Source organism: Pelophylax lessonae (genome assembly GCF_965119305.1).
Source record: "Pelophylax lessonae genome assembly, chromosome: 9".
Lineage (NCBI taxonomy): Eukaryota > Metazoa > Chordata > Amphibia > Anura > Ranidae > Pelophylax > Pelophylax lessonae.
Window position 1 is genome coordinate 181,357,702 of NC_138776.1, and position 144,179 is coordinate 181,501,880.

The window sequence follows — 144,179 nt, forward strand, 5'->3', positions numbered from 1 at the left end:
CAGAGACCAGCCAGACGAAGGAAAAATGGCCGCCATCAGCTACAGCATGCTGCCAGGATCTTCCCTGTGCCCTCAGCAACGCTGCACTTTCTGCAAGGGGACCCCCTCCTAAAGGTAGGACACATTAGGGGAGACTCCGCTGCGCACTCTGCACCGGTCTCTGCACTGGGGCCCCCCTGCACTATACCCACACTGCAAACAGTGGGGCATGTACCTAGGGGTCTCCTACACTAGGACTCCTCCAGACTACCAGGGCAGGACACACTATCCCAGGACCCTTACATAGTGGGGATAGCGGGGGGAAACCCCAGGGGTCTCTGCTGCATCCTCTGCCTTCTGCCCTGGGACCAGACTTTAGGACCAGACAGGGGGGAAAGGGAGTGGGGGAAGCCCAGCTCACTGAGGGATTTTTAAGGATGGGAGGAGGGAACCTGCAGGCAGGTCCGGCTGTCCCTGGAGGTTACCCGCGTCCACCCGGAAAAAAAAAAAACGCCAAAAAAGGGGAGAAGGGACTGTACTTACCCTTCCATGGTGTGGGTAATGCTCCAAACAGAACCCTCGCCACCGAAGTAGGAGAGCTGTCGGCCAAGGGACCGCTGTGACACAGACCCAAGCCCGGTCATATGCGTCCCTGCGAGATGTTTAACTCACGGGCCAGCCTCTGTCCGTGAGGCTATATCGCGGCCGACCTAGCGCGTAGCTGCGGTCTGCGCTCGCTGGCTGGGCTGGGGGGACCACTGGATCTAGATTATCCAGTCCATCACCCAGCCCGGCAGGTGATTGTAGATCTCCTGAGAAAAAAACAAAATAAAAAAGATGTAAGGAAGGAGAAGAAAATTGCTAGAACCAGAGATCCCAGCCATGAGCCTAGGTCCTTACTCCTGACTAGACAGATTAAAACGGATTACATAAAGCAGAGAAAGGGGGGGGGGGGTTATATACCAAGCTAAGGACGGCCCATGATGTAGCCAGGTGTTTTTTGTTCTGCCCATTCCTACTCCTGGAGGAGACAATATAACCCAGTAGTTATGATTTATGGAGCGCTGTGTCCGTCGATGAACAAAAGAGAAAAATGCCATTTAAAAGGAAAAAATTGCCAGAACCAAAGATCCCGGCAGGGAGCTAGATCCTTACTGGAAGGACCTACAAACTGAAGGCCTATAGCAGAGGATGTATACCAGCTAGGACAGCCCATAGGCGTAACCATGTCTTTTTCCAGCTTAGTGTCAACACAGTTTTTCTTTAATGTGCACTTTGTGATTAATAAAAGTATATTTTAATAAACAAGAGCCTGTGTTCTGGTGTGTTGCAACAAGATATTATGTTCCCCAGTTTTTTTTTTTAATAATTTACCTCACTTTATATAGAATACAATTAATAATGGACATAAAAAGGAGAGACGTTGCTAAGAACTTGTGTGTTTAGTTACATAGTTAGTGAGGTTGAAAAAAGACATCAGTCCATCCAGTTCAACCTATGATGTGTGTGTGTGTTTGCTATTAACCGTACATTGTATACCCCTGTATGTTGTGGTCTTTAAGGTGTCCATCTAATAGTTTTTTGAAACTATCAATGCTCCCTGCTGATACGAGTGCTTGTGGAAGAGAATTCCACATCCTTACCGCTCTTACAGTGAAGAACCCCTTACGCACTTTAAGGTTAAACCGCGTTTCTTCAAGTTTTAGTGAGTGGCCACGTGTCTTATTGTATCTCCTCTCTCTGAATAGTTTGTTCCTTATGCTCGGGTCGCCAGTACAGTATTTGTACATTGATATCCTATCCCCCCTCAATCTTCTCTTCTCCAGAGAGAATAGGTTCAGTGCTTGTAGTCTTTCCTCATAGCTGCTGTCCTCCATTCCCCTAATTATTTTTGTTGCCCTTCTCTGGACTTTCTCCAGTTCCAGCACATCCTTCCTGAGAACCGGTGCCCAGAACTGGACAGCATACTCCAGATGTGGCCGGACCAGAGTCTTGTAGAGTGGGAGAATAATCTCTTTATTTCTGGAGTGAATCCCCTTTTTTATACAACCCAGTATTCTGTTGGCTTTGCTTGCGGCGGCTTGGCATTGCATGCCACTGCCAAGCCTGTTGTCTACCAGTACCCCCAAGTCCTTTTCCATCCTAGACTCACCCAGAGGTTCCCCCCCTAGTGAGTAGCTTGCTTTCTGGTTTCTGGCCCCCAAGTGCATTACTTTACATTTTTCAACATTAAATCTCATCTGCCATGTAGTTGCCCACCCCGTTATTTTGTTCAGGTCCTCTTGCAAGGTTTCCACATCCTGCATAGAAGATATTGGCAAGCCTAATTTAGTATCATCTGCAAATACTGAGATTGTACTAGATATCCCCTCCTCTAGATCATTTATGAATAAATTAAACAGGATTGGTCCCAGGACAGAACCCTGGGGGACCCCACTTTCCACACCCGCCCAATCCGAGTACTCCCCATTAATCATCACCCTCTGGACTCTACCCTGGAGCCAGTTCTCTATCCAGGTACTCACCTTATGGTCCATACCTACCTTCCTTAGTTTGTACAGTAAGCGTTTGTGGGGAACGGTGTCAAAGGCCTTTGCAAAGTCCAGATACACCACATCCACAGGCTTACCTTTATCTAGGTGGCAGCTCACTTCATCGTAGAAGGTTAATAGATTGGTTTGGCACGAACGATTTTTCATGAATCCATGCTGATTACTACTTATAATACCGTTTTCATTACTAAAGTCTTGTATGTGGTCCCTTATCATCCCCTCCAAAATTTTGCAGACTACTGATGTTAGGCTGACCGGCCTATAGTTACCCGGGACATATCTCGGCCCCTTTTTAAATATTGGTACCACGTTGGCTTTTTTCCAATCAGCTGGCACCATACCCGTCTGTAAACTATCCTTAAAGATCAAGAATAATGGTCTGGCAATCACCTGGCTGAGCTCATTAAGAACCCTCGGGTGCAAGCCATCCGGTCCCGGGGATTTATTTATGTTAAGTTTCTCTAGTTTAGCTCTAAGTCTATCCTCTGTTAGCCATGGCGGCACTTCCTGAGGTGTATTATTTAGTTCGGCCTTACAAGCAAGGTTCGTGTAGCCCCCCGATTCCTTTGTGAAGACTGAAGAAAAGAAATTATTTAACACTTCCGCCTTTTCTCTGTCCTCTGTGGCCATTTTTCCTTTATCATCTTTTATGGGGCCAATGTGTTCTGACCTCGCTTTCTTACTGTTTATATACTTAAAGAACTTCTTTGGGTTCTTTTTACTCCCCTCCGCTATATGTCACTCGTGTTCTATTTTAGCCGCCCTGATTTCGTCTTTACATTTCTTATTACACTCTTTGCAATGCTTAAATGCTGCCAATGACCCCTCAGTCTTGTATTTTTTGAAGGCCTTTTCTTTAGCTCTAATATACATTTTTATGTTGGAGTTTAGCCACCCAGGGTTTAGTTTTGCTCTTTTAAATTTATTTCCCTGTGGAATGCACTGGCCCACCCCTTTGTTAAGTATGCTCTTGAAGCACTCCCATTTTTCCTCCGTGTTCTTTGTTCCCAGGGTTCTATCCCATTTGATATTTTCTAGCAGCGAGCGCAGTTTAGGGAAATTGGCTCTTTTGAAATTCAGTGTCCTTATATTACCTTTGTGTTTCTTATTACTGTAATTAATACTGAAACCAATTGACCTATGGTCACTGTTCCCTAAGTTGTCCCGTATTTCTATATCCGTGAGCAGGTCTGTATTGTTGGTAATCAGTAGGTCAAGTACCGCATTGTTTCTTGTCGGTGTATTCACCATCTGACCCATGAAATTGTCCTGCAAAACATTTAGGAACTGCCGAGCCTTGGCTGAGTGCGCAGTTCCTTCTCCCCAGTTTAAAATATGTTAAATGTGCATATGGTTTTGTGCTTCTCATTTCACAAGATACTGTCTAGGAAAAAAATTATACATCGGCTGCACTTGGCACAAGATGAATAAATAACCTCGGCCTTAGACTGTAAACTGATTTAATTGTACATATTTTACCATCTCTGTAAAATTGATATAAATTTCCAGCACACAATAGGCACATCACAATATTTTTTTTTCAACTTACTGGAACACGAAACAAAATATTTTTAACATTACAAAGTTTGGCTACAGCAGGACATGGTAGTTAATATGTGTGCAAACAATGGAAAACAGACATATAATGGACTACTATTTTAGAAACTAACAGTGTAAAACACATATTTAATAAAAAACTTAGCCATTTCTTTATAGCAATTATTTTATGTTTGTTGAAAACATACCAATCCTATTGTAAAAAAGATGCAGCGTGTACAGGAACATTGCTATTATAATCAGATAAAAAAGCATTAAATGGTGGCTTAAAAGGATTTTGGTGACAAGAATATATCTTGCACTCAGGCTTCATTTAAGTCTTTGCAGAAATCTACAGGCCTAAAGCATTCTGGGACAGAAAAGCTCTATTCTTGTCCATGCATTATAGTCACTGCCACTCCGAACGTCAGAGCACAGGGAGAGTTATTCCTAAAGATAAAGAAGATGGAGCAGAAATTTGCATTCATTACCTAACCTATCCTAGAATCCAAGCAACTTCTCTCCACTTACATGGCTAACCATATTCTCCTTTTACGAAAAGGACTTGTCTTTTTAATTACCTGGGTATTCATTTCCACCCTAATTAAACTTGACTGTCATTTATGTCCACACTAACCTGTTCCAGGCTAACACCTGCCTGGCTGCTGTGGAGCATACAACTACAATTTTGTGCTCTATTAAAATTATATATATATTTCAGTTACTTTTGAATCATGCCTTTGGGGCCTGGTAAATTGCTTTAAAACCTACAAGCAGCCAAAATGTTTTCAGATGTTGACCTAGATGTGGAAGGGTTGGAACATATGCAAAATTGTAAATAGTGTCTTTGCCACCTTTGTGCGGATTACTCCCCTCCCCATGTCATGTTGTGTCTAACGTCCTACACAAGGACAAGTCACCCCAAAAGGGACACAAACTGCAAAAGAAACACCGCCTCAGAGGACACTGCTGTCTGTCTCCACTGAGTAGCTTTCCAGACTTGTTTTGTCTAACCCTAATAAATAAAAGGGAAGTGAGGAGAAATCTACCTAATGGCAGCCCTGGTCATAAAATGTTGGCAGAGCTTGTATCCCTCCCCCATTTTATCCACAAAAAAGGAGAGGGTGTTGAGCTTTATTCACAACATCAACTTGTGAAGTACAAAATGATAAGCAAGCCTGTGTGTCACCATAGGGATTGTCCTAGTTAGACATTTCCACGAAATATCCAAGAATAGGTTAGCAGCCTATGCACTACACTGTCCATGTTTCAAAGAGAGAGAACTGCGTTGAAGAAAACTGGCTGTTTTATAGACACACATAACAGAGAGAAAAAAAGACATTGGAATAATCTGAACAATTTAATATGAAGAGATGAGAACGTAAAACATGTTCCAATGGTGGGGATTTACTAAAACTGGTGCACACAGAATCTGGTGCAGTTGTGCATATTAACCAATCAGCTTCCAGTTTTTATTGTAAAAGCTTAATTGAACAAGTTTTAGTTAGAAGCTTATTGGTTACTATGCAGAGCTGCACCAGATTCTGTGTGCACCAGGTTTAGTAAATCTCTGTGAATGTGTCCATTTAGAGGGATCTGACTATACACGTCATCTCTCTACACTTCAGATCAAAAAGTGTAAGATGTATTTGATTTTCATTCAATGAGCGAAGGCAAAAAAAAAAAAAAATCAGTGCTGATTTACAAAGATCAGTAATCTACTGCAATCAAGTCTAAGCCATCTGTTTACCTGACTGCAGTAACCTGAAATATAACTGACTGTTCTGGATTACAGCACATTGTAAATCATCACTGCTTCTGGCACTGATTTTATGAAGTAACACAATTATGAAGGACAAGTTCGTGGTTCAATAGTCCGATGTCAAAATGTTTCTTTTCATATTATAGGGTACCCAACTCAAGGCATGTCCATGCTTCATAAGAAAATGTGAAGGAGAAAAAAAAAGCCAAGAAAACATTCAGGATGAAGGACGTGCTTAGTCACTGCCATTACAAAGCTTCAGTAGGATTTTCCTGTAATCTCCAGATGTGTCCCCCTATAAAAGACAAGGAAAGATGTACAAACTGTTTCTAAAGAGATTTCCCAAATCCCTGCAGGATATACTGTATATACATACACATACAGGTGCATATCAAAAAAAATAGATCATCAAAAAGTTAATAGATTTCAGTATTTCAATTCAAAAAGTGAAACTCATATATTGCATATAGATACGTTACACACAGAGTGATATATTTCAAGCATTTCTTTCTTTTAAATTTTGATGATTATGGATTACAGCTAGTGAAAACCCAAAACTCATTATCTCAGAAAATTAGAATATTATAGAAGAATAAAAATAACAATTTTTCATACAGAAATGTTGTCTTACTGAAAAGTATGTCCATGTACAGTATAGTATGCACTCAATACTTGGTCTGGGCTCCTTTTGCATGAATTACTGCATTATTATGGCATGGCATGAAGGCAATCAACCTGTGGCACTGCTGAAGTGTTATGGAAGACCAGGTTTCTTTGATAGTGGCCTTCAATTTGTCTGCATCGATGGGTCTAGTGTCTCTCATCTTCTTCTTGACAATACCCCACAGATTCTCTATGGGGTTTAGGTCAAGTGAGTTTGCTGGCCAATCAATCACAGTGATGTCATGATTAAACCAAGTATTGGTACTTTTGGCAGTGTGGGCAGGTGCCAAGTCCTGCTGGAAACTGAAATCCACATCTCCATAAAGCTGGTAAGCAGAGGAAAGCATGAAGTGCTCTAGAATTTCCTGATAGAGGGCTGCGCTGACTTTGGACCTGATAAAACACAATGGACCAACACCAGCAGAAGACATGTCTTCCCAAATCATCACTGACTGTGGAAACTTCACACTGGACCTCATGCAACTTGGATTCTGTTCCCCTCCACTCTTTCTCCAGACTCTGGGATCTTGATTTCCAAATAAAATGTAACATTTTCCACAGTCCGTGGAAAATTGCCACGCCGTATTGATGCAGTAATTCATACTATACTGTCATGGACATACTTTTCAGTAAGCCAACATTTCTGTATTAAAAGTCCTTTTTTAATTGGTCTTATGTAATATTCTAATTTTCTGAGATGCTCAATTTTGGGTTTTCATTGGCTGTAAGTCATAATTGTCAAAAAAAAAAAAGAAAAAGGAAATGCTTGAAATATATCACTCTGTGTGTAATGCATCTATATAAAATAAAGGAGTTTCACTTGTTGAATTGAATTAAATTACCAAAATAAATTAACTTTTTGAAGATATTCAAATTTTTGAGATGCACCTGTATACACACCCACACACCTTCAAAAATCCCTTCTTTTGCCATACGATTAGTCCAAGTACAGTAGAGAAAAATAATTATTTTCAAACCCAGGGATGACAGTTCCTAAATAAAGATCAATAACCCCTTCACGCCTAAGTGTAAAACAAATCTTAATGCCTGAGCACAATTTTGCAACTTTGACATGTGTTTGTAAAACCCTACATATCATCACACTACTTATTATCAAAGGAAAACGGTCCCAAAATAGTAAAAAAAAAATATATATTTTTAAATTTAGCTGTATATATTTCTTGTTACTACCATACCCTACCACCAAAGATGCTTTGGCTTTACAGTGACTGATCTCAATCAGAGGCTACCACAGCGATCAGGTGATCTGGAATCAGGAGTTCTGGGTCCCAAACATTAGTACAGAGCATGGAGCTCTCAATGAGAACCTGCTCTCTGTGCTGGGAGCGCGCTGTGCAGCGCGTTACCAGCACAAAGTGAGACACGCAAATATGCAGCCACCACAGAAAAAAGCCCAATGCAGTGGGACTGCATTTATGTGTTACATGGCATCAAGTTTCTTGGAACAGACTCACAATGTAATGGAAGCTTTGGAACATAGAAAACATTTAAAGATAAGGACTTATTTTGCATATATCTTTATGTACTGTGCTTTACCATCAATTGCTATGCAGCTTCTGGGTAACAGAAAAGGACATTTGCAGTTCCTATCCAGTTCTAGTTTTTTACACTGCACTGCTGTGTGCACACTTCCGAGTAATGTGTTAATAGCAATGCATACAAAGGCCTTACCGTGATATCGGTGTACAGCGACTTGCCATACATCCTCTTGTACTCTTGGCGGATATCCAGCAAATCTACTTCGCTACGGGATACCATGATACGGATCAGGGTTTTATCTTTTGTCCCAGCACCCTGCACACAAAACAAAGATGAGTCAGATAAAAACTTTTCCTTACACACCACTGACAACATGACAAAACCATGGCATACTACACTTTTTTCGACACAGCACTGTCACATTTCTCATTTAAATTTAACATGTCTTCTTAGCATACATAGCTAAAAAGCTAGGAAAACTGGTTCCTGTATGGATAATATAACGGTTCAGAAGGGGGCTGTTCGATGGTAGTAAATAGTTGAGGATATCTGTGCTCCAGTGAAAGATGTTTGTTTGGAATATCTTTCTGTGACTTACCTTCATTGCTTTGTAGAGTCGTTCTGCAAAGAATGCTGGTGTGTTTCTAAGGCATTTTACTGAAAAAGACAAAGTAAGCTCAATCAGTATCCTGAATAAAGTTCTACTCCAAATGTGTCATGGTTATTATAGCCTTTTATATTCGGAGTTATTTAGTAACCTGAAAATTTATACATGCCACAACATATTACACATTGTACACATTGTACATATTTGGTATATATTTTATTACCGACAGGAAGGGGGGAGGGGGATGTAAACTGCTGCAAGCATAATTTGTTGGCATTTAGAGGTGCCCATACCTGTAGCAGTCCCCCCGATCCTTTCTGCCATTGACAAAAGCCCCATCTAACTTTTCTCCTCCCTCTCTCTCCCTCCCTCTATTTTCTTCCCTAACCAATAAGGGTGACAGCTTTCTGTCGCCCATTCTTTTTTCTTTCCTCTTTCTAAAAAATTCTAAAATGACAAGAGGCAATGACTGTACATACATAGCGTGGCATTGCCATTACCTTCTGTTTGTTTACGTATCTTGCAGACTTTTTTTGCCATGTCTAAATTGTTTTTGTAAGTTATTTTGTGGTTGCCACTTCGTGCTTCAATAAAGTTTTTATATTTGCAAAAAAAAAAAAAAAAAAAAAAAAAAAAAAAAAAGCCAGGTCCTTCTGGCAGGTACAGATCTTCATACCACCAGCAACAGATCACACCCCTACCACCCTAGACAGAGACTCCTCTACTTCGTCTGTGTGCCAGTAACCCTTTGACAGTACTTATATTACCAACCTATGCACCTATATTTTCTTTTTTAAATGATTTAATACAAGTTTTAAATGTAATTCCGAAATTACTTTAATTGGCCGTTTTACTCATAGACAACTATACAGGTGCCCCATACAAAAAAAAAATATTATATATATATATATATATATATATATATACATATACATATACATATACATACATACATACATACATACATACATACATACATACACACACTTTTTTCCCCCCATACTGTGGTGAGTACTGCACAAGTATGTAAAATTTAAGATTATCTGAAAAAGCACATTTTTGATTAAACTAAGCCTCATTCAAATGCAGTATGTTCCTTTATGCAGAGGCACAGATATTCGTCCATTAAAAAAATGCTAATATATTTAATACATCAGTAGAATATCTATTTAATCTGATATTGTGTCCAATGATCATACCTTACCTTGATAAAAGAAAAGAGACACAATATGATCATGTAACAAATAAACACAACTGCAATGAATGGAGAGAGAAATCACACGCTAAGGGCTCGTACATACAGCCTCTAAATGGCAACGCTTGGCTCCAAGTGCTGCTACCAGCCAAAAGTCCCTCTAAAAGCCTTCTCTGAATCTGGCTCAGCACAAAATGTGTGTGGCTTCTAATACTGCGTGTGATGTCCAGGCTGCTCTGAATGAGGTTCAGTACAAATTTCTGCGGCTTCCAATACTGCATGTGATGTCCAGGCTGCTCTGAATGTGGTTCAGTACAAATGTCTGCGGCTTCCAATACTGCATGTGATGTCCAGGCTGCTCTGAATTTGGTTCAGTACAAATGTGTGTAGCTTCTAATACTGCATGTGATGTCCAAGCAGCTGTGAATGTGGCTCAGTACAAATGTTTGAGGCTTCTAATACTGCATGTGATGTCCAGGCAGCTGTGAATGTGTCTCAGTACAAATGTGTGCAGCTTCTAATACTGCATGTGATGTCCAGGCTGCTCTGAATGTGGTTCAGTACAAATGTGTGCAGCTTCTAATACTGCATGTTACGTCCAGGCTGCTGTGAATGTGTCTCAGTACAAATGTTTGCAGCTTCTAATACTGCATGTGATGTCCAGGCAGCTGTGAATGTGGTTCAGTACAAATGTGTACTGCTTCTGATACTGCATGTGATGTCCAGGCTGCTCTGAATGTGGTTAAGTACAAATGTGTGTGGCTTCTAATACTGCATGTGATGTTCAGACTTTTGTGAATGTGTCTCAGTACAAATGTGTGTGGCTTCTAATACTGCATGTGATGTTCAGACTTTTGTGAATGTGTCTCAGTACAAATGTGTACTGCTTCTAATACTGCGTGTGATGTCCAGGCTGCTCTGAATGTGGTTCAGTACAAATGTGTGTGGCTCCTAATACTGCATGTGATGTTCAGGCTGCTGTGAATGTGGCTCAGTACAAATGTGTGCTTCTTCTAATACTGCATGTGATGTCCAGGCTGCTGTGAATGTGTCTCAGTACAAATGTGTACTGCTTCTAATACTGCGTCTGATGTCAAGGCTGCTCTGAATGTGGTTCAGTACAAATGTGTGTGGCTCCTAATACTGCATGTGATGTTCAGGCTGCTGTTAATGTGGCTCAGTACAAATGTGTGCTTCTTCTAATACTGCCTGGGATGCTGGCCATTTTCATTCAGAGCCCATCTGTACAAGCCCTTACAGAAAGCTAAGCAACATTCATAAAGCCAGCTCCAAAAAACAGAATTGTCCTTTTAATTTTGTCAAGACTGTTTCTTTAGTTCTAATACTGACAATTTGGACACTGTTGCAGCGCCTATGCTAAATCTAAATAAGATATTGCCAGAAAGGGGAAGGGGCAGCTAAGTTTCATACATAGATACTGTACATACAGCAGCCTTCTGGTGCTAGATAGAAGCCTCAGAAGTAATAACTGCGAGGAGAGATACATTTGAAATAAAAAAATATAATGTTCTATAGTTTATAAAACAGGAATGCAAGTACCCAGTGTACAAAATTATTTCTATGTTCTAGTCACACACACATTTTTTTATTACTAAGAAAAGAGGATGATCAAAATTAATGATGTCTATTTTGGATCAGTGCTGGCTTTATAAAGGCCACTCAACATGTCACTACAACACTGCAAAATGGATCCAAGGAGACATGAGTGAGCTCGGAATTACCAGATTCTTCAGGAAGCTTATAAACAATTAAGGAAAAAGGAGAAACAATCCACATTAGCATCAACAAAAGCTGCAAAGAGATCATTAACAGCACAAATAGAAGTAACCAGAGCTCACAATATAATGCTGATACTATATAGAAGGTAACAGAGTCTGTATTTAGAATTGTGAAACAGGTGCACACAGGACTATGTAGTTATAAAGAGACACAAATTCCAGACATATGGCCACAAGCTAAGCTTGACTGGCATTCCACGGCTCTGCAGTGTATTTGGGACGTCAAGTGGCAATGTGTAGAACTAGGTCAAGCTACTTACCTACTGCAAGCATTCCGCTCTCCAGATCCCCAGACATTTCCCGGCAGATGCTTTTCTCCAGCTCTCGGTTGTACGTTCTCTGGTATTCATAAAACACTAAAATAGAAAAAAAAAAAAAAAAGGGACGACCTTCATTAGTTTTATACCGGTTATATATTTTCTACTATAGAATAGTAATAATTGATCACCATTGTTCAAAACTGAAAGATTACACTTCTCTCATTTAAAATAAATAATGTGGCAAAAAAAAAAAAAAAAACCCTCACCCATCGCCCTCATCCTGAGCCATGTAGTCTCTGGTGCTTATACTTACCTTACTGCTCCGATTTTATGAAAAAAAAAAAAAAAAAAGACAGTATTTCTGGGTATAGGGGAATATGTGACACGTCTACCTACAATGGCTCTGGGCTCCTCCCCTCTGCGGAGTTGCTATGGGGGCACTCATGCATGCTCCCTCCCGAGCCCTGTTCTGTGTCCCACAGAACGTCACACACAGTCACACAGAACGGGGCTCAGCCCCACTCCCTCATTCACTGGCTCCCGCTGCTGTGTCTCAGCCAATGAGGAGGCAGAAAGCAGCAGCTTTTGTGTACATTGCTGGATTGAGATCGGGCTCAGGTAAATACTTGGAGGGGGGGGGGGGGTCAGCTGCATGCAGAAGGTTTTTTTTGCCATCATGCCTAAAAGGTAAAAACCTTCTGCCTTTGGAACCACTTTAAGCAGCCAATCCCCAGCACTGTAAAAAGGGAGCAGGAGGCACACCATTTAGTAACCAACTGTTCACAATACAAAGCACTTTCAATTGCTGGCTGCGGGCGCAGTGTGGGGTCTAAGTGGTGAGGTAACTTCTGTAATGGTACAGACATCAAAGGGTCTATAGCACAGACTAGGGTGGCTTTACTTTCACCAAGAAATGCCCTATGCTGTGGTCACCTCTTTAGGGTCCTAGAGATTAGATCCGACAGCAACATAAAATGGCCAGAACAAGGTCTATTTGTAGCAGTAGAATTCTTTCAATTCAGCCGTCACAAGAGCAACATCACTGGTAAGAGGAAACATTTTATTTAAAAAAAAAAAAAAAAAAAAAGTATATCCGCATACACTGTTACAACAGGAAAAGTTTGAACATCAATGTAACATTTCAGGTCTATTACTGACCATTTTCCAATAGCTGTGGGTTTCAAAATCAGTCCTACAAAGATCTGAAACACGGCAAAAATGTTGGAGCCATTTCGGCTTTTTTTTTTTTCGGTTGAACTGGATGGACTTGTGTCTTTTTTTTCAACCAGACTATGTAACTATGCTTTAAAAGTAGGTGCTCCCATAATTGGTGCTGGCCATTTCCTGTTGCTGGTCCAAGAAGTATGACACATCTCCAATGATTATCTAGTGGAGGTCTTAAACTACAACTAGAGATAATTACTTTGCCATCTAAATGGGTTTTACCTTTAATCCTAATATAAAAATGATTGTGAGAAAAGGCATATAGCATCATAACCAACCTGGTCCTATTTTGCTTAGTTTAACTATGTGAATATCTTAGTATTCATGTGGGTGGGTTTACAGCTTTAGGCCTCACGGACACTAGATGCTTTGACAATTTCTCCTAGACGCCTTTCCTGCTGGCAATGGCGTTTTGGCGGAAAAAACAAAACAACTTGATGCTTGTAAATGCGTGTAATGCATTTAGACATGTCAAGAACTTGGGCAATATTTAATTTCAGAATTTATTCTGGCCGTTAAAATTAATGCTCAAGCACTAAATGCGCTTACCATTAACTGTAGTTTGGGGTGGGGGGGGGGGGGGGGGAGTCAAAGGCCTCCAGCCAGTCTACTTATACACCTATTTTAGATGGCAGTAATCAGGCAACTAGATCAACTCATTACTGCTTGGTTGCAATTAAGGAAGTCATTCAATGGATATGGCATTCTGTCACTGCTTCTATCAGCAGAACCTGTCATATAATCTCACATTTTGAATGATATAGCATGTCAAGTCGAAGAAAATAGGTTGCAGGAAACCGCAGTGTTTGGAAAAGTCAATTAATTATTTATGGACCTTGGGAGTATATGGTAAAGTATATTTTTTTAGTTTTGGATACAGCAGTAAAGGGTTAGCATAGCTGCCAATTTTTCATTGGTGTCTGTGTCCCTGCTGGAGAGATTTACCCTCTAAATTGTCATAGTCATCACTGTTCCTGGGACTAAAAGAGTGGGAAAATTCAAAAATTTAAATTTACCATCACAAGAGGAACAGACACTTGTGACAACCAAGAAGATATTTTCCTCACTTTGGAGAGGTTTCTTCTCTCTTCATATTGTGTCTATAGGACAAGAAGGGAAATCTTCCCAATGGGACCCAGACAGTGAAAAAGAATGGGATTTTTGACTTCCCATAAAATCCATTTCTCTAAAGCTCATTGACGGACACAGCTCCTTATCTTCTTGACCATTGGGTTATACTGCCCCTACAGGAGTAGGACACTAGGCAGGAAAAAGCTTGACTACGCCTATAGGGTAGTCCCAGGGGGTATACTCCCACTCTTAGCTACAGGCAATCAGTTTTGTTGTTACAAGCAGTGTCAGAAGAAAGCCAACTCCACAAAGGGGTGGGCGCTGTGTCTGTCAATGAACATCAGAGAAATGGATTTTACGGTAAGTAAAAAAATCCCATTTTCTCTTTTATTCATTGAAGGACACAGCTCCTTATCTTCTTGATCATTGGGATTTCCCAAAGCAGTGTCAAACATGAGAAGTGGAAAAGGCAAGAAAAAATTCCCAAGGCTAAACCGTAGCCAATCAGGTAACGTATACAGGGGTATACAATGTACGGTTAAAAGCAAACACACACACACACATCATAGGTTGAACTGGATGGACTTGTGTCTTTTTTCAGCCTCACTAACTATGTAACTATGTAACTATGTAACGTGAAATTCAACCATAAACAACTGGCGGTCACCTGAAAAAATACACCCTCAAAGAGGACCAGGTCCTCTAAACAGCAGCCTGCAAAACCTTGCGGCCAAAAGAAGCATCCATAGATGGCAACACATCCACGTTATAAAACTTTGTGAAAGTGTGCACAGACGACCAGGTGGCTGCCTTGCAAACCTGCATCACTGACGACTAATGACGGAATGCCTAGGAGGCACTAAGCGCCGTATAGAGTGTGCCTAAACAGGGAAGGAAGGAACCTGACCCCTAATGGAATAGGCCTGAATCACTGCCTGTCCGATCCATCTGGAAATGGTCGCAGAGGAAGCGGTCAACCCTCCGAGGTCCATCCGTGAGTACAAATAGTGAGTCTGACTTCCTAAAAGACTCCGTAGCGGCCAGGTACATCCTAATTGCCTGGACCACATCCAAGGCATGCAAGGCAATTTCCTTCGGATGTTTTGGCCTGGGACACAGGGAAGGGAACACAATGTCTTCATTCAAATGAAAATCAGAGACGACCATTGGAAGACGACGAACAGGGACGAAGAACCACCTTATCTCTGTGAACCACCAAGTTAGGTGAACTTCAGGATAATGCCACCAATTCCCACATCCTGCATGCAGAGGTGATAGCCACCAAGAAGGCCACCTTCTGGGATAGCGTAAGCAGGGGAATCTCCCGAAGATTCTCAAAAGCTTCTGGAGGACTGAGAGCACCAGATTGAGGTCCCAAGGCGGCAACGGAGACAGCACTGGAGGGGCCAAGTGCCTAACTCCCTGACGAAAAGTACGCACCAGGGAGTATGTGGCCAAGGGCCGTTGAAAGAAGACCACTAAGGCCGACACCTGCCCTTTAGTACCCTAGTACTCAAGGCCAGTTTCTGCTCAACCCCCCATTGAAGGAAGGTCAAGACCGGAGCCACCGAGAAAGAGCGCAGATGAACCCCAAGAGACTCACACCACGCAATGTACGACTTCAACGTAGATCTTCCTTGAAGCAGATTTCCTAGCTTTTAACAGCGTTGGAATCACCGACTCAGACAAATCTCTATCCATCAGCACCTGGCATTCAACAGTCAAGCCGTCAAAGCCAGCGACTGTAAAGCAGGATGTAAGATTGGTCCTTGGGACAGCAGATCCTCCCTGAGAGGAAGCTTCCAAGGAACGTCACCGACCAGCCGCACCAGATCGGCGTACCAAGCCCGGCGAGGTCAGCCCAGAGCCACTAAGATGATTCGATCCCTTTTGCCTCGATCCTGCATAGAAGTCTTGGGAGAAGCTTGAGAGGAGGGAAGGCGTAAATCAGACGATACTGACTGCACGGAGCCACTCCTTCGTTCCCCCGGCTCAGCCAGATCTGATCGTCCAGAGACTCCAGAGTCTTGTCCCATTTGGCCAGAATCTACCTTTGCAGGGACCCCGTAAGGAACTGTACAAACGGAACCACCTCAAAGGTAGACACCATCAGGCCAAGCACCCGCATGCAACTCCGGAGAGATGACCATCTGCTGGACAGCAGGAGACATATACAGCCTGCAGTTTCTGGAGTTTGTTCAGAGGAAGGAGCACTCTGGCTAAGGCCTAGTCCAGAATCACACCCAGATAGTCCAGCTTTGTGGACGGAACCAGAGCAGACTTCTGAAAATTCAGAATCCAGCCAAACTCCCTCAGAGTTCATATGGTGATTTCCAGGTTTTCCACCAGTGAAATAGGAGACTCTGCTAGCAGAAGGTGGTCTTCCAAGTAGCCCAGTACCGCGATCCCCCATTGGCGTAACAATGTTAGCACCGGGGATGACACTTTTGTGAAGATCCGAGGAGCAGAGGCGAGACCAAAGGGTAATTCCACAAACTGATAATGCTCCACTCCAACGACAAAGCGGAGCAAGTGCTGGTGACCGGCACATATGTACTGTGAAGGCAAGCATCCTTGATGTCCATAGAGGCAAGAAAACCCCCCTGAAGCAGGAATCCCACCACCGTGCAAATAGACTCCATCCTGAATCCTGAACTTCATACCCGCACAAAGCAGTTCAGCACCTTGAGGTCCAGGATTGGACGTACCTTGCCTTCCTTTCTGGGAACTGTAAAACGGTTTCAGTAAAAACCCTGAACACATTTTGAAGTCAGAGCTGGGACAATCAACCCTTGAAATAACAGGTCTTGTACCGCCCCAAACAAACCCTGTAAGGGGTCCGGGGACAGGCGCAAGTTGGAAGGAAAGAACCTTGCTGAGGAACAAGAGCAAAACTTGATCTTGTAGCCGGACCAAATGACTTTGTGGACTTACTTCTCTTGTACCAGGGAAGTCCACAGGTCTGGAAACCAGCGAAGACGTCCCCCCACCCCTGATACAGGTGAGGGCGCACCTTTATGCTGAAGGAGCCTTGTCCGCAGGTCTGGAGAAGCCCGCTCTCGGGTTGCCAGACCAAGCCTCTTTTTGATCCTCCAGAGGAGGCCCTGAAAGACTTCGAGCCCTTGTCAGTCAACCCTGAGGGATGAAAAAACTTCTTATGAGCCGGGAAGGAGGACCCACATCTATGACAAGGGTCCTTGCCCTTAGTAGCCTGCGGAAGAAATGTACTCTTTCCCCCTGTGAGACCTTTAATGATGTCATCCAGGGTAGCTCCAAACAGGCGATCTCCTTCAAAGGGGAGATCAGTCAAGGCCTTTTTAGAAGTCTGGTCCGCAGACCAGCATTTAAACCAAAAGAAATGTTGAAGGACCACTGCTGAAACAGAGAGCCAAGCCACTAGGGGAGCCACATCCAAAGAAGCATCACAGATAAACTGCAGCCCCTGGACCAGCTGGTCCGCCAGCTCAGCAAAGGCAGGGGGGAGCTGTTCTCCCTCCAGGTGACAGCGTAAAAGCTTAGCCAACTTAGAGCTTGTGACACCAGGGCAATGGTGAATACTGGCCTTAGTGCCGAACCAGCCGAAGTGTACATATTGCGGGCCACAGCCTCCACCTTCCTGTCAGCCGGATCCTTAAAGGCCGGAGACACTTCAACCGGAATCATGGTTGCCTTGTTCAATCTGGAAACGGGAGGGTCCACCACCGGTGGAACAGTCCACTTCTTAACAAGGGACTACTTATAGGGGTATCGCCCAGCAAATCGCTTAGGGACCCCAAGGGTGTGCTTTGGTTGCCCCCACTCTTTAGCGACAATTCTGTCAAAATAGGTGGGGAAAGGAAACAGCTTTGCTGCTCTGGACGCCTCCGTCGCAGTTGCATCCTCCATCTTTAAAGTCTCACACACAGATACAATCAGTGCTTTCACCAGCGCCTTTTCGTGCGCAGTTGCAGATGTGGAGGAATAATTCTCACTATGTGAAGATTCTGCGCATGTGGTCACAGACCAAGCAGGGAGACCCACGTCTGCTGAATCCCAGGGATCCAGGAGGGATCACTAGGCCTCAAGGACAGGTCCTGGCAGGAGCCCCTACCAGGTACAACCCCCGCCCCCCCCCGCCAGGGCTGCTGATAGAAGAATGGGGGTGCCTGACGGGAAGGGAGGGTCCAACTGTCCCAAGGAGGGGCCCACGTCCACCCCAAAACCCTCCAGGGGGAGAGGGGGGACAGCTATTCACCATACCAGGAACCAGGTGGGCACTGCTCAAGACAGAACCCCTTGCCATCGAAATGGGGGGGCTGTTGACCAGGCAGGATACTGCGACTCGGGCTGAGACCCGGTCGTATGCGACCTCGCGAGGCATTTAACTCCCAGGCTAGCCCCTGTCCGGTGAGGTTATGTCGGGGCTGACCTAGCGCGGAGCTGAGATCTGCGCACTTGCTGGCCAGACTGGGGTGACCACTGGATCTAGATTATCCAGCCCGGCAATTGATTGTAGATCTATCAGGTAAAAAAACAGAAGAAAAATTTCTCTTTTATAAGAGAAAAAAAGAAACTTACCAGGACCAGAGATCCCAGCAAGGAACTAGGTCCTTACTCCTGATTAGGCAGAAAAAAAAAAACTGAGTACCTGTAGCAGAGAGAGGGAGTATACCCCCCACCCTCGGGACTGCCCATAGGCATAGTCAGACTTTCTGCCTAGTTTCCTATGCCTGTGGGGGGCAGTATAACCCAATGGTTACCAATATCAGCTGCTGTGTCCATCAATTAACGAAAGAAAAACTGACAGGGGTTTAATTCCTACACCACTTTATCCAAAACTTAAAAAAATACGTTTTGGATTTAAAGTGATACTAAAGTATTGGTCTTTAGTTAAAAATAACAAACATGTTATACTTACCTGCTCTGTGCAGTGGTTTTGCACAGAGCAGCTCAGACCACCCTTTTCTCAGGTCCCTCTTCAGTGCGCCTGGCCCCTTCCCCCTGTTGGCTGCGCCCAAAGCATGCAGCTTGCTATAGGGGCACCCAAGCCAGAGCTCCCTTTGTCCATTCAGACACAGAGCCGCGGCCCTACCCCTTTCTCTCCACATTGGCTGACTGATTGACAGCAGCAGGAGCCAGTGGAGTTCACGCTACTGTCTAAGCCAATGGGGAAGGGAGTCCCGGGCAGCTAAGACACTCCTGCAACATAGCTGGATCTAGATGGGGGCTCAAGTATCAGGGGGGATGCTTCACACAGAAGACTTTTTATCTTAATGCATTAGGATAAAAAAAACTTTCTGACTTTACAACCACTTTAAATATGCTTTACGAATTGATGGACAGTAATAGATCATGCGTTCATGTTCAAACACAGTATAGACTACACATATTATGAATGGATTCTGAATGAAGCTGCCCTGCTCTGGTGTACTACTGAATTGCCTCCACACTAACCAGAGATTTTTATCATGGAAATACCTGCCCAACTTTTATTACAAACATTTCTACAATGTAAACTGTGCTAGCTTTCCAAAGAAAACCAACATTTTAAGCAGCCTTTTTCTCCCTAATTCCCCAGAGCATTTTTTCTTCTTTTTGTCAATCAAGGTTTTGGTTTTGTACATTATATCTTATAGGTTTTGTAGGCTACCCCAGCCTTTTTAAACTGGGGTGCCTTGAGGCTTCTTCAGGGGTGCCTTGGCAAAATGCCTAAAAACTGATACAAAAAAAATTGTATACAAGCCAGCAGGCGGATGAAGCCTGCCTTTTAGTTACACAAAGCCACATATTTTCATTATGCACCATTATGACTTTCTAGACACTGGCATCCTAACTACCTATGATGTCATCAGTTGAGAAGGAGGATGCCTGTCATGTTCACAGTATCCTTGTTTGACCCTCCTTTGCCTCTCATCCTCAGCACTGGGGTCACATTTTCTGACTGATGGAGAGAAATTGAGGTAGAAGAGAAACATTGGAATAATAGTCAGTACCAGCGTGCAAAAGTGTATTTGTTTTGGAAGAAAAAAACACCTCTAATGTTGGGTATCCTACATGTGTGGATATTGCTGCATTATGTAAAACTATTCGAAAAGTTTTTTTTACATTTTAGAATGGGGTGCCTCAAGACTGTCCATAATTTTAAAGGGTGCCTTGGCTGAAAAAAGGTTGAGAAAACACTGGGTTACCCTAATGTATTATACATTGTTTTTTGTTTTTTGTTTAGGATTGGACTTTAATTTGGTAGTAAATTTGGATATGTATATTTTTTCCTTGGTTTTTATTGAAAAAACATAGTATACAGTTAGTAAACCTGCATTTTTCTGTAATTCTTTCCAATGCAACATTCATAATTTGAGCACCCCCGTATATTCACAAAATATAATCAACAAAGTCTACCGATTAAAATTATACCACATAAGTGTGACTTTTAAGGAACATTGCTGAATGGTAAAGCCGAACATATGCATCTTACTTTGCATCCACAGACAGCAACGTTGGGGGTTATTACTGCATCTACTGACAGCAACGTTGGGGGTTATTACTGCATCTACTGACAGCAACGTTGGGGGTTATTACTGCATCTACTGACAGCAACGTTGGGGGTTATTACTGCATTTACGGACAGCAACGTTGGAGGTTATTACTGCATCTACTGACAGCAACGTTGGGGGTTATTACTGCATCTATCAACACCAACAACACCAATGTTGGGGGCTATTTTTGCATCTATTGACACCAATGCTGGGGGTTATTGCATCCACAGCCACCAATGTTGGAGGTTATTATTGCATCCACTGACACCAATGTTGGGGGTTATTTTTGCATCTAGTGACACCAATTCTGGGGGTTATTATTGTGTTCACTGACATCAATGCTGGAAGTTATGACTGCCCCCACAGACAACTGCACTGGGGGTTATTATTGCGTCCACTGACTCCATTGCTGGGGGGTTGTTATTGCGTCCATGGACACAATCGCTGTTATTTATTATTGCATCCAGTGATTGGAGACCATCACTGCATCCAATGACACAAATGCTGCGGGTTATTTTTACTGCCACAGACACTGATGCTGAGGGTTATTGTACTCCAACTTCTTCATTGTGCATTGTGATAAGCTTTAAAAAACGCAGGACCAAACTTTCTGGGTTTTGAGGTGCATTTTAACCCATTAATTTTGAATAGGCTGCCTAACTTGATGCAACGAACACAAATGCACTGCTATTGTGCCGCCCTCTGGAAGTGTTGAGAGTCACACGTGACCTTCTATAATTTTCAAGTTGACCACCACTGTCTTTGATGGCCCAAGTATCCATATTATTACCACAGTTTTACCAAGTAACCTTTCCAGCTACCGAAAGACTTTTAGCCTACATCAAATGTCTGCAGACAATTTTGTCTCTTAAAATTGCTCTCTTGAGGTAAAAAATAACGAATTCTTATTATTTTTCAAAACAGGGGTGCTTCTAATTACCTGCATTCAGATGTGCTCTGCTGCGTGTACAAAGAATGGCATTAAATTTGGACTCATCTGTCCCCAGGCGTTTTTCTCCTGCAGCATACAGCTCCTGTAAATACATTATTAACCTGTTAAAGAATACATACATACAGTCGTGTTCACAAGTTTACCCAGGCAGAATTTGTAAGATATGGCCATGTTTTCAAGGCCCCTTGCACATAGGACATCTAGCCCCTGTGCTTCCAACCCTGGCATTTTTATGCACCTACCGAAGTACAGATGCACGGCCCTACTGCATGGAGCATGTCGGTCTAGGGTAGGCTGAAATACGCTGTGGCTGTACAAGGCTACACACTGTAATGAGTAGTACTCTCAATTCTATGCATTCAGGAACGAATGCTAGGTATTCGGCGTCCCTTACATAAGTCCCTTAACGTATAGTGGGCCGAAACGCAAGTACCACAAAATAGGTAAAATGTATAAAAGACAACAGTATAAATAAATATAAAACAATATAAACAACATGAGCAAGTAGCCATAACACTAGACAAAGAGCAACTAGACACTAGGCACTTAGGCTAGGTTCACACTTGGGCGATGCGGGAACCAGCGCAATTCCTGTGTAGGTTCCCGCATCTCCCCTGAATCACCGTGGTTCACACTGACATCTGCAAACAGCTGCGGGTGTCAATTTGAAATTAATGACACCCCCAGGTCGGTTAGCAGATCGCAGTGCGAACTGTAAATTGGTGCAGGAATGGGATCGCATAGGTGTGAACACCCATGCGATCAAGATTCCAGTGCAGACCAAAAAAAGGGTCCTTCACCATTTTGGCATGAGTGCGTTGTGATTTCAGCCATACAGTTTGTGTGGCTGAATTCGCATAGCACAGACATTGCATGTGATCTGCAGAGCAATGGGGTGTGAATCACATGCGATGTCTGTGTTCGCACCAGTGTGAACCCAGCCTAAAACACAAACCGGGGCAAGGGGAAGACAGCAAAGACCTCTAGTGTGGTAGTAAAATCCAAGGCTTTTTAAAAAAAAAATGAAATTATATAAATCATAAAATATGATATAAAAAGCACATATAGTCCAAAGGAAGAAAGCCCACTGAATCGCACAGCAATCCAGGGAGGAGTGGGTGGATGAGCAGCCATAGCGTCCGGACTGCTGTGGAGCCAGCTAACAGGTGAAAAGTTACAAAGGGATGCCTGGCTTCCTCGCTCCCAAAGGATGGCACTTGATGGATGAGGATCCCCTCAAAAGTGCAGGGTCGCAGAACACCTTTCGAGAATGCCTCCTTCTTTAGATCAGGCTGAGAGTCCTGCAACTTATACGAGTGGACCACCCTCTATTAAATGCTGTCCTTTGGGAGCAGAGAAGCAAGGCATCCTGCATAGCTCTTCACATGTTAGCTGGCTCCACAGCAGTCTGGACGCTATGGCTGCTCACTGTTTCAATAAAGCATTGGATTTTACTACTACACTAGAGGTCTGCAAATTGTATTTCAGCCTGCCAAATATTTTTGTTTCAGAAGTGTCCAGGGTTCTCTACGATCTGTTTGGTCTAGTTTAGGTGCGATACTTTGAGACATTGGTGCAACAAAAATGGCTAAAATGCCTGGATCAAAGCGATTCTAAAGATCTACTGAATAGCAGCAGCAAATCTAGGGTAGACAGGGGGATAATCAGGTTAAAACAGTATTGCTTGTAGTACAGATATGATACAGTATAGAGAGAATAACATGTTATGTGTTTTTAGAATGTTTGGGGGGTGGGGGGTATTACTTGTTGTATGATGCTCACCTGTACATCACGTTGGACCAGGGACATGTCTACATTAGTGCTCTCATCTCTGTTGCCCTGTAAAGAAATAGCACAAAACAGGTTCCCAATTTGAAAAAAAAAACACAAACTTTATAGGGTACCTATATAAAAAAATTTAATATAATATTTTGCAGATTACCAGTTTTTAGATAGTGGCTGTATTCATTTTTTAGCCTCTTTTCCTTTATATTCATCCAATAGTCCTGCTATTAGCATACATTCTGTCCCTACAGAATACATTCTATTATCCATCTATGGAGGGAATCATGTCACAGAGGCTGAACTTCAAACATGTCTGCCTTTGTTCATTTCTATTACATGGAGAATTGGTATTTTTCACAATAAAGATAATACTGTTTAATGCCTCCAGTTCAACTCACATGAACTGACAAGGGCACTGTATTTTGGCAATCAACAGGTGTTTTTTATATTTTCTGAAATATTTTTTAGCCTGAAAAATAAAATAAAAAAATCAAAAGCAACCACCACATCTAAAGGACTATATATTACTTTTTTGTTCTTTTTACTTAAAGGAAACCCCTCAAATTTGTATACTGGCTAACCCATACAGTCCTGCTGCACACAATAATTATATGGTTGCCTGACAAGGGATGATTTTAATTTTGAACAATGAAATCTCTGTTTATAGCTTCTCTAGATATTGCATTACAGACTCTCATTTGACTATTTCCATCATATCAAATAATGATCTCACTGCCTTCTTCAAAGTATGAATAAACAAGAGGTCTTTCCTGAGCCAAGAGTTCATGTTTAGGTCTGCATTATGAGCTAAAATGTGGAAGTGCAGGTGGCATCTGTCTTCTAAGGTCTATACTCTTACCCATAAAGGGTAATAGAGTGGCACTACTCCAGTAACAGAGGGAATCTGCAAAGTCAGAAATGCATATTGAGGATGGCTAGACAGACATCCAGAGATGCCCAGGAGTTCAGCAACATTTTTAGGATTCATTGATCTAAATTTTACCAAAGCTACATCTAGGCCACTTTCACACTTGTACGACTTGGGACTGCAAAGTGAAAAGTCATACTCCATGATTTCCAATGGGTACCGTTCATATCTGTGCGACTTCAAGTTGCAACAACTTCAAAGTAGGCCCTGCACTACTTTGGTCCGACTTTGATGCGTTTTGAGGTCCATAGACATAGGCATTGCTTCAAGTGCAGTCAAAATCGCGTCATAAAAATTACCGTAAAATCACGCAAATTTTAGGTTGCACAAGTGTGAAAGGGGCCTTAGACACAATGGTTCTGGACTTTAAACACTTCACTAAAAACCACAAACACCCACAATTACAGCTAAGCCAATGATTTATAGACTCAGTAATAACACTTAAAACAGTCACCAGTGCTGATATGATACAGGATATAAAGTATTCAGCTCTGCTATTGTAGGGTGGATGACCGGTCATTCTAGCAAGAGATCCAATAAATACCATTTCTAGATTTTCTTTTATTCTCAGGCCCAGTGTTATCAGCATACTTTTGCCAAGCTATTTACCCAGCTGTATTTATTGGCTGCCTAGCAAAAAAAAAACCCCTGCACACACCTCTCACCTGGCTAAATAAAAATTAAAAATTATAGGGAGAACACTACAGCCATTGGTCAATTTACAGCATACAGTTACAAAAACAATATGTGTCATTGCTGGAATACATAAAGAAACAGTCAACAAGCAAATTGCACAATTACCTGACACAGTGAAACAACTAGCCGCTCGAAGTGACCAGAAGTATCACTCTTCAGTGCTTGCTCCAGGGTCTTCTTAAACTCTGAAGAAGAAACACACAACAAAAAATAAAGTCAATTGTCATAAAACCCTCATCCAAACTGAAAATGTATGAGATTCAGATGTAACAGAGGTCATTAGCCTCTCTCTACTGTGCTCATTTATAAAGGGCCAGGCTGTAAAAGGACCCTGTCACTACAAGGTTGATACGGAAGTGAAGTCTGCCTGGAAAAGATGCTATATACTTACCTTGTCCCTGTGACTCCCCTGGAGGTATTTAACATTTCTAAATGTGTGAATACTCATTGTGGTGCCATTGGTAACCTAATTCATATTTTGTGGTCGTGTCCCCATCTGCGTAGCTTTTGGAGCGCTATCAACTCACGGGTATCCTAACAACCCCCCCCGGTCTAGCATTGCTTAAACTTTACATATCCAACTTTCCATCACAATATCGAACTATAGTTTCACATATATTAATAGCATCCCATTTAGTGATTACTAAAAAATGGAAAACCAACTTTGCCCCTGACGTTCCGGATGTTGTCCATAGAGTGAATTTACACTGTTTGTATGAAAGAGCGATAATGTAATAATAACTCCCTAACCTCCTTCAACTATAAATGGTCAACATGGATTCATACCTACCTGAAAGGCGAAGCACTCTAAAGTTCTTTACTTACCTTTAATACAATGTACTAAACAATGGTGTATTGTTCTCTACTCAGAGTTAACTTTGTTTGAATACGTGTACCTATCCTCTATTGTTACTACTACCTCCCCTCCCCCTTCCGTTTCTGCCAAACGTTTACCTCTCCCCCATTTAAGTCTTGTTACCCTTAATTTCTTTTTTTTTTTTTTTTTTTTGACTTCTCAGTGCCATGCTCATGTGCAAATCGACTAAGGACAAACTTTAGTTCTAGTATAATCTTCATAAAAACAGCATAACTACCATAACGAGTAAATTATGGACCTATGTATAAATGTGAATTTCTAACTTACTAAATGTTAAGCTTTTACGTTTACTGGATAATATTAACATTTGAACCAGATCAATAACTCATGGCATTGGCAACCCCAGCTGTTATGTATACCTCCTTGAAGTGTAACCGATCCGGTTTTCTTGTTAAACGTGTAAAAAACCCAATAAAATACATTGAATCATAAATGTGTGATTACTTGTTCCCCCTCCTGCATGTTCCCACTGGCTCATATGTCATTGCTGGACGGGATGAACCACAGCATAGGAAGGGGACACACCCAGAAACATTGGCAAAACAAAAATGCAGAGCCTGGCCCAAAAATATCCCATTAACATGATCAGGAGTATTGTCACTACATAAGACCACTTATAGTGTGGTGGGGAGAGCAAGGATCCAGCCCATAGTTCTAGCTGTACAGAGATAGCTGTGGCAGAGAAGCCACTGGTGTCAGAGCAGGCAGGGCCGTTAGTGGTCTGGTAAAATCCTGGATGGTGGCCATTCAGCAGAGCAAGACTGCAGTCTAACAGTATGCACGTTGTGAAGAAATCTGGGAAACTTCTTCTGGGTGGTCAATAGGGGGATGGTGGCTAGGCAACGCGTTTCAGAGGTGCTCTCCATTCTCAAGCCTTATGCGTCTCCTAGCAACCATCGCTGCCTCTTGGCTACCCAGACCTCTTCATAGTGTTCACAATGTCAGACTGTAGCCCCAGCTTGCTGTGTGGCCACCATTCAGGATTCTGCAACACCAATGACAGCTCTTTCCACTCTGACACCAGTGGTTTCTCTGCCATAGCAATCCCCGTACAGCTAAAGTTATGGGCTGGATCCTTGCTCTCTCCACCACCCTGTAAGTGATCTTAAGATGTGACACTACCCCCGATCGTTTTCTTGAGAGTATTCCTTACTCTGATTATTTTTTTTTTTATCTGGTACTGTTTAATAGGCTCTCTCTCGGCTATCTGATAGCCTTGGGTTGTGGGACTACCTCTCACCTACATCTCATAAAATTTACAATATCATCAAAAAGTTAATTGATTTTAGTAATTCAATTCAAAAAGTGAAACTCATATTTTATATAGATGTGTTACACACAGAGTGATATATTTCAAGCATTTCTTTCTTTTTATTTTGATGATTATGACTTACAGCTAGTGAAAACCCCAAATACAGGTTTTCAGAGAATTAGAATATTACAGAAGACCAAATAAAATAAAACAAAAGGATTTTTAATACAGACATTTTGGCTTACTGAAAAGTATGTCCATGTACAGTATAGTATGCTCTCAATACTTGATTGGGGCTCCTTTTGCATCAATTACTGCATCAATGTGCCGTGGCATGGAGGCGATCAGCCTGTGGCACTGCTGAGGTGTTATAAAAGCCCAGGTTTCTTTGATAGTGGCTTTCAGCTTATCTGCATTTTTGGGTCTGGTATCATCGTGGACTGTGGAAAATTTTGCATTTAATTTGGAAATGAAGGTCCCAGAGTCTGGAGGAAGGGTGGAGAAGCACATAATCCAAGTTGCATGAGGTGCTGTTTGAAGTTTCCACTGTCAGTAATGATTTGGGGAGTCATCTCATCTGCTGGTGTTGGTCCACTGTGTTTTATCAAGTCCAAAACCAGCACAGCCCTCTACCAGGAAATTCTAGAGCACTTCATACTTCTCTCTGCTCACCAACTTTATGGAGATGCTGATTTTATTTTCCAGCAGGACTTGGCACCTGCCCACATTGCCAAAAGTGCAAATACCTGGTTTAATGATCATGGTATCACTGTGCTTGATTGGCCAGCAAACTCACCACACCTAAACCCCATAGAGAATCTGTGGGGTATTGTCAAGAGAAGGTTGAGAGACACCAGACCCAACAATGCAGATGAGCTGAAGACCACTATCAAAGCAACCTGGGCTTCCATAACACATCAGCAGTGCCACAGACTGATCGCCTCCATACCACGCTGCATTGATGCAGCAATTGATTCAAAAGGAGCCCTGACCAAGTATTGAGTGCATACTATACTGTACATGGACACACTTTACAGAAAGCCAACATTTCTGTATTAAAAATCCTTTTTTTATTTTTTATTGGTCTGATGTAATGTTCAAATTTTCGGAGAAACTGAATGTTGGATTTTCACTAGCTGTAAGCCATAATCATCAAAATTAAAATAAAGAAACGCTTGAAATATCACTCTGTATGTAACGCATTTATATAAAATATATACGAGTTTCACTTTTTGAATTTAATTAACTTTTTGATTATATTCTAAAATTTTATGAGATGTACCTGTTATAGGTTATCCTCCTCAACAGCCTGATTGCGCCAATCTATTGAAAATTTGCGATTATACCCAGAAGTGGAATCTGAAGACATGGCTGCTAGAAAAGTATACAACGTCTGCTTAGATGGGATTAGATAGGCACAAGATGGGCACAGTGTTCATAAAGAGTAAAGCACTGATAATGATAATTAATTGTATGTATTGTCACTGTATTTATAAGATATAAGCGCTCACCTGTTTTGTACACACGGTTGATTTCATGTATCTGCTCATTTGTCCGAGATGCAAGAATCTCAATTAGACACGCCTCGTCTGTACCAGCACCCTGGTGTAAAAAAAAAATAAAAAATAAATACAGTAGTAACCAATCTTGTGCACTGAACTCCTGCTATGTAAACAGGACAGATTGCTACTTACTTTTATTGCTTCATAAAGCTCGTATGCATCATAATAAGAAGGTGCTTTCATCATAGCCAGGATTGTCTTTTCAAAGTTTCCAGAGATCTCAGACTTCAAGTCCTTTATCAAATCCTATCAACAAAGATGTATAATGTAATAATACAGTTTACAGGAAAAGGTAAAATACCTCTAGAAACTATGAATTTATGCAGTTACTTTTCCTTAGAAATAATTAAAAACTGATCACAACTCAAGTAAATATTGCCCCACTGAGCGACTACCCTCTTGTTGATAAACCACTACAACAAATCCTTAATTTCCACAAGTAGCCTGCACCATGTGACTTCCCTTTCAATGGTATAAACCTGCTCTTTTATGCTGGCCATGTATGGACCGAAACTCGGCAGGTTCAGCAGGATTCGATACATGTATGGGCAGGCTGATTGTAACCAAGCTGATCCATCGATCGACTTGGGTACAACCAGCATGTCAAATTTTTAGCACACGATTATTACCAGCGGCTATAGACACTAGCAATAATCAATGTGTTCTCCCGGCATTGAAGGGAGAACCAAATAGCTCTGAGGGAGGGGTTCCCCCATCAACAGTTAGTATCGAGAACCGAGCGATTTTCTCTCCTGCAATCTATGGCCTGCCTTAAGCCAGCAATAGGTGGTTTGAATCTCAACTGGTTCAGGAGATCAACTTGGATACAACCAGCTTGTGGGGTTTTTCATGCAATTATTGCCAGCTGCTTTAGCCGCTAGTGATAATCACTGTAGGTTCCACCAACAGGGACGGCTCATCCCGCCAGGAGAACACAATGGCTCCATGGGAGGGATTCCCACATCAACACCGACTGTGGCTGCAGGAAAGAAAATCGCACTATGCCTGGCTTTAGTGTAATCCTGACTTAGCCAGGACTGACACTGGTAAGAAATGTCGCTGTATAATGGAGGGATCTGAGTAAAAGAATTAAGAAAAAAAAGACTGATAATGGTCATAAGCATCAATGCATAAACTGTTTTTTACTTAAAATAAATCAAAATCCCTCAGCTATTCCACAACTATAGGGTGCATTTCCCCAATACATATAGACTAAACCAAGAAAAAAAATAAGAATACACAGGACACACAGAAAAATGTATTACACTCAAATATTTTAAAAACACTTTATGAACTACACTGACTGTGTGCAAGGGTCAGCGCCCGGCGATTCAAATGAAAGCTGTTACAGCGGGGTGATCCCCCGCTCTGTGATTATATGGCCGGCTTTCCTCTTCCTCTCTCTTCCCCTGCACTGGTAAGGCTGCATTGACGGGCACGGTGAGGCTGCATTGAAGGCACAGGTGAGGCTGCATTGGGGGCACACGTTAGGCTTCATTAATGGACACTGGTGAGGCTGCATCGATGGGCACAGATGAGGCGGCATAGATGGGCACAGATGAGGCGGCATCGAAGGGAACTGGTGAGGCTGCATTCATGGGCACTGATCAATCTACACTGATGGACACTGGGGAGGTTTCACCGATGGGTACTGATGAGGCGGCACTGATGAGCTTCACTGATGATGCTGCACTGATGGGCACTGATAAAGTTGTTAATATTTATTTTTGTAAACATTTAACAGTGTCATTTTATGGGATAATTTATGAGGTCGTGTTTAGGGGCCGGCTGGGTAGTGGTTGGGTGGAGCAATTGGTGGCGAGTAACCCTTAAGGCCTGGCTAATAGCTCAGGACTTTAAATTTTGAGCCTTGGTATAGTCTAATTTTCTGAGATATTTGGGGTTTTCACTAGCTGTAAACCATAATCATCAAAATTAAAAGAAAGAAATGCTTGTGTAACGCATCTATATAAAATATAGGAGTTTCACTTTAATTGAATTAACTTTTTGATGATATTCTAATTTTATGAGAGTCCCGTGTGTGGGATTTGTAATACAGAAATGTTGGCTTACTGAAAAGTATGTCCATGTACAGTATAGTATGCACTCAATACTTGGTCGAGGCTCCTTTTGCATGAATTACTGCATCAATGCGGCGTGGTGTGGCATGGCATGGAGGCCTGTGGCACTGCTGAGGTGGTATGGAAGCCCAGGTTGCTTTGATAGCGGCCTTCAGCTTGCCTGCATTGTTGGGTCTGGTGTCTCTTATCTACCTCTTGACAACCTCCAACAGATTATCTATTAGGTTTAAGTCAGGCCAGTTTGCTGGCCAATCAAGCACAATGATACCATGATCATTAAACCAGGTATTGGTATTTTTGGCAGTGTGGGCAAATGCCAAGTCCTGCTGGAAAATGAAATCAGCATTTCCATAAAACTGGTCAGCAGAGGGAAGCATGAAGTGCTCTAGAATTTCCTGGTAGAGGGCTGCTCTGACTTTGGAGTTGATAAAACACAATGGACCAACACCAGCAGATGACATGGCTCCCCAAATCATCACTGACTGGAAACTTCACACTGGACCTCATGCAACTTGGATTCTGTTCCTCTCCACTCTTCCGCCAGACTCTCGGACCTTGATTTCCAAATGAAATGCAAAATTTTCCACAGTCCGTGATGATCTGGGGAGCCATGTCATCTGCTGGTGTTGGCCCACTGTGTTTTATCAAGTCCAAAGTCAGCGCAGCCCTCTACCAGGAGATTCCAGAGTATTTCATGCTTGCCTCTACTGACCAGCTTTATGGAGATGCTGATTTCTTTTTCCAGCATGTTTAGTGTGGGAAGTTGGCTGTGGCTCTTTGTGGATTTACATCCAGCTTCCCACTAGGCTTGTGAGAGCTGCTCTGCACTTTGTAAATGGATCCGCACCCTTCTAGGACCTGTGAGGTGTCCCAAGAGGCTGCAGGTGGGGGAGTCGGCTGGAGTGGGTACCTGTCAAAACTACGTACCCACTCACAAAAAACAATGTGCCAAAATATGTAAAGGAGGGGGGAGGCGGCATAAAAGCAGAACTTCCCTTTTTAAATGAAGTTCTGCTTTAAGTAGATGATGAATACAATATGCAAGGTGACAAGGTGTCAATACCTGATACTGTGCAATCTTGTTTCTTTGTAAAATTATATGTAAGCCCAGGTTCACACTGAGGTAGTTTTGAAATTGTGCGAGCACGATTTCAAGCCGGCATTTCAGTCTGACTTCGGAGGCGATTTCACAGTCATCTGAGCGGTTTCCTGCACAGATGTCTATGGAAATCGCCCCCCACCCCCCAAAATCAGCAAAAGTGGTACAGAAACTACTTTTGGGAAGCAGTGTGGCACCACAAACTCAGTATTGCACAGATTTGGACAGTGCCATTGCAGGCAATTGGCTCAGATTTGACATGTCAAATCGCATGTCAAAACGAAACAATGTGAACATAGGCTAAAAGATTTTATCCTGGTTCTTTAGAGTGGGTTCAAGAGATGTTGTCTCACTCCCAATAGGGAACAAGTGGAATTGAATGTGTATTCAAGAGCTCCCTGTGCAAGGTTTATTTATTTATTTGTGGGACAGGTATTTGGATTTATGGTGTGACTAATCATATACCGGATTAGGAATTAAACCACATGTATATTGAATCATGCAATTTAATGGATCTACACAGCAATATGCCAAGCATTTGAAATTGTAGCAAAAGGCACTGAATGAATATTTGCTTATCCAACTTAAATACATTCCATTGTCATGTGGATCTAAAACCTTGTTAAAAAATAGATATAAGCGGTTGTGTTTGGAAAGCAGTATCACCACCAAACGCAACCCATTCAAGTGATTGGGAACACTCTGCAACCGCAAAGTAACGCATGTAATGTGCAGTTTCAGAATGGTGCAGCAAGATCCCACTGGTTAAGACAATCGTCAGGAGGTAACATTGCATCCAAGCTACTAGTTCAATGCCTTTGAAAAGTGATCCACTGCATATCACTTTTTAGAGGGGTGGTAAACACACCAAACATGTAAAGAGCCCTAAAAATAAAAAGTACCTAGCAACCATTTTTATGTGAGCCCCATATCTGGGTGTTGGGGGTTTTGCAGGGGAGTGTAGTGAGGTAAAAACATGCACCTAATGGGAATTATGACAGCAGTGGTATTATCGGATTCCTAATACAACATACAGGTTTTAACATTGGATTCCGTGAACACCAGCCAAAATATACCATGTTATAGACATTTGCATAGCTTGCAGTTTTATAAAACAGGTACAGTAATATAGATGTGCAGAGTAAAGACTAACTCCAGAATTACCTTTCCATAAGCAGTTTTGAAGGACAAGCTGATTTGCTGCCTTTGTTTGTTTGACCGGCTTCCCAGACATTCAATGATGGCCTTCTCATCGGTTCCTAACATGCCAAGGGTTTGATTAGACATCAGTTAATGTGATATGACACTGACATACACTCAGTTTGTACTGCACAGTGCCTTTAAAATGTATTCATACCCCTTGAAATTCTCCACATTGTCATGTTACAACCAAAAATGTAAATGTATTTTATTGGGATTTTATGTGATAGACCAACACAAAGTGGCACATAATTGTGAAGTGGAAGGAAAATGATAAATGGTTTTCAAGATTTTTTACAAATAAATATGTGAAAAGTGTGGCGTGCATTTGTATTCAGCCTCCCTGCGTCAATACTTTGCCACCTTTCACTGCAATTATAGACTTTTTATGTTCTGCTGTGTGTTTGTGTTTTCTACCACAGTGCAAAACATACTGGCAGGTTAATTTTTCTCCTAGATTAGCCCAGAGTGTTTTTGACTGGGTGGTAGAAGCATTTGATCATGAGCTCTTTTTGGAGAACAGCGACAGATGTGATTTATGTTAGGTGTTCCATAATATATTGGTGCTTTATAAATACTGTAATTCAATTGAGAAAAAATGGTAGGTCAAAACTTGTCAAACATTGGTAATATTATGGTCTACTTCCATCACTTGTCGCATGTTTTATGGAGAGGTTGTTAATTTGCACATACAGTGCCTTGAAAAAGTATTCGTACCCCTTGAATTTTTCCACATTTTGTCATGTTACAACTTAAAACGTAAATTTATTTTTTTGGGATTTTATGTGATAGACCAACACAAAGTGGCATATTATTGTGAAGTGGAAGGAAAATGATAAATGGTTTTCAAGATTTTTACAAATAAATATGTGAAAAGTGTGGCGTGCATTTGTATTCAGCCCCCCTGCATCAATACTTTGCCACCTTTCACTGCAATTACAGCTGCCAGTCTTTTTGTGGGTATGTCTCTACCAGCTTTGCACATTTATAGAGAGAGTGAAAATGTTGCCCATTGTACTTTGCAAAATAGCGCAAGCTCTGTCAGATTGGATGGAGAGTGTCTTTGAACAGCAATTTTTCAAATCTTGCCACAGATTCTCAATTGGATTTAGGTCTGGACTTTGACTGGGCCATTCTCACACATGAATATGCTTTGATCTAAACCATTCCATTATAGCTCTGGCTGTATTTTTAGGGTCATTGCCCTGCTGAAAGGTGAACCTCCACCCCAGTCTTAAGTCTTTTGCAGACTCTAACAGTTTTCTTCTAAGATTGGCCTGTATTTGGCACCATCCATCTTCACATCAACGCTGACCAGCTTTCTTTCTTTCCCTGAAGAAAAGCATCCCCACAACATGATGCTGCCATCACCATGTTTCACGGTGTGTTCAGGATGATGCGCAGTGTTAGTTTTCCACCACACATAGCATTTTGTTTTTAGGCCAAAAAGTTCAATTTTGGTCTCATCTGACCACAGCACCTTCTTCCACATGTTTGCTGTGTCCCCCACGTGGCTTCTCGCAAAATGCAACTGAACTTCTTATGGCTTTCTTTCAACAATGGCAGATAAAAAGAGACAGGAGGCGCCTCTAAATGCAGAATGTAAAAACCATTTAATGAACACAGAATAACGCTGTTACTGCTATGTGTAGATGGATATCCGGTGGCCGCGGCGTGGAGCAGAGTTGACAGCAAGGCTGGAATACAGTTCCAAACGAGGTCTGGAGAGAGAGAACTGATGTCACAATTCCGGGCATGCGTGCTGCAATGGAATCGGCCACCGGATATCCATCTACACATAGCAGTAACAACGGCACAGCATTCCTAGAGACACCAACGGAGGATGGGGATTACCTTCTTCATGCTTTCCCTTAGCCCACACCATGTGAGTTGCTAATCATTATTCTGTGTTCATTAAATGGTTTTTACATACTGCCTTTAGAGGCGCCTCCTGTCTCTTTATTTATCTGCCTCAGTTATTCTGGAAGCTGGTTTCCTGTTCCTAGTGGAGTGCTGCCCTACTACAGTATAACCATCCACACAGACTGTTGCCAAGAGACTGTTTTATAGAGACTATACAATACATGTTTTAACAGATGCTATTCTGTTTGTTTCTTGCATGGGTTAATCATTCACTGTTTGCTGTGCGCTCTTTCCCTGGTTTTCATTTCTTTCAACAATGGCTTTCTTCTTGCCACTCTTCCATAAAGGCCAGATTTGTGGAGTGCACAACTAAAAGTTGTCCTGTGGACAGATTCTCCCACCTGAGCTGTAAATCTCTGCAGCTCCTCCAGAGTTACCATGGGCCACTTGGCTGCTTCTCTGATTAATGCTCTTCTTGCCAGGTCTGTCCGTTTAGGTGGACGGTCATGTCTTGGAAGATTTGCAGTTATGCCATACTCTTTCCATTTTCGGATGATAGGTTTGTAGAGATGCACCGAAATTTCGGCCAACTAAAAATACCGGCCGAAAAGGGTGTTATCGGCATTCGGCTGATGAGAGAAAAAAAGGTGCCGATAATGGCACTGAAAATGCATATGATGTTGCCGCAAATTTGCTGCGAATTTATGCCCATTGTGCCGCGATATTAGTTTAGCAGTGATTTTGCGTCGATTTTTACTGTGCTTATGGAGTGTTTTTCAATGGTCATGTGACTCAAAAACCGCATCAAAAAATGTAACATGGGTGCATTATTGATGCGTTCTTGCTGCATTTTCAATGCATTTCAACAGGGAGGTGAGTTTTTTTGTGCAGGTTTTTTTAACTAACCAATAATGCAGCAAGCAAGATTTTCAACACCACAATGGAAGCCCAAGGGACCAGAGTGAAGACATACAAAGAATTTAAAGGGATACATTTTTCTTGAGCTTTTCTTGCGCTAAAGGTGCCAATAATGCCCGAAAATAAATTCATATTAATTTAGATTGATATTAATTAAAAAGTCGAATACAATTATATAAAAAATATACATTTTTAAACGGTCAAGTTCGGTTTTGATTTTCTGCATTCTGCCTTTTTGGTTTCGGCACCAAAATTTCCATTCGGTGCACCCCTAATGGATTGAACAGTGCTGCATGAGTGCTCTAACTTTATCTCTGACCTGTCTGGTATGTTCATTGATCTTCATGGTGCTGTTTGTTGACTAAAGGCCCGTACACACGTACCGATCGTCGGCATACAAACGTCGGTGGACGAAGGATCTGCCGATTGTACGCGTGTTAGTATGGTGCCTCCGACAGATGTCTGCGCACAATCCGCGGACAAAAGTCTTTCGTGCAAACATGAAAATATTTGTATGCCGACACCAGAACGGACGATTGTTCGCCTGTCAGTACACAATTCGGCCGACAGACCGCAGATTTGCAAGACTGGGCATGCTCAGAAAATAGAAAACACAGGGAAAGTTAACCATTACATGACATCACTTCTGCAGTCGGCGGACAAAATTCTTGTGCTGTCCTTGTGCTGTCTTTGCACTTTTCAGCAGACACCGACATCCCGGGGAGAAAAGAGGAACATTTGTAAGCCGACCATCGGTACGTGTGTACGGGGCTTAAGGTTCTCCAACAAGCCTCCGGAGAGCTTCACAGAACAGCTGTATTTATACGGAGATTAAATTACACACAGGTGGACTCTAATTACCAATTAGGTGACTTCTGAAGGCAGTTGGTTCCACTAGATTTTAGTAAGGGGTAGCAGAGAAAAGGGGGCTGAATACAAATGCACGCCACGCTTTTCAGATATTTGTAAAAAAAAAAAAAAAAATTTGAAAACCATTTTTCATTTTCCTTCCACTTCACAATTATGTGCCACTTTGTGTCGGTCTATCACATAAAATCCCAAAAAAATACATTTACGTTTTTGGTTGTAACATGACTAATTCATTTGGAAGGATTGGGAAACAGGGATTTCGGGCACAAGAGTTTTTTTAAAAAGATTTCTTTTATTCAACAAAAAACTAAATATTTTAAAATCATAGAAAAATACAGGCAGATAATTGTGTATTGAGGACACAGTGAGACCACAAAAAAATGGTCTATGTTGTACAATATCTCAGTACATAGAACTTATAAAAGTAATTTACATACAGTTCAGAGTACTCTGAACTGTATGTAAATTACTTTTATAAGTTCTATGTACTGAGATATTGTACAACATAGACCATTTTTTTGTGGTCTCACTGTGTCCTCAATACACAATTATCTGCCTGTATTTTTCTATGATTTTAAAATATTTAGTTTTTTGTTGAATAAAAGAAATCTTTTTAAAAAAAAACTCTTGTGCCCGAAATCCCTGTTTCCCAATCCTTCCAAATGAATTAGTCAATTGAGGATAGGGGCACACCCTAAATGGATACGTCATGGCCAAGATGGCTGCTATCTGTGGACACATGACTTGTAAAATAATTCTAAGGTTGTAACATGACAAAATATGGAAAATTTCAAGGGGTATGAATACTTTTTCAAGGCACTGTATGTGCAAATTAACAACCTCTCCATAAAACATGCGACAAGTGATGGAAGTAGACCATAATACTAAATAAATTTATATTAGAATAAAAAGTCTTTAAGAGTATAAGCACCATTGTGAGCTTTTTACTTTCATGACACGCTGGCTATTACGGTGAAATCTGCTGATATTTGGGATGTGATCACCTGGAAGTGCCATCCATAGGATATCCTGCATTTGAGCCTAACTGTATCTATCTTAAGGTGAGCGCCCAATCACAAGGGGGTGCACGATTAGGATTGAGCTGTGACACCCCGGTCACTCACTTTGCTTGGGAACACTGCCACAGTCAGGTGGCTTGAGCACTTATAGAAGATTCATTTACACCACTCCGCACTGATCATCACTACAGACTTTTTTGATACTTGATTTTTATATGCTGCATGGACTTATTTATATATTATATCACTGATAGAACACATCATTAATTGAATTTTATATATTGCATGGATTGAAATATATACAATTTTAGCACTGGGATTTATTGCAATATTCACTTGTGTTTTGCACCTTGCACTTTTTTCTTTTTAGCATTGAGATATATCATTGGTATAGTATCATATTCATTTGTGATTTGCACTTTGAAAATTTTTTTTTATCTCTCAGCATTGGATTGTATCTATGATACAGTGTCCTATGTTTATAGACTCAGGATTCTTTGCTTGAGGGCGGAGATCCACTCATACTTACATATATTTTACCAATTATTTATTTACACATATTTATAGTTTTTTATTTGCGCAACACTATTAATATATTTATTGGCTCTTTGCAGTTTTATGAGAAGTGAAGTGTCTGCGGCATTTAAAAATCTGAGGTAGGTAAGTTGCTCGCAGGAAACCTTGTTTCTTAGACCATAATATTACCAACGTTTGACAAGTTTTGACCTACCATTACATTTTTTCTCAATTGAAGTTGTCAGAATATAAACAAAGGCCCACACCAATTGCTGGCATATTTATTTACAGTATTTATATAGCATCAATATATTATGGAACACCTAACATAAATCACATCTGTTCTCCAAAAAGAGCTCATGATCAAATGCTTCTACCACCCAGTCAAAAACACTCTGGGCTAATCTAGGAGAAAACAAATTAACCTGCCAGTATGTTTTGCACTGTGGTAGAAAACACAAACATAGCAGAACATTAAAAGTCTATAAACAGCAAACAGCATCCCTGGTGGGAATTGAACATAGAACTCTGCAGGTACAAGGCATGCTCTCCCACAAAGCCACAATTCCTTATCCCCCTGACATGATATGTCTTACTGTACATATGTGCTCTGCAGGGCAGTCAGCCGACTCTGTGCGCACAGCACCTCCTCTCCCACCCCCCATCATCTCCAAGCCCAATGCTAATGTGGCAAAAGCAGTTCCCTGTCAATATTCCTCGTGTGGTCAGGGGTTTTTAAAAGTTATTTAAAAGCAACAAATCAAACAGCAGCAGACTTAAAGAGGCAGTAGTTTTTTTTTTTCGTTCCCCCCCTCCCCCCTGCAAAGTAAATGCATAATGTGCTAGTATGCATCGCATACTAGCACATTATGTGACACTTACATGCAAACGAAGCACACGTTGTCCCCACTGGCGGCCGCATACATCTTTGCCCATATTCCTTTCGGGTCTGCGGACTCCGGCTGTATTACTGGACAGAGCCGCATGATGTCATTCTCACGCATGCGCGTGGGAGCCGCCGGTCACGACACAGGGCTCTGAAGAAATGGCACAGGCGGCCGTTTCTTCAGAGTGCATACGCCAATGATGTCATCGGCTGCATGCAATGTATATCTCCTAAACGGTACAAGTTTAGGAGATATTTACAGTACCTATAGGTAAGCCTTAATAAAGGCTTACCTATAGGTAAAAGCTCTCAAGCTGGGTTTACAAACACTTTAAGCTTGAAGACACCCTGCGCCATGCCCACTGGAGGCAAGTGACAAGAGTTTCTTCAAAGCCTGCCTCCCCACCACAACCCTTTTATCCCCACCCTATTAGATTGTAAGCTTTTTTGAGCAGGGCCTTCTTAACCCTCTTGTGTTCTATTGTATTGTAACTGTATTGTCTCCCTATATTGTAACATACTCCAAAAACTGTTGGCGCTTAAACAAATCCTGTATGATAATAGTAATAACACTAACTATTGCAGTGCTCCCCTGCTGCTCCTTCCCCAATCACAGCTACCACAGAACACCTGGTTCTTCCTGGTTATGCGACCTCCAACCCTGATGCTTTAAGTACCTGACTAAGGGGGTGACACCATCTTACCTGAAACTTACACAGGGGATTTTGCAGTGGCTGTGATGGAGAAAGGTGTAAAGAGGAATAGGTGTTGGTCATGTGTGGGCTCTAAATAGACTCTGTTACTATGCCCAGTGAACAGTCTGCATGCTTTAATCACAGGTAGTCAGTGGAGGTGTGTGCTGTGACTGCTCAACAACCGTTATGAGATGTTAATGAGGAGAAACGGTCAATATGTCACAGTTAATAATGCTTACAAATTAGTGAGTGCAATTTTAGTTTTAAAGAATGAAACTAAGCTGAACGAGAAAAAGGACTATAAGGGCATAGAAGGTAGCTTGGTGGAAATAAATCCAGGTAGTCCTGAGGATGGACCAGTACATGAAGTGATGCCAACTGGACTGCCCTATGCATTCCATGGTCATATGCCACCACGGCATCAAGCAATATTTATATTGCTACTCTGCATTGTAGTATTGCACACATTGCATTGGAGGTGCTGTTATAGATTATGTATTGCATGATGCATTGGGGTTGATTTACTAAAACTGGAGTGTGCAAAATCTGATACAGCTCTGCATAGAAACCAATCAGCTTCCAGGATTTTTTTTAGCAAAGCATAATTAAACAAGCTGAAATAAGAAGCCTATTGGCTACCACTAGATTTTGCACTCTCCAGTTTTACAACCCCATTGCACATGATTTTCCAACATTATAGAACTGAGTCTCCATCACATGGATGAACTGTTTTCCTTCTTTATCAAACAGTTTATATAAATTGTGACTTATTTCTATGATGTAAATATTTATATGAATGTAGCACCCTCCTAGTTAGGTGCTAGGAAGAAGCATATATGTGGCCCTGTCTGCTTATCAGGGGGCCTGATCATTGAGTTAGGCTATCACGTTTCCAGGTGTGATCTGTTGAGTCTGGGGAGTCTCCCCACTGTTTCCAATGAGGGCTCTTATTGGACAGTGGAGGAAACCTAGCCAATAGCCCACCAGGGCTTATAGCTTTCTCCGTGGGCGAAGTTGCTGCAATGCACCCTGGGATGAGTTATAAGTCTGAGGGGAGCATGTGACAGGGCGTCTTTGGCGGAAAGCAGAGTCCCAGGAGGAGGGTGACGGCTGTCTCTCCTCCTGTCAGAGCGAGAGAAGGTGCCCTGGGCAGTCGGCCTAGAGGACGAAGGTTGAGCTAAGCTGCAGAGGGGGATACAGTGTGCTGTGGGCCGAGTGGAGCTGCTGGGCAGAAGTTTCGGGGGAAAACAGTGTTGTGAGTACTTGAAACCGCCCAGGGGTCTGCCTAGGAGAGGGGACAACTCCAGAACGTCAAAGGGATCCAGGAGCCAGCTAACCAGTAGAGAAGGCTTAGAGAGAGGGGGTGCCAGTGTCTAAGCCTTGAAGATAAGAGAGAGAAAGGGGGCGCCGGTGCATCCAGCCAGTGCCAATCTGCATTTTTCAATTGTCCCTAGCAATTTGTGCATAGTTGAGCCAAAGGAGTATCCCACTTATTCCTTCTATCCAAGTTACCAAATAAATACAAAAACCCAAAGATACTGGACTGGTCATTGTGTCAGTGCTCACACTTGGAGAAACATGCTTAAATGTGCTGTTGTTGCTAGCGGTAACCCAGGGGGACCCATATCCAGAAAAACAGCTGGGAATTTTGCTACATAAAAGGTGAAGAATAAAAGGTGGATAAAGCACCTGGACCAGATGGCATCCACCTACGGATCATAAAAGAATGGAGGGCTGTAATTGCAAGACATTGATGATCAATCTGCACTCCACCAACATCTAACAGCCTGGGCCGAGTAAACAGCCCCAGGATCCCTCCCCACCTGGACAGACAGGCGCCTGTCATGCCCAATGTCCAGTACAAGGGGAGAAAGGATTTCCCTGTATCAAGGTCAGGGAGCACAGCCACCAGACCAGAGAACTCTTGTCCCCTGACACAGACAAATCACATAGTTCAGTGACTTGGGATACTCATCCCATTGACCAGAATCTCCTTTTGAAGGAGTCTCGTGTAGAACTGTGCAAACTGAACCGTCTTGAAGGTGGACACCATAAGGCCCAATAAGCTGGATAAAAGAAACCCATAAACACACGAGATGGCCTGTGGGTGACAAACTGAACAGATACAGTATCTCACAAAAGCGAGAACACCCCTCACATTTTTGTAAATATTTTATTATATATTTTCATGTGACAACACTGAAGAAATTACACTTTGCTACAATGTAAAGTAGTGAGTGTAAAGCTTGTATAACCGTTTAAATTTGCTGTCCCCTCAAAAGAACTCAACACACAGCCATTAATGTCTAAACTGCTGGCAACATGTTAAAATGACCAAATTGGGCCCAAAGTGTCAATATTTTGTGTGGCCACCCTTATTTTCCAGCACTGCCTTTACTCTCTTGGGCATGGAGTTCACCAGAGCTTCACAGGTTGCCACTGGAGCCCTCTTTCACTCCTCCATGAGGACATAACAGAGCTGGTGGATGTTAGAGACCTTAAGCTCCTCCACCTTCTGTTTGAGGATGCCCCACAGATGCTTAATAGGGTTTAGGTCTGGAGACATGCTTGGCCAGTCCATCACCATTACCCTCAGCTTCTTTAGCAAGGCAGTGGTCATCGTGGAGGTGTGTTTGGGGTCGTTTTATCATGTTGGAATACTGCCCTGCAGACCAGTCTCTAAGGGAGGGGGATCATGCTCTGCTTCAATATGCCACAGTACATATTGGCATTCATGGTTCCCTCAATGAACTGTAGCTCCCCAGCGCCGGCAGCACTCATGCAGTCCAAGACCACAACCCTCCCACCACCATGCTTGGCTGTAGGCAAGACACACTTGTTTTTGTACTCCTCACCTGGTTGCCGCCACACACATTTGACACCATCTGAACCAAATAAGTTAATCTTGGTCACATCAGACCACAGGACATGGTTCCAGTTTCCCCTTAGTCTGCTTGTCTTCAGCAAACTGTTTGCGGGCTTTCTTATGCATTATCTTTAAAAGAGGAATCCTTCTGGGATGACAGCCATACAGACCGATTTGATGCAGTGTGCGTCGTATGGTCTGAGCATTGACAGGCTGACCCCCACCCCTTCAACCTCTGCAGCAATGCTGGCAGCACTCATATGTCTATTTCCCAAAGATAACCTCTGTATATGATGCTGAGCACGTGCACTCAACTTCTTTGGTCAACCATGGTGAGGCCTGTTCTGAGTGGAACCTGTCCTGCTAAACCGCGGCATGGTCTTGGCCACTGTGCTGTTTCAGGGTCTTGGCAATCTTCTTATAGCCTAGGCCATCTTTATGTAGAGCAACAATTCTTTTTTCAGATCCTCAGAGAGTTCTTAGCCATGAGGTGCCATGTTTAACTTCCAATGACCAGTATGAGAGAGTGAAAGCGATAACACCAAATTTAACACACCTGCTCCCCATTCACACCTGAAGGTACTCTTACCCCCCGTCAGACTCCTAATGTCGTCAACCAGGGTAGCCTTGAACAGGCGCTGGCACTGAACAGGCAACGGTTTAGACATTAATGGCTTTCTTCAGTGTTGTCACATAAAAAGATTTAATAAAATATTTACAAAAATGTGAAAAGTGTACTCACCTTTGTGAGATACTGTATGTCCGCAGCAGCCTCGGCTGCATCCTCCAACATAAATGGCTCCAGCACTGATGGACTCCGACCCCGTAGGGTGGTCCTATCGGCAGCGACCGAACCAGATGCAGGATCTGAGGAAACAAGAGGGGGAGAGGGTGCATTTGCTGAGCCAACGCCATCCTTACCCCGCACAGGGGGTCAGCGACTCAAGCCCCCCATAGGGGGCGCCAACTGAGGCCCGCGAGGGGAGGCCACGCAAGGAGGGCCACTGACTGAACCCCGCAAGGGGGTCCCCCGAGGGCGCCCTTCCAAAGAGGCCCACATAGGAGGCTACAAAATGACCCCCTTAAGGGGGGGCTGCCTGCGGCTAATGCAGGGGGCCAGGACCACTGGGAAAAATGGATACCACACATAACCATGGCAGCAAAACCTGCCTAGGAACCCTGTCCCCCTCCCCCCAGAGCCGCCCTACCAGAAGGGGGCACCTAGTAGGCCGCAAAGCTGCAGCCTAAATCTTCAGCCACCCTGCCATGAAAACATTGCTCCTCTGGCTAGTCGCAGGTTCCCCCAGATGACAGAGGTAAGAGATGTCTCGGGGTACAATGGCGGCTGTAGCCGCCGCAACTGGGGCTGCCCCATACAAATTCCAGCAAGTAGGCCGCAAAGCCACAGCCTAAATTTTTGGCCTGCCCGACCCTGTGGTACTTGGACATCAAGCCACCCGCCTCCCAGCCCACCATCTGACCCCAAGGGGACCCAGAAAGGGCACACACACCATAGCAGGCCCACCGAGGGCGACAGCACACCGCAGGCACCAAGGCCAGGGGCACCCACAGCCTGGGCACCAACCATCCCCCCCATGAGCACGGGCAGACGAGCCAGCTCAATTCACCCTAGGGAGGGGGAAAGGAGGAGGAAGAGAACCCCTGAGGGACCAACCACCACAGGGAGTACCCGCGCTCCACACCGCATCTAGGGAAGGAGGGGGGGGGGCCTTACTTACCAAACCAGCGCCTCCACTGAAGTGGGGGAGCTGTCGGCCTGAAGGAACGCTGCGACTAAGGCTGAGACCCAGTCGTATGTGACCTTGCGAGAGGTTTAACTTGCAGGCCAGCCCTCCGTCCAGTGAGGCTATGTCGCGGCCGACCGAAAGCGGAGCTACTGTGTGCACGTGCTCGCTGGCCGGGCTGAGGGGACAACTGGAACTGCGATAGTCCAGCCCGCGCTCAGCCCAGCAGTTGCTAGAAGATCTCCACAGGAAAAGACCGGGATCCAAAAACAAACAGCAAAAACAGACAAAAATGCCAGGACCTTGGGCCTGGCAGGGAGACTAGGTCCTACTACTAAAGTAGGCAAACAAAAACTGAGTATCTCTAAACAGAGAGGGGGGATTATGCTATGGGAGGACAGCCCATGGGGCGTAGCCAAGCTTTTGTGTGGTCTGCCTAGTCCTACCCCTGTAGAGGGCAGTATAACCCTATGGAGAAGAATATGGAGCTGTGTCTGTCAATGAAACTATATAGAAATGTGCAATAGACTCCCTCCAGAGGTGGTGCTGGCCTGCTCAGTAGATTTAGGAAAGAATACAGGCCTTTTCCTGGATCCAAGCAAACTATAATATAACTGGGTACTTACATTCAGAGGTAAAGTTGATCCAGGGAATATTCGATTGCCTCTTGGGGATCAGGAAAGACTTTTCCCCCCGCTGAAGCAAATTGGATCATGCTTTACTGGTGTTTTTCACCTTTCTCTGGATCAACTGTGGGTATAGGGGATGTGTATATGGAATAGTATGTTTTTTTTTTTATTGGTTGAACTTGATGGACTTGTGTCTTTTTTCAACCTGACTAGTTATGTAACCATGTATATGGTGAAATATTGGTTTTAGATGTTTTTATTAGGATTTTGGCAAGTGTTTTGATATTAGAACAAAGAAGTGTTTTCTGTTTTGCTACTTGGTATCTGCTTAGATTTGGAGAGTTGATCAAGGACATAATGGCTAAGTAAATGAAAGTTGGTTTTCTGTGATTTGTGGATGTCAGTAGGTTGAAAAACGCTCAGCTATTGGGAAAGATTTACTAAATCTGGTGCAGCTGTGCATAGTAACCAATCAGCTTCCAGATTTCATTGTCAAAGCTTAAGGGTTTTCCGATCCGGTCTCATTGTCAGTTTTTCAAGCGGACCTGAACGGATGCTCCATGCACCACTATGGAGCAGCGGATGTCAGCGGTGACATGTCCGCTGACACCCGCTGCTATCCGATCCGGTCCATGAAATCCAGACGGATGGAAACCCTATTCTCCATTCGTCTGGAGGATCGGATCGAATGAAAAACGGGCAGGCGGTCCGTTTCATCCGATCTCCCATAGAGGAGAGCAGGGCTCTGACAGGTCCGTCCCAGCACAGTGAGCGGGGACGGATTTGTCATCTGCCTGCTCAGCGGGGATCGGCAGATCGATCCCCCGCTGAGCAAAACAGAGTCCCCGGGGCAGAAAGCCTGTGTGAAAAAGTGAACAAGCTGAAGTTGGTAGTTGATTGGTAACTATGCACAGCTGCACCAGATTCTGTGTTCACCAGTTTTAGTAAATCAACCTCATTGTGTCTTGTGGACTCCAGCAATGTAACTCCTTTCTACACCCTCTGTCACCTCCAACATGAAGGTCTCACGTGGTCTCCTATTTATATGATCTATTCTAGAGTAATGCAGGACAAAAACAATACCCCTGATTATCATTGTAATGCCAACTATTTTTCAGTCAGGTACTCAGGTGAGGAGACCTTGCCACTGGAGGAGCCAAGACCGTTTGTAATTCAACCAAAAAATAAAGAAAAATGTAGCAGAGATAAGGTAAAGGGAACAGAACAATCTAGAAACATATGATGTACTTTAACATCTTACCAAATCCTTTCATGGCCTTTCTGAGCACTTCTGCATCTCTGAGGGCATCAAAGTTTGGTGCATCGGTAATGGTACCCTTTCCAACCTAACAAGAACCAAAAATTTGTCAGGTCATTGTTTTATCCATGTTATCAAACCAGCACATTACAATGGGAAAGGAATTAAATGACTGCCTATAGAAAACCAGGTAATAGAAGGTGCATCCAACCGATAAAGCACTTCATATACAGAAGAACATTTCTCCATATTCCATGTAACCAATGAAGATATTCTTTAAACCCCAGAAACTAGCAAAATCTCTCATCCAGACAGCAATAAAAAGGTATTTTCTGGTAGAAAGGGTATAAGGAACAACTAAATGGATTTTTATCTGACCGTAAAATCCTTTTCTCTGAGGTTCACTGACGGACACAGCTAAATGATTTCTTAGACCCTTGGGCTTATGCTGCTCTCTCTTCAGGAGTAGGATTAGGCGGAAACAATTTTGGCTACGCCCCTGAGGCAGTCCCAGTGGGGTTTACCATCACTTCCTGCTATAGGACTTCAGTTTGTAACAAGCAGTGTCAGAAGAATACATAACTCAACAGAGGGGCAGGTTCTGTGTCCGTCAGTGAACCTCAGAGAAAAGGATTTTACAGTAAGACAAAAATCAATTTTCTCTTTAGTTTACTGACAAACACAGCTCCAGGTCTTCTTAGACCCTTGGGATGTCCCAAAGAAGTGTCAATATGAGGGGTGGGGAAAAACACTGGGGCCAACACTTTTGTGAACACCCGAGGAGCTGAAGCGAGAACAGAGGGTAACCCCACGAATTGATAGTGTTCCTACCTATGGCAAAGTGAAGAAAAATACTGGCACCCGACATATATTGGATTAAGCGTCCTTGATATCGATAGGGGCCAAAAGATCCCCTTGATGAAGGAGTGCCACTACTGTACAAAATGGATATCCAAAATTTCTGAACTTGCACAAAGTGGTTCAGAGCCTTGAAGTCCAAGTTCAGGCGGATCTTGTCTTCCTTCCTGGGAACGGTAAACAGATTAGAATAAAACCCGTGAAAATGTTCCGACACTGAAACCGGCACAATGACTCCTTGTGCTAACAGGTTCTGCACTGCCCCGTAGAGACCCTGCAGCCAATCGTGAGACAGGCGTAAGTTGGAAGGAAAGAACCTTGCCGAAGGCAGGGACCAAAACTCGTTCTTGTGAACAAAATGAATCAACTCATGGACCCATTTGCCTTGAATGAGCAGGGTCCACGGGTCCGGAAAGAAACAAAAAGACATCCCCCACCCCAGATACAGGTGATGGCACCCCTTCAGGTTGAGGAAGGCTTGTCCGCAGAACCAACAGGGCCCACTTTTGACTTACTATTCCAGGATCTCTTGGAGCCAACCGGGAAAGTACGGGTGGATCTTGAACCCTTTTCCTGCGATCCAGTCGGATGAAAGGGCCCCTTGTGAGCCAAGAAAAAAAGGACCAAGTTTACAATGAGGTTTCCTTGCCCCTAGCAACCTGTGGAAGTAAAGTACTCTTACCTCCCCTAAGGCCCTTACAGATCTCCTCCATAGAGGCACCGAACAAACGGTCACCTACAAAAGGTAGATCAGTAAGCACCTTTTTTTAGAGTCCGGTCAGCCGACCAGATATTCAACCAAATCATGCGGAGAAGGATCATCGCCATCACAGATACTCGGCCAGCCAAAGGGGCCGCATCCAACGATGCATCACAAATGTACAGGAGCCCCTGAATCAACTGATTGGCCAGCTCAGGAGGATGTTGATCCCCTTCCAGATCCTGGCGTAAAATTTCTGCCCATTCCGTTAAGGTCTGGGATGCCAAGGTGATAGCAAACACCGGCCTCAAAATTGAACCCACTACAGTGAAATGGTATCGAACCACCAGAGTCTCAGCTCTCTTGTCCACAGGATCCTTAAAGAATTGATAATCCTCCACCGATAAAAGTGTGGCCTTATTTAACCTAGAAACCTGAGAGTCCCCCCGACGGTGGAACCGTCAGCTTCTTCAGGAGAGACTCCCCAAAGGGATATCTCCTAGCGAAACGCTTAGGTATTCCAACAATGCGTTTCGGGGAACCCCACTGACTAGCGACAATCTGGTCAAAATAGGCAGGGAAGGGGGAACATCTTGGAAGATCTGCGGGTGCCAAACTGCACCGGCATCGCCGACTCAGCATCAGCTGAGTCCTCCAACTCTAAAGTTTCCCGCACTGACACTGACACAATTAGTGCCTCCACCAGGGCCTTTTTGCAGCGAAAGAGGATTCATCCTCACTGTTAGGGCTCTTTCACACGGGCGGTCCGATCAGATCCGCCTGTCAGTTTTTTAGGCGGATCTGATCGGATGCCCCATTCAGCCCTATGGAGCAGCGGATGTCAGCGGTGACATGTCCGCTGACACCCGCTGCCATCCGCATCCGATCTTGTCTGTGAAATCCGGACGGATGGAAACCCTATTTTCCATCCATGCTGGGGATCGGATCGGATGGGATCGGATGAGAGCGGACAGGCGGTCCACTCATCCGATTCCCCATAGAGAGCAGCGGGGGCTGCGACACCTCCCTCTCCGCACTGCAAGCAGAGACGGAGCTGTCATCCTACGGAGGCGGACCGCGTGAAAGAGCCCTTAGAGCGCTCAGGGTGCGTGGACGCAGACCCAGTGGGTCGACTCGTGTCTGCGGCGGCCAAATCCACCTCAGACTCTGAGGAGGCAGAGGATACAGGTGAAGGTGGGGGGCGATTTTTGCTAGGCCGCCTTTGCAGGGCCATATCAACCTTTGACACAAGTGACTGCAGGGCTGGCATCATGGCCGCCCAGATGGTCCTGCAGCTTCAAAGAGTGGGTCAGGTGGTGATACACGTTCCAGGGGCTCCATGGTTAAATTGAAGCCGCACTATGCACAAAAGAAAAAGTTTTTTTTTTCTTTGTAAGAAAAAAAAAAACAAAAAAAAAAAAAACCCTGCACACCACTACCGCTGAGGTACCACAAGGATCAGCGCACCCGCAGCGCTGTCTATAGCAGAGGAAGGACTGCATACCCACAGGGACTCACCACCATGCACCCAGAGCTGGATCCAAAGCGCCAAACTGCCTGCCACGCTTCGATCAGAAAGGAAGAGGAAGCGCTGACACTATCACTAGAGGCCCCCGCCACACTTTACCGCACTGGACTTCAAGAAAATGTCCGCAGCATAGACTACAATGGGAAACCCCAAAAACATGGCTGCTGGACTACACAAAAAAGGCCGCCAAGGCAGAATACCACCATTCACGGCAAAATGGCGACGCCGCAAGGGACCCAGCACCCCACTGGACCCCAGGGAATTTGTAGTCCATCAGGGGGGGCCCCCCATGGACCCCCCCGCACAACAATAAATGCAGGCACCCCTAAAAGGAGCCGCCAGGGGAGCACTCCCACCCACCCTCTAGCCCAGCACCAAACACCCTCACCCAGAAACACCTGTGCACCCCAAAGGGGGACTAAGGTAGGAGGGATGGAGGCAGGCGAGGGAGACCATTACAAGGGAAAAAAAACCCCGCTTGGGGGGCTTCAGAACCACGAGGGGAGGAGGGACACGGGGGGTGCCTACGTCCACCCCAGCATTTTCCATAGAAAATAGGGGGGACACTACTCACCACACCTTGGAATTAAGCGGGCACTACTCCCAGCAGTCCAACCCCGCCACGCAATCTTGGAATGGGGGTGCTGCGGCCAGAAGCATGCTGTGACTCTGGTCATGACCAGGGCCAGCCCCCGTCCAGTGGGGCTATGTTGCGGCCAACCTAGCCAGAACTAATAGTTGGGTCGGGCTCGCAGGCCAGACTGGGAAGGCCGCAAGGATCTAGGATATCCAGTACGTCGCCCAGTCTGGCTGTTGGTTGTAGTTCAAACAGGAACCGAATAGACTGTAGTTAACACAGGAACAGAAAACAGAAAATTCCATATAAAAAAGGAAAAAATGCCAGGACCACAGATCCCAGCAGGGAGCCAGGTCTTTACTCCTGATTAGGCAGAAAAAACTAAAGTCCCATAGCAGGAAGTGATTGTATACCCCCTGGGACTGCCTCAGGGGCGTAGCCAAAATTGTTTCCGCCTAGTTCTACTCCTGAAGAGAGAGCAGCATAAGCCCAAGGGTCTAAGAAGACATGGAGCTGTGTCCGTCAGTGAACAAAAGAGAAATTTCTTTTACTTCCTGTGTGATCACAGAGACATGAAAGTGAGGAGAAACCTCTGTTATGGGGACACAGACAATAACTGGCTGACAAGAGTTTCTAGAAGAAATTTAAAAAAATTAAGTCTTTCTCCACTTTAAATAAAAAGCCTAGAACTATAAGGTATACTGCTGCTAATATTTTGACTAGTTTACTGAAGACCTGTATGAATTCTACCTACTGTTTTAAAGGCAGAGAACAAAGAAGACCACCCGGTTTAACTCTGACTGTTGTGTTTTAAAGCAAAAATCCACTTTTGTTGAAAAGTGATAAGACATAAAACAGTTAAATTCTCTAACTGCTCCATTATTTTCTTCCTTGCAATTATTGCAACAACACTGTTTACAGACCATCTTTCCAAGAACTCACACAACCCCTTGGGAATGTCATTGGCTCACTGTTTGTTCCAGAAATCTATGCTAAAGATTAAATAAAATGACAGGCATCCCCTTCAATATGTTTATGCTTTAATAGATCCACACAAATTAAAGTGATTCTAAAAGGAAAAAAATTATTAAAAAAAAAAAAAACCACAAAACAAAAAACAAACATGTGATACTTACCTGCTCCGTGCAATGGTTTTCCACAGAGCAGTCCCGATCCTCCTTGGGGCCTCCACTGGCACTCTTGGCTCCTTTTCCCTGCTGAATCCCCCCTTGCTATGAGGGAAATAGTGCAACGCACTCCCGAGCTGAGATCTATGGGTCTATTCACACACAAGACTGTAGCTTAGCCCCTTCCCCTGCTCTCTCCTCACTGGCTCATTGGTGGTGATTCACATTGTATCTAAGCCAATGAGGAGAGTGAGACCCAGGAGAATCGCTACTCCTGTGCACATCTCGATCAAGATCTGGTTCAGGTAAGTGCTGGGGGGGGGGGGGGGGTGTGGGGAGGAAAACTGGTTTCAGAAGTTTTTATACCTTAATGCATAGAATGCATTAAACTAAAAATCCTTGAGACTGTAGAACCACTTTAAAACCAAGCTAGGGTTGTAGCATTTCTTAAAATAAAAACACATATAAAACACATATCCTGAAGCAGTAAGCCCAGGAAGAATTCTAGCATATCAATCTACAGTAAATAAAGGAAGCAGTTAGTGAACTTGATAACAATATGGTAAAATCCTTGTAACACACACATATTATATATATATATATATATATATATATATATATATATATTTTACACAAAACACACACACACACACACTGCAAAAATGAATGGAACACTTTTAATCAGAGTATAGCATCAAGTCAATTAAAGTCCTGGGATATTGGTCTGGTCAGTTAAGTAGCAGGGGGGTTGTTAATCAGTTTCACCTGCTTTGGTGTTAATTAAATTAACAATAGGTGCACTAGATGGGCAATGAGACGACCTCCACAACAGGAATGGTTTTACAGGTGAAGGCTACTGACAATTTTTTTCCCTACTCATTTTTTTGACTGTTTTTCACGAGTTTTGCATTTGGCTAGGGTCAGTGTCACTGCTGGTAGCATGAGGCGATACCTGGACCCTATAGAGTTTGCACAGGCAGTCCAACTCCTCCAGGATGACACATCAATACGTGCTATGGCCAGAAGGTCTCAAGAGCATGGAGGAGATTCCAGGAGACTCTAGGAGAGCTGGACAGGGCCGTAGAAGGTCCCTAACCCATTAGCAGGACCGATATCTGCTCCTTTTTGCAAGGTTGAACAGGATGAGCAATGCCAGAGCCGTACAAAATAACCCAGCAGATCACTGGCATGAATGTCTCTGACCAAACAATCAGAAAGAGACTTCATGAGGATGGCCTGAGGGCCCAACTTCCTCTAGTGGGCCCTGTGCTCACTGCCCAGCACTGTGGAGCTTGATTTTCATTTGCCATTAAACACCAGATTTGGCAGGTCTGCCACTGGTGCCCTGTGCTTTTCACAGATGAGAGCAGGTTCACCCTGAGCACATGTGACAGACGTGAAAGGGTCTGAAGAAGCCGTGGAGAACGTTATGCTGCCTGTAACATCGTTCAGCATGAACAGTTTGGTGGTGGGTCATTGATGGTCTGGGTAGGCATATCCATGGAGGGACACACAGACCTATACAGGCTAGACAATGGCACCCTGACTGCCATTAGGTATCGGGATGAAATCCTTGGATCCATTATCAGACTCTACGCTGGTGCTGCGGGTACTGGGTTCCTCCTGGTGCATGACAATGCCCGGCCTCATGTGGCGAAAGTATGCAGCCAATTCCTGGAGGAAAAAAGGAATTGATACCATTGAATGGCCCCCACGCCCAGCTTACCTAAATCCAATAGAACACTTCTGGGACATTATGTTTTGGTCCATCCGATGCCACCAGGTTGCACCTCAGTCTGTTCAGGGGCTCAGTGATGCTCTTGTCGAGATCTGGGAGGAAGTACCTCAGGACACCATCCGTCGCCTTATAAAGGAGCATGCCTCGATGTAGTCAAGCATGCATACGAGCACGTGGGGGCCATACAAACTACTGAGTACCATTTTGAGTTGCTGCAATGAAATTTCAGCAAAATGGACTAACCTGCTGCTTCATATTTTACTTTGATTTTCAGGGTGCCTTTGAATCAGCCCTCTTTCGGTAATAATTTTAATTTCCATCAAATAATGTGGCATCCTTTCCTTCCCAGTCCATATCAGTACAGATATCCAGCATGGGATTTTTTCCCCATTAAAATCTGATGTGTTTCTTTTAATTTTTATGAGGTGTGTGTGTGTGTGTGTGTGTATATGTATATATATATATATATATATATATATATATATATATATATATATATATATATATATATATATATATATATATATATATATATATATATATACATATACATACATACACACACACACACACAATACACATATACACAAACACATACGTTATCTCAGTGCTCAGACCATACGCCGCACACTGCATCAAATTGGTCTGCATGGCTGTCGTCCCAGAAGGAAGCCTCTTCTTGAGATGATGCACAAGAAAGCCCTCAGATTGTTTGCTGAAGACAAGCAAACTAGGGACATGGATTACTTGAACCATGTCCTGTGGTCTGATGAGACCAAGATAAACTTATTTGGTTCAGATGGGGTCAAGCGTGTGTGGTGGCAACCAGGTGAGGAGTACAAAGACATGTGCATCTTGCCTACAAGTCAAGCATGGTGGTGGGAGTGTCATGGTCTGGAGCTACATAAGTGGTGCCAGCACTGGGGAGCTACAGTTCATTGAGGGAACCATGAATGCCAACATGTACTGTGACATACTGAAGCAGAGCATGATCCCCTCCCTTCTAAAAATGGGCCGGAGGGCAATATTCCAACATGATAAAGACCCCAAACACACCTCCAAGATGACCACTGCCTTGCTAAACAAGCTGAGGGTGAAGGTGCTGGACTGGCCAAGCATCTCTCCAGACCTAAACCCTATTGAGCATCTGTGGGGAAATCTCAAATGGAATGTGGAGGAGCGAGGATGAACCCCAAGAGACTCCCACCACACAATGAACATCTTCCACGTACGGTTGAAGATCTTCCTAGGAGGTAGATTTCCTAGCTTTTAACAACATAGAAAATCACTGACTTAGACAAACCTCTATCCTTTAGCACCTGGCCATCAAAGCCAGCGGCTGTAAAGCAGGATGGAAGATCGGTCTTTGGGACAGCATATCCCCCCTGAGAGGAAGCTTCCAAGGAACGTCAGCGGCCAGCCGCACTAGATCTGTGTACCAGGCCCAGCAAGGACAGTTCAGTGCCATTAGGAATCCTTTCTGCCTCGATCCTGTGTAGGAGTCTGGGCAGAAGCTTGAGAGGAGGGCCTCGACCAAGTCTGTGGCGTCTGGCAGAGGATCCCGTGATCGAGCCACAAACCTCTGCACTTTTCTGTTAAGCCGAAACACCGACAGATCCACCTCGGGGGTGCCCCACCAGAGACACAGCTGATAAAATACACCTCCGGATGAAGGGACCACTCCCCTTGGTCCAACGCCTGCCGACTGAGGTAATCCGCCTGCCAATTTTCTACCCCGGGAATGTGTACATCGGAGAGGGCTGGACTGGAATAAACCGTTCTGGCCACCTTAGAATGCCAGCTACCTCCAGAGGTGCCAGGGCACTTCTTGTACCCCCTTTGTGACTGACATAAGCCACTGCCATGGCATTGTACGCATGAATGTGCACAGGGCATCTCTGAAGACGATGCGTCCAATGATCCAGACACATCGCTCTGAGTTCCAGGACATTGATAGGTAGTCCTCTGAGCTGAATGCTTGCCAAGGATGCCTCCCCAGCGGTACAGGCTGGCATCTGTGGTGACCACTGTTCAATACAAGGGGAGGAAGGATTTTCCCATCTGAAGCGCTAGTGAGCCAGAGACTCCTTTGTTCCCAGACTAAGCCGAATCGGATTGTCCAGAGACTGCGGAGTCTTGTCCCATTTGGTCAGAATCTCCCTTTGCAAGGAATTCGTATGGAACTTCTACGACAAGGTTCCTTGCTCTTGTAGCACCAAACAGGCGATTCTCTTGAAAGGGAAGTTCAATCAAAGCTTTTTTAGAAGTTTGGTCCGCAGACCAGCATTTGAGCCAAAAGACACACCGAAAGGTACAACGCCAAAACAGAGAGGCAAGCCATCAGGGGAGCCGCGTCCAAAGAGGCATTACAGATAAACCGAAACCCCTGAACCAGCTGGTCCGCCAGCCCCGAAAAGGCAGGAGGGAGCTGTACTCTTTCCAGGTCACGGTGTAGGAGCTTAGCCCACTCGGTCAGAGTTTGCGACACTAGGGCAATGGTAAATATCGGTCTCATTGCCGAACCAGCTAAGGTGTACATAATGTGGGTCACAGCCTTTGCCTTCCGGCCAGCCGGATCATTGAAGGCCAGGGACTCTTCTACTGGAATCATGGTTGCCTTGTTTAATCTGGAAACCGGAGGGTCCACCACTGGTGGCACAGTCTACTTCTAAAGGAGGGAATCCTCATAGGGGTATCGCCTAGTAAAGTACTTAGGAACCCCATGGTGACGCTTTGGTATTCCCCACTCTTTTGCGACAATTCTGTCAAAATTAGAGGGTGTTTATTCCTGTTGTTATTAAGTAATTATTAAGTAATTCCTGTTGAAAAAAAGTGCTATGTGCTTCAAATTAATAATCAAAATATGAATACATAAATCAAATGGAAGAATATTTCATGAAAATAAATATGCGATTTCTATTGTGACACACACGTGGTAGTGCTCATAAAAGTGCTGAGTGCTTCCTAAAATCACCTTGTTCATAAATCAATCTGTAGAAAAGTCACGTGAAGTCACATGACCCCGTGACGTAACGCGTAGGAGGAGCCCTATACCCGGAAGTGACGTATCGGACGGAACTCGATCTCCACGGCGTTCGTGTGTCTCTGTATATGCTGAATACAAGCAAACCAACTGTAAGTGTAATTCTGAATGTCTGGGAATAAAAACACATAATACTGCACCATGATAGTCCTATCTTTTTCGAGTTAAAAGAAAGGAGGATAGTGTGAGGAGATCGTACCTAAAGGTAACTATCGGATAAGACTCCAGGAGACCCCTATATACCAGGAACCTGCGCTGGATATCTAGAAAGAGATCGGACATCAATAAAGGAAAGGAGCAACAGCCAGTATCCCAGAGACCTTGGAGATATACCATGAGTGCAATATTCCGGATATAAAGGTGAGAGTTTAGCACACCTAGAAGTGGCACAAGGTGGAGGAAATAAAGTCACTATATATAGACTTTTTTAAGATTGTATTAGCGCACATTTATGCTAATTGAATACAGTTTTTCTACAGATTGATTTATGAACAAGGTGATTTTAGGAAGCACTCAGCACTTTTATGAGCACTACCACGTGTGTGTCACAATAGAAATCGCATATTTATTTTGATGAAATATTCGTCCATTTGATTTATGTATTCATATTTTGATTATTAATTTGAAGCACATAGCACTTTTTTTCAACAGGAATTACTTTTACAACAGGAATTACTTTTATAAACACCCTCTAAGGAGACACCACAGATATATTTTTCCAGTCAGGTCCATCACTAAGCCCCCGTTCACACTGGGGCGACCTGTCAGGCGACCTGGTCGCCTGACAGGTCGCCTTCCATAGAGAAGCTGCGGACCCGTTCTAATAGGAGCGACACACGTCGCTCCGACTTAGAAAAAGGGTCCGGAGCTTCTTTGGGGCGACCCGGAGCGACCTGCATAGACTTCAATGTTATGAAGTCCGTGCCGGCCGCTCCGAGGTCGCGGGGCGAGCCGCGACCTGCAAGGTCGCCCGGCAAAGTAGCGTCGCCCCAGTGTGAACGGGGCCTAACACCGGGCACTGATTTGTTTTAATTTAAACGGTTTACACACTTTTCCACACTCATTCTTACACCTTAAAGCGCACTACTACCCCCACTATAGAATCTGTTTAACTGTTGAGTATCAGTGGTGCAGCATTAAGGATATTCACAACACCCCTGACAGCGCAGGAACCACACACACCTTTTGTTATATCACGCACAGATACAATCAGTGCATCTACCAGTGCCTTTTCGTGCGTGGTCGCAGACGTGGAGAAATCATCCTCACTATCAGGAGGATTCCAGGCACATGGTCGCAGACCCAGCAGGGTGACCCACGTCCGTGGAAGTCGATATGGATTCAGGATCTGATGAGACAAAAGAGGCCGGGGAAGACGGGGGGCGCTTTTTGGTAGCCCGTCCCCCGCAAGCTGCCTCCACCCGAGACACAAGGGACTCCGGGGTGGCGTTCAGTGCATGGATGGATGGTTGGGACCCGGACTGCTAAGGGACAACCCCCACCGCCCTGGCAACCCCACCAGGTCGCCCAGCACAAGGCACAGAGCGATTCTCAGCAGAGAGGGAGAGGACCCTACCAGACTCACCACCTGCCGACACAGGCACCTGCAATCATCAGGGGAATCTGCCCTACACATGCGGCGATCATGAAGCTAAATGATCCAGAAGTCAGCACCAGTGGATAAGGATGGGCTCCCACCAATGAAATCGCAGCCCATAGGGCTCCACTGTCATGGCCGCCGCTATTTGCAAAGCAAACCACAAGAAAATGGCTGCCAGACTACACAAACATGGCCGCCATGTATAGGACTACACAAGGCTACAACAAAATGGCAGCACCACAAGGCCTACAGGGGGCCCTGGCAGGAGACCCCACCAAGTACAACCCCCCCATCAGTCGATCGCCCTTGCATCACCAGGTAGCACCCTCCCCCTACCCCAGGAAAGTGGTCTGACCACCCCAAAAAAAAATACATCCCGAGCATATGTGGAGGGGGGGTGCCTGCCGGAAGGAGGGGAACCCCGGGGTCCAACCATCTCAAGGAGAGGCCCACATCCACCCCAAAACCCTCCAGGTGTAGAGGGGGGGGGCGACAGCTACTCACCATACCAGGAACCAGGTGGGCACCGCTCCAGACAGATCCTCCTCTCTATCGAAAAGGGGGGCTGTAGGCCAGGAGGAATGCTGCGACTCAGGCCAAGGCCAGGTTGTATGCGACCTCATGAGACGTTTAACTCGCAGGGCCAGCCCCTTTTTCGGTGGAGCTATATCGCAGCCAACCTAGCGTGGAGGTCTACGCGCGCTCGCTAGCCAGATTGGGGTGATCACTGTATCTAGATTATCCAGCCTGTAGCCCAGTCTGGCAATTGATAGTAGATCAATAGGATAGGAAAAATCCAGCAGGAAAAACTTTTCTATCTAAAAAATGTTGTCAGGACCAAAGATCCCAGCAAGGAAATAGGTCCTTATTCCTGACTAGGCAGAAAAAAACCTTCTTTGGATGTGGTCCGGGCAATTCCGCTGTACCTGGCAGCTACGGAGTCTTTCAGGAAGTCAGACTCTCTATTTGTGCTCATAGATGGACTTGCAAAGGGTTGTTCGCTTCCTCTGCAACCATTTCCAGATGGATCAGACATTCTGTGGTTCAGGTTCCTCCTTTCCCTGTCAAAGCACACTCTACTAGGGCGCTTAGCGCCCCCTGGGTCTTCCGTCACCAAGCGCCAGTGATGCAGGTTTGCAAGGGTGCCACCTGGTCGTCGGTGCACACTTTTACAAAATTTTATAAAGTGGATGTGTTGACATCTGCAGATGCCTCCTTGGCCACAAAGTTTTGCAGGCTGCTGTTAAGAGGACCTGATCCTCTTTGAGGGTGTATTGTTTTTTTTTTTTCAGGGGGGCTCCAGTTGTTTGGGTTGAGTCCCTGTCGCCTGGTTGGCTACTGTTTAGCCTTGGGAATTTTTTGCTGTTTCCCACCCCCTGTTTTTGACAATATTTTGATGGCCAATGGCCAAGAATGACAGGAGTTGTGTCCGTCAATGAACTTACCATAAAATCCATTTCTCTGATGTTCACTGATGGACACAGCACCCACCCCTCTGTGGAGTGCCAATTATCCTAAAACTGTTTGCAATAAAACTGAGTGACTATAGCAGAGAGAATCAGTATACCCCCTGGGACTGCCCAAGGGCATAGCCAGAATTTTTTTCTGCCTAGTGTCCTACTCCTGTAGGGGGCCGCATAACCCAACGGTCAAGAATGACAGGATCTGTGTCAGTCAATGAACGAAAGAGAAACTAGAATTTTCACTTTTTTTAATCAAAGGTTTGGACAAAAATAAAATACTTTTGTTTTTTAAACAGTAATAGTATGTTGATGGCACATAGAATAAATTGGTTGCTGCTGACAACAAATTAAAAATATACATACCTTAAGTGGGGGAATAGAAGGTGTCACTGATGGCTGAGATGGGTATTGTGGTACGGAGGGATTTACTGCTGGAGCCTGTGGATAACTTGGAGTTGGTTGCTGACCAGGGTATGTTGCTGGTGGCTGACCTGGGGCTGGTGATGGCTGTCCTGGGTATCCTGTGTCAAATCCGGGCATCCCAGGCTGTGGTCCACCCCCTGGAGCAGGATACATGCCAAAGCCTGGTGCCTGAGGCTGCTGTGGTGCTCCATAGCCACCCCCAGGTGCAGGGGCATAGCCGCCAGGTGCTGGGGGATACCCGCCACCAGGCGCAGTGGGGTAGCCGCCGCCAGGAGCAGAAGGGTAGCCGCCGCCAGGAGCAGAAGGGTAGCCACCGCCAGGAGCAGAAGGGTAGCCGCCGCCAGGAGCAGAAGGGTAGCCGCCGCCAGGAGCAGAAGGGTAGCCGCCGCCAGGTGCAGAAGGGTAGCCGCCGCCAGGTGCAGAGGGGTAGCCTGCTTGTGGTGGATTCATGCCTCCAAACCCAGATCCTGCCTATAATAACAAATAAATAAATAAAATTAAACATCAATATATTGTGGTTTGATACTAAAGCAGTATTAAACCCAGAAGCAAACATGTAATATACTGCAGCTTACCAATCCTTGGATGTGGTGGCTGCATTCATTTGTTTTTCCCCTCTGTCTTATCCTGGTGATGGGACCAGTAACACACCTGTATTAGAGGGCTTCCACTCTGGATGAAGGAGCACAGGGGCACCTTTGGACAGCAGCATTGTCAGTGTGAGGGGAGGGGAGTGTTAGATGGACTAACAGATTTAAATACAGTAACAACTTCAAACCAAACTCCAGCTCACACTGCAATTACAAAAGCAGTTACAGCAACAGTTGTTATTATTTTTGGGATAAAGGTTTTACATGAATATATTAAAGCTGATCATTGTAAGCATTGCTTTTAGCGGTAAATGATACATTAACTGATACATTTGTGAGACAGCTTGTTCTGTAGAACAGTGTTTCTCAACTCCGGTCCTCCGGGCACGCTAACAGGCCAGACTCACAGACATACTGGTCAGATCACAGGTGAAGATAAAGGAAAGCCTAACAAAAAGAACATTAATGCAGCCATCACATCCAAGAATTGGTAAGCTTCAATATAATAAAATGTTTGCTTTTGGGTTTAAGACTGGGTTTACACATATGTGTCGCAGGTACAAGCGGGATTCCTGTTCGACTTCCCATGTTGCATGTCTCTGGCAGGCAGTTCGCACTGCCCTAAGCGATCCGCTGAGGGTGTCAATAGAAAATAAATGACACCCCCCAGATGGGCTTGCAGATCATAGTGCGAACTTTCAAATGATGCATGAATCAGATCACATAGGTGTGAACACACATGCGATTGTATTCCAGTGCATACCAAAAAAAAAAAAAGGGCCCTGCACCATTTTAGTGCAAATGCGATGCGATTTCAGCCATGCAGTTTGTATGGCTGAATTCGCATCGCACAGATATCGCATGTGATCTGCACAGCAATGCGGTGTGAATCACATGCGATGCAAATGCAAAAGTGTGAACCCAGCCATATACTGCTTTAAAATTAAAAGAAAAAATTAAGACTATAGGGCAAATATATCTAAATCTCCTTGTATAAAGGCAATGATAATGCTTATTTACACATACAAATATTTAAAACATCTTAGTTCAGTTCTTCAGTTAAAAGCCCATAGAGTAAATTATGATATATTTGTGATACCTGAGCCATAGAGTGTTGTAAATCCTCCCTGCAGTCTTTCTACCTCATCCTTTATGAGACTCTGACACTGTGAATTTGCTCAGCTAAAGTACACAGGGTTTGCACGTTGGATGAGTGCAGGACTAAGTAGCATTTGTTTTGAGTGGACAAAACTGCTTTTGCAGCCTTCTCCAGGTTTTGGTATTCCTGGGTGGAGCTCCGGAGTCTCCACAGTGTCTTGGGCTGCTGTCCGTTCTTTGTGGAAGACCAGTAGGGTGTGTGCTCAGCCCTTATAATGGATTTATTATTTAGGTATATAATGGATATAGTAGGTTTAGGTATACCTCAGGGTTCCTCCCAAGAGAGACAGGAGCTTTCCTACAGGAGTAAGAGAGGCTGAATGTGGCAGCCAGAGCAGGATTGTCTGCAAAAGGCAGATAACAGTCTGAGGACTAAGGCCTCATTGCAGGTATACTGGATCTGCAGTTGACCTCCATTTGACTTGCTTCAAGCTGCTTTTTGCTTTCCCAAAGACTTGTATGGAGACAGAGAAACCGTTCTGACACAAACAAAAGCCTGTTTGCACTTGCATTAAAAGACACCATATCACAAGAAACCATATATCAGCGAACCATTGGTGTTATCCTGCATACAGGTGAAACTAATGTATTTTAGTTAATCTTTTTTTAACATAAAAACAGAAAATTGTATATTTGCCTTTCTGTAATGTTCCTTTCCTGGTGCATCTTCATGGCAGCATACATTGGATTGTGGCTTTGCCCGTCGAGCTGATAGGACCGTTTGGCTATAATGCTTTGCAGGATCTGGCCATAGCCATCACTTCAAGGGTGGGTCCCTGTATGCCGCCATGAAGATGCATCAGAAAAGGAAAATTAGGGACCAATAAGTATACAAATTTCTGTTATCCTGGCACATCATGGCAGCACAGACTGGGAAATTACCATATTTTCCGGCGTATAAGACGACCCCCCTATTACATTATCTACCGGTAATACTTATACTTAGGTTACCTTGGAGATATTATACTTGGCGTATAAGACGACCTCCCATTTCTGGGGGATTTTTTTGAGGTTCAAAAGTAGTCTTATACGCCAGAAAATACAGTACTCGCCAGACACGAGGGTGCACAGATAGACATGTTTTTAAATGACAAATATTGGGACAAGCCCATACAACAGATTTTCTGAATTCCCCTGTGGTCAACTGGACCAGGTCTATTTTTAAGAGAGAGATAAAAGGTGTTGCTTGAGGACCAAGTCGCCTCCTTACATATTGTCCTTGGAGAAACGTGACAATACGCTGACCAGGAGGTAGCGACTGCCCTCATTGAGAGCACCATTAAGCCGTCTGGAGCAAGATGCCTCTGTAGCAAATAAGAGTATGAACCGAAGCATCTTGTCCTTTTCTTAGACCATGTGGCACCACAAAAAGGTTGTCTGCCTTCATAGATGAGGCAGTCGCAGACAAGTAAGCTTTCAAGGTGAGGCCTACATCCAGCAGATGAGGCGACCCCACTCATTACAGAAGGATGGGAGAATTACATCTAGACTGAAGTGAAAGGATGTAGCCACTTTTGGAATAAAGGATTCCAAAGGTTTTAAGACCATTCTGTCTGAAAAAAATACCAAATGAGGTTCTTTAAAATTCTAAAACCTGCATCTCTTGGCTAAAGCCATCGATCACTAAGAATGAGGTTTTTAAAGTAAGGTCCCACATAGACATATGAAGGATGAAAGAGACCTTGAAAGAGCTTTGAGAATCACTGCTAGATCCCACTTGGTAAAGGTTGGCTTCCTAGGTGGCCTCAACAATAAGCATGCTTTATTAAACTGGATGGCTAAAGGACTGACGGCCCACCTAACTCCTGTCATGACATTGAAGGTATTTACTCCTAGGCCTCTGTCCAGGCCTAACTGAAGGAACTAAAGTATTTGAGGAGGCTCTGGAGATAAGGGTTTTTGTCGGTGAGTTTGGCAAGCTTTGACCAGAGCTTTTGGTACATCTTATTTGTTGTGCTCGGACTTGTGTGGCCACCACTTCTTCTGAGCAAGCTTGATTTAACAGCCTCTGCCTTTTAATTTCTACACCAGGAGGTGTATTTTTGGGGATCTGGGTGTAGGAATTGCCCCTGAGAGAGAAGATTGGAAGGTCTACTAGTGGTTCCACACCGAGTTGCAGTACAGTTGGAAACCAATGTCTCCTGGGTCAGAATTGCCAGCACGTTCACCAAGGAAAGTCTGAACCTGGCCACTGGAGGGAAGATGTATCCAAACTGGAAGTTTCACTGTTTGCGAAGACAGCCCACCCCTTTCACTGTCAGGTATGGAACTCTCTATAGGAACCTGGGGCATTTTACAATGCATGGGGTCGCTGCTAGATCTATGTGGGGAACGTCCCACCTCCACTAGGGAGAAAGCTGCTGGGCTGAGAGTCTACTCGCTGTTTAATAGGCTTTACGGACTTAAATTTATTTTTTGGACTATAATAAGGCTTACCTGTAGGTACAGTGAATATCTCCTAAACTTGCAATGTGTATGAAATAATCACACAGCATGCAGCGGGTGACGTCCCCAGCACATTCGCTCTGAAGGAACAGCAACTGTGACATTCCTTCAGAGCTGTGTGCTGTGCCTGTGACTCCCGTGCGCATGCGCAGGAGTGACATCAGTCGGCGGCGGTAGCACACAAACCTGGAATAAAGGCTGGGTGAAGATGGAAGCCCTGTTAGCGTTAACAGTGCGCCGTTGGAGGGCTTTATTCTAAGGTAAGTATTTCATAATGTGCTATTATGCGATGCATACCAGCACATTATGCCTTTACCTTGCAGGGTTTTTTTTTTTTTTTTTTTTTTTTAAAACATGCCCAAGTTTACTACCACTTTAAGTAATCAGATAATTGGTTTTGTTCAGCTAGTATGTATAGAGCCCTTCAGGTCGGTCAGGTAGAGCTATGCCCACTTGAGAATCCGATGAACCTCTGCAAACCATGTATGACTTTTCGTCTGTCGTCCCCTGCCTTTGAATGAACTCCACTGCCATTGTGTTGTCCAAATGCATGAGGACACTTTTCCCTTCCAGTGATTTCATGAACGCCAACAAGGCCTGGAAGGCTGCCCTAGGTTCCAGCATATTCTACACCACTCTCGGAGCGTTGAAACCCCAACAGCCCTGGGATGTCTGGTCTCCATAATGGACTCCTCAACCATGAAGGCTGGTGTCCGATATGACCACTTCCACCTCCAGAGGCACAATTGGCCAATGCCTCTTCAGGTTCGGCACACGGGTCCACCACCGTAGGGAGTCCTTCATTTCCTTGGAGAAGCAAATCTTCTGATGCATGGAGGCTCCACTCCACTGCTTGAGGAATGAGAATTGGAATACTCAAGTGTGCCACTGCCTGGACCATTGGGAAAATGAATGTTGGAAAACCTAACAGGCTCAAGCGTCCTCTGGCTGACAGATATCTCGCTTCCAGTACAGACGTTACTTTATTTTCCAATCTATTTTCTCCTGAGGAATTTGCGCGCTACTGGCCTGAATGTCTAATAGTGCCTTAAAAAAAAAAAAAAAAACATTTTCTTTGCAGGGCATAACTGTCTCTTTTTCCAATTGATCAACTATCCAAAGCTTTGAAGAGTGAGCAATAGCAATTCTCGATGTTGTAGCAGAATTTCTTGACTCTCTGCCAGGAGGCGGACATCATCCAGGTAATTATGTACTCCTAACCTGTTCTCTCTCAGCAGCATCATCATGGGTAGTAGTACTTTTGTAAGTGTGCAGGGACCTGCCGAAAGGGACAGCAGTCCCCAAACAAACAGAAATCCTGCACTGGAAACGTTGCAAAACTCAAAGCTTATGTAAAGCTTGTATCCAAAGAGGCACCCCCTGATGTCAGCAGAGCAGGGCTCCAAACATAGAGCTTGAACAGGCTGTATAGGTAGGACTTCCACCTAGGAGAAGCTGAACCTGGCTGAGGCAAACTTTGGTAAGGGATTTTCCCATGAGCAATCCACTCCTACAGGTAAGGACGAAAAAGAGATTGCCGAGATCCAGGAACTTGCAAAGCATTATAAATCTTGCAGTCCTATTAGGTTGAGGGGTGGAACCACAACCCAATGTACAGTGCCTTAAAAAAGTTTTGGAATTTTCCAGAATTTGTTATGTTACAACCAAAAATGTAAATGTATTTTATTGGGATTTTATGTGATAGACCGACACAAAGTGGCACATAATGGTAAAGTGGAAGGCAAAATGATAAACGGTTACACATTTTTTTACAAATGAATACCTGAAAAGTGTGGCGTGCATTTGTATTCAGCAACCCACCCCGCCACCCGAATCAATACTTTGTAGAACCACCTTTTTGGTTGCAATTACAGCTACAAGTAATTTTGGGTATGTCTCTACCAGCTTTGCACATCTAGAGAGACATTTTTTGCCCATTTTACTTTGCAAAATAACTTAAGCTCTGTCAGATTGGATGGAGAGTGTCTGTGAACAGCAATTTTCAAGTCTTGCCACAGATTCTCAATCGGATTTACATCTTGACTTTGACTGGGCCATTATTACACATGAATATGCTTTGATCTAAACCATTCCATTGTAGCTTTGGCTGTATATTTAGGGTCGTTGTCCTGCTGGAAAGTGAACCTCCGCCCCAGTCTCAAGTCTTTTGCAGAGTCTAACAGGTTTTCTTCCATGATTGCCCTGTATTCGGCTCCATCGATCTTCCCATCAACTCTGACCAGCTTTCCTGTCCCTGCTGAAGAAAAGCATCCTCACAACATGATGCTGCCAACACCATTTTCACAGTGGGAATGGGGTGGGCAAAGTGATGTGCACTGTTTTCTACCACACATAGCATTTTGCTTTTAGGCCAAAAAGTTTAATTTTGGTCTCATCTGACCAGAGCTGCTTCTTCCACGTTTGCTGTGTCCCCCACATGGCTTCTAGAAAACTGCAGACGGGACTTCTTATGGCTTTCTTTCAACAATGGCTTTCTTCTTCCCAGTCTTCCATAAAGGCCAGATTTGTGGAGTGCACAACCAATAGTTGTCCTGATTCTCCCACCAGAGCTGTGGATCTCTGCAGCTCCTCCAGAGTCACCATGGGCCTCTTGGCTGCTTCTCCAATTAATGCTCTCCTTGCCCGGCCTGTCAGTTTAGGTGGATGGCCATGTCTTGGTAGGTTTGCAGTTGTGCCATACGCTTTCCATTTTGGGATGATGGATTGAACAGTGCTCCATGAGATGTTCAAAGCTTGGGATATGTTTTTTGAACCTAACCCTGCTTTAAACTTCTCCATGGCCTTCATGATGCGATTTGATCACTAAAGGTTCTCTAACAAACCCCTGAGGGGTTCACAGAACAGCTGTATTTATACTAAGATTAAATTACACACAGGTGGACTCTATTTACTAATTAGGTGACTTCTGGAGGCAATTGGTTCCATTAGATTTTAGTTAGGGTTATCAGAGAAAAGGGGGCTAAATACAAATGCACTTCACACTTTTTACATATTTGTAAAACATTTTGAAAACCATTTATCATTTTCCTTCTACTTCACAATTATGTGCCACTTTGTGTTGGTCTATCACATAAAATCACAATAAAATACATTTACGTTTTTTCTTGTAACATGACAAAATGTGGAAAATTTCAAGAAGCATGAATACTTCAAGGCACTGTATGCTGCCATGATGCGCCAGGAAATTTACATAATTTGAAAGTTATGTGTCACATAAATGTTAATGTGTATTGGATAAATCATCTTTCTTTGGAAGGTTAAAGATGAGAAACCTAGGTGTAGCACTCACCATATACTGCTGAGGGTTGTACTGCTGAGAGAAGCTTGACACATCCAGCCCAATGGGAGCAGGGTTACCAGGCACACCCCAGGGGTTGTTTCCTGCCATATGGAAAGAAGCACAGAAAATGCTGGTTAATGCAAACGGCTTCAAATATAATGGTATGTGTATACAGTGCCTTGCGAAAGTATTCGGCCCCCTTGAACTTTGCGACCTTTTGCCACATTTCAGGCTTCAAACATAAAGATATAAAACTGTAATTTTTTTGTGAAGAATCAACAACAAGTGGGACACAATCATGAAGTGGAACGAAATTTATTGGATATTTCAAACTTTTTTTAACAAATAAAAATAAACTGAAAAATTGGGCGTGCAAAATTATTCCGCCCCCTAAGTTAATACTTTGTAGCGCCAACTTTTGCTGTGATTACAGCTGTAAGTCGCTTGGGGTATGTCTCTATCAGTTTTGCACATCGAGAGACTGAAATTTTTGCCCATTCCTCCTTGCAAAACAGCTTGAGCTCAGTGAGGTTGGATGGAGAGCGTTTGGGTTCAGCAGTTTTCAGTTCTTACCACAGATTCTCGATTGGATTCGGGTCTGGACTTTGACTTGGCCATTCTAAAACCTGGATATGTTTATTTGTGAACCATTCCATTGTAGATTTTGCTTTATGTTTTGGATCATTGTCTTGTTGGAAGACAAATCTCCGTCCCAGTCTCAGGTCTTTTGCAGACTCCATCAGGTTTTCTTCCAGAATGGTCCTGTATTTGGCTCCATCCATCTTCCCATCAATTTTAACCATCTTCCCTGTCCCTGCTGAAGAAAAGCAGGCCCAAACTATAACAGTGGGGATGGTGTGTTCAGGGTGATGAGCCGTGTTGCTTTTACGCCAAACATAACGTTTTGCATTGTTGCCAAAAAGTTCGATTTTGGTTTCATCTGACCAGAGCACCTTCTTCCACATGTTTGGTGTGTCTCCCAGGTGGCTTGTGGCAAACTTTAAACGACACTTTTTATGGATATCTTTAAGAAATGGCTTTCTTCTTGCCACTCTTCCATAAAGGCCAGATTTGTGCAGTATACGACTGATTGTTGTCCTATGGACAGAGTCTCCCACCTCAGCTGTAGATCTCTGCAGTTCATCCAGAGTGATCATCATTGCCCTCTTGGCTGCATCTCTGATCAGTCTTCTCCTTGTAGGAGCTGAAAGTTTAGAGGAACGGCCAGGTCTTTGTAGATTTGCAGTGGTCTGATACTCCTTCCATTTCAATATTATGGCTTGCACAGTGCTCCTTGGGATGTTTAAAGCTTGGGAAATCTTTTTGTATCCAAATCCGGCTTTAAACTTCTCCACAACAGTATCTTGGACCTGCCTGGTGTGTTCCTTGTTCTTCATGATGCTCTCTGCGCTTTAAACGGACCTCTGAGACTATCACAGTGCAGGTGCATTTATACGGAGACTTGATTACACACAGGTGGATTCTATTTATCATCATTAGTCATTTAGGTCAACATTGGATCATTCAGAGATCCTCACTGAACTTCTGGAGAGAGTTTGCTGCAATGAAAGTAAAAGGGCTGAATAATTTTGCACGCCCAATTTTTCAGTTTTTTATTTTTTAACAAAGTTTGAAATATCCAATACATTTCATTCCACTTCATGATTGTGTCCCACTTGTTGTCGATTCTTCACCAAAAATTACAGTTTTATATCTTTAAGTTTGAAGCCTGAAATGTGGCAAAAGGTCAAAAAGTTCAAGGGGGCTGAATACTTTTGCAAGGCACTGTATAAAACTATATGCAGTAAATATCCCTATAATTGCATCCAAACCTTATACAGGGCAAACACAGAGTACATACTGATCTCATGCCTCCTGACAAATGCTTAGTTTGAAAATGGGTATAAAATAGTGGACTGGCCTATACATCCATGTTATCCCTGGCAGACTGTGATGTCACTAAGGGGATTAGCGGATGCGGTCACATGGTTTGCTGCCACTTTACAAACAAGTTCGCAACATCCATTTGTTATTGTAGCTGATAGAGAGGACAGGTTATGTACAAAAACATAATCTCCCACTCAGAACCCTGGTCTGCCTGCTTGTTCTATGACCAAGTGCTGAATGAGACAATCAGCACTGTACTGGCATGGGCAATGTTCAGTAAGGAAGGCTAATGTACTACAAAGTAGACATTAGGAGGTATGTGCCACTCAATAGGGAAGCTAAACTCCACAGCCAGGAAACATTCCTCAGATCAACCAGTTTCAAGCTTCTTCTATTGAAATTAAAGTGGAATTAAACCCCAAACCAAAAATGTAATATATTGCAGCTTTCCAATCATTAGATGTGGTGACTGCATCAGTTTTCCTTTCATATGCTTGTTTTGCTCTTACCTGGCCAGTAACATACTTCCTGTATTAGAGTGCCGCCACTCTGGATGAAGAACCACAGGAGGCATCATTGTCTTTTGGAGGGAGGAGGGGGGGTGTGTGTTAAATGTTCTAGCAGATTTAGATACACTAACAAACTGAAGCACCAAACTCCAGCTGACACTGCAGTTACAGCAATAGTATAAAAGCTGATCATTGTAAGCGCCCCCGTCATTGGTAAATGGGTTGTTTTCAAGACTGATACATTTTCAGGAAAGCTTGTTCTGTTGAACAACAACAGACTTACTGGCTAGATCACCAGATCAAAATAGAAGAAAATCTAAAAAAGAAAACGAATGCAGCCACCACATTTAAGTATTGTTAAGCTTCAATATAATAAATGTTAGCTTTGGGGTTTAATACCTCTTTAATCGTTGGCCTCATCTCCTAACTTGCTGTCGACCCCTGGATAAGATATTCACATGTCTGTCTCAAATACACAAAAAACTGTCTTTATAATAAAAATCAAAAAAAAAGTCAACTTTGCCAAAAAACTAAAAGGGCCAGTTCACACCAGAATGTGGTGTCTTCTGTGTGCGTATTTCGCACTGCGTTCAAAATGCACTGCAGTTGCGACCTGCAGTGGGTGTGAAGTTAATCACAACCCAAACACAGGTTGCCCGCACTGGATTCATGGTACAGAAGTACAATACGATCCGGTTGCAGTGAGTTTCCAAAAGTATTGCATTCACTACTTTTGGTTTGGTGTTCTGCGATTTCAGCCCATTGGAAATAAATAGGCTGAAATCACACGACACAGAACTGAATATTTGTGTAAAATTATTAAAGACAGAGTTGTGTCAAGTAAATCGATATGAAATATGTGAAGCCTTAAAATTGCTAGCGCCCATGAAATCACGAAAAAAGAAAAACTGTTCATGGGCGATGCTTTAAAAGTCTACAGGTTATCAGTTAAGAGTGAACTATGAATTATGGCTCTCACTCTGATGTTTGCAGTGATACCTCATATACGTGGTGCAATCTATGTTTATATATGCACACGTTAGCCCTACACTGCATGTTTAAAATGAGGTGTGTACAGAGGGATGAAACAATGGGTGATTGGTTAGTTGTATCCTTCACTACAGTATCCAAGGAATGACAGCTGTGAACCCCGAAGTGACGCAATACATGTAGCCGCAGGAGGATGAGGAAGGCCAAGATAACTCTTCTAAAAGTCATTTGCCAGCTGTTAAAAATCGATACCCAGCTCACGGCTGCAACGTACCTTAGGAAACAAGGAATTAGGCATCCACATCATTTAGGAAGAGTAAATATACAGTGCATCTGGACAGTATTCACAGCACTTCACTTTTTCCACATTTTGTTATGTTACAGCCTTATTCCAGAATGGAATAAAATTCATTATTTTCCTCAAAATTCTACAAACAAATACTCCATAATGACAACATGAAAGACATTTGTTTGAAACCTTTGCATGTTTTAATTAAAAAAATTTAGCTCAATTGCATCCTGTTTCCACTGATCATCCTTGAAATGTTTCTAAAACTTGATTGGAGTCCACCTGTGGTAAATTCAGTTGACTAGGACATAACTTGGAAAGGCGCTCACTTGTCTACAGAATATAAGTTCCCACAGTTAACAGTGCATGTCAGAGCACAAACCGAGCCATGAAGTCCAAGGAATTATCTGTAGACCTCCAGGACAAGATTGAATCGAGGCACAGATCTGGGGAATGGTACAGAAACATTTCTGCAGCACTGAAGGTCCCAAATGAGCACAGTGGTCTCAATCATCCATAAATGGAAGTTTGGAACCACCAGGATTCTTCCTAGAGCAGGCCGCCCGGCCAAACTGAGCGATCGGGGAAGAAGGGTCTTAGCCAGGGAGGTAACCAAGAATCCGATGGTCACTCTGAAAGAGCTCCAGGTGTTTCTCTGTGGAGAGAGGAAAACCTTCCATTAGAACAACCATCTCTGCAGCACTCCACCAATCAGGCCTGTATAGTAGACTGGCCAGACAGAAGCCACCCCTCAGTGGCTTCTGTCACTCCACCCCTCAGTAAAAGGAACATGACAGCTGGAGTTTGCCAAAAGGCACCTGAAGGACTCTCAGACCATGAGAAACAAATCTCTGGTCTGATAAAAAAAAAAAAAAAAAAAAAGAAGAAGATTGAACACTTTGGCCTGAATAGCAAGCATCATGTCTGGAGGAAACCAGGCACAGTTCATCACCTGGCCAATACCATCCCTACAGTGAAGCATGGTGATGGCAACATCATGCTGTGGGGATGTTTTTCAGCGGCAGGAACTGGGAGACTAGTCAGGATTAAGGGAAAGATGAATGCAGCAATGTACAGAGACATCCTTGTTGAAAACCTGCTCCAGAGCGCTCTGGACCTCAGACTAAGGCGAAGGTTCATCTTCCAAACAGGACAACAACCCTAAGCACACAGCCAAGATAACACAGGATTGGCTACAGGACAACTCTGTGAATGTCCGTGAGTGGCCCAGCCAGAGCCCAGACTTGAACCCAATTAAACATCTCTGGCGAGATCTGAAAATGGCTGTGCACCGACGCTCCCCATCCAACCTGATGGAGCTTGAGAGGTCCTGCAAAGAAAAATGGGAGAAACTGACGAAAATAGGTGAGCCAAGCTTGTCGCATCATACTCAAAAAGACATGAGGCTGTAATTGGTGCCAAAGGTGCTTCAACAAATTACCTTATTTATCGGCATATAACACGCACTTTTTCCTCCTAAAAATGGAGGACAAAAGCACCAGTGCGTGTTATACGCCGATATAGTAAAAAAAAAAAAAAAAAAAGCCGGGCAGCGCTGAGAGGAAGAGGAGGGGGGCGGGCCGGGCGGAGCAGAAGGAAGGACAAGCGGCTGCTGTCATAGGAAGTCCCGCACTGGGAAGACAGCACAGTGGCCCAATGCCCGGACACGGGACGTGCGACGTCTATCATAGGCGCCGGGACGTCAGATGACAGCGGCGGCTCGTACTCGCTTCTCCTCGCACGGCCCGCCCCCCTCTGCCTCAGAGCTGCCCGGCTTTTTAAAGAAAGTAATGCAATGTAATGGCGCTGGCGAAGCTGCATTGGGGACACTTGCGCTGGCGAGGCTGCATTGGGGACACTTGCGCTGGCGAGGCTGCATTGGGGACACTTGCGCTGGCGAGGCTGCATTGGGGACACTTGCGCTGGCGAGGCTGCATTTATGGACACTTGCGCTGGCGAGGCTGCATTCATGGGCACAGGTAAGACTGCATTTGATTAAAAAAAAAAAATAGTTAAATGCTGTTTATTTAACCACTTAAGCCCCGGAGGATTTGGCTGCTAAAGGACCAGGGGTTTTTTTGCGATTTTTTACTGCGTGACTTTAACGGACAATTGCGCGGTCGTGCGACGCTGTACCTAAACGAATTTGACGTCCTTTTTTTCCCACAAACAGAGCTTTCTTTTGGTGGTATTTGATCACCTGTGCGATTTTTTGATCACGCGCTATAAACAAAAAAAGAGCGTAAATTTTGCAAAAATAACAATATTTTTCACATTTTTTTATATGAAATTCCCCAAAAAAAAAAGTAAAAATCAAAATTTTTTAACATTTTTCGGCCAATTTGTTTTATGCTACCTATGTTTGGTAAAAAAAATCGCAAAAAGCGTATTTTGATTGGTTTGCGCAAAAGTTATCGCGTTTACTAACAAAGAGAAAGATTTTTGTCATTTTTGGTGTTTTTTTTTTTAACGCGTAATGGCGGCGATCTGCGATTTTTTTTTCGGTACTGCGACATTGCGGCGGACAGATCGGACCCTTGACTGACATTTTTGACACTTTTGGGGTTACCAGTGACATTACTGCAGTAATCAGTGCTATACATATGCACTGTTACTGCAAAAATGACACTGGCAGGGAAGGGGTTAACTTTATTGGACAGGGAGGGGTTAAGTGTGTCCTAGGGGCGTGCTTTCTACTGTGTAGGGACATGGCTATTGGTGTAAAAGCAAAGATCAACCGTTCTACATAGTAGAACGGTCAGATCTTTACTTTTACACAGGGAGAACTGACAGGCAGCTTGTTTACACAAGCTGCTCTGTCTTTCTCCCTTCACAGGAGCGATCGCAGTGTGACTGGCGGACATCGAGTCCGCCGGTCACACGCACTGACTTGCCTGTGAACGAGCCGCGGCGGGCGCGCGCCTCGGCGGGCGCGCGCCCGCTCGCTATAGGCTCGCAAGTCAGTGACAGGCGAGTGACGTACCGATACGTCACTCTGCCTGGCCGGGGCTGACCGCCGCAGTATATAGTCGTGCGGCGGTCGGCAACCGGTTAAAATTTTAAGCTTTTTTCCTAAAATGTCCCTCCTAAATGGGAGGTGCGTGTTATATGCCGATAAATACGGTATTAAGCAAAGGCTGTGAATACTTATGTACATGTGATTTTTTTCATTTTTAAAAAATTTGCAAAGATTTCAAACAAACTTCTTTCACGTTGCCATTAAGGGGTATTGCTTGTAGAATTTTGAGAAAAATAATGCATTTAATCCATTTTGGAATAAGGCTGTAAAATAAAATGTAGAAAAAGTGAAGCGCTGTGAATACTTTCCCGATGCACTTTATGCTCACTATTGCCACATAATTTATTGGCTATGGTGCAGTTAACCACTTGAATAAATGCTGCCGTAGTTATACAGCGGCAGGTCAGCTCTGTTTAGCGAAACGACGCATATGTACATCGCGTCATGTAGCAGTTAGTTAAAGATTGGTGGTACGGCTAACATTTTCCACAATATGGTACACTTACTGTACCTTTGGGGGTGCTCTCCTGTGTGCTGAAGTTTCATTATCTCAGTGCCTGGCTTCAATTAATCATACGTAAGATGCCGGGTCTGTACACTGTTCTGTGCACAAGTTGCAGTCAGTGTACAGGTGTTTTTTTAAAGAAAAAAAAACGCTAGCAGGTAAGATAAAAAAACGTTTTTGGCAACAGAGACTTTTATGTTTTTTGAAACTTTTTGCATTTTAGGTTTACTTCCATTTAAATTTGATCCCTTGGCAAGTACTAGTCCTTACATGAATATATTCCAAATTTTGAAAGTTGGAAAGCATTTTCTACTAAAAAGTGATAAACACAAAATTTTGATAAAATGTCTGATACAAAGCAGATTAGTAATAAATTCCTGAAATGGAAGCCTGACTATAATCATCAGACAATATAAGAAAATACATAAATACATACAGCAATGCAATATGAATACCAGGTGCCTAATGACTTACCTGTAGGGATAGGGGGAAACCCACCCATTGGAGGATAACCAGGATAACTCATGGCTTTATAGATGGCGCTTCAACACCTGAAGAGAGAACATCAATGTTACATGCGATATTAAATACCTTTAAATGTCATGTATAACAAGCAGAGTAGATTATACTATAGACCTGATACATCAGTTGTGATATATATGATGCTGTGTTATAAAAGTGAAACATCGAGTGAAATTTTTACACCAGCATTAGAATGGATTATGTCAATTAGTTGTTTCAGCCTTACTAACCTAGGTGTACAGACAGTAAACACTGGATCTTCCTTTCTCACTTCAATATCTAATGACCTCTGTTACTTTGGTGGTCTGTGAAGTGCCCCCTTACACTGGTCATCGGTAAAGTGCCCCCTTACATTTATGGTAAACCTAATGAACCCCTACATTGGTAGTCAGTAAATTATCCCCTTACACTGATGGTCACTGAACTTACCCCTGACTGTGGTGGTGAGCGGAGAAGGGCTCCCTTTTGTGGCAAGTAAAGTGCCCACATAGGAGGAGGAGAGAAGGTGCTGCCACTGGCTTTTTTTTTCTCCCATCCACTGTGGCTCCAGACATTTAACCCCTGGGTCATCACATGACCCAGGGGTGAAATGACACATCACATGACCCAGGGGTGAAAACTTAGAAGGGCTGCTTTAAAAGCCACTCTATTCTTGATGTTTGACAAGGATGAAGCTGATGTTACCAAGTATAACCACTCCTAGAGAGCAGTAGGCAGTGTGACCCATTGCTCTCATTAGAGAACTACCAATGTATTTAGCAGGCGGGGAGTCATGCAAGGGTCCCTCAATCTGTGGGTGCTGGCAGCTGCCCCAACCACTCCAATTTATAATCTGCCACTTATCTGAGTAGACTCAGCCAGGACCATGCAGGTACCCACACACAGGTCCTGAGAGATAGGGTGAAAGTTTTTTTTTTTTTTATGTCTGCAGGGACTGTAAGACTACCAAGGGTACATACAGCAGAGACTGCCCCATGTTCATAGAAGGGTTTACTTTCTGTATGTTCATTTAAAAGAACAAACACAGCGAGACACAGTGCGACTTACAGTACTGAGCAACCAGTCATTTTCTAGAACACGAAGGCCAGGCAAATAAAGTTTGATGTGTTCACAGAGAATCCAGGACTGAAAGTCCTGCAGGGAACATAACAAGCAGACAGCATTAGCGGGTGGTTCCAGGACACAGCTGAAGCCATAATCCAGCTTCCTGGTTTTGTTTGCATCCTCCTTATCTATGTCATTACTTGCAGACTCTCCTTCCAGCTCGGCTCTGAAAAGGCCTGGCGATGCCTGTGGGTTTAATGCACTTAGGGAGTGATCGCTATGAAAATAGCTACGACAGCTGCCAACAACACTCCACTCCCACACACAACCTTTACAAACATACAAATACTGAACCTACCTAGTAACCAGCAATATACCGCATTAATTTCCAGATTGGGAAGAGAAAGCACACTATATACGCCCCTAAGATGTCCCCACCCCAGTTATGGGTTTCATGAAGAATTCATAAAATATAAATGATCAAACCACAGATACTTTTATTCACTTATATGCAGGAAAAGCAGGGAACAAATACAACGATTTAAATGCTGGAAAACTACTTCTGAAATTATTCAAAATGACAAACACAAATATTTTTCTCGTTTGATACCAGATTGTACAATTTTTGTTTAATCAGTACAGTATTCGTCCAAAAAAAATAAATTGGAAGAGCAGGACCACGCATGCTTCGAAACAAAAGAATACATTACAGTACAATACAACACATTACATTGCTTCCGAAGCTGTATGGCGATTTTTAGAAGTTTAGTAACCTCTTCATTTTGTATAGAAGACTAGCATTCAAAAAATGAAAAAAACGATCATTCGTCTGATAGTCTCATCGTGTGTAACGAGGCTGAACACATACTGTATATGTCAAAGGTCAACTATGTTATCAGAACTGAAGCTAAAACATTCCAACCTTTCTGTGACATCCAACCCAGCTGAGTAGCATTATACCTAGCGGTGTGCAATGGTCTTTCTTCAAAACCAGGGGGGGGAGGCAACCCTGGAGAGGTGGGGGAGCAACCTTAACTAAATAAAAGAGGTCAAAAGATCACCAGGGTGCAGAACATTTTTAGAAAAAGATAACCTAGCAATTAAAAAGTAAGGATTGATTTAAAACTAGGAAAACATATAATACGAATGTCACTGTAAAAATAAATAACTACACATATATTCCCCCTTTTCAGCGCCACTGTCAGAGCCATACAGATTTTTCGCTCCTTTGTCAGATGGAAAAAAAAAAACACACACACACACACACACACACACGGTCAATGTATGGCTAGCTTTACCCACCAAAAATGGAAGAGACCCTGTCACCAACTCTTAAAAATGCAGATTAGTGCATTGAAAAATCAAGTATTCAAATGCCTACTTGCATCCTTTGCCCTTAAAGATTTTTATTATTCAATTGCAGTGTGGCTCTGAACTTGTTAAACCTGAAAGGGCTTTCCTCACTCGGCTGGGTGCTGCTGCCTCTGAGATCTGCGAGTTCATTTCAGGAAGCAAGGGAGGGGAAATTTGTTATGGGGCTATTTTAGCTTAGGAGGAAGAGGTTTGTAGTGGAAGCTTGTTTTCTATGTGCCCTTGCATGAGAGAGAGAGAGATAGAGAGAGATAGAGAGAGATAGAGACTGATAGAGAGAGATAGAGAGAGATAGAGAGAGAGAGAGAGAGAGAGAGAGAGAGAGAGAGAGAGAGAGAGAGATAGAGAGAGATAGAGAGAGAGATAGAGAGAGAGATAGAGAGAGAGATAGAGAGAGATAGAGAGAGATAGAGAGAGATAGAGAGAGATAGAGAGAGAGAGAGAGAGAGACAATTTACCAGCAGTCCCGCTCGAAAAAGGAATCAATCATTAAATCGACCCCTCTTAAACGATCATAGATAGATAGCAATTTGGCAGGTCCCTGCTGAATTTACATCCATCCATGGCCAGCTTTACTCTTATCTTCCTCTAAGGCTTCACCCACAGGATGTACCTAAGCATATGTAGCACCCTCCGGGGGGGGGGGGGGGGATAGAGAAAAGGGGGAGAGAGAGAGAGAGAGAGAGAGAGGGAAAGAGAGAAAGAGAGAAAGAGAGAAAGAGAGAGAAAGAGAGAGGGAGAGAGAAAGGGAGAGAGAAAGGGAGAGAGAAAGGGAGAGAGAAAGGGAGAGAGAAAGGGAGAGAGAAAGGGAGAGAGAAAGGGAGAGAGAAAGGGAGAGAGAAAGGGAGAGAGAAAGGGAGAGAGAAAGGGAGAGAGAAAGGGAGAGAGAGAGAGAGAGAGTTTTGGCTCTGTCTGCCTATCAGAGGAGCAGCAGGGAAATCTATATTGCTTTCTGCTTACCAGAGAGCAGGATCTGTGAGTTAGGACTGATACAGCCCCAGTGATTGGCACAGACTGATGGTCTCGGTGCATTTTGAGGTGTGGAATAAAAGCCAGGAGCACATGTGCTCAAGGCCTTTGGCTGGTGACCAGAGTCCCGGGGGGAGGGTGGCGGCTGCCTCCTCCTCTGTAGCAGTGGCATGCGGTCACAGGCAGTCGGCCTGGGGACCAGAAGGAAGGAGCTGAACCCAGGGGTCCATGAGAGCTAACTGGAGGGGTAGAGTCACTGGAGACCCTTGAAAAACAGTATCATGAGTACAGGGGATCGTGTCTAGGGGCCTGACCAGAGGGGGGACACCCCAGTGTAGGATAGTCAGAGGACAGGTGTCAGCAGGTGGAGTGAAAGGGGGTACTAGGTGTGTATCTCAAAGATAATTCATCCCGACAAGTCATCTACATAGAGACTTAATTCTAAATTCATCTAAGTGGCAAGGCGAATCAGCAGCCTGTCTGCAATTTCAGACAGGAGTCCTAATCTATTATAAATAGTTCAAGTTGGAGTATCCCACTCTTCCCTTCTCCCATCCCTAATTTAAATAAAACCACAAAACAAGGATATCCCCTAGACCAGTGATGGTGAGCCTTGGCACCCCAGATGTTTTGGAACTATATTTTTCATGATGCTCATCTGCACTGCAAAAACATCTGGGGTGCCAAGGTTCACAATCACTGCCCTAGACTGTTCACTGACTGAGCCAGAGTGTGAAGAGTTAAATTGTGCATGCTGCAGTTGCTATCGGTAACCCAGGGGGATCCTAAGGTGAACAATCCTGCAGTCCTCAAGGGGGCAGAGCTATGTATATATCAGTGCAAAGGGCTATCTTTGCCTGCATGGGATGCACAGGTGTTTCTGGCATCCCCGTGCAGGCTGTCCCATTCATGACTATTGGGATGCAGCAGTTGCACAGACAAAGCCGCTGGTCCCAATCTGTCTCCAAATGCAGACTGTGTGTTTGGGGACACACATCTACAGCTGCATGGCTGTCAAATTGGGACCAGTGGCTGTGTTTGTGCATCCCAGCAGACGTACCCATTAAGACCCCGTTCAGACCTCGGCGCGACATGCACGGACTTCATATCATTGAAGTCAATGCAGGTCGCCTCCAGGTCGCCCCAAAGTAGTACAGGACCCTTTTTCTAAGTCGGAGCGACTTGTGTCGCTGCTATTAGAACGGGTCCTGTGCTAATCAATGGCGGGCGACCCACCGCAACTTGTGACAAGTCGCGCTAGTGTGAATGGGGACTCAATCCATACCTCTTCCCTATGGAGGTATTAGTCACACTTCGTCTCAACCAAAGGTATTTTCTGTATCCCTCTCACCTCACCCCTTGTAGCATCATCTCTAAGACACAGGCTCGTCCCTTCACATACAATGCAGGGTTAACTGATCCTCATGGTGTGGAATGACCGCCCAGAGCTTCAAAACAGAGCTGGGGCCCACTGGAGCCAGGAATAAGACAAGCAACACAGCATATCTGAACCTGTAGATAAAATGAGCATTTAACCCTTGCAGTGCAGGAGGCCCCTTTTCCATAGGGATGAGTTTGTCTCATTCCCAGAGATCCGCTTTGAAGCTAAATTCCAGGGAGCCATAAAATCAAAATGTATTCTACCTATGTATTGACTGATAATATTGACATATTTATATTAAGCTCAGTAATAGTGAATCGCTGCGCACAGTGCTGTCAGAACATGTAAAGAGAAGAAAATAGAGGTGAACTAATCAGCAGCTGCTCCTTTTTAACCGCTTCCATACAGAGCAGTTAGACCCCCTTCCTGCCCAGACCAATTTTCAGCTTTCAGCACTCTCACACTTTGAATGACAATTGCTCAGTCATGCTACACTGTAACCAAACAAAATTTTTATCATTTTTTTCACACAAATAGAGCTTTCTTTTGGTGGTATTTGATCACAACTGGGGTTTTTTTTTTCCGTGATATAAGCAAAAAAAAAGAGCAAAAATTTTGCAAAAAAAACACTTTTTTTTAGTTTCTATTATAAAATTTTGCAAAAAATTAATTTTTCTTCATACATTTGGGCCAAAATGTATACTGCTACATATCTCTGGTAAAATTAACCCAAATTAGTGTATATTATTTAGTCTGTGTGAAAGTTATTGAGTCTAGAAGCTATGGTACCAATTACTGAAAATTGATCACACCAGATGTACTGATGGCCTATCTCCTTTCTTGAGGCCCTGAAATGTCAGGACAGTACAAATACCCCCCAAATGACCCTTTTTTGTAAAGTAGACAGTCCAAGGTATTTAGTAAGAGGCATGGTGAGTTTTTTGAAGTTATAATTTTTTCCCACAATTCTTGGGAAAATGAAGAAAACATTTTTTTTTCTTTTTTTTTCCCAAAACGTTGTCAATTTATAAGCTATTTCTAACACATAGCATGTACACAGCAAAAATGACACCCCAAAATTCATTCTGCTACTCCTTCTGAGTATGGTGATACCACATGTGTGAGACTTTTACACAGCCTGGCCACAAAAAGAGACTCCATGTCCAAGTAGCACCATAAGGCGTTTTAGGAGCATAAATACACATAAAACTTTCTTACTACCTATCACACTTTTCAAGGCCCTAGAGCACCAATACAATGGAAAAGTCCACAAAATGACCCCATTTTGGAAAGCAAACACTCCAACGTATATTCTATGAGGCATTATGGGTCCTTTGAACATGTCATTTTTTTTCCACAAGTTTTTGGAAAATGTGGGATTTTGGAAAATGTGGGAAAAAAATAAAAACTTTTTTTTTTACACAAAGTTGTAAATTTATAGAATATTCCTAACACATAGCATGTACATAGCAAAAATGACACCCCAAAATACATTCTGCCACTCCTCCTGAGTATGGCAATACCACATGTGTGAGACTTTTTCACAGCCTAGCCATATAGAGGGGCCTAAACATCCAAGGAGCATCATCATGCATCCTAGCCACTTGCCTAGACCTATTTTTGACATTTGGTGTTTACAAGCTAAAATCAGTTGTTTTTGCTAGAAAACTACTTAGAACCCCAAAACATTATATATTTTTTTTTAGCAGAGACCCTAGAGAATAAAATGGAGATTATTGCAATATTTTTTATCACACCGTATTTGCGCAGCGGTCTTCCAAACGCAATTTTTTGAGAAAAAAAACACTTTTTTTAATTAAAAAATAAGAAAACAGTAAAGTTAGCCCAATTGTTTTCCATAATGTGAAAGATAATGTTACGCCGAGTAAAGAGATACCCAACATGTCATGCTTCAAAATTGCGCACGCTCACAGAATGGTGACAAACTTTGGTACTTAAAAATCCCCATAGGCGACATTTTAAAAATTTCTACAGGTTGCTATCTTAGAGTTACAGAGGAGGTCTAGGGCTCAAATTATTGCTCTTGCTCTAACGATCGCGACGATACCTCACATGTGTAGTTTGAACACTGTTTACATATGTGGGCGGGGTTTCCGTATGCGTTCGCTTCTGCGCGCGAGCTCGCGGGGACAGGGCGCTTTAATTTTTTTTTTTTTACTATTTATTTTATTTATTATTTTTTATTTTTACACTTTTTAAAAAAAAAAAAAAATTGATCATTTTTATTTCTATTACAAGAAATGTAAACATTACTTGTAATAGAAAAAGGCACGACAGGACCTCTTTTTTGTGAGATCTGGGGTCAAAAAGTCCTCAGATCTCACAAGTACACTAAAAGATAGAAAAAATAAAAAAATAAAAAATTAAAAAAAAATTAAATAAAATGAAAAAAAAAAAAAAGGGACCTTTAAACTGGTTGCTAGGCAATGACGTTTGCCGTAGCTCCGGTCCTCCAAGACTATAGAGTCGAGTGAGGGCAAGCTTGCACTCACTCGACATCCTGTCTGTGAGGATCTGGGACCAGATCGTTTTCCCCGCTGCCGGCGGGTCCGGTAAACGGGGAAAAGGACCAGAATGCAGCGGGAGGGGGCACCTCTTCCGCCACCCCGGAAGGGTGATCCCGCGGCGAATCCGCCGCTGGGACCACCCTTATCGGAAAGCCAACCGTCCACCGTTTAAAAAAATACCAGGGTTGTGGCAGCTATCTGCTGCCATAACACCGGTATTTAGGTTTAAACGGACGACGTATATAAACCTTTTTGGACTTGGACATGGTGGCTGTATGAAGGGTGACAGGTACTCGGGTACTTTGCTGGGCAGGTGACAGGTACTCTGGTACTGATGAGCAAGTGGCAGGTACTCGAGTACTCCGATAGGCAGGTGACAGGTACTCGGGTACTCTGATGGGCAGGTGACAGGCAGGTGATAGGTACTGATGAGTAGTACTGATACTGATAGGTGATACTGATACTGTACTGATGATGGGTACGGATGATCAGTACTGATACTAATAGGTGATAGGTACTGATGGGTACTGATGAGTACTGATGAGTAGTGATGGGTAATGATGAGCAGGTGGCAAGTACTCGGGTACTTCAGGTGTCAGGTACTCTGATGAGCAGGTGGAAGGTACTCGGGTACTCTGTTGGGTAGGTGACAGGTACTTGGGTACTCTGATGGGTAGGTGACAGGTACTCGGGTACTCCGATGATGGGTACTCAAAGTACCAGAGTACCTGTCGTCAGAGTACCCGAGTACCTGTCATCAGAGTACCCGAGTACCCGTCATCAGAGTATCCGAGTACCCGTCATCAGCGTACCCGAGTACCCGTCATCAGCGTACCCGAGTACCTGTCATCAGAGTACCCGAGTACCTGAGTACCCATCATCAGAGTACCCGAGTACCTGTCACCAGCCCATCAGAGTACCTGTCATCAGAGTACCCGAGTACCTGTCATCAGAGTACCCGAGTACCTGTCATCAGAGTACCCGAGTACCTGTCATCAGAGTACCCGAGTACCTGTCATCAGAGTACCCGAGTACCTGTCATCAGAGTACCCGAGTACCTGTCATCAGAGTACCCGAGTACCTGTCATCAGAGTACCCGAGTACCCGAGTACCTGTCATCAGAGTACCTGATGGGCTGGTGACAGGTACTCGGGTACTTTGATGGGCTAGTGACAGGTGCTCTTTATTGGGGGGGGGGGCAATCAGTGTGTTTGGGGTGCACTGTAGTTGGTAACTAGCTGTTACCACAATCTCCTCCTCACACAGGATCAGTGTGTGAGGAGGAGAACACGGTGACAGCTAGTTACCGGGTTCTCTGATGACATTTGTGACCGGCTGTGATTGGACACAGCCGGTCACGTGGTAAAGAGCCAATTTCATTGGCTCTTTACCTAGATCGGGGATCGACTCTGCCGAGGGACGAGCCTCGCCCCCGATCGCCGCGCTGCGCGCCCCCGGGGGCGCGCATTAAGGAAGGAACGAGCGGCTCGCGCTGGAGCCGCTCATGTGATCGGCTGTGATTGACACAGCCGATCACGTGGTAAACAGCCAATTTCATTGGCTGTTTACCTTGATCGGGGTTGGGCTCAGTCCGAGGGACAAGCCTCACCCCCGATCGCCGCGCTGCGCGCCCCCGGGGGCGCGCAGTAGCGGGGAGATCCGGGCGCCGTCATATGACGTCCGCCCGGATCGAGAAAGGATTTGTGCCGACGTCATTTGACATGACGCGGTACGGAAGGGGTTAATGTTCAATCACAGGCTGAAAAAGATACGGGTCAGGCTCTACTGCTTGAGTCTGCAATGAGAATGCAGATCTGGCTGTGCAGTCTGGTAGAAGTGCTTGAATCAAGAGTCTAACTAAACAGAAAATTTTTTTAGCATGTTCTGAGCTGGGCTTTTCAGATAAGTTAGTAATATGTTTTCTGTGCATATATATTGAATTGGATAGAGATAAAGCACACTCCTTTCTCAAGATATTTTATGTGAATCCATTGCACATACATCAAAATGGTCAGCTTGAGATCAATTTGTGATTTGTGCTTCTTCTTCCACATACAGCATGCATTGCTCAGTGCTTGGCTGAAGATAAAACGTCTAGTGCAGTGATGGCGAACCTCGGCACCCCAGAGGTTTTGGAACTATTGTACATTTCCCATGATGCTCATGCGCTCTGCAATGTAGTTGAACATCATGGGAAATGTAATTCCAATACATCTGGGGACTGGTCTAGTGGTTTGCCTGAAGTTCAGCTTTTATTAGCTCTGCTTATGTATGTATTGTTCACACATCTGCATTGAAATAATACACGCCTCTCTGAATGTGGTGAGAAGTGTTATATCACTGAACCTTGAAGAGCAAACCCAAACCATTGCAAGCAAGAATATGCATGTACACTGCTCTTTTTTTGCAGGATCCTATGGAGCCACCCTTGCATGCAGGGACTAGAGCTGTCCCTCCTATACTGCATCAATAGGAACACACAGTCCCATAGCCTTGGATGGCAAGGTACTGCTCTGCTCAATCGAGTGAGCCCCCACCCAGATAGCTCTACTTAGACCCTGATACAAAAGATAAGGAGGTTTCATATATTTGGCAGTCTTTGCAAATATAAGAACCATAAAGATTTTCATTGTTTATGTATATAAAAAAAAATAAAAAAAAAAAAAAAAAAAAAAAACTCATGGGCGGAATTTCTTCCAGTTTACAGATACTGATAAGTCTATCACCAGACTGTACATTTCAACAATCTTCACATAAGATTAGAAGATTACATGTGCATTTAGGCCTCTTGCGTGACACTGCAGCTTGAAAAAGCTCAGTACAGTTTTTTTTTTTTTTAACGGACCTAAAATACAGCCCAGGCGCAGAAACAAGTGCCATGCATTCTTCAGCAAAAAAAGAAAAAAAAAAAAAAAAAAAAAAAGCACACACAACACACTAGAAAAATCAGCATTTTAGGTCAGAAATTTACGCCTTATAATGTTTAATTTAATCTCCGCAATGGGACACCGATGATGAAAAAAAATAAAAAATAAAAAAATCTCACATGGGTTATAACCCTCCCTTGCTCTATCTAAAAAAAATAATAATAATAATAATAATAATAATAATAATAATATATATTGCCTATAGTTCTACTTTAATGGGCAGGTTAAATGTACTAAGTTGATTAATCAACTTGGGTACAACCAGCCTGGCAGATTTGTTTGCAATTATCGTAAGCTACTGTTATAGTCGCAAGCGATAATCACTGGCTTTGCCCCCCCACCCCACCCCTGCTGGGAGAAGACAATGGCTCGGCAGGGTGGATTCCAGCTTCAACACTGTCTGTGTTGATAGGGGAATCATGCAAATTTCTTCCATGTATAGCCGGGACTTATGGCCCGTACACACGATCCGAAAATCGGACGAAAAATAACGCTTGTGAAAAGATCGGACGATAATCTGATCGTTAGTACACAGCTTACGAGAGGCGATCACGACAGTTCGCCCGATATTATCCGGTCGTGCAAGCATAAAAATTTTGATCGTATTATAACACATCGTACGATAATCGTATTATCAGTATGTTGTTCGTCCGGAAAAAATGGTGAGCAGTAGACAGCGCATGAGCAGTAGACATCATTTCCCCTCACACGCTACAACGTGGTTACGCATACCGGAAGCTTTTGAATAATCGTCCGAGAAAATTCGTATTGTAAGTAACCTCTCCCGTTTGCGAATATAATTGAGAGTTCCTAGTGACCAAACAAAAATGGACGGAACGTCGTCCGATTTTCGGATCGTGTATACTGGGCATAAGTTGACAATCTAGTCTATGGTATTTCCCTCCCCCTCTCTAGGCAACTAGGTAAAAGGTTATGCAGGGAGAGGAGGTGTAGAGGAGCTAGGCCAGCACAGAGAGTAAATTAGATATTCCCAGAAAATGAGAGGACTATGATGTTTAAGGAGTGAGGAAAAGCTTTGGCTGTGCTAGGGAACAACTGACTCTTCCTGGAATAGTGGATTCCCTAGCAAGTTCAAAGGAATATTGAAAGTGAAAAAAAAAAAAAAATGTTTATGGAAAGGTAAAGCACTTAAAGAAGGCTTTTACCTGCATTTTTTTAAAGTTGATGACAAAGTCTCTTTAAAGAGCTGAGTATTTGGGATGCCCCCCATTTATGGTACATGCCTAGGATATGAGTCAGTACCGTAGTACAGAGGTCTATCTATATGGTGTCATAAACAGGAGAGGCCTTAGTGACTGCCAGTGTAATATTCATTCATGACTCACCACCACAAGGTTATATAAAACAGACGCAGATCACAGGAGGGGGAAATAGAGAAGCATTAGTTAAAACACTGGTAAAGTTAAAGTATAACTAAAGGAAAAACTGTTTTTTTTTTTTGGACAGAGTAGAGAGGGATTAAAATCCCTGTCAGCTTTTATTGCAGTCTGTGTCCCCGTTAGGGAGATTCCCCCTCTCTATTTGTCCTGTGTACCATTGTCATTAAAAGTGAAACTGAAAGTTAAAAAAAAAAAAAAATATCCCAAATTTCGGGTTGTGCCCAGAAAAGTAATAGAGGGGAAATTTTCCAATAGGGACACTAGTTCTGGTGGCCTGGGGATCCCCAAAACATTCCTCTAATTTGCAAGGATTTTCTCTCACTTTCATGGCCTTGTGACAGGAAGTGAAGGAATATCTCCGCAATGGGACACGAATGGGGCGAAAAAAAAAAATCTGACAGGGGTTATAATCCTCCTGTACGCTATTCAAAATGAAAAAAAAATAAAGTTTTGCCCATAGTTCTACTTTAAACTTACTGTAGTTCAACTGTAACCACCCCTTGTATACAGAGAGTCCTCTTCTGAAAGCTAATCTGCAGAAAAATACCAGGATTGCCAGACTTGTAACAACTTTCCCTAAAAATATGCATGTGACTGTCCCGGGTACAGGAATATCAATATTACTCTCTATAGCTACTACCTTTACAACATGTGTAACCACCAATTCCTCCAAACCAAATACTTCCTTTCTGGAGCCGCACCCAGTGCCTCACAATCCAACACCTTCCAGGAAGCCGACTCAGCTGAGCTCCACCATAGTACAGGTGACACATGCAAAAGCCCACACTGTCACCTGGATCATTTTAGGTAAAGAAGTTATTTATGAAATAATCATTTATTGAAAGATGGTATGTCTTAGATGTTGGTCACAAGTCTGGCAATCGTATTACATCAATCATACTTGCCAACTGTCCCTTTTTTCCAGGGACAGTCCCTGGAAATAGGAGCCTGTCCCAGGTATTTTATATTGTCCCTGGAAATAGGAGCCTGTCCCAGGTATTTTATATTGTCCCTGGAAATAGGAGCCTGTCCCAGGTATTTTATATTGTCCCTGGAAATAGGAGCCTGTCCCAGGTATTTTATATTGTCCCTGGAAATAGGAGCCTGTCCCAGGTATTTTATATTGTCCCTGGAAATAGGAGCCTGTCCCAGGTATTTTATATTGTCCCTGGAAATAGGAGCCTGTCCCAGGTATTTTATATTGTCCCTGGAAATAGGAGCCTGTCCCAGGTATTTTATATTGTCCCTGGAAATAGGAGCCTGTCCCAGGTATTTTATATCGTCCCTGGAAATAGGATCCTGTCCCAGGTAATTTATATTGTCCCGGGAAATAGGAGCCTGTCCCAGGTATTTTATATTGTCCCTGGAAATAGGAGCCTGTCCCAGGTATTTTATATTGTCCCTGGAAATAGGAGCCTGTCCCAGGTATTTTATATTGTCCCTGGAAATAGGACCCTGTCCCAGGTATTTTATATTGTCCCTGGAAATAGGAGCCTGTCCCAGGTATTTTATATTGTCCCTGGAAATAGGAGCCTGTCCCAGGTATTTTATATTGTCCCTGGAAATAGGAGCCTGTCCCAGGTATTTTATATTGTCCCTGGAAATAGGACCCTGTCCCAGGTATTTTATATTGTCCCTGGAAATAGGAGCCTGTCCCAGGTATTTTATATTGTCCCTGGAAATAGGAGCCTGTCCCAGGTATTTTATATTGTCCCTGGAAATAGGAGCCTGTCCCAGGTATTTTATATTGTCCCTGGAAATAGGATCCTGTCCCAGGTAATTTATATTGTCCCGGGAAATAGGAGCCTGTCCCAGGTATTTTATATTGTCCCTGGAAATAGGAGCCTGTCCCAGGTATTTTATATTGTCCCTGGAAATAGGAGCCTGTCCCAGGTATTTTATATTGTCCCTGGAAATAGGACCCTGTCCCAGGTATTTTATATTGTCCCTGGAAATAGGAGCCTGTCCCAGGTATTTTATATTGTCCCTGGAAATAGGAGCCTGTCCCAGGTATTTTATATTGTCCCTGGAAATAGGAGCCTGTCCCAGGTATTTTATATTGTCCCTGGAAATAGGACCCTGTCCCAGGTATTTTATATTGTCCCTGGAAGCACCGTTAACCGGGCTGCCCGTAAATGTTACGCAGAAGTAGCGCAGCTGAATGGTAGAATTATTCCAACTCTGCTACTTTGGCCTTAAATTTGAAATTCCCTTTTTAATTTCCTGTAATTCTCTCTATATTGAGTAGACTCTATAATCTGATGATAAGTAGGCAGAGATTAATTATGCAGAGTGGGCGGAGCTTCAGGGAGGTGGGTGTGGTAAGTAATTGATAGCTGTGCTGTAAAGTGTCCCTGGAAAAAATTTTTAAATGTTGGCAACTATGCATCAATGGGTAAAGTTTCAGCCCCGGTTCACATAAGTGCAGCTTTGAAATTGCACTACTTCAGCGTGATTTCAAAGGTGCAGATCAGTGCGAATCGCACCTCTGATTTCATTGCAGCTTATGACTTAATTTAACAGAAGTCTATGCAAGTGTCAATGAAATCTTAAAAAAAAAAAAAAATAGTGCAGGAATCTTTTCCTGAGTCACAGCAATTTGAACAGTTCAATTGCTGGCAATGGGGTGCGACCACCAGTGTGAACAAGGGCTAATGGTATATACGAACATATGTACTTACAGTATTACAACGTCTCATATCAGACTATCACTGCCATTGGCATCCCTGGATTTTTCTGTCATTTTAACGTTTCACGTTAGTATCTTAATTATTTAAATAGGAACTTTGTTCCCCTGATAAATGTGTCCATTCCCACCTCTCCCATGGTGCCATCTTATCTTGGGAGTGTGCCAAAAATATATTTTCAGTAGTCTGTGCAGTGCTAAATCAGGAAAGTGCTTTAAAACTTATGTTTACCCTCTACAAGCCTGCGGCCATCCAAGTGTCCAGCTATCGGATTGCACTCTACCATCTGCCCACAGTAAACACTATGGCAGTCACCCGCACTGTCTGATTGCGCCAATCTCTCTCCCCCCTCTGCTTACCCTCTGAGTACACTTCCCAATCAATCCACCCCTCCTCCCATCCATTACATGAATAGTGCGGTTTTCTTTGTCTTTTACTTTTTTTTTTTTTTTAAATACATGCAGCACTGCATTAGTTTAACTGACAATTGCACAGGGGTGTGATGCTATACCTAAATAAAATTTATGTCCTCCCCCCACAAATAGATGTTGGTAGAGTGGTATTTGATCACCTGTGCGATTTTTATTTTTTGCGCTATAAGCAAAAAAAGAGCGATAAGTCTGAAAAAAAAAAAAAAAAATTATATATATATATATATACTGTATATTGTTCACTTTCTGCTATATAAAACATTCCCCCCCCCCCCCCCCCCACAAAAAAAATCTAATTTTCTCATCCTTACAGGCCAATTTGTATTCCGCTACATATTTTTGGTAAAAAAAAATCCCAATAAGCATATTTTGATTGGTTTGCGTGAAAGTTAGGGGTACAGGTAAGGTGGTTCACGCAGCCGAGCCAGCCTACCGCAGTATATCTGTGACCAGTAGTCGGCAAGTGGTAAAAGTGTTTGTAACCCTATGAAAAAAAAAAAAAGTAGGAGCTCATGTTCTGCTAGAAGGATAGCAGATTAAACAGCACAGAGCTTGTGCTTTCTAATCTGCCCCTTTCTAAACTGTAAAAAACCTGGCTGATCCTGCCTCTTCCTGTGTCCCCCCGCTCTGTACTGACCTCGATATTCATGGCTGCTGAGCCCCCTCGATACCAAGGCCAGTTTGCGTGCCTCCATCATCCGTAGCTCTCTTCTGTCCTCCTCCCTCCCCTCCCTGCCTTTCAGGTCCGTGTCTGTGTCTCCGCTCCCCACTTCTGCCGCTATCAGTAGAAAATGAAAACTTTCAATAATGTCACTGCCACCCCCTGTCGTGTATCCAGACATAATACACAGTGCAAATATTTTTTTTGAAACAAAACCTCTAAATACCTTTTCAGGGTTTGTTCCAAGACTTCAAGTAAATATTCATGACCTAATGTTTAATGAAAGGTCTATGTAACTATTGTAATTTAACCAATATTATCAACTATATTCGAATATACTGGAGAAAGAAAAAGATTTGATGGGCGCTTCTGCTTGCTGGACAAAGCTTCAGGTCAGGCAGTCATGATGGATAAGGTGCAGCTGGACTGGTATAGATGGCACAGATGCACAAATGCGGCACTTACATAGAGGACAGCTCTTTGTTAGGCCGAAGCAACAGTCCCACCAACAGGCAGAAAAGAGAGAAAGGCGCCACTCAGTGTAGCAGATGTAAATCATTTTATTGACACATATTAAAAACGTACACGGAGGTAAGCGTCTATCTTCATAGCTCGGCGTCCTTCCGGGTCCGCGCTGTTTTCGCCCCTGAGACTGGCCAGCAGCCAGGAGATGACACTAGGGGAGAACCAATCAGGGGACTCGGTCAGATCGAGGCAGCGGTGAAGCGCATACCCCACTGGAGGGATCGTTGGCTGAAAACTGCTGCCAAACTTGTGCCGTGTCCAATCACAGCACAGGCCAGCAGGGGGGAGCGCATGCTTGACCCAAACCCAGAAGGAGGGCTGTCTTGCACATGTATGATTGTGCCTGTACCTGCCGTCTGCTTGCAGTAGATTCAGGCTCCATCCACACCGAGGAGACTTAAACTGCTGCCAAAACGTGGGACACGTTTGCGATGGCATTCCTACTGAATGACACCCTAGCTGCGGTGCGATTTTGCCTTAAAAAAATAAAATCACTTGCAATCACAGCAAATTGCAACACGCAGCGCTGTTGCCCAAAAGAAGCTCCTGCTCCTTTTTGAGTGACAGGCTTTGCAGGTTGCAATTTTGCGATTTATCGTGAAGCAACTGGGGTGCCATTAGGAAGTAAAAGCATCGCAAACACATCCCACGTTTTGCCACGATTTTGAATCACTGCAGATTTCGCACAATTTATTGTGAAGCAAAATCGCACAACGATTGGGCTGCCATTTGCAATTTGGAATGAGGGGCAAATCGCCCAGGTGTGAATGGAGACTTACTGTCAGGGGTCGGCAGGGCCATACAACAGTTTGGATACAGTAGGGTGCCAGCAAGCGCCCATTGTTTCTATACTAGGCTTGGCAAAGTGTAGAAGCAAACACATACATGGGCTAGTGCCTGAAGTTGGCCATAGATGGGTAGAATTTTTCATGAAATTTATATTAGGGTGTCGAATTGGAATACATTTTTGAGTGCAGGACAGAAATGTTTTCTTAAAACAAACAAATTTCTAAGTGTATGTAAATTTGCTTTCCATGAAGTTGATTAATTCCAAAATTAAATGGTAAATGCAAATAAAATCTTTTGAGCGGCATACGAATTTTTGTAGACTTTTCCTAAGAATTTTCGTTGAAAATTCTATCCATTTATGGCCAGTTTTATATGTTGCTTCTCATCTCAGCCCATGATAAAAAGATGAAAAGCTGGTGCTTTGTTGTCCTGTTGTATTTACTGCTGGCTGTAGTGTAAACTGCAGACAGACAACAGGAAAACAAAACACTTCTTATCTGCATCTATGTAGCAATATTACCACAACATGGAGTTTTGTTTATCAACAAATAATGTTACATTTCAATGTTCTTAGAATCTCCCTCTACCTGTCATATTTGGGATTCTGGCAGAACATACTTGTCAGGACCAGATAAAATGTTCTCAGTGTCTGGCAGTTCTTCTGGTATGTGGAGAAGATTATTGAAAATATCACTGATACAGCCAAGTCACATGAATAGAGCCAATTCTTATGCCGGAAGAAAATTTGTAAGAAAAAAAACGTGCCTTTATTACATCACACCTTTCAACAGCATTGACAGGGGGAAGTTACTAAAACTGGAGCGAGCGGAATTTGCAGCTGTGCATAGTAATCAATCAACTTCTATCTTCAGCTCTTACAGTGAAGCTTTGGAAATAAAGAAGCTGATTGGTTGCACAACTGCTCCAGCCTTAGTAAATTGCCCTCAACAACCATATTCTTCTTTGTATTACCCATGGTAGAAAATTAAAGTACAGTATATGTAAACCTATCCCCAAAATTTCCTTTAAGCTGAACACAATAATGTCTTTTTAAAGGCCTCATGCACACAGAGCTTAAAAACAGCCCGTTTTCAGGCATTGCACATCTTTTTTATCAGCCTGTAAAAGCCGCTCTATGTAATCCTAGGTGACCATGCACACACAGGTGTTTACATGCATATTAGAAAAGGAGCGTTTACATAAGTGATCGACCAATATTGTTTTTTTGGTCAATGGATATTCGGTATTGGCCGATATTTTCTGGACATTTAAAATTTTTATTTTTTTTTATTTTTCACAGGTACAGTTGTGGAGGGATTTGGGGGTCTAAAATACCCCAAACCCCTCCTCTGCACTTAAAAGCATTCAAAACAGCCAACTTTGGCTGTTTTGAATGCGGTCATTTTTTTTTAAATCTGGCACCGCATACCCGGAAGTGATGTCATCACATCACTTCTGGGTTTTTACATGGAGACCCGATCAGAGCTAAATGCGGCTTTGATCGGGTCTTCTCTTCAGCGGCCATGGAGGCAGGATGCCCAGGTCTCCCGGTGGGACGGGAGACCCGGACGAGCCGCGAAAGGTGGTGGGAGGAGGGGGGGAACAACGCCCCCTCCACTTCTCAGCCGCATTGGTTGTCATTACAAGACAGCTGACCGTTGGCTATGGACGTCGGTACCGGGGTGATGCCTCTAGCTGCAGGCATCACTCTGGTACAGCACTTTTCTGGAATATCGGCAATATCGGTAACCTCAGGGGCCGATTCCGATATATCAGGGAAAGTGCACATCAGCCCCCGACATATTGGCATTGCCGATAATCGGTCGATCCCTAGTTTACATCCAGGAAAAAACCCACCAAAAGGCGCATTCAGAAGATCTAAAGATTAGGAAAAATTCAAAATGCGCCTACACACGTCTAAATGCACATAAATGCTAGACGTGTCTAGTGTTTGGATGTTAATGAATTCCCATGGCCAGAATAAATTATTGTTCTGGTCAATAGGATGCATTAACCCTTAAACACCTGAGGCGCCTGTATGGGTTTGCAATACACGACTTTAGAGCATTTTTAAGGCAGCATTTTCCTGGCATTCAGAGGAGTTTTTACAGACACCCCGTGTGCATTAGGCCTTAAAGTAATCTCTCAATATTTTAAATCTGCAGCTTTTCTTAAAATATCTGGGGGGAATGAAGGTCCTTGTTCAGGGACTTTCTGTTACAGGATGACAACGCTCTGTATTTGTCTTCCAATTGTGAAGTAAAGACAGGGTTACAACTCAGCGTGGGGCATTGCAGACCACTGCTTTCATAAAGAGAACAACAGTTCTTTTCTGTAGCATGCTGGCAGGGGACAGGCTTTTCTACGCTGTGGTTGCTTTCTATAGAAAAGGAACTAAAATACAATGCACACATTTTGCACTGGTGCACCTGCAATGTATTTAGTTGAGTAACACTGAGCAGTTCAGTTGGGCTTAAAGTAGAACTATAGGCAAAACATTGTTTTTTTTTTTTTTCATTTTGGATACAGCAAGGGAGGGTTATAACCCCTGTCCGATTTTTTTTTTTTGCCATCTGTGTCCCTTTAGGGAGATTTCCCTTCACTTCCTGTCCCATAGCTAAATAGGAAAGGAGAGGAAATCCTGGCAAATGAAGGACATTTCTTGGGGACCCTCAGATCTCCAGAACTAATGTCCCCGTTTGAAAGCTTTCCCCTCTATTACTTTTCCTGGGGACTCCCCACGTATCAGCACATTTTTGCACAAGACAAAAAACACATGGTAGACCCGACCCCGCCCACGGGCTGGAACACTTCCCTCCACTAATCCCTCGTGTGGGTTTCTTCGGAATTACCCACCCCAAGACGGCCTACACGTGTTTGCCGGTTGCCCCCTGTGCCCGGATACAGCGTGTTCCCCCATGGGGATGTCCGGACATGTGGGGGGAACCGCATGTGCCCTGGAATAAGCCTTATCTGTATCATACGCAATCGTGATAAACGTTGCAACGGTTTCTCATTTACGTGTTCTCCCCACGGCCCTGAACCATGAGTATGGGGACCAAGATTGTCATCTCCTTACTAAACGGTTTACAATGCCTGCCTTGTGATGATCTTGTTTATTCCTATACTCCACTGTCTGATTGTGTCGTGGTTTGTTCATACAACCCTATTCACAGTATGTAATGTTGCTGTTTCCTTTGTTTTTTTCATTTGATGCACTTCGCTATGCCTAAAAGTGTTGTTTACTTTTTTACTTGTTATGTCATTCCATTTTAACTCAATAGAAATGTCTTTAAAAAAAAAAAAAAAAATTCCAAAAAAAAAAAAACCACATGGTAAAGTACCATGCACTTTGATGCGGCAAAAAAAAAAAAAAAAAAGGGGGGGGGTCAAGCACTTTTTGTTTGATTTTTGTGCGCACAGGGCAGCCCTAATAATTCTAGAAGGCACGTGAAATTTTGCAAAAGTGGAAACGCACTGTCACACCTGCATAAGTGTGAATGGAGCCTTAAACTGCTTCTAAAGTGTTGGCAATTTACAGTTAAGGCCTCACACGTGGACACTAAGTAGTTCCAGAGTGCGGAGGTGTAAAATCCCCAGCGCTTTATGGTCCCGGGGAGCCACACATGCCACATACAGATGCCAATACAAGTGAAAACTCCTATGGCTTTTGCATTAGCATTTACCCAAGGCAGGCAAATAACGGAATTTTTGTAAAATCTTACCTGTAAAATTCCTTTCTCTGAGTCCTCCGACAGTCGCCGCCTCTTCATATTCGTCACATATGGGGGTATTAGACTTTGCTCCGAAGGAGTAGCTAGGCAACAGAATATGTTAACAATAAAGCTTTAACATATCCCACCCTCAAGGGGTGGTCCCCTCAGTCAATACCCTCCTACTTCCTGCAACCATATCTCAGTTTTAGTGGAATAGCAGTAGAGTATACAATCAAACCCCAAAAGAGGGGCGGGGGCGGCGACTGTCGGAGGACTCAGAGAAAGGAATTTTACAGGTAAGATTTTACAAAAATTCAGTTTTCTCTTACGTCCTCCGACAGTCGCCGCCTCTTCATATTCGTCACATATGGGGACGTCCCAAAGCAGTGCAAACATGAGGGGTGGGAAACGCATCCGCGCCGAAAGGCAACGCAGTCTCCACATCACAGAAAGGAACCTTACCAAAGGAAGGAAACCAGCTGGGCAACAGCAAAAATAAGTGCTCAACAGGAGCAACAACCCAGGAAAAGACAAAAAAACCAGGGGATACAAAACTTATCCCAACAGCCAGGAGTCCCCAACAAGGGACCCTAGGGAACAGCCGCACTAAGAACCTTGCAGCCAAAGGAAGCATCCGCCGATGCCTGAACATCTACTTGTAGAATTTTGTGAAAGTGTGCACGGTCGACCAAGTCGCCGCCTTACACACCTGGGCTACAGAAGCCCCATGACGACAGGCCCAAGACGTACTCAGAGATCTAGTAGAGTGCGCCTTCACAGGCACAGGGGGAACCTTCCCCTGCAAAGCATAGGCCTGTTCAATGGTCTGCCTGATCCATTTGGCGATGGTAGAGGCCGAAGCCGCCATGCCCTTCCGAGGACCCTCTGGAAGAACAAACAAGGAGTCCGTCTTACGAAAAGACTCAGTCGATTTAAGGTAAACCCTTATCGCCCGAACATCATCCAGAGAATGCAATCTCATCTCCTTTGGATGTTTAGGCTTCGTGCACAACGAAGGCAAAACAATATCCTCGTTAAGATGGAATTCCGAAACTCGTTTCGGCAGAAAAGAAGGATTAGGTCGCAAGACCACCTTATCCAAATGAACAACCAGGTACGGAGACTTGCAGGACAAAGCCGCCAGTTCCGACACTCTGCGAGCCGAAGTGATCGCCACCAAAAAGGCGACCTTTTTGGACAACATAGACAACGAGATCTCCCTGATCTGTTCAAAAGGAGCACGTTGTAACACAGATAGAACGAGATTCAAGTCCCAAGGGGGCAAAGGATCCCTCCTAGGAGGAACCAGATGCCGCACACCCTGAATAAAGGTGCCAACCAAGGAGTTGGAAGCCACGGGACGTTGAAACAGAACGGCCAGCGCAGACACCTGACCCTTTATCGTAGCCAGCGCCAAACGCTGATCGACACCCGTCTGAAGGAAAGACAGCACACGGGAAACAGAGTACGTGCGGGGTGAAAACCCCCTGGACTCACACCAGGCAAAATAGGCCTTCCAAGTACGGTAATAAACCTTCCCCGAGGAAGACTTCCTCGCGTTGATCAAAGTATGAACGACCTCTGGAGATAGACCCTTCTCCTTCAGGACCTCGGTCTCAACAGCCAGGCCGTCAAAGCCAGCGACTGTAAAGCAGGATGGTAAATCGGTCCTTGAGACAGTAGATCGTCTCGAAGAGGCAGACGCCAAGGGGCGTCGACCGCCAGATTCACGAGGTCTGCGTACCAGGACCGGCGAGGCCAGTCCGGTGCCACAAGAATCACCGTGCTGCGTTCCGAGTGTAACCTGCGAAGGAACCTGGACAGCAACTGAATTGGTGGAAACGCGTACATCAGCCTGTACTGATGCCACGGGGCCACTAACGCGTCCGACGCGTCTGCCCGAGGGTCGCACGTCCTTGCCACGAACCTCTTCACCTTGTAGTTGAGGCGAGACGCGAACAGGTCCACATCTGGAAGACCCCACTTCGCGCACAACATCTGGAAGACAGCCGGGTGGAGAGACCATTCCCCCTGATCCAGGGTCTGGCGACTCAGATAGTCCGCCTGCCAGTTCTCCACTCCCGGAATGTGAACCGCCGTTATCGCCGGGACATGAGTCTCGGCCCAAGATAGAATGTCGGCCACTTCTCGAGCCGCTCGGGCACTCCTGGTGCCCCCTTGGTGGTTGATGTAGGCCACCGCCGTGGCATTGTCCGTCTGCACCCGAACCGGGCAGCCCTGCAGCCGGTCCGTCCAGCGATGAAGACAGAGCCTTATCGCACGCAATTCCAGAATGTTGATCGGGAGGGAAGACTCCCCCTCCGACCAGGTCCCCTGGGCGGACAGAACGCCCAGAACACCACCCCAGCCCGACAGGCTGGCATCCGTGGTGATTACCGTCCACGAGATCGGACGAAACGACTTGCCCCCGGACACCAACGGGGACTGGAGCCACCACAGAAGGTTTTCCCTGGTGCGATGACTCCACGAGATCTGAAGATCCAGAGATTGAGGTCGCCCGTCCCACCTGGACAGGATCTCCGCTTGGAGACCCCGCGTGTGAAACTGCGCGAAAGGAATCGCCTCGAAGGCCGAGACCATCAATCCCAGACATCTCATACACGTCCGCAGAGACGAGTGCGGAATGTCCCTGAGGGACCTGACTTCCTCCTGAAGAGTCCTGAGTTTGTCTTCCGGCAGGAAGACCTTCGCCTGCACCGAGTCCAGTATCATTCCCAGATAGGGGAGACGAACCGACGGACTCAGTGTCGACTTGGAACATTTATCGTCCAACCAAACTCCTGCAGAGTTTGCATTGTGACAGACAGGTCCTCCTCCAGACCCTGACTGGTCGCAGACCGAACCAGAATGTCGTCCAGATACCCCAGGACAGAAACGCCCTGGGCCCTCAATAATGCCAGAACCGGTGCAAGCACCTTGGTGAAGACCCGCGGAGCCGAGGCGAGACCAAAGGGCAACGCCACGAACTGGTAGTGATCCTCTGCAATGGCAAATCGAAGGTATCTCTGATGACCCTCGAATATGGGGATGTGAAGGTACGCATCCTTCAAATCGATGGAGGCCATGAATTCCCCCGGAACGAGGGCAGCCACCACCGAGCGCAGGGATTCCATGCGGAACTTGCGAACCCGCACAGAGCGGTTCAGAGCCTTCAAGTCCAGTATCGGACGAACCTTGCCCTCCTTCCTGGGCACGGTGAACAGATTGGAATAAAACCCCCGAAATCTGTCCCGATGAGGCACCGGAACCACCACTCCCTGAGCCCTTAGGTCCCGCACCGCCAGGTGCAGATCCCGCAGGCGCTCTGGAGACAGTTGAAGATTTGAGGGAAAAAATCTGCTCCCCGGCCGAGAGAGAAACTCGATCTTGTAACCAGATCGAACGATTTCCAGAACCCATCTGTCCCGCACACGGGCCAACCAGGGCTGAAGAAAACCGAGCAAGCGTCCCCCCACCCCAAAACTGGGTGAGGGCGCCCCTTCAGGCCGAACTGTTATGGGCTGCAGGTCCGGATTGGCCGGACTTCTGTTTCCCAGACCAGGGCTTCTTCTGAGAGCCTTGGCCTTTGAACGGTTTGCCCTTGTAGTGCGGCCGAAAGGCACGAAAGGACCCCTGAGGGGGCCGAAAATTAGCATGCTTCTTCCCAGAAGCCCCCTTAGCCTTGGGGAAATGGGGCAAGAGAGTGCTCTTACCCCCGGTGATCCCCTTAATCAACACATCCAGGGACTCCCCAAAAAGGCGAGACCCATCATAAGGCAGATTGGCTAAGGTCTTACGGGAAGATTGGTCCACCGACCAACATTTCAACCAAACCAGGCGGCGAGACAACACCGCCACGCTGTGCACACGTGCAGCCAACGGAATCAGGTCCAGGTCCGCATCACACAAATACATGACACCCTGGTGGATCTGATCCACCATATCCAGGGTCGCCGGCGAGGCCGAATCGGCCACTAGGACGCGCCTAAGCATCTGCGTCCAACTTGCGATCGCCTGGGCCGCCATGAGAGAAGCAAACAGAGCCTTAAGCATAGAACCCGTAACAGAATAAGTATGACGGGCAAGAGACTCCAGTCTCCTATCCGTGGCATCACGGAAAACAGGGGAACCCTCTGCAGGAATCGCAGTGGCTTTGTTCAAAACCGCAATTGCATGATCCACTGGTGGAGGCACACACCACCGTTCATCAGTGGCAGGCGAAAAAGGATAACGCAGCTTGAATTTACTTGGTACCGCAAAAGGCTTGCGCAGATCGCGCCATTGATCCTTAACAGCGCGCTGAAAATCAGCATTGCAGGGAAAAACCTGCGGCGTCCTGCGTTTCCTCTGCGTCCCATAAGCCGCCAAGGCAGCGGGGGGACACACTTCGTCCTGCAAACGTAGCGTCTGCTTAATGGAAGCAATCAACTCATCCATGATTGCAAGCTCTTCAGGCGAGCCAGGGGGAGAATTATCAACCCCCTCAACTTCAGCCTCTACCTCAGACCCCACTAGATCAAGAGAGGAGCGGGACCCCGATAAGGAGGTCCCTGCCAGAACAGCCCCATCACCTTCACCCTCAGAATCAGAGGACAGAGCAACTCTGGGCCGTTTAGTAGATTGAGCAGCCACCAGCATTTGCACCTGAGCAGCAAGGCCAGCCACAATAGTGGCTAAATCCCCCCCTGGGGGGGAAACAGCGGTCCCCTGGCTTTCCACCAATACTGTAGGAAATTTGCCCTCCTGAGAATCCATTGCCCCTGTAATGCCAGACAACCAAGGGTTAACTGCCCCCTTTTAGCAAGCGCGGCAAGCGCAGCCCACCGCACCACACTCAGGCACAATGAGACCCCCACAGGGAATATACAAACTGAATACAGGCAATGGATAGCAAGAACAGAAGGATAAAACCTGAGGAGACCCCGCTGCTGCCTCGATCGGTGTTCCTGGAAAGAGGAAGTGATGCTGCCAGGGCGCTCCATGTAAGCCTATGGAGGCTACAAGAAAATGGCCGCCGTGCATGTAAACCATGAGGCCGGAGCGGGCGCCGGTAAAATGGCGTCGTTTGGCGCCGAAAACGCCGCTCCACAGTGCATAAAAACACACACATTACATCCCAATATAAGGATACATGTTAGATCGCCGCAGCGATCGCTGTATATGCCCAAACATGCCAAGAAAAAACATGCCCCACAGCACACAGCTTCTCACACTGCCCAGCCTGACACACACAGTGTTATACAGCTCCCCCCCCCCCCCTTGCAGCCCACAGCATGCAGCCGAGAGATAGGGAGACAAGCAGTGTGATTAAAGGCAGGTTACACAGTCCCAGACTGAGACCCCCCCAGACAGACAGGTCCCCACATAAATACACTTACCTCACATGGCGTGGGGAACCCGCACAGGCGAACAAGCCGCTGCACATGAGGCAGGGAGAGTCGCAATTCAAGACGCACACAACGGAGGTTAAGAAACCGCACAGCGTCCGGTGAGGTAGCCACCTCACCAATCATCCCTGCACCGAACAGGGATGGGTCGTTCACCGTGCCAGGAGCGTTACCTGGCTGAACGCTCGATGGCAGACTGGGAAGCCACTGACCCACGACCTGCGACCAGGGGGATCAGCCCGAGACCCAGTCCGCATGATCCTCTTCGTCCGAAGAACTAACTAATGCTGACAAAAATAACAGCTAAGTAAAGATAGAGAGAAAACTCAAACAAAATATTAAAAAGAAGAAAGAGTCTGGGACAGAAAGTCCCAGCACAGAGAGAGCCAGCCACTCCTGACAAGCTAGACATTAAAACTGAGATATGGTTGCAGGAAGTAGGAGGGTATTGACTGAGGGGACCACCCCTTGAGGGTGGGATATGTTAAAGCTTTATTGTTAACATATTCTGTTGCCTAGCTACTCCTTCGGAGCAAAGTCTAATACCCCCATATGTGACGAATATGAAGAGGCGGCGACTGTCGGAGGACGTAAGAGAAAGTGCTTTTCCCTGAAAGTGTCACTTTCACATTCAGGGAGAATCTCTATATGTGTATACACATGTAAATGCCAAATCAGAAGCCGCCTGTGTTTACCTGAGCATGGGCATGTACAACAATTCACTTGTATTGGTGGCTATACACAGAACATGTGGTTCCTGGGTGCCAGACGGCTCCAGAGATTTTCACCCCAGCACAAGGGAGGTGCTAAGCGTCGGTGTCCATAAAACCTTATACAACACCCTGTGTGAATGTATACAAACAGTTCAATTCTGCAGAGTAGAAGTCCCATGTAAATGAGGGTGGGCACATTCCATAAGACATCCTGCTTTACACTATAATCTGGCACTTCACTGACGTTTTACCTGCCTTTGGCAAAACCGGAGAACCTGGAATTACTGGTATTTCTCATACAACATGAGTCAGAGAAATCCGACTAAACACACGCACTGTTACAGCATGTATAGCTGCAATCTGATGCAGGATTTCCTATGAAAGAAAAAAAAATAAAAATCGCTAGTCTGACCTTTTGGTGGTGCCTTCATGGACAACTAATATTGAATGGCTTTTCGTTTGATTAACATGTCAAGGTCTTGATCGTCACAAAATGAACGTTCTACATTAAGATTAACTGATTTTTTGACTTTCTGATTTTTCTCATCCCATGCCAACACATGGCATAGGCCCTGGGCATTATGAATAATGAGGATGGGGTAACCGTATGTCTACTATATACTGAATGGAAGTGGAGAGATTTGAGGACAGCAGCTAGCTACAGAGAGACTGTCAGATTGTGCTGGTAACTCTTAGATGAGTGCCAGTCACCCTATGCAGTATATGAGGAGCGAGCCTTAACAGCAGCTGCTAACATCAACAAAGGGCTGCACATAGCAATCAGTATATGTTATGCTACAGAAGACTGTTAAAGACTGCAGACACAAAAGAGAGAATAGTCAGGAGCTTAGCACATGCTATATGTCAGAGCATGTACGTGGGATTGGAGGCCAAAAATGGATTTTTGTAAAATCTTACCGTAAAATCCTTTTCTCTTAAGCTCATTGACAGACGCAGTCCTCTTGATTAATATCAAATTGGGTTATACTGCCCTCTACAGGAGTAGGACTAGGCAAAAGGAAAACGTTCTGGCCACACCTTAGGGGCAGTCCCAGAGGGTATATCCTCTCTCTCCCTCTCTGCTACAGGATGTTAGTTATGTAACAAAGCAGTGTCAGAGAATTTAACCCAACCCAACTCAAAAGTAGAGGGGCGGGTACTGCGTCTGTCAATGAGCTTAAGAGAAAAGGATTTTAAGGTAAGATTTTACAAAAATCAATTTTTCTCTGTTGCTCATTGACAGACGCAGTCCTCTTGATTAATATCAAATTGGGACATCCCAAAGCAGTGCCACAAATGAGGGGTGGGATAACAGAAATCAAAATTTAAATCCAGAAGGCCCAACAGGTGCCGACTAGAAGTCTTAAAGGCTCATCAAACCAAAGGATGAGACTCAACTGAAAACCCAACAGAAAAAAACCCTCGAGGTAGACCAACGGTCTCCTCAAATTGCGGCCTGCAAAACCTTGAGGCCAAAAGAGACATCCGCCGATGCCATCACATCAACTTTATAATATTTTGTAAAGGTATGTACCGACCACCAGGTAGCCGCCTTGCAAACCTGGACCACTGACGCTTGATGGCGGAAGGCCCAGGAAGCACTAAGCACCAGAGTGGAGTGCGCCTTAACAGGGAACGGAGGATTCCGACCCTTAATAGAATAAGCCTATACCACCGTCAGGTCTGATCCATTTGCAGATAGTCGCGGCAGATGCAGGCAACCCCTTCTGACTAGACAGAAAAAAAACTAACATCCTGTAGCAGAGAGGGAGAGGATATACCCTCTGGGACTGCCCCTAAGGTGTGGCCAGAACGTTTTCCTTCTGCCTAGTCCTACTCCTGAAGAGGGCAGTATAACCCAATTTGATATTAATCAAGAGGACTGCATCTGTCAATGAGCGACAGAGAAACACATGTTGCAGAGAAAGTCAGACATTCAGTAGGTTACATGAGACTGCTAGAGATCACTGACTTTCCAGCCCCTACACATCAATGGGGCAGACGGCTGGGGTGAGCACAAGTACCAGACAGTATGGTTACATTAAAGAAGAAGTGTGGGAATACTTAAAAAAATAAACCAACATACCTACCTGCTGAAGCTTTGGTCCGATGCTGCAAGCTGTCCCCCCACCAGCTCTAAGCCCGGGAACTGAGTGATCACATGACCACTGATCATTCAGTTCTGGGTACACTCTGGGCAGGGAGAAGTGACTATCAGTCTTCGCTCTCTGCTCAGCCTCTCACTGGAGGAGCCAGGTTGGGGAGGGAGAGGCTGGCTCAGGTTTTCAGCAGCACGCAACTAGGTGGATCCTGACATTATTGCTGGGATCCTGCAGCAGCTCTGTGACATCAGCCAAGAGCAGGCTTTAGTCTACTGTAGGTTGACTCTGGGTCACAGGAGAGAACAAGTAAATGCCCTCCTGTGACTTATAAAAGAAGTATGACCAAAAAAGCTTTGGCCATATCTCTATTTTATGCAATATAGAGAACACATACATTTGCAAATATGCCATTTAATGTAAGCCTTTCACTGTTATTTTCAGAGGTCTGTCTGCATAAGTCATAAAATAAACGATCGATCTGCTAATCATTTTGCATGATCATTATGTTCCTTGTACACACATACACAAAAGGAAGTTATGTCCACATAGCAGTGGTCAGAATGTAACCTTTGGTTCAGTTTCCTGTTATCCAGCGATCAACGTAATCTGCTTTTACAAAATGGACAGCCAGGAATTAAATGCTCAGAGTAAAATCACAAAATCACAACTGCATTTTCTGAGGCTTTACCACCAATGATTTGTGATTAGGGCTTCTGTAATGACTAATCTGATATTATCTCTATTTAGATTAACATCTTTGTAGAGGAACATCAAAGCAAGTTTGCCGAGATATACACTACATATTACAGGGTCAGTAACAAGAGGCATATCGTACAGCTAAAATACTGCTGGTCAAACCCAAAGCGGAGTTCCACCCGTTTTTGTGTTTATTAAAAGTCAGCAGCTACAAAACGTGTAGCTGCTGACTTTTAATAAACACACACGTACCTGTCCCACCATCCAGTGATGCGGCCAGTGGGAGCCTCGGTTCTCTCCCTCGCCCCCCCCTCAGCGCCGGCATCACTAGTGTGGGCACCCGGCTGTGGCAGCTTGCGGCTTCACAGCTGGGAGCGCACTGCGCATGCGCAAGTCGCAAGTGGATAGTCAATCTCCTGGGATGTGACGTTTCCCAGAAGATTGCAGGGAGGGAGGGGGAGAGGAGAACTTCTGCTCGAGGCGCCTAGGTGGCCTGAGTAGGAGCGGGTACCTGTTAAATCTAGGTACCCGATTCCCCCCCCCCCCAAAAGAATGAACTCCGCTTTAAATTCCATTAAAATGGTATTAAGCCTAAAATTAAAAATGTATTATATTGGAGCTTCCAAAATTCTTGCATGTGGTGGTTGAATTCCTTTTCCTTCCCCTTTTATTTTCCCCTGTTGATCCGGCCCACTTGCGGTTTGATGGCGGTAAAATCGTGTATATGAGCAGCAGCTTCATTGTCCCCAACTGATCCCCTTTAACTGCAAAAGCAGCGGAGGGGTGTTTACATATACTGTGGCCACAATGCATTACGGTGTGGTAAGTTATCCCCTCTAAACCCGACCCCTTCAACTTCAGTTAGAGGAGATAAAAGAAGCACTGAGGAGGCGATACAACACCCCCCACCACCTGTCAAATGCTCAAATGATCCGAATGCGGACTGCTATTCAGAGAGCAACGCTAGTTCTGAAGTCTGTTCTTTTTCAACTTCCTTTAACAGACCAAGCTGTTCAGACAAAGTAGCAGTTAGAGGACTGAGACAAACAACTTATCACTGACAGGGGTGCTTATAATGATTAGCTTTTCTTCATCTATGTAAAACCTTTATCCCAAAGGGAAATAAAAAAAAAAACTGTTGCTGTAACTGCCTAAAAAGTGTTAGCTGGAGTTTGGCTTTAAAATTAAACAAAAAAAAAAAAGGTATTAAAGTGGTTGTTAAGCTACTTCTTATAAAATTATTGAATCCCCTCTGTAATATAACAATAAGTGTCCCTGTGCCTATGTTATAGAAAAATATGCAGATCTGTACCTAAATCAGAGCGGCTCCCGGCGCTCAGCTGACCCCTCGGATCTCTTCTCTGCCCGGAAGAGAGGAGAGAGAGAGAGAGAGAGACAGCCAAGCAGTCACGTGATCATCGGGAGCTGCTCTGATATAGGTACAGATCGCATATTTTTTCTCTAACACAGACCTAGGGGCAGTTATTGTTATAATACAGAGGGGATTATGATTTTACACTAAATAGAAGAGTAGCAGGAGGGGTGGGGGCGGGCACTGACATGAACAGGGAGGGAAGTACACTGACCATGGTGTCAGGGCTCAGCAGCCATGATATACCGTGATCAGTTTACAGAGGGGAGGGTGGAAACTGGCAGGATCAGCAAAGTTTTTTTTAGGTGTTACAAGGAGCCAAATGACACAGCACAAGCACTGTGCTGTATAACATGCTTTAAGGGAACAGGACCTGCTTTTATTTATATTTTTTTAGTTTAACAAACGCTTTTATACTCACCTGTCCAAACTAGGTCCCCCTAGAGCTCGTTTGGCTGTACTTTCCCTTATGGATCACTGAAGTGCAATTAATTTTGCACTCTTGGGACCCGTTTTCAGCAGAGAGCAGGCTGAAGTCCGCTCTCTGCTGACGTCACAGAAGTCGGTCCAGGCATCGCGTCATCACTACAATGGAAGTCGGGATCTACTAGGTGCCTGGACCAACACCTGGCTCATCTCTCAGGGAGCCGCTGAGAGCCTGAGCCGGCCACTCCCTGCCCCTCCGCAGCCCAGCACTCTGGTGAGCGAGGAGGGGGCCGAGCCGAGAGCTGCTTGACTGACAGTCAGCAGCTCTCTGCTCAGGAAGCTGTCAGAACAGAGCGATCAACAGTGTTCGATCACTCGGTTCTCAGTGCAGAGGCACCAGGGGAGCGATGCTGCATTCACCTAAATATGTATCTGGAAAAACAAAAAACAAAGTCATACTTCTCTTATAAAAAGCCAAAAAAAAAAAAATGTATTGCACAGAGTGGCCCTAAAGCTCTATTTCTGAGGTCTCCTGCCAGAGCTCTAAGTTCCTCCTCTTGCTATGGGGGGGGGGCGGCTTTGGTGATCCCTCTTCACTTTAATTGACGGACCGGCAGGAGCCAATGGCCCCTGCTGCTCTCAGTAAAGCCTGTGAATGCAGGAAAAGAGCAGAGTGGGGCTATGTGGGGACAGCGCTAGATTGAGGATTGAGGGTGGTGTCGGGTAAGTATTAAGGAAGGAGGGGGGGCAGGCACAGACAGTTTTTTTTTTTTTTTTTACTTTAATGCATAGAATACATTTAAGTATAACTAAAGGCAAAACCTTTTTTTTTAGTCTTGGATGGAGTGTATAGGGATTAAAACACCAGTCAGTTCTGTGCCTTCTTTAGGGAGATTCACCCTCTCTATTTGTCCTGTTTACCATTATCATTGAAAGTGAAAGTAAAAGAAAACCCCAAATTTTGGGTTGTCCTCAGAAAAGTGATAAAGGGGAAATATTTTATTGGGGACACTAGTTCTAGTGACCTGGGGGTCCCCAAGGAATTCCTTTTATCTGCAGAGATTTCCGCTCACTTCCTGTTTGGCTATGGGACAGGAAGTTAAGGGGAATCTCCGCAATGGGACACAGATGGCAAAAAGAACAAAAACGAACAGGGGTTATAACCCTTCCTTGTATCTATCCATAATTTAAAAAAAAAAAAAAAGTTTTGCCTATAGTTCTACTTTAAGGTAAAAACAAACCTTCTGCCTTTAGAACCACTTTAACATAATCTGCTGACTTAATTTGAACTCTCTATGTTTTTCCTGAATCATAAAGCCTTCATTAGTATACTTTTTTTTTTAAATAAAGGCTATAAATAGTGATGAAACATTACGGCAACATCTAAATGGTCCCAATCCAGAGCCAGGTGATTCTAGGATATCATGTTAATTATCTTCCATTTAGGCTGTCACACTGATTAGGATATATTATAATAATACAATTATATGCCTGGAGTACTAATGTGGAAAAATCTGGTCAGTTAAAAAGGTGCCAAATACCAGTGAGTAGAGAGCATGGGCAAGCTGTGTACACAGGAGCACCAGGTGTTGGACTGCACCTAGCAGGTGTACCTGCAATTTCCCCATCTGCTAATGATTAATGGGTTCTTCAATAAGGGAGGGTGCTCATTAAAGGTATTCAGGAAAACAAGGGCTGCAATGTTAAGGCCTCATGCACACTGGGCGTTGCCAGAATTCCTGGCAGTAGAAAGCTTAAAAAACGCGCCAAAAGCCACGTATTGCACACGTATAGGCACGTCAAGCATTTGGATGTTAATGGATTCCATCGGCCAGATTAGTAATTTATGCTCAAACACGCCTAGAAGACGCATCTAGAATTTTTTTTTTTCTTGCTCTTCAGCTACTCTCATTAATGCACTGGTGGTTGGGTTTTTTCAGCCTCCTCTACTAATATGCTGTAAACATGAAAACATAAGCTAAGAGATGCTTTTACAGGCTGTAAAAATAAATAAAAGCTAAACGCCTTTAAAAGTGGCTTTTTTTAAGCCCAGTTTACATGAGGCCTAATACTGAAAGTCACTGCAGTTAGCTGTTACATAGTTAGTGAGGATGAAAAAAGACATCAGTCCATCCAGTTCAACCTATGATGTGTGTGTGTGTTTGCTTTTAACCGTACATTGTATACCCCTGTATGTGGTGGTCTTTAGGGTGTCCATCTAATAGTTTTTTGAAACTATCGATGCTCCCAGCTGATACGACTGCTTGTGGAAGAGAATTCCACATCCTTACCGCCCTTACAGTGAAGAAACCCTTACGTACTTTAAGGTTAAACCGCCTTTCCTCAAGTTTTAGTGAGTGGCCACATGTCTTATTGTATCTCCTTTCTCTGAATAGTTTGTTCCTTATGCTCGGGTCGCCAGTACAGTATTTGTACATTGATATCATATCCCCCCTCAATCATCTTTTCTCCAGAGAGAATAGGTTCAGTGCTTGTAGTCTTTCCTCATAGCGGATGTCCTCCATTCCCCTAATTATTTTTGTCGCCCTTCTCTGGACTTTCTCCAGTTCCAGCACATCCTTCCTGAGGACCGGTGCCCAGAACTGGACAGCATACTCCAGATGTGGCCGGACCAGAGTCTTGTAGAGCGGGAGAATAATCTCTTTACTTCTGGAGTGAATCCCCTTTTTTATACATCCCAGTATTCTGTTGGCTTTGCTTGTGGCGGCTTGGCATTGCATGCCACTGCCAAGCTTGTTGTCTACCAGTACCCCCAGGTCCCTTTCCATCCTAGACTCACCCAGAGGTTCCCCCCCTAGTGAGTAGCTTGCTTTCTGGTTTCTGGCCCCCAAGTGCATTACTTAACATTTATCAACATTAAATCTCATCTGCCATGTAGTTGCCCACCCCGTTATTTTGTTCAGGTCTCCACATCCTGCATAGAAGATATTGGCAAGCCTAATTTAGTATCATCTGCAAATACTGAGATTGTACTAGATATCCCCTCCTCTAGATCATTTATGAACAAATTAAACAGGATTGGTCCCAGGACAGAACCCTGGGGGACCCCACTTTCCACACCCGCCCAATCCGAGTACTCCCCATTAATCATCACCCTCTGGACTCTACCCTGGAGCCAATTCTCTATCCATCTCTGTTCATTCTGTATTGCACAGCAAACAAACACACTGTATGCAATAAGCCAATACAGTTTTCTGTCTCAGAAGTCTGGAGCACCTGATTAGCATGAAAAATGCATGCAAATATATATATTTTAAAGTGTATCTCTAACCAAAAATGAAAAGATTTTTTTTTTTTTTTTTTTTAAAGGTACCCGTATTTTCCGGCGTATAAGACGACCCCCCTAATTTTCATCTACCGGTAATACTTATACTTAGGTTACCTTGGAGATATTATACTCGGCGTATAAGATGACCCCCAATTTTTGGGGGATTTTTTTGAGGTTCAAAAGTAGTCTTATACGCCAGAAAATACAGTAATACATTCACAATGTTTTTTTAGATTGTAACCTCCAATGCCTCCTGTATTGAAATGTATCTGTACTGTCTGCCCTCATGTTGAATATAAACCCTATATAATAATAATACTGTATGTGTCCCATGGCCCCGTTCTTCTGGGAAGGTCATACTCCAAAAGACTCCTGGAGGACGCCATAAGAACAGTTTTCCCATAGAAATGAATAGGACCACACCACATATGCGCAGTAATCTTTGGGGAATGCTGTATGGCTCTGAGAAGTGCTGCACAGGGAAGATGGCTGTATCTGGGCTGAAGGGAAGTATTTTACCTAGTTGGAGGCACTTAAGAGGTGGGGAAATTAATAATATGACAATTTTACTGAGATACTGCTTTCTTTTAACCTCCCTGGCGGTATCCCCGAGCGTGAATCGGGTGGATTTTTTAGTCCAGGATCGGTATCCCCGAGTCACGCTCGGGGTGGATGTGCAGAAAGCGCAGCGGCATTTCTTACCTTCTCCTGGCGATCCAGCGATGATCTCTCATTGCTGTGACCGCCAGCCGAGATCCCCCCCGCTCTCCGTCGGTGTGATGACTTCCTAGTTCCGTTCCCTGCAGCAGCAATGCTGCATGGGAGCGGAACTGGGAGGGAAATTCAAACGTTGCACAAAAACACAAACAAACACATAACACATTTTATATATATATGTGTATATAATATTATTGATTCAATTATAATTCATGCGTTATATATATATATATAACGCATGAATTATAATCTAATCAATAATATAATTTTATTATATATATATTATATAATAAAATTATATTATTGATTTGATTATAATTCATCCGTTTGTGTTTCAAATTTATCACATCTGGGATGTCTACTAGACTCTTGTTTTGGTCAGGTTGAAGTCAGTAATTACTAAGAATTGTAGGCCTATAATACATAACGCCAAATTTCCATGAAAAAAATTGTACCGCTTTTGGTACAGAATTCCTGACACAATCATACCGCCAGGGAGGTTAAATGCATTTTTTAAATGCAAGCAGTGTATGAAGCTATGAGCGCTGCCACACAGGTAATCCCACTGGATCTGAGCTGAAGCTAATGCCTCGTACACACGTGCAGATCGTCGGCCGAACGATCGGCCGCCTTTTGTCCCCGGGCTGTCGTGTCTGTTGAAAAGTGCAAAAGACTGCACAAGAATTTTGTCCGGTGACTACAGCCGACTGCAGAAGTGATGTCGTGTGATGGTTAACTTTCCCTGTGTTTTTTCTTTTCTGAGCATGCCCAGTCTTGCTAATCTGCTGTCTGTTGGCCGAATTCTGTATTGACTGGCGAACAATCGGCCGCTCTGGTGTCGGCATACAAAAATTTTAATGCTTGCATGACAGATTCTTTTTGGCCGAAAGTGCGCTGTCGGCTGTCGGAAGCATCATACTAACAAGCCTACAATCGGCCGATCGGTCGTCGGCCGAATCTTTTCGACCGACGATCTGCACGTGTGTACGAGGCATAAGTGTTTGCCCTAAAGGGGATACAAATTCCGCGCTTAGGGATGTAAGTTAGGCTGCAGCCTACCCCAAAATATAGTCCAATGGGCTATATCGTGCAATAGAGATATGAAACGAGGTAAAATGGCGCTGCCTATTTAAAAATGTATATATATTTATATGGAAGGGGTAAATTGTATATTATTTCAACCCCTTCCATATAAGTATTTGCCCTAGTTAGGCTAGATTCACCCATGTGCGGGTTGGGAATGCACATTTAGCAGATGCGCCATTCATTTTTAATGGCACCCCACCCATAAGCAACACTCATTTTTCTGGCACGTTTTTAAAAAAGGTTTGGGGGCTTCTTCACACGGGTACAGCAGCTTATTCAACTAATAGACTGCTGTACCCACCCAAACCTAGCCTTAAGATGCACTTACAAGGAGTGGAGAGAATTATTGTAAGACAATTCTAAAGTTCTCCTTTTAAATGTAATTTTAAATACAAGCAGTGTAAGTGACTGGATTTGACTTCGGGTATCCGTCTCTTGCAGGTTTTGTATAGCAGAGCTTACACTTATACAAGGAGTCATTCAGTTGTGCTGCAGTAATTATGTGCTAACAAGGGACATGACAGCAGGAGGAGAGAGCGGAGTGACAGATAAGCTCATCAGTCTTCTACTTCTCTTTTCACTGTCCAGTCACAGGCTGGGGAAAAAACAAAACTTGTAAGCTGGCCAACACTGTGCCAATTACATCCGGTCCATCAGAAACTCAGTACGTGGTCCAGTTGACCCCCCTCTCGCCCAGCTTCCCTTGACTGAAAAATGTATCCAATATCAGTGACTGACCTCACAAATGCGCTTCTGGAAGAATGGTCAAACGTTCCCATAGACACACTCCTAAACCTTGTGGACAGCCTTCCCAGAAGACTTGAAGCTGTTATAGCTGCAAAGGGTGGGCAACTCAATATTGAACCCTACGGACTAAGATTGGGCATTTAAGTTAATGTGCAGGTGTCCTAACACTTTTAGCAATATAGTGGATTTCATGTGTGCATTTAACTGGAATTCAGCTTTAAAAAATCCTGTGTGGTTATGACAGCCCAGTATGCAATACCCCTTCTGGCGGTGGAAATGTTTGCAGCATGAAGGCTGCTTTGTACCTGTCCTAGACCGACTCCACCCCCACCCCCACCATGGTCTGTCAGCCAGCCATAGGAAAGTAACTGTCACTCCGCAGGATCATTCTGACTCTGTTAAGAACAAGCCTGCTGTACTATATTTGGAAGAGGAAAAAAAGAGAAAATAAACAAGACTCAAGAAAAAAAAAAAAAAAGGCCGTTTGGCTCTAGGTCAGGTTTCCCTTCCAACAGGAAAATCTGCCTGTGAGGTCACAATATGACTTTTTATGGCTCTGCTGCACCCAGCACTAGGAAAAAAGTCTAGAAGCAATAAGCAGATGTGTAATAAAAGTGGGATGTTTGTTACCAAGCCTGAAAGATCACTACTGTACAGGAGATAATACAGAAAGGATAGAATTCCCAACAAACAACGCAGGAAAATCATATCGGTGTGAAAGGGCCCTAAAGCTGGCCATACACACATAGATTTCTACTTGCCTACGGGCTGAAGGAAAGAAATCTCCCATCCACACTAACAGCACTGATTGATGAATCTTTCCTGCTGGCTATTATATTCTGACAACGCCTGGGGCTGTCAGATCACTCACACAGTGATTGCAGCTAATTGGTGGCACTCACTGTTCAGCTGAAAATTCCCTGCTCAACTCCTTCCATCTTTATATTATCAGATTTAGGATGCATTAAAAGCACTGTCGGGTTCTTCTGTCATCAGTGTCTCAGTAGGGAGATTCCCCTTCATTTCCTGTCTCAGAGCAACATCAGGAAGGGAGACTTCCCAATCAGACGACAATCCTATCTTGGAAAGTTTTCACAATTACAAATGTCACCATTGCAAGACTACCCTCTGTCTTTTCCAGTGACAACTACAAATTCTGAATTTTCCCACAGCAACGGTTACCAGGATAAACAGTGAGAGAGAAACTTCCCACACAGCAATAAATAAATAAAAATTGATAGCCTTACCCTTTAACCTTTTCACACCCCCTCCCAGCAGCCCTTTAACTGGGTCCTAACGCTGGGAGGCGGGCAGGCTTCCTGATCACATGATCACTGATTTGTGGTCACATAACAGCTCTCTGACAGAGACCGGGGGCTATCTGTGACAGCTCAGTCATTGTGCAGGGAGCATGCCCTCAGCACAGAACCATTGGCTGTATTTGTACTGCATTTGGTCGTTAAAGCCCACCCTGCCTGCCATGGCACATATGCGATACGTGGTCAGAAAGAAAGAGGTTAACTAGACTTTTAAAGGGACTTCTGTCACTGTGTCCTATAGTAATGGGGGAAGGCAGCACATTTCATAGAGGGGAAACCTGAAGACATTTCAGCCAGTAGAGCTCCTGCACACAGCGAGCACTGGAAGGGGTAAGTATTAGGGCCCAGTTACATCTATGCGCTGTAGGAATGCACGTTACATGTGTTGATGTGCAGCAGTCAGAGCTGCACGATTAATCATCGTTACGAAATTGCGATCTCGATTCCCCACCTCACAATCTTAAAACGTCATGTCCTCAATTCTTACAGAGCTGTTCTCTGCTCACTCACAGCTGTCAAAAAAAAAAAGAGTTCCAGCCAATGTTTATCAACATTGTGAAGGCTGCTGGATAACTATAAACACAATCTTTTACAATGGATTTTTTCGTTCTTTTAGCCCCCCCCCCCCCCCCCCCCGTTCACACTGGGGCGACCTGGTCACCTGACAGGTCGCCTTCCATAGAGAATCTGCGGACCCGTTCTAATAGGAGCGACACAAGTCGCTCCGACTTAGAAAAAGGGTCCGGAGCTTCTTTGGGGCGACCTGGAGCGACCTGCATTGACTTCAATGTTATGAAGTCCATGCCGGCCGCTCCGAGGTCGCGGGGCAAGCAGTGCGTCGCGACCTATGAGGTCGCCCGGCAAAGTAGCGTCGCCCCAGTGACCTTAGGAATTAACTTCCATCTGTAAGGCTCGGTTCACACTTATGCGATGCGGGAAGGCTGCGAATTCGCAGTCTGTTCCCGCATCGCAAACGCACCCTTGGCAGTTCACACTGCCATATGGGATACGCTGGGGGTGTCAATGTAATGTTAACGACACCCCCAGTTTGATCGCATATCGCAGTGCGATCGTGCAGTTCGCACAGGATCGGATTGCAAAAGTGTGAACCACTGTGCGATCCGATCCTGATGCCGGTTCACATATGTGCGGCTGCGGCGATCGCATGTAATATCGGAGCGCACTGCTCCTTCATTACATGCGATCGGCTGTGCGGTGTGAATTCAGCCATACACTTTGTATGGCTAAATTCGCACTGCACCCGCAGTAAAGTCGCACATGACCCTTTTTTTGAGCCGCATCAGGATCGGATCGCACAGTGGTTCACACTTGTGCGATCCGATCCTGTGCGAACTGTAAGATCGCACTGCGATATCCGATCAAACTGGGGGTGTCGTTAACATTACATTGACACCCCCAGCGTATCGCATATGGCAGTGTGAACTGCCAAGGGTGCGTTTGCAATGCGGGAACAGACTGCGAATTCACAGCCTTCCCGCATCGCATAAGTGTGAACCGAGCCTTAGTGGGGCAGTTAAAGCGGAGTTCCACTCATTTTTGTGTTCATTAAAAGTCAGCAGCTACAAAAAGTGCAGCTGCTGACTTTTAATAAACACACACTCACCTGTCCCACCATCCAGCGATGCGGCCACCCGAAGCCTCAATCCTCTCCTCTCTTCTCGGCGGCGCCAGCATCTCAAGTGTGGTCACCTGGGTGTGACAGCTTGTGGCTTCACAGCCGCGCGAGTTGCGCTGCACATTGTGAATGGCCAGGCAATCTTCTGGGACCTGTGATGTGTCCCAGAAGATTGCAGGCTGGAAGGGGGAGAGGAGAACTTCCGCTCGAATCGGCTAGGCGGCCCGAGCGGAAGTGGGGGCGGGGAACCTGTCAAATCTAGGTACCCCCCCCAAAAAAATGACATGCCAAATGTGGTATGTCAGGGGGTCAGGAGTATTTAAAGCGGAAGTTCCACTATTGGGTCATTACCCTTTAATGAACTTACAAAAAAGTTTGATTTTTTGTGACATTTTGGTTTGGACCATTGATTTCAAAGGGCTGCCTTAAAGCCCCTTTAACATAAGAGATCTGATCGGGTCCAGCTATCCATTTTTCGGCCGGACCCAATCGGACCCTTCATTATCTTCTATGGATCGCAGGATGTAAACAAACTTGTGTCCATTTACACCCAGCTAGCTCGGAGTCCGATCTGATTTGAAAAAAACAGGAAGGAGATCCAACATAGACACAGCCCGCTCTGCTCTATGGGCAGCCAGATGTAAACAAACCAGCTGTCTGTTTATACCCAACTGCCCTCCGATCTGATCTGGCCAGCCGCTTTGTTTCCACCAGGCTGCGTCTGTGTCTGCTCTGCATAAGCAGAGTGAGCACAGGACTGTCATTGGCCCCTTCCACTCAGCTCAGCAGGGGGAATCAGCGGACAGATCCCCTGCAGAGCAAAAATGGAAGCAGCCCGTGTGAAAGGGGCCTAATGCAACTCATGTTAATAAGTGACATAACATGGTAATGCATGCACACTGCACAAATATAAATGGGTCTTACTCTTTAGGGAGGACTCCCTTCCTCAAACCAAAAAATAAATAAATAACTTTAAAATGTAGAGTCACCCACAAAATGAAAAATAAAATCCCTATGTTGCAATCATTTCCATCTAATTACAGGCAGATATCACTTGGTTCAAAGGAGTAAAAGATCCCCTACAGTCCTCTAAACCATTCTCACCAACCTTTGTAACATGAAGGAGCCCTTGAAATAACTTTCTGAGCTCACAGAACCTCTCCTAATTACTAAGTCTACAACGCTGGGAACCCCTGATGATGATTTCTATATCTACAACTCCCAGGTGGTTAGTGTGAGAATTCTGTACATTTGTGGTCATTGGGAAGACCCTCCCCCCTCTGACAGATAAGAGGAAGAAATTGCTCAAGGAACCCCCAGTTGTGAAAGAACGCATTGAACAGTCATTCCGTCACTGTGACATCGGTGCTTACAATCCTGGGACAAGTGAATAGGTTCTATTATGTAACTGGGGGAGACTGTTAGGACTTCCTCTTCTGGGTAACGGTCATACAGAGTTCATCTATAAACTAGAAAAAGCAATGCCCTGCTAGCCAAAGGGATTCCTGCTTCTATTCTGACTAACCTTGGGCAGACAGTCAATGCTAACACCTGATTGGTTGGCGTCACCTGTATAGCATACTATTTATAAAAGGAAAAAATGACACTGTCCTGTCCCCTCTATGGTTCAGAGTCTGCAGCAGCTGTGCATGGCAACCAATCAGCTTCTAGATTCAGCCTGTTAAGTGAAGCTTTGAAAATGAAAGCTAGAAGCTGATTGGTTGTCATGCACGGGGGGCTTCAGGCTTATTAAACTCCCCTCTGTCTATACCAGGGGCACAGTGACAGACATACAGTATATAATGGAGCACACTGACATATATACAGTATATACTGGGAGCACACTGACATATATACAGTATATACTGGGGAACCCTGATATATATACAGTATATACTGGGGGACACACAAATATATATATATATATATATATATATATATATATATATATATATATATACAGTATATACTGGGGGAACACTGACATATATACAGTATATACTGGGGAACCCTGATGTATATACAGTATATACTGGGGGACACACAAATATATATATATACAGTATATACTGGGGAACCCTGATATATATACAGTATATACTGGGGGACACACATATATATATATATATATACAGTATATACTGGGGGAACACTGATAAACCAGCTATGACTGGCCTGTCATGGTCCCTCCCTGTTCTCTCAGCTCTGCCCTGACAAGGTAAAGTCATGAAGAAGGAAGAGCAGGAGTTGAAGTCACACAGAGTAGATAGGAGGCAGTGGTGGTGTCGGTGAGTATAGGGAGAGGTGGAGGAGGTCATATTAGAGAGCGGTAAGTACACACATACACATATACACACTGACTTACCGGAGTATACAGCCGGAGCTCGGCGTCTGCACTGCCAGCACGGGACGGAGCACTGAGGAGGAATGGGAGGGGCGGGGACTCTACTCCTCCTTCCATCCTGGCGCCCAGCCCGGAAGGACACACACCCCGCCCACTGGAACACACACCCCGCCCTCAGGATTACATCCATGACACAGTGTCATGTGCGGGGTGACAGGGCAGGGTGATCGTACGGAAAGAGTGATCGGCCCCTTTTATCATCACCTGACATACTACTGCTAATCACAATAACTGCCATTCTGTTCCGCATACATGTAGGAAAACTAAACAAATGAATATTAGCCTTACATCACCTTATCATTTCAATGGAGCATCAGAGACGTCTTTGCACAGCAGCATTGTCTGTCCTGGGTGTGTCAGATGCAATAATTGAAGCCAAACCCCAGCTAATACTTTCCTAGCAGGTACAGAAGAGGTTATTTTCCTTTTAAGCCTAGGTTTGCGCATGTGCATTAGTGTGCGCAGGTCCTGGGTACAGCAGACCATTCATTTAAAGAAGTAAAGTCCCCAAACCTTTTTATATAACATGTTGGCACTGTGACCCCATGCATTGTGCACGCAGGAAAACACAGGAGGTTTGCCAAAGCTTGGGGGCACTATGAGGAAATAATGTCACCCCGCAGCATGTTTTGTCTACAGGTCGGGAATGCGCACAATTATGTACATATTACCGACCCGCATCGATGTGAATTTAGCTTAAAGGTTTTGCATATTTAAATAAATGTCAGTAACAAAAGGTTTGTCCTAAACCTCTAACTGCTACGTCTGCAGTACAGCATGTTATTTTGAAAACAACAGGCTTACTGGCTAGATTAACCAGTTCTGGACCAGAAGGATTTGTCCCAATTAATGACCAGGCCATTTTTTGCAATTCAGCACTGCGTTACTTTAACGGACAATTTCGCTGTACCCAAATTAAATTGACGTCCTTTTTTTCCCACAAATAGAGCTTTCTTTTGGTGGACCGCCGAGTAAATAGTCGGCAGTCAGCCCCATACAGGCAAAGTGACGTAGTACTACGTCGCTAGCCTGAGAGCCTCTAGGGGGCGAGCGCGTGGCGCCGGAGGCTCGCTCCCGCCCCCGCTCTTTCCCTAACATGTCCGTGCGTGTGAGCGGCGGACCCGATGTCTGCCGGTCACTCGCGATCTCCCGGTGGAGAGGGAGAAAGGCAGGCAGCTGATGTAAACAAAGCCGCCTGTCATTCTCCCTGATCTATCTGCAGAGATCATACGAACATGCTATGTAGGATCATACTGTCTCTGTGGTTACATCACAAGCCACACCCCTTTACAGTTAGAAGCACGCCCCTAGGGACACATTTAACCCCTGCATCTCTAATAAAGTTAACCCCTTCCCTGCCAGTGTTATGTTTACAGTAACAGTGCATATGTATAGCACTGATTACTATAGTAATGTCACTGGTACCCCCAAAAGTGTCAAAAATGTCAGTCAAGGGTCCGATCTGTCTGCCGCAATGTCGCAGTCCCGCAAAAGAAATCGCAGATCGCCGCCATTACTCGTTAAAAAAAAAGACAAAATCTTTCCCTTAGTTAGTAAACGTAATAACTTTTGCACAAACCAATCAAAATACTCTTATTGCGATTTTTTTTACCAAACATATGTAGCAGAAAACAAATTGGCCTAAAATGTTAAAAAATTTTGATTTTTACATTTTTTTTTGGGAATTTCATATAAAAAAATGTGAAAAATATTGTTATTTTTTCAAAATTGTCGCTCTTTTTTTGTTTATAGCGCAAAAAGTACAAATCGCACAGGTGATCAAATGCCACCAAAAGAAAGCTCTATTTGTGGGGAAAAAAGGACATCAATTTAATTTGGGTACAGCATCGCACGACCGCGCAATTGTCCGTTAAAGTAACGCAGTGCCGAATCGCAAAATAGGGCCTGGTCAGGAAGGGGGTAAAATCTTCAGGGGCTTAAGTGGATATAGCAGGATCACATGGGCTCTATGATCATTCCAGGGAGAAGGACGGTCGGCTGTGTTTACAACAGCTGACCGTTCTTCTCTATCAGCGGGAAACGATCGTGGGTGTCAGGCGGCAATCGGAGCTGCCTGCCCTATGCATCAGCTTCCCCGCTGGCGGTGCACGCTCGCCCCCGAGAGCGAGCGCCATACATGTACAGCGATTTACCTAGGAGCAGCTGCCTGCCGCAGTATAACTGCGGCGGGCGGTCGTAAAGCAGTTAAATGCAGTTCAGACTCACAGGATATTTTCATACCCTCCCAGGAAGTAGTTTCTTGATCTCAATCTGGAAAGGAAATGATCTGAGGTATTCACAGCAACAAACCTCCATCGCTATGCTATGTACAAAAAAAGGGGAAAATGGTAATGGGACTTTGAATGAGGTGGGTTGCTAACTAAAATGACCAAACATAATGAATTATCAAAATATTAATTTATTACATGTTACATGATGAGAACAGACATATAGCAAACAGGAAATCACATATTCCAGATAATAATACAGTACAAACAATATAAATGCAGAACTGACATGGAAAAGGTAGTGAAAGACATACGGTATCTTGTCATGCATACAAACAATTCATGATAAGAAAAAAATAGATGCACTAAACCTGGGATAAAAAAATACAAACAATTCATATTATAATAATAAATACTGATATATAAAAGCAGATAAATAAATATCATAAAAAAGCATATATACATTATCTCATACATGGTCAATATCCGAAGAATATGTCTTCACATCCATTAGTTCATATAATATCTCATAAATGGTAATGGCTCTACACGTTTCGTGGAGCTTATATCCACTCTTCAGGAGCTAGATTAAAATTGTCTGTAAAATGTAAACTCATTTTAGAATAGAAAAAAATCTCAAATGGATAAAGAAAATAAACCGATCATTCCCCTAAAGAGATCAAAAACCTAAAATCCTGTTACTTACATATACAAGAGAGATAACTGAGGTGAAACCAATGACCCTCTGGGGATGAGCACACAGTGTGGGCAAAAGTCTGATCCGGGGCTTAAGGCGGGTATACGCCAACCGGTCCTGATAGGGGGGGACCCCACGGAGGAGGCAGATGTGTGCACCAGTGGTTCCAACAACTGTGACCACAAATAGTGACCAAATATTCTATGCAACGAAAATAAATATGAAAATAAATATAAATGCAATATAAATGTGTCTGTAATATAATCAGATCTTTTCGAGATATTGGCGATGTGTGCTGCACAAGCGGAGTGAATAAAGTGTAATGAAATACCAAAGTGACAAGGTCGCCATAAGGAAATAGAAAATACCAGTGAAAAACCAAAAAACTAGGAAAGAAAAAAATATCAGGACCGGTTAGCGTGTACCCGCCTCAGCCCCGGATCAGACTTTTGCCCACACTGTGTGCTCATCCCCAGAGGGTCATTGGTTTCACCTCAGTTTCTTGATCTCCAAGTCAAGATTCTGGGAGACAGTCAGTATAAGGCTTCTTTGAAGTGCCGCTCAGCAGTAGTAACCAGTAACAGGGTCCTGGTCTCACACGGTGGCAGTTTCCAGCAGCAGGGTTCAGGACTCCCTTGGTTGCATTTACCAGCAGCAGGATTCCAGTCTCACTTGACAACGTCTCTCATCTCCCCCTCTGTCCAGCTCCTCCTCTTTCTTTTTCCTGTATCCACATCACTGCCCTTTCAGATTGATTCAGACACCAATAAAATGGGTGCCCGCTTTGGTATCCTTACTGGTATCCATTACTGAATGCCCAACTAGTGCTCTTTTCAAAAATGGCTGCATTCATAACTGTTGAACGTAACTCTGTCTGTCCCACAGTAACAACAAAATAAGCAGTAAAGTCCTGGTTACATACTTCCTCCATCAATGAAACTTTGGTCCCCCAAAGTTGTGAAAGGTAACAAGAACTAAATATGAATTAATAAATACATTACCTGGGAATTAAATTGATCCTATGACATTTCCTGACAAACACATTAGGTAATAAGAACTTCCACCAAGGTGTGTCAGGGGTGAAGCAAGTGGCCTTTTCCCTCTCGTGTGGTCATAGGTAACAGTGACATACCAGAGGACCTGCTGTAAATATCTCTTGATCCACTGTTCCCTGGGTTCAGGTGGGTCTGGGATAGAATCTTCTTGTTCAGGTTTTAGCAAATCTAAGATGACAGGTTACTGGAGCAGGCAGTGAAGAAGGTGTTGAAGACGACTCTGTTTTTTCTTTAAAGAGTTCTGTAGATGCCCCAATCCACTTCTAGGTCATCATCAATGTCATTTTCTTACAGATCTGTTTCAATGGGTGGCAGTGGTTGAGAGTGAGTGGAATTTGTCTGTAAAAAGATGGTCTGGCTGATGGCATCTCTATTCTTGCAGGTACCCTGATGGCTTCACTCAGAGGCAGTAAATGGTTTTAATGCCAGGTCTTTGGAGGCCCTGTTCTCCTATCAGGATGAACTTGGTAGACAGAAAGGTTAGGCAATTGTTTGCAGATGACATATTGCATACATTTCTTAGCAACACATTGTCTCCCAGCAATAGTCACATAATTGAACTTGCAGATCATAACTCCTCTGCCATCAGAAGCTTCCCAAGCTTTGTCATAAGCAGTCTTTAGGTTTTTACAGAGCCTATCCACATAGCCTCTGTTAGTTGAACTGGCATTCCATCTATGGCAATGCCAATGGCCAAATCCACTGGCAGACAAGCTTCCCTCCCGAACATGAGTCTATAAATGGAATAGCCGTTTGTATCATTCTCTGTACTATTGTAAGCATGCCCCGCAGCAGAGACGTGCCTGCTCCAATGTTGTTTCATTTCTGGAGAAAAGGTCCACAACATGTCAAGGAGCGTACGATTAAACCTCTCTGGCTGTGGATTCCGTTGGGGGTGGTAAGACGTCTTTTTTTACTTTTGCATGCCCAACATGTACAATGTTTAATGAGCCTTCCTTTTAAAGTCTCTTTCTTCATCAGAGTGGATTCTCTGGCGGTGGCCATAATGAACAAAGAACTTTACTAACACTTTCTACCAAGGTCGCAGCAGTCACAATTGCGACTGGGCCCTGGAGTTTCGGCACTGAAGAGGGGCACGCCCGCCTGTTCTGGCTGTGCTACTGTCGCCCTCCTGTCAGTCTGTTTGTTCCTCCGTGTGGGGGGGGGGGCAGTGTGGCCGGCTGCTGAAGGGAGCTGAGCACCATATCACTGGAGCCTGGGCCACCACAACTATCCTCTCCAGAGAGAGAGAGAAGCCAATCTATGTACGGATGCAGAGGTGGGCACTGACAGAGAGTCAGCTGACCAGCTGACACCAATAGAGTGAAAGGGTGAGAAGCTCTCCCATCTGCAAGGAGACACACAGGCATCCCTGGAGGCACGTGAACACTGAGGGGTAATCGACTTGATGACCAAGTAAGTGAAAAACTTCCATATGTCAGTGTAACTGATCCCATCCTCAACCACCTCTACCTCTTACTTATCACACACCCCCCCCTACCCCCCCACCACAGATCTAATACCCATTACCTTTACAACAGAGGTAATGGGGGATAGAGATGATATCTGTGGTGGTGGTGTGGGGTGGGGTGGCACTGCCACTGATCCCACTTCCCCTCACTGCCACTGCTGCCACCCCCCCTTATCACCGCTGCCACTAATCCCACCACCACCGCTGCCACTGATCCCACCCCCTTCACCACCACCACCGCTGCCACTAATAACCCCCCCACACCACCACCGATGCTACTGATCCCACCCCCTTCATCACCACCGCTGCCACTGATCCCACCCCCTTCACCACCACCACCGCTGCCACAAATCACCCCCCCACACCACCACCGCTGCTACTGATCCCACCCCCTTCACCACCACCGCTGCCACTGATCCCACCCCCCCAACACCACCACTGCTGCCACTGATCAAACATCCTTCAGCACCACCACCGCTGCCACTAATCACTCCCCTCGCCACCGCTGTCGCTAATCCCACTCCCTTCACCACCACTGCTGCCACTGATCCCACTACCTTCACCACCAACGCTGCCACTAAACCCACCCTCCTCACCACCACCACCGCTGCACTGATCACCCACTTTACCACCACCACCACTGCCACTGATCCCACCCTCTTCACCATCACTGCTGCCACTCATCCCATCTCTTTTCCCCACCACCGCTGCCACTCATCGCACACCCTTCACCAACACCACTGCTACTCATCCCATCCCCCCACCATAGCTGCCACTGATCCCACCCTTCTCACCACCGCTGCCACTGCCCCCCCGACCACCACAGCTGTCACTGATCACCCCCCTCACCAACACCACTGCCACTGATCTTACCCCCTTCACCACCACTGCTGTCACTGATCCCACCAGAAGCACCAGAAGCATAACTAGAACCTACAGGGCCCTGGTGCAAGAAACTACGGGGCCCCTCCCTTCAAGCCTGGGGCTGTTCCCACCGATCCTGGGGACCCTTTACTCTTATAGCGGGGCCCTTTATTACGGTCCCGCAGCGGGACCCTTTCAAGAGTTCTGCAGTGGGCCCCTTTCCTGCCATCTTGGGGCCTCCCCACGGTGGTGGAATGCCAGGGCCTGATTGCAAGTGTGACCTTTGTGATCCTGGAAGTTCACCCACTGGTGTCAGTAGTTTTTATTTTTTGGTATTTTAATTATATTTTTTTTTTTACAATGTCACTGACTTTGACTCTGTCCATTCAGAAAAGGAAGGAGCTGGTAAATTTCATATTTACTGAGCCCTTGCTGGTTCTCTATTGTGACACATCCCCTGCAGCAGCCGTCAGGAGAGGGAAGGGAGCACGGTGGGGGGGAACCAGGGGAGCACACAGGGGCCAGCAGAACACAAGTGTACTGGATAGGAGGAGTAACGGGGCAGCATACAGAGGAACCAATCTCCTCCATTTTCCTCCTGCAGCTACAGCCCACTTGTGTCCAGATCTAGGCTCAAGAAATCAATTCACACCAAATCCATTGGATCTTGACTTTGAAGGTGGCCCATTGGAGCAGCTATAAGAGGCAGAGTCTTCCTCTGGTTCAATGAAGACAGATGTAACAATACGTTTCAACTTTGGCCTGCACAGCCAATGGAAATGATCACTGAATAACTTGATCCTAATGTTCTTTCAGGTCCTAAATGTCTATGTTCATCATGTAACAGCTTCAGCACTATCCCCCTATATTTCTCAGGGAAGAACAATTTCCAATTTTTCTTCCAGCTCGTCTAAGGGGTCCCTTCGGTAGACCACCCTGTCCCCCAGCTGAAAACAATCCCACTCCTTATGGAGTAATCAGGCTTCCTTCAGAGAGTCAGCAGCTAATAGAAGTTCTGGGTGGCCACTCTACAAGGCTTCCAAAATCAAACTACTAAGAAAATCTGCTTGTTCCTTCCTCGAGTCTTTCTTCTAGAAAGTTGGCAGACCCTTATTTCTTTAGGATGCTAGCAGCAGTGACTCCAATGGCTTCAGCCCCTTTTGCCCCTCTAGCTCTATGCTCTGTTCTTTGACACAAAGGCTGAACTCTAATTGAGTCCATTGTTCTTTAAAATTCTCCGAGTTGTAATGTCTCTTCGGTAAAGCATCAGCATCCCTATTCTTGAGTCCAGACAGATATTTTAAACTGAAACATAAATCAGATAGTGCTGCCAACCATCGATGTCCCATGGCATCCAGCTTGGCTGTATTAAGGACATACAGTATGTTATTGGGTTGTTATCAGTTTTTACTTCATATTCTGCCCCATACAAGTACTCTTTCAGATTATCCACAGCTGCCTACTTCAAGGCCAAGAATTCTAACTTATGGGGGGGTAGTTTCTCTCAGGCAGGGTAATACTTCAGCTCACCTAAGCGATAGGTCTCAAAAGTCCATCAGGTTCTTCATATAGTACACCACCTAATCCTTCTCTGCTGGTGTCGACATGCAGTTCATAAGGATTGGCTTGGTCATCATAGGCCAATACTGGGCCATTGATCAAACTCAATTTCAACTAAAGAAAAGCCTGTTCACATTGATCAGACCATTCTTCCTCTATTGCCTTTCGGGACTTTCTCAGCCTTTTGGTTTAATAAACTCTTTTCAAGGTCTCTTCCTCTTCATCTTCTTTGGCCGGCAGGAGCTCGGTGACGGGTTGGGCTATCTTTAGGAACCCTTCCACGAACCTTCTGTAGTAAGAACAGAACCCCAGAAATTATCTCAGCTCATTCACATTTCAGGCCTGGGCCAGGTGGTAACGGATTTCAAATTTTTGGGGTCAGTGGCCTTTCCCACAGCGAAGAAAATATGCCCATGATAGAGACCAATTGAATTGCCATTTTTCAAGAGATAATTTCAACCCCTTCCCATAGAGACACTTCAAGACTTTCTCCAGTCACTCCTCATGCTCTTCTAAAGACTGCCCAAAGACAGTGATGTTGTCTAGGTACACTTACTGTACACTTCAATGAGTTTCATGTCACCACTAGACAAATTAAAGCAGTTTTCTCTTGATTGTCAGGATGCATGGGGATCGTATCCACTTATTAGGTCCAGCACACTGAACCATTTAGCCCCCAATTGACATTGAAGATTCTTCTTTTTGAGGGTGACAGACTGATCTTGGCTAGTTCTTATGTTGAGAGTGCGATGTTCACTGCACATTATCTTTTTTTTTTTTTTTTTATTTGGTTTTTATTAACTTCAAAGCCAGCAGAATATTAGCATGCATAAAGAAAGGGATGTATTCCAGAGATAAGTCTATAATCCTTCCACTTTATAAAACTCTGGTCCGACCGCATCTGGAGTATTCTGTCCAGTTCTGGTCGCCAGTCCTCAGGAGGGATGTGTTGGAGCTGGAGAGAGTCCAGAGAAGGGCAACTAAACTGATTAGGGGATTGGAGGACCTTAATTATGAAGAGCGTCTGCAATCGCTTGATTTATTCTCCCTGGAGAAGAGACGCCTGAGGGGGGACATGATAGCAATTTATAAATATCTCAATGGGGATCTCGGCATAGATAAACAGCTATTCAGTCGAAGGGATTGCATGAGGACTCGAGGGCATACAATGCGATTAGAGGAGAAGTGTTTTAACCTCAGGCAACGTGGGGGGTTCTTTACTGTTAGGGGTACAAGATTGTGGAATTCTCTACCACAAGAGGTGGTTTCTGCGGGAAGTATGGTGGCTTTCAAAAGACTCTTAGACGTACATCTCAAGGATCAGAACATTCAGGGCTATGTGAGATGATTACAGCCACATACACCTACACAGGTTGAACTGGATGGACTATTGTCTTTATTCAACCTCACCTACTATGTAACTATGTATTACAAACAAAGTAAAAAAAAAAGGTACAGGGGAAGTACAAAGGTTCAAAAATAAACAAAAGTAAAACATAGGACAAAGTCCATGGTTTAGCGTAGCTACATATACCAGTAAAACAAAAAAAGGTAAAGTTAGTAGTTCACTAAGTCCACATTTTCCATTGTTTTTCAAAGATCAATCTGGTGCCTCCTTTGTTAGCGAGTATAGCATGATGTTTGTAGTGTAGTTGTATGATCTCAAAAGCTTCTGACAGATTCAGTACTTTATCAGATTTCCAACTTCTTCCTCTAAGCAATCTGCCCGCCAATAAGTTGTGGGTAACCATAACGTGGCAAGAGGGAGGGAATCTATCAATGCCAAGATTAACATCCCCTCCAACAGAGTGGGGAGGTGTCTGTAAGAAATTTAGAAGGAGTGGTGATATACCAACTTAGTTAACACAGTGTGAAGCTGAAAAAATGGGAAACGGTAGTTGTATGAGAGTGGCAGGTCAAAGACTCTGACTAACTCCTCAAACGATTTCATTTCATTATTAGAATAAAGGTCTAATAATACCGCTACTATGCCAGTGAACAAGGGAGATATTCGGAATCGCATTCTCTAAAATGTTGATAGGTAGAAGAATAATAGTTTGTGTGGAAGGAGAGCATTGAATTCTCCTCAACATCCTCCAGGCCAATAGCAAAGTCTAAATTGCAGATGGAAATTGGTGTAGAGGGTATGGCGTCCAGGCATCTGTCACGAGGAGAGAGCGAAGCTCTAAGCAGGGGCTGAGAGATGCTTCTATTTTGCACCAGAGAGTATCAGGGGAGCGAGAGAACCACTGTTTGAGTTGGGTAAGGATGCATGGAAGTATCACCCTCACTTCTGCCCTTTCCTTATTACTGCACTCACCATATCCTGCTGTTTCTAAATCCACATGGACAAAAAAATCTCCAGGACACTGGAGCATGCCCCTTCATATAAATTGCACTCTCATATTACCTCGCTCACCCTTCGGCTTCTCCTAACCTCTGGAGATATATCACCAAATCCTGGGCTTCCATCATTTAACTGTACTCAACGCACCTGATACCCTGCACCCTCTGGCTGCAATCCACACACTTTAGTTCCTATTTCTCTTCTTCCCAAGACCAGACTCCCTTTATCTTGTGCCCTTTGGAATGCCTGCTCTGTCTGTAATAAACTCACCTCCCTCCATGACCTCTTTATCACTATCTCATTAAATCTCCTCGCCATTACCGAAACCTGGCTTCATGAATCCGATACGGCATCTTCTGCTACCCTATCCCATGGTGGTCTTCTCTGGACTCACTCCCCCAGACCCAGTGGACGCAAGAGAGGGGGTGTCGGAATTCTTCTAGCCCCACATAGCACCTATCAGGTACTTCACCACCTCCCTCTCTGTCACTCTCCTCATGTGAGGTACACTGCATTCGTCCTTTCTCTCCAGTTTCTCCAAGGATAGCTGTGATCTACTGGACCAGTATCAACCTTTCTTAAAGACTTCTCTCTACCTGGCTACCCTACTTTCTCTCTTCTGAAATCCCCATAATCATTCTTGGCAACTTCAACATCCCTATTAATACTGACACTTCTGCCACTTCCAAACTTCTCAGTCTAACCTCCTTCTTTGACCTGAAGCAATGGATACCTGCTTCTACACACTCTGAAGGCAATATCCTTGACCTTGTTTTCTCCTACCTATGCACTCCATTCATTCTCTCCAATCAACCTTTCCTTCCCTCTGATCACTAACTTGTTAGTTTAATTCTTTCCCTCTCCTTCACCTCCTCTCCCTCCAATCCCCTAACAGTTACCCGTAGAAACCTACGCCATCTCAACCCTTCCCTTCTCCACTCTGCTACTGACCACCTCTATGACAAAATCTCACCCCTGTCCTGCACTGACCTAGCCACTTCTGTCTACAACACTTTACTTTCAGTCTCCCTGGACACACGGTCTCCCTTCACTACACACCGAATCAGGCCTCGACCCCCCAACCTTGGCAAACAGATAACACTAGAAGTCTGAAAAAGTATAGCCATGCTCTTGAGTACCTGTGGAGTAAGACTAGGTCTCAGAAAGATTTCAACCTAAGATAAAACTGCCCTCCAAAATTACGATTCCAGCCTCTGCACTGTCAAGCAGACCTATTTTATCACTCTCATTAACAACTTATCATCCTGTCCCTGTCAAATCTTCTCTCCTTCAACTCTCTACTTCATCCTCCACTGCTTCCACCCACTAACTCACTCGTTGCTCAGGAGGTCGCCAATCATTTCAAACAGAAGATTGATACAATTCGTGAGGAGATCTCTGATGTTCAGTGTAACGGAACTGCGATCCCATAATGTGCTTGTGGGCTTCCGTCAGAGTACCGCTTCCTTCAGTCTTGAACATAGATATCAGATATTCTAGCTGCCCCCATACAAAACTAGCCGAGAATAACTTGTATAAGATCTGGAAAATTTATTGAACAAACTCAAACCGAATACATACCCCACCAGGTCAGGTGCCTGATTACATTATCCTATGCAGATGAAATTGTGTACATAAATATAATTAACATATCTAAGGAACAACCAACACAAACAGTATTCTACTTTCCCACTAGCAACTAAGCTATCCAAGGGCATGCTTGAGATACACTCCACCGAAGGGCTCTATAGCTCTCTTCCAGATGCATCTCTGCCCAGACCAGCCAGCTTAACTTAGCTGTCTGCTCCTTGTGTGGTTTATCTCCCAAAAACAGCACCCGCAATCCATACTGTGACCAGTACCTTTCCTGGGTGGAGGGGAGGATTTTGTACACACACAAAAGTTTCAACTGCCAGGCACTGGTATTTATTTAGTTAGGTTTTTTTTCTAATTCTTCCATTTAAAAAAAAACATATATATATGTATTATATATATTATATATTTTTTTTTTAAATTTTTTGCCGAATATACATATATGCTGAATATATATATATATATATATATATATATATATATATATATATATAAGCTCCAAAATGTCGAGCGCAACATCTTGCCGAAAACTCCAACAATATACAGCAGCTCCAAATATCAATGTTGGGCGCATGCGCAGTTGAGTTGAAACATCTTGCTGAAAACTCCAACTCTGGGGAACACTGTGCACGGGCATTGACTCTCGCGGCCAGGGCATTGCATTGACAGTATCTTATTCGCGGCGGAAGTGACGCGTGTGGTTGAAACTTTCGGCAAGTTGAAGAAATCGGCAGTACACCGGCTATCCTTGACCTGCTCTGGCTTTCTCCTGCTCTGAACCCGGCTTGCCTTACGGACTTCTTTCTGCCTGCTCCTGATTGTCTTCAGTGTTTGACATTGGCTTGACCCCGACTATTCTATCTGCCTCCGCTTCCTGATTGACTACCTGTGTATGACCCTCAGCCTGGCTTCTGACCTTGATTGCACTAACCTGCCTGCACTTCCAGTGATCCAAGTGACTGTCTTATCTACTGCGGATCTGATTCCTGAAACAGCTACACCTGCAGGGAACCCATGCACCTTTGGGCACAGCACCCTCTTTCACCATCTCCAGGGGTGCTCTGCTCTCAGCCGCAAGGGGAGCCCTCTCGTCACCTCAGCCTCCAACCAGGTTCGTGACAGACTGCTATCACTGATGCACCTTGGAGCACAAACAGAAGGGCAAAGGACTGCAAGCCAACAGGGGATATATATAGTCAGCTGTGCAACATCTTCACTGAGCAACGCCCAGGCAGCAGGCAAGTGATGATGAAAACAGAGTTTATAAAAGACAGCAGTCTGCACTTGTCCAGGATGGCTGACAGCCCCCACCCCCTCAAAGGAGAATTGTGCAAAAAAAAAAAAAAAAAATTGGTTAACCCCACAAGTGCTTTTTTTTACTGCTACTATTCCTCTATTTTGGCTTTCAGAATGTACAAATGCAGCAATCTAGAAATTGGATGAAAGGTTTAGCACTGGGAAACACTTTTGTATAGATAAATAGTGCAATCTATATACAACTATATAAATCAGACCACAAATGAGGGACAAATGAGGTGGAAATAGGGACTGAGGGACTTTGTTCCAAATCAGGGACAGTCCCTCAAAATCAGGGACAGTTGGGAGCTATGTGTAAATCAGTCCAATAAGTGTGGTTTATGCTACTTGTAGTCCTAAATAGACAACATTATGTGTATATTGTGTTCCATGGTATCTGTACAATGTGATGTGAATTAAATATGGTTAATAAAGCTATAAAGAAAATAAATACAATGCATATATAAAAAGCTGCTTTTTGTTGTCATTTTTTTTTTATTTTTATACTAAGGATCGGAAGTGAAACCGCCTGGAGCCATTCTAAAGCAAAATCATGTTCAGCAACAATTTTGGAGCCGTTACAAACCATTTTAAATGCATTTATCAACTTACTTGTAGCCATTAAAGAACCCTTTCATCCAGTCCAGGCATGTTCAATACTGATCTTAAGGGAAGTGTTGGGTGTAGCTTTAAACAAGAATGTACAAACTTAATCAAGGTAATCTTTAAACCTAAATTCTAGGTATGGCTGTGGTTGAATAGTTACATAGATCAAGCTTGGACCAATGTAAGCATGTATGTTTATTCAATGTGGAATCCATGTGGAACCTGGAAACCACTGTAATAGGTGTAGTTCTTACCCTCACAGGAGCCACTGGTGAAGACGGGTTCTCAGCTTTGCCATGACTCTTAAAGCTGCTCGGTCCCCACTGACACGCCCGGTTATATGTAAAAGGCCACTCACACCTGGCAAACTTAAAGTGATTGTAAAGTCTTTTTTTTTTTCTATTAAAATAACAAACATTGTATACTTACCCTTCTCTGTGCAGTTTGTTTTGCACAGGGCAGCCTGGATCATCCTCTTTTTGGGTCCCTGGCTGGAGTTCCTGGCCCCTCCCTCCTGTTGAGTGCCCCCACAGCAAGCAGCTTGCTATGGGGGCACCCGAGCCAAGCTGCAGCTCCATTTATCCATTCAGACATGGAGCCGCGGTTCAGCCCCACCTCCTCTCTCTCCTCTTTTATTGACAGTAGCAGTAGCCAATGATGACGCTGCTGTGTCTCAGCCAATCAGGAGGGAGACGACGTCTTTTGATGACGAAACGTTGGCGACTCCAGACGCAACATCCACACGTCCCCTCTCTGAGCCGGCTATTGTTGTTATGCTGACTGGATACATGCGGGACGCCGCGATTGGATCCCCAACCATCATTTCTTTTATGCTTGCCTGTACTACACCATTGTGAGTAACTTTTTAAATAAACTTCATTCTTGTTATTTATGGGATTACACTATGGTCTTCTGTACATTCTTTTTTATATACATCCATCTGACCATCACGGAGCTACCCTGAGGAATTAACCATTCCACGGCGCTACCCATGGTTTCTTGGAGTTCCTGAGATCTATGTGATAAGTTTTACTTGGCGAGGCTTTCTCATTTATTTGAGTAGCCACGGCGCTCTGGTAAGCTGCTTGTTACACTAGTGCTCTACACATTCCCTGGGTGTCACAGGAAGGAAGGATTGATATCACAACCATTCCCTTGGATTCAGTGTTGTTCTTGGACTTTTACTATTCTTTGGGACTTTAATCACTTTTTACACATTTATCTTTAAATTTTTTCTCATTCTGTTGGATGGAATTTTTTTTTTTTGTCATTATACCCATTATCATTTCTATACCTAGCGCTGCACTTTTTTAGTATTATTGTACCTTTTGATCACTGTCTGTGGATCTTGTGCTAGCTGCTTTTTATTTACCTCCACTCATTTTTTTTCACGTTTGTTATCAATTTTTAGCGCAGAAATACCTTCCCATTTATTCCTAATCAGCAGGGAGAGTCCCGGACAGCCAAGGCATTTGAGGACATCGCTGGATCGAGAGGCGGCTCAGGTAAGTATTAGTGGGGGTTTCTGCACAAATACTGTTTATCTGAATTCATAAAGATAATAAACCTTCTACCGTTACAACCACTTTAAAGTGTCACTAAACCCATATCATACAAAAAAACTACCAATAAATGCTGTATTAGATGCTGTTCATACTCACTCACTCATTATGTTACTGCCAAAAATAAATATTTGATTTTAAACATACATTTGTTTGACAATGTAAAACAGTTTATTGATATTGATTTTTTTTATTATTTATTAGGAGCTGGGTCATATGACAGCTATATATCGGTTAGGAAAAAGGTACTTATTATTAATAAACGAATTACAGTACCATCTTTCACATACAGAAAGAGAAGGAACAATGTGCTGTAAATTATTCAGTGTTTGTTTAGGAATGCACAGAAATTAGGCCCCAGACTACTAGATGGTAGTAAATGTATTATCAGGGGCGTAACTACAGGGGTTGCAGGGGTTGCAATCGCTACCGGGCCCCATGCTCCAGGGGGCCCGGTAGCAAACCAGTGAGTGAACTTCTAGGATCTCAAAGGTCACACTTGCGACCGGGCCCTGGCATTTCACCACTGTGGGGAGGCCCCAAGATTGCAGGAAGGGGGCCCACTGCAGAACTTGTGAAAGGATCCTGATGCGGGACCATAATAAAAGGCCATGCAATGAGAGTAAAGAGCCCCAGGATTAGTGGGAAGAGCCCCGGGCTTGAAGGGAAGGGCCCTGGCCAGGGGTCTGGGGGGCCCTTCATGGTTTCTTGCATCGGGGCCCTGAAGGTTCTAGTTACGCCTCTGTGTATTATATCAAAGCAGGTAAAGAGTGTGTGAATTAGCATCAAACAATAAAGCACTTTAAAGTTGCAGAACTAGGTAAAGTGAAAATGGCCTATAACAGGATGAATTAACTGGACTGTAGCAATGTTAAATCAAGCTTTAACTGAAATTAATAGTAATGAGCAGAATTAACAAAATAAAAATGTTCTTGAGTGCACATTATACCGATACCACAGTTGTGGGTATTCGTAAGCGTTCATCCTAGGCAATAACCTATGAGGAAGTCAGATGTGACAAAACGCGTCAGAGTCACGTTATTTGTCATCTGCCATCATTCCTAATTCTATATGCTGGTTTACATGGATGTTTGTAAGTCTTTTTGATCCCTTTTTAAATAAATTTTATTGTAAGCGGTATCACACTATGTTTGTGTTGTTTGGCTTACTTCCACATATGGACGCAAAACTGGGAGCTATAGCCATCTCTGTTCAAGAGTATATCACCCCCTTTTGAAACAGCCATCCCTTTGGGAGATCCAGGGATAACATCAAGCTTGATTAACCCATTTGCTATACGGTACTTGGGTCCATTACCTCTGGTAAGCGCATTTATTATCCACTTCATTGGTGTGGGGACTCTTTCCTATTTGATCACCTGTACAAGTCTTGATGATTCCACATTTATGGTCTAACCTTCAAATACCCTGGACTCACTATTATATATCAACTATTTTCACTTTTCTATCATCTTATACACTATCACTGGACTGTATCAGTTAATTTAGCATTGCACTTATTTTGTAACAAAGGTTCATTTTTAAAATGGTAGAGCAAATGCAGGGGCAGAAGCAGCACAGAGACAGCATGAAAAGGGCTAAACATGAGCAAAGGTGTGTGGGCATATCTTAGTGTACAGTACCTGTTTTCGTACAAAGATTTGGTGTTTTTTAACAATTTCAATATAGGACACTTTCACCCCTTCCTGCCCAAGCCAATTTTCAGCTTTCAGTGCTGTCGCACTTTGAATGACAATGGCACTGTCATACAACACTGTACCCAAATACATTTTTTTATCAATTTCTTCACACAAATAGAGCTTTCTTTTGGTGGTGTTTATTCACCATTGGGCTTTTTATTTTTTGCTAAAAAAAAGGAAAAGAGACCAAATATTTTGAAAAAAAAAAGTTTTTCTTACTTTGTCAGTAATTTTCTCCACTGATAGGCGGCACTGATGGGCACTGATAGGCGGCACTGATGGGCACTGATAGGCGGTACTGATGGGCACTGATAGGTGGCACTTATGGGCAATGATAGGTGGCACTGATGGGCGGCACTGATGGGCACTTATGGGCGGCACTGATGGGAACTGATAAGCGACACTGATGGGCAGGCACTGATGGGCACTGTAAGGCAGCACTGATTGGCATAACGTATGGGTACTGATCGGTGGCACTTATGGGCAATGATAGATGGCACAGGCTGGTGTCACTGATGTACACAGAGGGGCATCACTGATGGACACTATTGGAGCTGCATTGTAATCAGGGAACTTATGATCCTTCCTTGTGAGGAGATGCTGCTTATCAGCTCTCCTCACCTCACACTCAGTCAGTGTGAGAGAGGAAAAGTCAATAAACTGCACTTCCTTGTTTACATGTTATCAGCTGTAAATGGACACAGCCAATCATATGGGTAAAGAGCTGCGGCCGCTGCTCTTTGCGGAGATCGGGGTCACGCGGTGTCCCAGGAACATGGCGCGCCCACGATCGCATTGCCACGTGCCCCTGGGGGCGTGCGATTGCGGTTAAACTGGATGCCATCATATGACCTCGTCCCAGAACGAGAGCCGCAATGGTCCATTGTCATTTGACGGAGGGCGGTCGGTAAGTAGTTAAAATGTGGGGTTCACAACTAAGATTTTAAAGAAAACTTTAACTGCTTTGTAAACTTTTGCTTAATATAATGCACTTTAGTCCATTTTAAGATCAAAAATTGCCTCTAGGTACAGGGACTTATGGAATTACTGTACTCATACTGTATGTATAGTATACTATATTACACCTTTACTATACACAGTCCAGATCAATGCTAAAAACTTTTAGTAAGGGTGCATTTACACCTAATCAAAAAATAAGGGAAGGGGGAGTGGGACGGACCAATATAATTCCCACACTTCCTAGGTTTATCAGGGATGTGGTGGGATGTGACGTAAATAGTGAATAATACCTACGTTACCAATCGGCGTGTAGCCGGTGAGCCAAGCAACTATATAACATATGGAAAAAATATGACAGAAAGGAGTTGCATGTATGGCTCAAACACTGGTAGTAGGTAAGAAAAAAACTACTTTATTGGAGTGACTCAAGATAAAATCAAAAACAACATAGATACATTGTCAAAAAGGATATTGTGACATAAATAAAAACACATGCATGTGTATAAGAGATCCGCCTTGATAGCAACAAGGTACCTCACTGAAGCTCCACCCACCTACCAAAAACGGCCCAGGTAGTAGAATGTAGGTAAGTATCCATTGAATCACAGTATGACAACCATGTACTAAATATAGTTCATTAATCATATATGGAAAACGCCTTAGATCTCTATAAATAATAATCTTGACGGGCGCTTGATTAGGTACAAAGCAGAGTGAAAGTCTGGGGCCAAAAAGAAAGGCAGTGGGAGATATAAAGAGATTAATTTCCATCCATGGAGTAGATACAATTGGCTATATTCTTAAATCGTATCATCAACTCGCTACATCCATTATCATGATGCGGTCCAGATAGGGTATTCAGAAGAGGTTATGAAAATATTGCAGCAAATAGGTTCACGGAGTTAATTCCTATTGCGTGTGGTGAATAAATTCATAACATGTAATAATGACATTTGATTTTCTTTATATGTCTATACTCTCTGAAATTCAACACAATATTTTTCCAAGTAATGAAAGAACAGTTCGTTAGGAGGAATTATTCCAACAGAGTTGATCAGTGTGGACCCTCCACGTTTGATTTGTTCAAAGAAGGTTTACCATAGTAAAGGTGCATCAAATTGCAGATGGTTCATAGGACAAACTGACAACATGAAAGCAGCAGCACATGAAGCACATATAGTTAGCTGATTGCTATTCAAACTCTGTGTTGCCTTTTATTCTCCTGATTTAAAAGTTTTGTCTATAATGAGGTATTATTCCACTCACATGTAGAGAGTATGTGGACCCTCATTTGTAATTTTTAGGCACGGAGAGAAGGCTGCACATATGTTTGATAGAAGTATCAAAAGCAGTCTAAAGCAGCAGACAGATTTTGCAAGCAATTGACAGGACTGGTTATATGGATATATTAATATCCTGAACTCACATGTCCGGACAGGATGTATACATGCCGAATCCCTCCAGATGTCTCTGTCGATAGATGCAAGGTAGTCCAAGAGTCCTCGAAGTAAATGTGCTTAGTTATCAGAGTGGATGTTTTAGCCAGGTGAACGGAGGATGGCCGATCAACTTCCCATGGTCCGGGAGGAATGTTTGGTGTATATTGGCCGCTTGATCAGGCAGATGAATTTGTCTCCCGTGCTCGTAAGTGGTGATGGCGTGCCTTCCGGGTTAGGTGGGTGGAGCTGTCGTCGTGAGGTCTATGGTGCGTCTGACGTCAACGCGTTTCGCGTGACGCAGCACGCTTCTTCAGGACGTAGAGAACGTGAAGCACGTCAGTCCTTTTATACCCGATCCATGATATTCATCGTATTTTACCACTCAAGGGGTCAGGTTATGTGCAATCACGCAAGGTTGACCTCTAGTGGACGGAATAGAAACTCTAATACTCAAAGTTCCATATATTATTTCATTTTAAACTAACGACACTTTAGATAATTGGAAATTTGAAGATCTGCCCTTGTATATTAAGGCAGATCAAAGGAATATAATATTTAAAAGTTATTTTAATTTAATTTCTCTGTAGATAATTTTCATATCTCCTTAACTAATTGATTTCTTTTGAGAAGAGGGAGGAGAAAAGAAGTATGTAAACCTCATTTTGACATATAACAAATATATGGATTTCAAGTTATAGAAAGTGTCTGAGGATGTAAACATAGACTATAGCCGATACCTAATTCAGTAACCTGCATTCATGGTCGAACATATAGCAGGATAATTCATATAGTTTATATATACCCATACAGCCATATGATATTGACTAAACCTTTAATTATTCCCCTATGATGTATTTATGTTTACCGTTATCTATTAATGTACCTCAACATTTACAAAATATTTGCAAATGTAAATTGGGATTCATCAAAAGATTTAATATTGATGGTGCAGGGTAGTGTTATCTATTTATCACCTCCTATATCGAATATATGAATGCATGTTAGATGAAATGGCATTGAGGAACATATAAGCCAATCAAGAGATATATATATGTGTTATTGGCCATAGCCTATAGATGTTATGGCGAGGCAGATTGGTTTTCCTTATTGATTAAGGAATACCCCTAGATTCAATTCTGTGTTCAGACCATGAGGCACTAGGGTCCCTAGTCTGAATATCCAGGCCTTTTCTCTTTGAAGAAGGATCTTATCAAAATCTCCTCGTCGAGGCGGTAGATCCAAGGCAAAGAACCCCTTCACCTTTATGCCTTTTATGTTGTTATTATGTTTTTCCTGAAAATGAAGTGCCAATGGGGTTTCCTCTTTGAGTCTTATACTCTTTAGGTGTTCTCCAATCCTTATTTTGAGCTGTCTCTTTGTTTTTCCAATATATCGTTTTTTGCATGGACATTCTATTGAGTAAAGTACTCGCGATGTACTGCAATTGATGAAACGTTTTATGGAAAAAGTTTTAGAGCCATCGGCATTAGAGAAAATGTCTGTTTTTTCGACATATCTACAGATGCCACAGTGGCCACAGGGGAACATCCCTTTAAGAGGGGGGAGGTCTGTGAGCCAAGTGTGTTTCGCTTTTCTTTTAAATTCTGAGTGAACTAGAGAGTCACTCAGATTGTTGGCTCTTTTCGCTACCAATAGTGGCCGTGGTCCCACTATTTCTCCTATTTTGTTGGCTCTTTGTAGAATATGCCAATGGTTTTCAAGAATCTTTTTAACATTTTGCCATTGAGCCCCGTATTTAGTAATTAACCTGGGGTAATTGGTTGATGTCGATTTCGGTGTCAATTCTGGGTTTAGAATGTCCTGTCTAGTACGCTGACCAGCTAGTTTTTTGGCTCTTCTTAACGTTCTATGTGAATAGCCCCTCTCCCTGAATCTCGAGTAGAGGTCTGCGGCCTCATTTCTATATTCCTTAGGGTCTGAGCAATTTCTTTTAACCCTAATGAATTGTCCGACTGGTATTCCTCGTTTCAATGTTTCTGGATGGTAGCTGTCGGCACAAAGTAGGGTATTTGCAGCCATTTCCTTTCTATAAGTAGATGTTATTAGATGGCCTTGATTTATCTTTATTTTTAAATCTAAAAATGAGATTTGAGAGGGATCTGCAGTGTAAGTAAGTTTTATGTTTCTCGTGTTGCTATTTAATTCTATGATGAATTCGTCCAGATCTTTCATTGAGCCTGTCCAGAGTACCAAAATGTCGTCGATGTACCTCAGCCATGTTTTTGCATGGCTGAGGTACATCAAGGAAGCATAAATGGTCTCTTCCTCCCAGAGTCCTAAATGGAGACAAGCATAGGATGGGGCCCATGGTGCACCCATTGCTGTTCCACGAATTTGCTGAAAGTTATTTCCAAGAAATTGAAAAAAATTGTTGTTTAGTGCAAATTCGAGAATTTCTATCAAAAACTCATTTTGTGCTCCATATAAAGGATATTTTTTCTCCAAGAAATGATGTACAGCAAGTATACCCCATTCGTTGGGTATAGATGTGTATAGTGATTCCACATCTATACCAACTAAGATTGAACCATCAGGGACCTCCAGATCTTGGATTTTATGGAGTACATCTCCAGTATCCCTAACATAGAAGGGCAAGTCAATCACCAAATCTTTTATAAAAGAATCTAAATATTTTCCCAACCTTTCAAGAGGCCCTCCCACTGCCGATACAATAGGTCGACCTGGGGGGTTACATGGGTCTTTATGGAGTTTGGGGAGTATATAGAAGGTCGGTAGATTAAAATCCTTAACCTCTAAATACTCTTTTTCCTTTTTGGTGATCAAATTGGCCTCCAATGCCAGGGATAGTTTAAACTGGATTACTTTGGCTAGATTAGTGAAGGGGTTGCTGTCTAATTTCTTATAAGTGCCACTGTCCGAGAGCAGTCGAGATATCTCAGCTTCGTAGCTGGTCTCGGATAGGAGTACTACATTACCCCCTTTGTCACTTCTTTTTATAACTATGCCTTCTGTTGTTTTTAATTCATCTAGAGCTTGTCTTTCTGGACCTGAAAGGTTATCAGAGCCCAGGAGACTCCACTCTAGCTTGGAGAGGTCTTGTTCTACCAACATTAAAAAGGTACTTAACCATTTGTTGCTTGAAAATTTAGGCATAATTAGTGATTTAATCTGAAGCTGACATTTTCTACGTGATATATTGTGTATCATTTCGTCTTCTTCCTCATTGGCTTCTTCATACAGTGATTCAAGTATCTCCAAGGCTTCCTTATCACAAGGGTCTGGTGGGTCTAGGATTTTTTCCTTTTCCTCAATGGTTTGATTGTTATGGTAAAGTGAGGCTAAATATATTTTACGGAGGAATAGACACAGATCTTTGTATACCTCGAAGTGATCCATTTTTGATGTAGGGGAAAATGACAATCCTTTTTGTAAGAGAGAAATATGGGAATCTTTAAGTGGAAAATTAGAGAGGTTTACCACTTTAGAGTCAGTTAAATTTATAGTTGTTGTCCCTAAGATATCAGACTCGGCCCCTATTGTCTCTGTATTTTCTGTGATCGTGTCCTGCCTTCCTGTTGGGGACCTGTATCGATATCTTTTCCTCCTTTTCCTCCTCTTTTTCCTTTTTTGGTGTTGGATTTTAGAATGCCCTTTGGTGGAGGGGGGGAGGGGGGAGGGGATTCCTCCTCCTCCGTAGAGTTCTGCCCTAAAAAACGAACCGATCTGTCATCTTCGTCTTCACTCCCGGATTGACCAGAGCGATGACGGGATTCAGATCTATTTGTTCTGCGTCTTGAGCGACTCCTTCTGTTTCTACCGTTTAGATCAAAGATTTCACCCTTGGTCCAATCTCCCAAGTCTCTTTGGAATTTTGATTTTTTTGTATTCCTGAGAGTTTTTTGTGACTTTTCAATTTCTTTCTTTAATTGATCATTAAATTTATTGAAGTCTTCTAAATTTTTGAGAGGTTCTAATTTCTCCTGTGTATTTTTAATCTCCTCCTCCAGAGTTATAAGTTGCAATTTCTCCTCTTCTACTATTAATTTCATAATTGCAATGCCGTGCAATATGCATTGGGCTTTCCATTTCTCCAGAAATCTCTCGGTATGGAGATGAGCAGCCGGGATCACTCTCTCCCTGAGTCCTCTGGGAATAATACCCTGATCAATATAGGACTCAAGGGAGAGAATGTCCCATTTTCTACTCAGAGAGCGTATAGTGAAACGCTTGTGCTCTCTGAATAGAGTTTTTAGGGTTTCATCAGAATTTTCCTCTATATTAGGGTCTTTATTGAATACCGCTCTGATTTCGTCATCCAGAGAATCTCCGATAACAAATGCCATAGTCCTTTTATGTATATATGAAACAGAGGGGAGTTGGATATTTATATTCTCTATAATGTAATTAGCTTCACCTTAGTAGACGGTAGGTTCACCAATTTATGGTCAGCGTACTAGACAGGACATTCTAAACCCAGAATTGACACCGAAATCGACATCAACCAATTACCCCAGGTTAATTACTAAATACGGGGCTCAATGGCAAAATGTTAAAAAGATTCTTGAAAACCATTGGCATATTCTACAAAGAGCCAACAAAATAGGAGAAATAGTGGGACCACGGCCACTATTGGTAGCGAAAAGAGCCAACAATCTGAGTGACTCTCTAGTTCACTCAGAATTTAAAAGAAAAGCGAAACACACTTGGCTCACAGACCTCCCCCCTCTTAAAGGGATGTTCCCCTGTGGCCACTGTGGCATCTGTAGATATGTCGAAAAAACAGACATTTTCTCTAATGCCGATGGCTCTAAAACTTTTTCCATAAAACGTTTCATCAATTGCAGTGCATCGCGAGTACTTTACTCAATAGAATGTCCATGCAAAAAACTATATATTGGAAAAACAAAGAGACAGCTCAAAATAAGGATTGGAGAACACCTAAAGAGTATAAGACTCAAAGAGGAAACCCCATTGGCACTTCATTTTCAGGAAAAACATAATAACAACATAAAAGGCATAAAGGTGAAGGGGTTCTTTGCCTTGGATCTACCTCCTCGACGAGGAGATTTTGATAAGATCCTTCTTCAAAGAGAAAAGGCCTGGATATTCAGACTAGGGACCCTAGTGCCTCATGGTCTGAACACAGAATTGAATCTAGGGGTATTCCTTAATCAATAAGGAAAACCAATCTGCCTCGCCATAACATCTATAGGCTATGGCCAATAACACATATATATATCTCTTGATTGGCTTATATGTTCCTCAATGCCATTTCATCTAACATGCATTCATATATTCGATATAGGAGGTGATAAATAGATAACACTACCCTGCACCATCAATATTAAATCTTTTGATGAATCCCAATTTACATTTGCAAATATTTTGTAAATGTTGAGGTACATTAATAGATAACGGTAAACATAAATACATCATAGGGGAATAATTAAAGGTTTAGTCAATATCATATGGCTGTATGGGTATATATAAACTATATGAATTATCCTGCTATATGTTCGACCATGAATGCAGGTTACTGAATTAGGTATCGGCTATAGTCTATGTTTACATCCTCAGACACTTTCTATAACTTGAAATCCATATATTTGTTATATGTCAAAATGAGGTTTACATACTTCTTTTCTCCTCCCTCTTCTCAAAAGAAATCAATTAGTTAAGGAGATATGAAAATTATCTACAGAGAAATTAAATTAAAATAACTTTTAAATATTATATTCCTTTGATCTGCCTTAATATACAAGGGCAGATCTTCAAATTTCCAATTATCTAAAGTGTCGTTAGTTTAAAATGAAATAATATATGGAACTTTGAGTATTAGAGTTTCTATTCCGTCCACTAGAGGTCAACCTTGCGTGATTGCACATAACCTGACCCCTTGAGTGGTAAAATACGATGAATATCATGGATCGGGTATAAAAGGACTGACGTGCTTCACGTTCTCTACGTCCTGAAGAAGCGTGCTGCGTCACGCGAAACGCGTTGACGTCAGACGCACCATAGACCTCACGACGACAGCTCCACCCACCTAACCCGGAAGGCACGCCATCACCACTTACGAGCACGGGAGACAAATTCATCTGCCTGATCAAGCGGCCAATATACACCAAACATTCCTCCCGGACCATGGGAAGTTGATCGGCCATCCTCCGTTCACCTGGCTAAAACATCCACTCTGATAACTAAGCACATTTACTTCGAGGACTCTTGGACTACCTTGCATCTATCGACAGAGACATCTGGAGGGATTCGGCATGTATACATCCTGTCCGGACATGTGAGTTCAGGATATTAATATATCCATATAACCAGTCCTGTCAATTGCTTGCAAAATCTGTCTGCTGCTTTAGACTGCTTTTGATACTTCTATCAAACATATGTGCAGCCTTCTGTCCGTGCCTAAAAATTACAAATGAGGGTCCACATACTCTCTACATGTGAGTGGAATAATACCTCATTATAGACAAAACTTTTAAATCAGGAGAATAAAAGGCAACACAGAGTTTGAATAGCAATCAGCTAACTATATGTGCTTCATGTGCTGCTGCTTTCATGTTGTCAGTTTGTCCTATGAACCATCTGCAATTTGATGCACCTTTACTATGGTAAACCTTCTTTGAACAAATCAAACGTGGAGGGTCCACACTGATCAACTCTGTTGGAATAATTCCTCCTAACGAACTGTTCTTTCATTACTTGGAAAAATATTGTGTTGAATTTCAGAGAGTATAGACATATAAAGAAAATCAAATGTCATTATTACATGTGTAGCGGGGTTAAACATGCCTAAAGACACTGTTTGATATGTGGGAAGGAACTAGGCTCCCTCTAGTGGTAGCTGCATGGAATTTCCCGGGCTGTGACTTCCTTTTCACAAGATGAAGAAACTACATCTCCCAGGCTGCTTTGCAAGATCCAGGGTGCACGGCTGCACCGCACGGCACTATGGGGGAAGTTATTTAAAGGAAGAGGGAAGCGCGCGAAGGGGGCACCTTTCTGTGCTGGACTCTGAGGAACCAGCGAGCGAGAGTGAAGGACTGACACTGGATATTGGGCCAGAGCCTCTTAGCCTGGAGGGACGACGTGGAACCGTCCCATCTCAAGCGCGAGGCACATTCCTGGAGGTCATACTGCTGTTTGCAGAGACCGGAAGTCATCCGCCAGAAGGACCTCGCGCGGCTGGCATATAGCCACAGGACTGAGACCGCAGTGGAAGCGCGCGAAGGAGAAACTTCTGTTGGTGAGAGGGCACATGCCCAATAACTGACTTTATCTGCCGAAGAGATAGTTTTATCTACAGATAGCGGTAGCGCAACAGGAGGTGATAAAACCCCGGGGTTTATCAGCATACTTTCTCAGGAGACTCATAGACAAACAATAAGGTCTGTAAAGGAGTCGCCAGAGGCTTATCTCTCTCGCAGAAGTTATTGCTCAGTTACGCAGACACCCTGCGGTGACAACTAACAGCTCGTTGTTTTTTTCTCTCTTGATCTTTATTCCTAATCTGGATTACAAATGAGCTCTATTCAATAACTTTGCTAGCGAAGATCAACAAGAAAGAAGAGAACTCTGGGGGAGGGACTCAGATAGGCCCACCTACCTGGTACTGTGTCTAGCCTTAATGCAGGAGGAGTGTGGGGGTATTCTTTTACCTTTTTAAAGCTGTTTTAAATAACCTTTTATGGACTTGTATTGTATTGTATTGTATCTCCCCTATTCAATTTGATATATAGTAAACTAAGTTTGGTTAATTACAATCCTGTGCGTTGTTCCATTGTGTCACCTAGAAGGACTACCATTCAAGAAGGTAACAAGGTATTGTTGCATAGTGAAGTATTGTATTCCAA

The 144,179-nt window shown here is 44.0% G+C and overlaps 1 protein-coding gene across 1 annotated transcript; it reads right to left on the reverse strand.

Moving 5' to 3' along the window:
* Positions 1-4,933: 4,933 nt before the first annotated feature.
* On the reverse strand, positions 4,934-116,979 carry ANXA11 (annexin A11). The gene is made up of 15 exons (XM_082268204.1): positions 116,913-116,979; positions 74,585-74,661; positions 66,921-67,012; positions 59,358-59,888; positions 46,364-46,448; positions 33,060-33,154; positions 28,848-28,961; positions 28,665-28,755; positions 25,130-25,209; positions 23,398-23,454; positions 21,604-21,697; positions 11,854-11,949; positions 8,591-8,649; positions 8,185-8,307; positions 4,934-6,124 (listed from the first exon to the last, which is right to left on the reverse strand). The coding sequence occupies exons 2-15, from the start codon at positions 74,634-74,636 to the stop codon at positions 6,065-6,067; spliced, it is 1,629 nt and encodes a 542-aa protein (XP_082124330.1). The 5' UTR covers positions 74,637-74,661; positions 116,913-116,979; the 3' UTR covers positions 4,934-6,064.
* Positions 116,980-144,179: the final 27,200 nt, after the last annotated feature.

What these genes read in the sequence shown, in the direction of transcription:
- ANXA11 (XM_082268204.1), bottom strand. Translation starts at nt 74,636, where the DNA reads ATGAGTTATCCTGGTTATCCTCCAATGGGTGGGTTTCCCCCTATCCCT. An exon ending in AGCTTTATGAAGCAATAAAA is followed by an intron (nt 28,756 to 28,847) that starts GTAAGTAGCAAT and finishes TTTTTACACCAG; the next exon opens with GGTGCTGGTACAGACGAGGC. An exon ending in TAGTTGTTTCACTGTGTCAG is followed by an intron (nt 23,455 to 25,129) that starts GTAATTGTGCAA and finishes ATTTCTTTACAG; the next exon opens with GGCAACAGAGATGAGAGCAC.